Below are 132,500 nucleotides of genomic sequence, written 5' to 3'. Positions count from 1 at the left end.
AACACGCCAAATCCCAACAGCTCTGACTTTGAACGAATGATTCAGGACTTTCCAAAAGTTTTAGAAATGAACAACAAAAGCTCGAGACCTTTTTCCTGTTGTGGATCCAGCAGGACGCGGTCGGCCCCGAGAAGCTGAAGGAGCAAGAAAGTCGTGCCGTCTCCCCAACCCACACCTGCACCTTGTCCACAGGGTCCACAAACTCAACCGCAGGGCCTGAGAGAGAGAACCAGACAGAAATGAGGGGTTGGACGGAAAACGTTTCACGTCACATCACTGGATCTTGACCACGCCCTGAATCCACTACACTGGGACATTAGGAAACTGTTCGAGACTTCCCTTTCCTAGAAAAACACCCACATGGTACTATATATTCACAGCTAAAGACCTGATGTTTGGTATAAGCATACAGAAAAGAGATACATTGATGTTTCCTATACAGCCATTGAGGCAACGTGGTAATATTTTTGTTTTTTTGACAAGACATGGCCACAAAAAAAAAACCTACCTCAGCAGCTCCTTAGTTTCATAGTTAACTCCAAGATTTTCAAGAGAAACAACCTATTCGAGGTGCTCATCAATGAAAATGCTACTTGCATATGGACCAGGGGTGGTAAGAATCACCTGGATACCTTCTAGCATTTGATACAAATACCAACGTCGTCATGGCAAATCATTCCTTGAAACCTTCTTGGCCGAATTCCCACCGGGTCACCACTGCTGGATTATCCAGTGTTCCTAAACACCACAGATATACAGTACATCCACAGGAGGAACCACATTCCCCAGCGAGTCAATTTAAGATTGTGCAAAAAGTTCCAGCTGTGGTACGTCCGGGTGCAGACAGAGATTGTGCTTCATTGCAACCTCTGCGCAAGTCTTGTAGACCTCCCTTTCTGACCATACGAAATAACAGAAGATCACCAGCCGCTTTGGAGGACAGGTTACCTCGTGATCCGACTGTACACAGCACCAAGGAGTACACAAAGAAAGGGAACCGTGACCGTCTGGCAACAGTACTTATGTCAATCACCAAGATAAATGGTCACTGAGTTTGTTGAAAGTGCACGAGCACAAGAAGGGATCTAAGTGGTTCTCACTGCCCCTGGCTGTTATTTCCAGGATCTTAACACCAAAAAAAGGTCTTTCAAACCAGTTCGTACCACCACAGGCAGTGTCTCTGAACCAGATACTAACATACAGGCTTAAACAGGGTTACTAGGGTTGTGGTTTTTAAGGCAACATGGGATAGATTTGGAACTAGGTTGCGGGTGGAACAAGCAAATCTTGGGGTGTGTGTTTTTTTAGGGGTTAGTATAAAAACAGTCAGCAGCCACCGTGATATTGTTTGACAGCAAATAGTTGGATGTAAATCTAACCAAATGCCACAAATGTAGGCTGAGAAAAGGGAACATGTCGGTGTCTATGTCCAGAACCATTTCTTGCAGCGCTTGAGAGAGGATCATGGTCTTACTAGGTGGTGATTAAAAAGCCTTATTTCAGAAATGCGTACACACCTTGACAGATTGGACAACCCCGAGCTTAAAGGCAGAAACAAAACGACAAGAAGTGTGAAGGCTGAGAACAATCAACTCTGTTATACACAGCAGCTTGAGAAGTTACCAAACCACACGTAATGACACCATCAAGCTCGTCACAGCCATGAGTGTCAAAATGAAACTTTCGCTGCCAACTCTCTCTCTCTCGCTCTCTCTCACACAAAAACACACCACGGGCTTTAACCCCCAGAACCACATCTATACACTCATGCTGTTCAAAAATGCTGACACATTTAGCTTGCTAGGCCTACATCTAGACATGGCTGTAGTTCTTCTTAACAAGCTAGCTGGCTGGCTGCTAATAAACTGCTAATTTGTGTTTGAATAACAGATGGATGGAGTCAGGTCTGAAATGAGAGTGCACTAGATGTCCGGCTAATCACTTTAGCTGATTAGCTAATGCCCAAGTTTGTTATGAAAAGCTGCTTTCAGAGTTATCTTTAAAATACGCAACATCAGCCATATTATAGACATCATTAGTATTAATATAATTAGCCAAACTTATTATTTACTTAATAAACAAAGTTAGCTAGTCAGAAAACATTGAGGAAAACCATCCATGAGAAACAAAGAAACATGGCAGAGATTTACCAAACACTCACCTGTTCCACTGGCAGCTCTTCTCTTGGGTGTGACGGCTAAAACGTGGACAAACAACAAACCATACAGGTTAAAAGGGACAATTCAGGTACATATGGGACAGGTGGGAGAGGCTGAATTAGTCATGTGACCTCCAGGAAGGGGCAATTAATGCCTAATGATAGCCAAAGACTTGAACTGAAAAGCTATCTTGCAGCATATTTCACTGCCATGTTGAGACACTTCTTCACAGTCGTTATGTATATAGTATTGCTTAAGGAGGCATTGATAGTCATATTTGTTTTTATTTTATTTGTACTGCTGCCGTGCAACGTGCGAGTAAACAGCTAGCTAGCTAGCTAGCAAGCAAAGCGAGTTTTATGTTTAAGATGTTACAAGGATGGTCAACACGAGCGTGCGGGCCAACATCATTCAAAATGAGCGTACGGTCCCATGAATTGCACTTTGAAGGGAAAGGAATCGTGCGCGTGTCTCAGTGCTCGCTGAACTGAAGTGCTCCGTGCTTGCACACGCTCTATTTAAACACCTTACGATGTTTCGCAAGGTTATCGTCATTGTATTGTACGATGTATAGACGCTGTGGTCAGCAGAGTTTGCGATCATGACGTACATTCAGATCGCTGTCCTTTCGCGTCGTCTGGTCAGCACGCAAGGTTTACGTAACCACGTGATGTCATGTGGAGGAAACCCCTGAAGTACGGGGAGAACATGCGAACGCCGCACACACAGGGCGAGGGCGGGATTGGAATCCTTGAGGTTGAAGCCACTAAGCCACATGCTAATCACTAACTCACTATATGATTAAATGTACATATTTATTTATTTATTTAATATTATATGCATATATATATATTTCACACGTTTATGTTTGTAAGCACATAGATGAAGATGATTCTTTTCCAACAGTGACACATCCTGACGAGTTTTATTCCTCTTATATGACAGCGATTTTTCTTAATTAAAGAATACCGTGTACTTTTTAAAAAATGTATCCATTTATAGTTGCTTTTAATGTTGTAAGAAATCCACGAGAGAAGATCCTGCTATCTCTTACATTATAGCAGTCTTTCTCTCACCAACCTCTCTGTTCTCTTTCTCTTCTTCTACCATAGACTCGTTTTTTCTTTTTGGGTACTTAAGGTCTTACCTATAGTATTAAGTTTATAAATAAATCTGCTTTTTCCAGAATGAAATCATAGAAGATATAATTTCTCACTTTTTTTTTTTGTTCTACCAAGACCATTCAAGAAGGTTCAACTGGAATTACCATTCAAAACAAAGTTTGTGGTCTACGATCGTCTCTTTAACTGACCTTTCGATGCGTCCATGTCTGTCTTTTCTTTGTCTTCCGTCGCCGTCCCGTTCTCCGGGCTCCTCAGCCCACATCCTGGAGTTGGAGAATCTCTTGATGGCTTCAGCTCCAAAGTAACGGCAGTCACGCAAGTCTTCTTCTCAGCACCTCCGTTGCAGTCCATCTTTCACAGCGGTACTGACGTTTTAGAGAGGAAGATTAGAAAGCAAGTTTTACACACTCACCACCCCTCTTCCTGTCGTGTTTCCTGCTCAGGGTTGTTACATTTTCGCCACGGAGACATCTGTAGCTATGGCTTTCCTTTGCTCTATGTGTACGTGTATGTATATGTGCGTGTGTGAAGGTCTCGCTGATAGGACCGTGCCTCCTTTTCATCTTTAAAATGCATCAGAGCAAGCAGGCTGGGCGTGTCATCAGCTCTGGATGGGTGCGTGAGAGATCGAGAGAAAGTATGGTAAGCTGGACAAGTTTCAGAAGCAGGTTGAGATTCATTCAATTCATTAAGACATTATACACAGTATGCATATTTATATATATATATATATATATATATATATATATATATATATATATATATATATAAATATATAAATATAAATAAATATATATTAGAAACTAATTAGAAATACACTCATAGATCATGTGACCTCATTTATTATTTTACCAGAATGTCGAAGAGCTGGTCGGACCGTGCTCCCGTTCCTTTCATCGTCTACAATACGTCTACATCCTCCGTACACACACTCTTTTGTTGTATTTGTCTGTGTATGTGTGTGTGTGTGGTGCTTTTGTTACATTTTATTACAGATAAATAGATGCAGGATATGATATCAGGTGACATTATGCTTTAGAAGGCTGTGTGTTCAAATCCCTGTGAATTAGTGGAGCTGAGTGTGCACATGACCTCACACACACACACATGCACACACACACACACACACGCGCGCGCTCACTCACTAATGGACCAAACTGCACACACATCCTAGAGGCATACCGTAGGCCTATGTAGACACAATGACTCTGAGGTTTAATGGAGGGGAAATTTCACATGCATACCTCGGATGCATGTATGCCCTTAAACGCATAAACACACACACACACACACACACACACACACACACACACACACACACACACACACATTCCAGACAATTTCCTAGGAAATGAACTCAGGATGTGCTTATCACTCCCTGGCATTTTCGAAAGGGCTAATTGTCCAGCATCCTGTTTTGCTTGTTTTATTGAAGAGGACTGGACATAAATCATCAGCATGGACGATAGCATATGAACCGTGCTACATGCTACGACCAAAAAACAAAAGTCTCATCAACTAGCATCCCTATTGCTTACACGTACATTACAGCGGGTGTTGATTTATTTTCCGTAACCCCCGCTCTGGCCATAGTTCCTACTGCTGATTGCAAAACATGGAGGTTTTCCACCACAGGAAAGTCTCCAGGCTGGAGGACTTTCTCGTTAACGTGACAACCTGTGTTTTTTTTGTTTGTTTGTTTGTTTGCCTTATTAACTTGACGAGAAAAACAATAAAGGCTGGTGAAGAAACTGGTGCCGGAACACAAGCGATTAAAGTGCATGAACTCGTTTCGTAACGTACTGCTCTTTCTTAATAAAATAACTTCAGTTCATCGCACCGCTGCATCATTGGTTATTTTATATTACTTTAACACACCTCGAAGTGTTTTATTCCTTAGATAATCGACTCTGTCGTTACAAAACATAGCTAACTAAGTAACTAACAAATTTTTTCTTTAATAGATTTGGAGATCTCACTCGGTGTAATATTTCGACTGGCCACTAGGGAAAATCGACAAAGACATGTTTATGTTTTGCTTTGCTTTGTGTTTGTCTCGTCTGAAATCCTCGTTCACTGTGAAAACAAATGAAGGGAAATCTCTTAATCCATCGTAAGAACTGTTTATTGGGATGGTTGAGGTCAGGCAGGAAGCACCACCCTAGGTGGGGCTAGTTTGATGTTTCAGGACCGTACTATTGTTACACAGTATTTACACTGTAGATTAACAAGCAACGAGGTCAGCGCGGCGATGCATTGTGTGTCGTACGGACTGTAATCGGATCTCACAGGCTTGACACGACATTATTTTATATTATACAATGCTTTTGCGACAGTAGTTTATGGTAATCTTATATATTTGATGTATTTCATATGTTACGAAAAGGTACGACCATTCTGGGAAATTCTATAACTCAAACAAGACTACATCATTCTTCAGTAATATACATTCCCTATATATATATATATATATGTTATATATATCTTGTTTTGTAGCCAATAATCTGGATTAAATTGAATAAATTTCTGCAAACAAAGGCAACACGTAATAAAAATACGCAATTTAAATTCTGTGGAATATTCACGATATAAAAGCACAATAATCCGATCAAGTCGAGGCTTACGTTAGCTAGTCTTCTCATGTGTGAATGTACATTCTCTCAGGAGCACGAGTAGGCTACGAACGCCCCCCCCCCCCCCCCCCCAAACTTATGTAAAGTGCACCTATTATGGTTTTTCAAATACTACCTTTCTCGTAGCGTGTTATATACGTAGCTGTTTTGCGAATGTAAAAACGTCTGTAAAATTTCAAAAATCAATCAAAGCGCACGACAAACGGAGTTATCAACTTCCAAAAGAAGGAACCGATTCTGAACAGCTGAAACGAGTCGTTTGTGATTCCAGACTTACTTCCTGTATTAACCTACATATGTTTGTAACAAAAAAACAAAACAAACCCCGCCTCCAGTCTTCATCGGCTGCTCGCTGACAACGGTAGACCAGTCGCAACAGACTGGGACGTCTGACCAATCAGAGCAGAGTATGCTCTCTGAAAGGAGGAGTTTATAATGAATCGTTTAGAACGGATCATTTAACGAGTCGTTTTTCACATTGGGGAAAAAAAATGTAATGCTGCAATTTAAATTATGAGCACGTTAAAGTGATGCGTGTAAATCTATCGTACCAGACTTCTAAAACAACGTTAGGCATATTTCAAAACCATAATAGGTGCGTTTTAAATTTGTAGCTGCGATTTTATTCCCCCGTCTTTTTCAGGAACCAAGAAAGAAAAGACCCATGCTCTACGGCTCGTTCCGATTCCCACGACCCGCCGCACTACACACATCGGCTTCTAGCACTTGGCTTAATCGTGAGCGTGATTATGACCTCTCATCGCTATTTGCGTATGTTTTGATATGGACATACTGACCGATGAGATCATAACCATGTTGCCCAAATTATAGACTGAAAGTCTAAGAGGTGTATGGAATGGAGGATGATAGGTTAGACTCTGCCACATGGTGGTGCTGTTATATACAAAATAATAAAACGTTCCGCCTACAAACGGAACATTTTTAAAGAACAACATAGTGTTTAATTGGTCTCTGTTCCAGCGACCGACCACACGTTTATTCACATTCTTTATTTATTTACAAATTAAAACGTTAAAATGTACTGTACACCTATGTAGATATAACCATCATGGGAAACGATCAGATTTGTTTAAAAACAAAATTAATAGTTAAAATATTTCCGATTTGAAGATGTGAGCTTTAACGACTCATCGAATCAAACGCGTGTAATGATCGAGTATGATGCGGTTATAAATATCATGTGGATCCAGGAAACGCTGATCTGCTGCACTTCCTCCGCTCAAGGGTTCACTTCTGGTCGTTAGCTCGCTGTCTTCGGATCAGCTCGGCGTACAGACCTCCTCTTCTCAGCAACTCCAGGTGAGTTCCAGCCTGTCAAGAAGAAGAAGAAGAAGAAGCACACCTGTTTGGAATTCTGGATTCTGATTGGAGAGAAGATCTGACCATAAATAAAACATTGCAGTTGTTGGCAGAAAGCTGTTGTGTATGAAGACTAAAACACGTTGATTATTTTCCTATAACATCGCACCCCCAAAGTGTTTTCTTTATCCCCTAGTTATCGCGTCTGCGTTATCCCCACCTCCACCACTCTGCCGCTGCTCATGACGCAGATGAGGTCCGCCGCCTGGATGGTACTGAGGCGGTGGGCGATGATGAGGACGGTGCGTCCCTCTGTGGCTCGGTCCAGCGCCTCCTGCACCACGTGCTCCGACTCAGCGTCCAGCGCACTCGTGGCCTCGTCCAGAATCAGCACGCTGGGGTTCTTCACGAGAGCACGAGCAATGGCAATCCTCTGCTTCTGCCCTCCTGACAGGGTCACGCCTCGCTCACCTGTACGGAGTTTTACTCGGGTTACGTACCGGTGAAGGACGGATTATCCCCGCCCACTTCCTTCTATTACTACAGCGCAACCCTGATCTCGTCTCGGGGATCCTCTAGCTTAAAGCGCAACACTCACCCACCACCGTGTCGTATCCGTCAGGGAAGCTGGTGATGAAGGTGTGGGCGTTGGCCTGCCTGGCTGCAGCCATCACTTCAGCGTCCGTGGCACCTGGCTTACCGAATCGGATATTCTCCATCACCGAGGTGCCGAACAGGACCGGCTCCTGCCAGCAACAAACAGCACGGTAAATACGCAGCAAACAAAAGGACAGACGGACAGACAGACAGGTAGGTAGACATATAGCATGACAGACAGGAAGACAAATAGAAAGCCATGCAGACAGACAGAAACATAGGCAGAGAGACACAAAGACAGGCAGGGAGACAGACAGATAGACACACATATGGGCATACAGGCAGCAAGACAGACAGACAGAAAATCATACAGACAGACAGTCAGACACGTGGACAGACAGGCAGGTAGATAAGCAGACTGGTAGATAAAAAGAAACAAACAGGTAGGTAGACATATATACAGGACAGATGGACAGAAAGATTGTCAGATATACAGATAGAAAAGACAGACAGACAGAGAGGTAGATAATCAAATAGACAGAAAGTAAAGAAACAGACATGCAGGTAGACATATAGCATGACAGACAGGAAGACAAATAGAAAACCGTGCAGACAGACAGAAACATAGACATAGTGAAACAAAGACAGGCAGGCAAGGAGACAGACAGACACACACACATGGACATACAGGCAGCGAGATAGACAGACATGTGGACAGACAGGCAGCAAGACCGACAGACACACATGGACAGAGACAGTGAGACAGACAGACAGAAAATCAGAGCGACAGACAGACAGGCAGGGAGACAGACAGGTAGCAAGACAGACAGACACGTGGACAGAGATGGTGAGACAGACAGACGTGGACAGACAGGCAGCGAGACAGACAAACAGACAGAGACAGAGAGACCCACAGACAGCTAGAAAGTCATGCAGCCAGACAGAAAAAGAAGCAGAAGCCCATACTGATAGACACACAGACAAAGACAGATAGAAAGACAGACATAAAGATACAGGGAGACACAGACAGGTATAAAAGCATAAAGACAGTCAGGCACAGACAGAAAGACGGGCACCAATAGAGAGACATAGAAAGACAGATAGGTATAAGGTCATACAAACAGACAGACACAGAGACAGGGAGGCAGACAGACAGGCAGAAAGTTATACAGACAGCCGAACAGATGGACACACAGACAGTGACACAAACGTAATCACTGTATCTATTTACAAAACCTGTTTCAATAGCGTTCTTTCAATATGTTCTGAAAAGACAGACAGTTTATTATAACGTGCCTGACTAATGAATCCAATCACATGACCCCTGAGCCAGGAGGGATCCAGCGTCCTGATGTCCAGACCGTCCAACATGACCACGCCACCACTCGGGTCGTAGAAGCGCTCGAGCAGCGCCGCCACCGTGGATTTACCTGAGGCGCAGCACAGAGACGTATCGTTTCCATAGCAACTAAAAATAACGGCAACTCGCGGTAGTGTGGAAAATACAACAAGCATAAGGGCGAACATCTCAGCACAGTAGGAGATAAACAAACACACATGCATGCACGCACGCACGCACGCACACACGAACGCACACTACCTCCACCGGATTCTCCGACTATAGCCACCGTTTTACACGGAGGTAGAGTCAGGTTGAGGTTCTTCAGGATCTGGTTGCCGGGTCTCGTCGGGTAACTACAAAACAATAAAACGTGACCTCAAAATCATCCTTAAAAATGAGAAATGTTGCGTAAAACGCAGCGGAGAATGTCTACCGTGTACCTGAAGTCGACGTTCAGGAAGTCCACTCGTCCGGTCAAAGACTCGCGTGGAATCCGTCCCCCGCCCGTCAGGGAAATGGTAGGTTCCAAGGTCATGTACTCGAAGACGCGCGCTCCTGCACTCATACCTCTCACCATCTGATCAAGAAGACAGATCTTTCAGAACATATTGCTTGATAGTTCTGGTGCAATCTTTATTCTGATGTTCCACAACATTAAATGTAGCTATAAATGGATAAAAAAAAAAAAATTACACGTTGTTTAAAAAAAAGAAAGAAAAAATTGTAATCAACGGCTGTGGTACAAGAGGAATAAAACACTTATTGGAAACGGATGGAGACAGTAGGTCTGCTTCATCACACCCTTCTGTCGTTGATTATTTTCCTTTAACAGCATACCCCATAGTGTTTATTTATATTACACGATATGTAGAATTGTGTCAATCACCTGCCCGAACAGGATGGAGATGCTGGCCAGGGATCTGCAGAGGACGAGAGGTGACGTGTCAGAGTGTTATAAGTGAGATAAGTGAGATCTGTGAGGTCTGTGAGGTCTGTGATCAGGCTGACCTTTGAACCGTTTGCGAGGCGACCAAAAACGACATGAGGTCACCCGGGGTCATGTCGTTCTGCACCATTAAGGATCCTCCGGCAAAAATAGTGCCCAGAACTAAACCTGGCGAGAAATGTTTATTTATTTTAAAACTCACGCGACATGAATATTATTCCATATTCGTCGTTTATTTAACACTCACAGTTCAATACGATGTTCGAAAGACCCTGGAACACTGCGATTCCTCTTCCTAAAGCTTCGTTCATCATGGCAGATTTCTCAACCTCTGTGGAGTACGTCCTGTAACGGACACGAGAAACCCGATGCGTTGGATTGGACAGAAAACAAGTCACGCGATGTACAAGATGCTCAGCTCTTCACTTCTGTAGACCAAGTTCTACAGGGCTGTAGAGCTCTTGATTCTGATTGGTTAACGTCCTCGTTCTAATACGTTCTATAGTAACTCTGTGAATGTAAAGAACAACCATGGACCTACTCCAGTTCTCGGTCCTCCATGGCGAAGGCCCGCACTGTTCGCACGTTCCCAAGAGCCTCATCGGCGATGCCTGTAGCTTTAGATACCTACGGGCAGAACCGGATAAAAACGCTCGTGATATACTTACAGAAACCCGAATTCTGGTTGTTAGACGAAGCATTAAATTGGCCCGATGTGTAGTTATCGAACCTGTTCCTGGGCTTCTCGAGAAAGCTTGCGGAGGAAGGAGCCGATGAGGGCGCCGGCACCGACGAGACACGGCAGCACCACCACCATCAGGCCCGTCAGCTTTGGAGAGATCACGTACAGCGACACGACGCAGCCGACGGTCTGCGTGATGCTCCGTAAACCCTGAAGGTGCAACAACAGGCTCGTAAAAACTTTTTTAAAATAATTATACCTCATCTCTGTTGACAGATTTGAATCTTGGGGTTATATTAACGTGCTCGTTCTAATGCATAGTATAGCAGCACATGAAATTAGAAAACGGAGATGTTTATGTAACATTTACAGAAGGAGGCTCTAGTGTGAGTGCTAAGCAAGTTTTACATGTGTTTTTACACGGGTTCTGTGAAGCATGGTGGTGGGAGCATCGCTGCCTAGAGCAGTTTGACCCAACAAAGACACATGTAAATCACTAAGTTTGATTGGTTTATAAAGAAAAAAAAAATCAACTGGATGAACTCTAAGCAGGATATAAGGAATCTATAGAATCTAGAGCTGAAATTTCACCCCTTACCTGAGAGATAACCAGCTTGAATGAAGACTTGAACTCCTGAATGTCAGCAGTGAGGCGGTTAACTAGCTGACCCGTCTTATTGGCGTCAAAGAACGCAACATCCTGTCTGCAGGAGAACGTAATCACAAACGTACCTCAATTGAAATATATACGAGGTGTCGAAGCAACAATGACAACTACAGTTGCGTTAAACGACGAAATGTTGTACTTTTTACCCATTTATAGTTGCATATAATATTGCGGAACGCCCACGAAACAAGTTCTTATGTACCGTCATCGCAGCTATCAACAGTCAAAACGTGCGGCGTAATTAATAACCGACAAAAAAACAAACCTTAGCAATGATGCAAAGAGCGATTTCCTCATCTCGCTGGCTACGCTCTCTCCAACCCGGGACAGGAGGATGATGTAACCGGTGGTCAGCAGACCCTGAGGAACACGCGATCGGCTCGTATTCAGTTTGTAAGGCATGACATAGCGAATACAAAGAGTGTAAGTGTTCCAGCTAACTAGTTAGTTAGTAAGCTAGCAAATTAAGATGCTGGGCTAGATCGAAAGCTAGGGTAAAGGCTTGTCCAAGTACTTGTCTTTTGGGTTGTGAGCGACCATCAACGTGACCACTCGGCTAACGAAGCGGGAAACTGGAGTGGATACGGATTTGAAGAGTCTCACCTGGAGGCCATACAGGCCAAGTAGCTTGAGCGCAGGTGCGCGAATGTCCCTCATGTAATTTCCCACGTGTTCCCTCATGTACTGAGCGATGACGTTGACTAGATTGCCAAGCATCAGCGGAATCTGGATGTTCAGAGCTGCTGCTCCAAATGCAAGCTGTAGGAGGTTCAGAGGAAGAAAACCATTGATCAATTATGGTTCAAATTCAGGAGGTGACAAGAAGAAAATCCTACCTCCTTCATTTATATTTACTGACCAAACACACCACAGCCCCACCATCTTGATTTCTGTTCAATTACAAGACTCAAAGGTCAAATTTCATCTACATGAAGTGAGGAAGTGAAAGAAACCGCTACCAGAAGTAAACGTGTGTCTCTTACATCCCTCATGCCTCAACTGTAAATGTTGGCCCCTTGTGCTGCAAGTGGCCACTCCAGTTTCTACACGTTTCTCAAGTCAACAAGAACATCAGACTGTATTTCGTATATTGGATAACTGCAAACCTGCCTTAGATATATTCTTCATAATTTGTTAATTAATGATGGCACTCAGACGTACAACAACGGCCCCAATTAACGCGAGGATCTGCGGCCGGACGAACTCCCAGAGGAGCGCCCAGCTGAACTCCGGGATCTTCTCAGGGAGGTGGTGGTGGTTGTTGTTGACATCGGCGCTGCAGTAAGCCACAGTGCCGAACAGCCTCGCCGTAAGCGTGAGGGCGGCCGGTCCCACCACAAACGTCAAGGCCGTTCTAGGCGACTCGATGCGACGCCGGGTGGCGAGTCGGAATGCTTTTTGAGCCTGGGTCCACATCCGGATGACTGCGCTGGTGGTGGAGTGTTGGCTTGAGGATTGAGAAGTGCTCCATTGTCGCGAGTGTCGTCCATATCTGTGAAGAAATAAAGAAACCGTGCAGTGAATCCCAAACAGCTGTCCTTGTATGCAATGCTTGAACCAAGCAAGCACTGGTGGGCCAAATCCTTAATCCATCGAAGTGCACTAGATATGGAATTCTACCACCGACCCCCAAATCCACACCGATGGGATTCCAAATAACTCCCTAGTCCCTAGTCAAGTGCACTACAAAAGCTATGTACCGTTAAACTTGATGTAAAGTCCCTTTTTAAACAATTAATTACTAACTACAAGTCAGAACGGCAGTTCCGTTTAAATCAAGCAGCAAACACGACGTCATTTCCTACTCGATGCGTTTTTGAACTAATGGATAAACATACATCCATTTTCTGTACCGCTTCTCCTACACAGGGTCGCGGGGAGCCAGGAGCCTATCGCCTATCCCAGGGGACTCGAGGTACAAGGTGGGGGACACTCTGGACAGTGTGCCGACCCATCGCAGGGCACAATTGCACACATTCACACACTACAGACAATTTGGAAATGCTAATCAGCCTACAACACATGTCTTTGGACTGGGGGAGGAAACCGGAGCACTCTGAAGAAACCCCCAAAGCACGGGGAGAACATGCAAACTCCGGGCACACGGGGCGTAGATGGGAGCCGTACTCCCAGCCCTGGAGGTGCGAGGCAAACGTGCTAACCACTAAACCGCCGTCTAATGGATAAACATCTAAAATAAATACATTTCTCCGGTACTTTCATCACGTAAGGAATAAAAACACTCGGGGGCATGCTCTTATGAGAAAATAATCAATGACAGAGTGGTGTATAACAAGGTAGAGTTACTCTGACCACCTCAAACTTTATTATTTTCCAATAACAGCACATCTCGTAGTTGAAATGTTTTATTCCTCTTATACCACAGCGATTTTTTCCCCAAAGATTCCATTTTTAAATTAGATTAAAACTGGAATTTTTTCGTCAACATCTTCACCCCAATCACAATTCCCCACCACCAGCCTACGTTTTTCGCTTAGGAAAGTTTCCGGCTACCTCTGGCGTCAAATCGCTTTTTTAATGTTGTGCCAGTACTGTCAAATCCGGCTCCAATAGGAAGCTCCGTGAGGTCGGACTACACTCCTGAATGCCTTTGATCATCTCAACACTTACATCAGAAAATCGTCTCTCTGGCTCAAAAACCATTCTATCCAGGCAAGGAAATAATAATTTCCTTTTCATCAGCTCTGAATCGCTACCACTAACCTCCCTTCCTGATCCACAAGGCAAGGACCACAAACTTGTCCATTCACTTCATTCTACTCCTATGATCAGAGGATTGCCCTTCAACTAAAATCTGATTAGCACCGCATATGGCCAATGTTCAGCTCTGCAGGTGTGGCATAAGACATGATTTAACTCGTATGCATAGCAATGCAGATATATTGCTTCGGGGTGTTGCCTTCTGAAGTGGGACTGAACACCCCCAGTCACCCCACTCATGAATGCAGCTCCAACATAAGTCTGTACCACACAATTTAAATGGCCAGTGCCCTTCTCTTGAACTTCCTTCTCTATTGCAGCAGTCAAAACAGGTCAGTTCTGTCAGGACCAGGAGTCTCTCCTTTACAGTACCCTCAGTTGTGACATATCCGACACATATTGCCAATTGTTCCGATTTCCCATCTCTTGCCTCAACGGTCATAACAGAATACATCTTTGATTCGGCCATTTCTCAGACTACTGTTGCGGTCACTTCACGTGAACAGCAAGTGATCATCTTATTCTGACTTGCCTTAGAGAGGCAAGTGGTGTTTGATGGAGGAAAAGAAACAAGGGTCAACAAGGATATACACTCTTTTAGTGAACAGTGGACTAGTTCAACAAACAGACTTCATATAAAAACCATAATGAACTTTCCTTTACTTTCACACTATCTGTTGTTACCCAGATGAGGACGGGTTCCCTTCTGAGTCTGGTTCTTCTCAAGGTTTCTTCCTCATATCATCTTAGGGAGTTTTCCTCACCATGTCGCCACCGGCTCGCTCAATAGGGATAAACTCACACATTTAAAATCTCGATCCTGTGTTTATATGTTTCTGTAAAGCTGCTTTGAGACAACGTCCACTGTTAAAAGCGCTATACAAATCAAATCGAATTGAACTGAATTCTCTGCAGTTTTTGTCCGTATAATGAACAGCGATGATGACCAAAACTTTTCAAGCTCCAAAGATGACATAAAAGGTATAAAAGTTATCCACGTGTCTTTGTATATTAAATATATATTGTTATATATTGTTGTATATTAAATATTAACACAACACGCACAGCCCAATTCAAAAACCAACATCGACCCCATCATGACCTCTTTAATTACTGTTCTTAAAATGGAAAAAAAAAAAGTCATGATGTTTTGGAATGACTTGTGAGGGTGAGTAAAGAATGAGTCAGGGCTTTTATTTTAGGGTTAATTATCCTGTTAAAGGATTATCATGACTGTGAAAGTGCCATATCTGAACATCAAGTAGTTTAGGGAAACAGAAAGGAAGAAATATTTTCTGGAATACTACTACTACTACTGAATTGTGGGCACTGAGCAATAAAAGTGTTCTTAATTGTGAGAACATTAAGAAAATGTTCACTCTGTTCTTAATCATTTCTTACCTGTCTCCTGTCACTGTGGCCCCATTCAGTCTTCTCTGGTCAAGCAGATAGCTGGCAATGCACTTTGGGGGGGTATTTACATTTTTAAAAATAAAATAATACAGTTAGGTTTTGATAGGTTGATAGTTTTAGGAGGTTTCAGTTGACAGACAGGGGGGCTGAAGGGTTTGGAACCGCCCCTGAGTGATACAGTGACGGTATGAAAGCTTCAGTGGATTCTGCAGTATGTTTCGAGTCAATTGAATCGACTCGAATCGAGTGACTCGAAACCGATTCAGTAAAGTGATTCAATAAGCCTGTCACTTAAGAATGTAAAAGGTCCGAACATGTAGATTTGCGGTGATTTAAAGCAGACTGTCTTGCGCGCGCACGCACACACACACACACACACACACACACACACACACACACACACACACACACACACACACACACACACACACAACAAATGTGTAACAGATGTTTCTATTTCCCCGTTTACTTCCTCAGTGTGGATAAAAAGGTTAATAAAGTCTCATACCGGCTGGAATACAGCAGCAGGTCCCTTGATTTGGTCACATTATATCGCAGTAATCGATCAGAACCTTGCGTTAATCGACTGCAGCGCAAAATGTGAAACATTATCACTATCTGATTCGGAAAATAGAACAGATTTGTTTTCAATACAGCAGTTTAATTCAAAGCTATACGTGCGCCGCCATCTTTAAACTGCCCCACAAGCGTTAGCTGAACAAACCCCGCCTCCCGCTCGACAATTGGCTAGGATTGGTTACACTCGTCCCGGGTTCTGTTCTATGATTGGCTAGTCATTTGAACGCACGCGCAGACTATTCACCAACCTACCATCCAGCCAATACGAAGCCAAAACCCGGAATACGGTTCCGGTAAGAAATTCAGAACGCACCGCTAGTCCGGGTTCTCGGACGATAAATTTTCTTTTTCACTGCCGCTAGGGGGCGGAGGAAGGTGAAGGTTAACTGATTATTAAAATCAACACCCATATTAAAATAATAATTTAATAAAAACTACAAAAGTAATATAGATGCTGTAATCCAGTCGCTCTTCTGGCTGAAGAGTTTGTTTAAAGTTAAGACGGTGCTTGCACTCATGCTGCATTCATGTTGTATAGAAAAAATACTGTTCTTCTAAATCTTCTACTGAATCTTCTTCTGAATCTTCTTCTGAATTTTTTTCTGAATCTTCTTCTAAATAGTCTGAACCTTCTTCCGAATCTCCTTTTGAATTTTCTTCTGCATCCTCTGAATCTTCTTCTGAATCCTCTGAATCTTCTTCTGAATCTTCTTCTGAATCCTCTGAATCTTCTTCTGAATCTTCTTCTGAATCCTCTGAATCTTCTTCTAAATCTTCTTCTGAATCCTCTGAATCTTCTTCTAAATCTTCTTCTGAATCCTCTGAATCTTCTTCTGAATCCTCTGAATCTTCTTCTAAATCTTCTGAATCTTCTTCTGGACCCTCTTCTAAATCTTCTGAATCTTCTGGACCCTCTTCTAAATCTTCTGGATCCTCTTTTAAATCTTCTGAATCTTCTTCTGAATTTTCTTCTAAATCTTCTGAATTTTCTTCTGAATCACCCTCTGAATCAACTTCTGAATCCCCCTCAGAATCTTCTGGCATTTCTGAAGCTTCCTCTGACACTTTTGAAACATCTGACCCCTCCCCCCCCCCAATCTTCTGACTCTTTTTAATTGTCTACTTTTATGACTGTTGAATCTTCTCAGTTCTTTTCTTCTTCTTCATCTACTTCTGAATTCGTTGACTCTCATTCTCAGTGTACTTCTTCTTCTTCCGTTATCATCATCAAAACTTAAACAACTGCTCACCCACCTAACACAAAAAAAACTCCACCACATTTTACTCTTAGCATCGAACAGATAAATAAATAAATAAATAAATAAATAGCCAATTTTTAAACAAAACAACATTTAACACTTTACTCTACTTTAAAAGCATATTCATAAAAGGACAAAGCTTTTTCTTCTACTGCGATTTTATATATAAAAATAAAAAGGGGGATGATTAGGCGGAAGTGACGTCACATGCACGCCATGGTGACGTCGCGGCGGTTTGTTGACATGTCTGTATTTGTTAAGGAGAGAGAAGAGCAACAACAGAAAAGCGTCTGCGGTCGTGCTGGTAAGAGCCGCGGCGAGTTGATCAACTTTTCATTTTTTAGAAATACATGTATATATTTTAGGCAGATGAAATAATAGTCAAGAAAAATAAATAAATAAAATAAAGCATGCTAGCCGAGTTAGCTGTTTACGTAAACTGTATTGTTAGTTATTTCATCAGCTAGCTGTTAGCTCAGGTTGTTAGTTAGCTTGGGCAGGATGATTTTATTCATCATATATATATATATATATATATATATATATATATATATATAAGTTTGAACATAAAGTCGAAATGTTTAACGTTATTGCGAGTCGAATAGCGGAGCTGATTGATATCTTTTATTCTTATTTTCCTCTTGGGCAAGTGAGTAAGTAAGTCTTCGTGTCATGCTTCTGGGATGTTGGCTGCATTTCAAACGACTCCGTGTTGGAGATACAAGCTCACTATGTAGTGCGCAGTGCAGTGCGCTTGTAGTGGACTTTGATGTGCTGGAAGGGTTGATTTGGGATACAGCCGCGCGCAATGTCACCGTCTGGCTTGTTTCCCCCCCTTGTAATAACAGAAAAAACTTCTATTCTTATTTATTTATTTATTTATTTATTTATTTATTTATTTATTTATTTATTTATTTTCATCATCATCATTATTATTATTATTGAGTTGTCATGAATTAGGAGTACATCTTGTATCAAGATATATTCCTGTTTGTTTGTTTTTGTTTGTTTGTTTGTCAGCATGACATGCATCATAAACAGGATGTTGGAGAATATGACTTCACGCCTTGGTTATTTTTAAACCTCCAGGAAGAAATCAGTTCCACAGAACAGTGTGTGTCGTGGCTTTTTCTCGGAGCTGGCGCGTAAAAGTCCGTCGCCTTAAATCGTCTCGCTTTCCTTCCCCTCCGTAAGGACCCGTGACGAACGATTGAACGCGGAGGAGAATGTGAAGCACGATGGCCGACTTCCAGACCTACCGGGAGTACCAGAGACTGGAGGATTACGAGGAGGACTCGCCTCCGGGAGAGGAGGACCTGCTCATTCACGTACCGGAGGGACTCAAAGGTACGGAGAGGATGGTGTCACGTTCGCTGCGTAAAGTGCGGAGCGATGCGGCGGCGCTTTAATGTATTAACAATTCTCTCTGGTCAAACTATCTTGAGGCTTTCGTCATGCATGGAAGCTGTCTCTGATGCAACACTCTGTTTGTTTGTTTGTTTGTTTGTTTCTAGATTCCTGGCATCACATCAAGAACCTGGACAATTTCTTCACGAGAATATCCTTCCCTGTGACATTTACGTTTGCTTCTAGTGTTTCTTACGTTTCTGAGCATGCTTCCCCAAGTCTGCTCGTGTGTTCCTTAACGAAGCCTCGCGTACATCTATCATTTCCATCAGAGGAACGGGTTCGCCTGTATGATGCTCGCCGAGTTCTTCGAGCTCGTGTAAGTAAGCGGCGTTAAGCGCCCGTATGGTTGGTTTTTTTTTTTCGGACCGGGTCCGGATTCGGAGCGTTTTAACCGGGCTGCGGTCGTGCTCTTCCAGGCAGTTCCTGTTTGTGGTGACGTTCACGACCTTCCTGTTCAACTGCGTGGAGTACGACGTGCTGTTCGCCGACCGGGCCGTGAACCACACCGGGCCGGGCGTGAACCCGCTGGACAGGACCAAGGTGACGCTTCCGGATGCCGTCCTGCCGCCTGAGCAGTGCGCCGAGAGGTCAGTGTGGCCCGGGTTTTACTCCAGGACTCGCCTCTAGTACGAATTTATAAGAAAATAATCGCAGTTTCCAGCTTCACGTTGGCGACTTTCTACTACTTCTACTTCGCAAACTTGGTGCCGACACTGGAGGCTAAACGCTAAATAAACATTTGCTCACCTTTAAAAGTGTCAGGTTTTTATTATTAGGTTTCGATCACGCTAAGTACGTCGTGTCTACGGTGTTACTGTAACTCAATACCTTCCGACCAATCAGAACGGAGAATTCGTTCGAAAAGCTTCGACGTTTTAAAAATTGTTTCCGAAAGCCTCTTTCGTCACCTCACGTTTTCCGTGTTCGATCCCGTCATGTTCGGCTTTTTTTTGCTTTTCCCGTTCAGCTCCTCCTCCTCCTCTGTAATATCCAGACTGTAAACAAACACCGTTTATTGCGACACCACGAGAGAGAGAGAGAGAGAGAACCCGCCGTCACGGAGCTTGCTATTTCTGTGGCGGCGTTACACGGAACAGATCCGCTTTCTGAGAAGACCCGTTTAGTAATCTGCCTTCGTTTGAACGCGGTCGTCGTCTGTCCAGCCAGAACGTGTCGGTTACCAGAGGCGACGCGGTTCCAGCGTGGCCTCCGTCCAAGAACAAGAACAGCACGCGCCTGCTTGGCCTGGAGTCGTGGACGTCCGTTCCGTGCTCGTTCGAAGGTTTGAGCTCAACACACTCGTCAACAAATAACAAAACGACTTTATACATCACCTTTTATACAAAGGGGACGTTTCCGAAAACCGAGTTTTCTTCTTTAAGGAGACGCTTCTGTAAAAATTCCTGGAAGGAGTCTCTGGCGTCAGCGCTTTCTAACAGAGCTTCGAGGTTTCTCAGGCGAACGTTCTAGACGGGAAAAAAACGTGCGACGTGTCATTCTTGTAATTCATAATTCATATTGGAGTCATCTCCAAGATGGCGGAAACATCCTCCTTTATTATTGCATCGTGTTTTTATTTATTTTTTGATTTAATCACATTATTATTATTATTATTATTATTATTATTATTCGTTCGGATGCACAGTAATTGGACGGACGCACAGTGTTTTATTAGCGTTTGTGACTTGTTAGAAACACACATACACACACACTGCAGCCTGACAAAATAAAATGAGCATTACTGCCGCGTAACAATTGTAATGTCACCTGTGATAAAGTATCCCGCCATTTTTATAGTCCGTTATATCGTTCACGTTGCCGAGTCTGAGTCCGGCGCGCTCGCTCTGAAAGAAATGAATTATATTCTATATGTGTATATATATATATATGTATATGTGTATATATATATATATATATATATATATATATATATATATATATATATATATATATATATATATACACACATATACACATATATGTGTATATATATAAAACCTCAGCACCTTCCGGACTGTAAATCTCGGTTTACGGTGAAAATTGGCAGCTGTAGAACGTGTGACGAGAATGCACTAGAAAACATCTGGCTGTGTCGCGTTCAGGATTCGAGACAACAGCTGGATCATCTTTCTCCTCGTCATGGCGGCCATCTTTTGGGTCTACCGGCTCGGGAAGGTGATCTGCAACCTGCTGGGTTACTGGGAGATCCGGCAGTTTTATAGAAAAGCCCTGAAGATCAGCATGGTGAGTACAGCTGCTCTATTACGCGCACGTTCCACGACGGTCTTTAAGCTCTCCGTCGTTCCTCAGGATGAGCTGCGTGACTTCAGCTGGCAGGAAGTGCAGGCGCGCCTGATCAGGCTGCAGCGCGAGCAGCAGATGTGCGTGCACAAGAAAGAGCTGACCGAGCTGGACATCTACCACCGCATCCTACGCTTCAAGAACTACACGGTCGCCATGATCAACAAGTCGCTGCTGCCCGTGCACCTGCGCGTGCCCTTCCTCGGCGACGCGGTCTTCCTGACCCAGGGCCTCAAGTACAACTTTGAGCTGATCCTGTTCTGGGGGCCGGGCTCGCCGTTTCAGAACAAATGGAGCCTGCATCCGAAGTACAAGCGAGCGAGCGAGCGCCTGGAGCTGGCGCGGCAGCTGAGCCGCACCATCCTGCTCGCGGGCGTGGCCAACCTGCTGCTGTGCCCGCTCGTGCTGGTGTGGCAGACGCTGTACGCCTTCTTCAGCTACGCCGAGGCCATCAAGCGCGAGCCGGGCAGTCTGGGGACGCGCCGCTGGTCGCTCTACGGACGTCTCTACCTGCGCCATTTCAACGAGCTGGACCACGAGCTGCGCGAGCGCCTCGGCCGCGCCTACCGCCCCGCCGCCAAATACATGAACGCCTTCAACTCGCCGCTGCTCGCCGTGCTGGCCCGGAGCGCCGCCTTCTTCGCCGGCTCGCTCTTGGCCGTCCTTGTCGCGCTGACTGTCTACGACGAAGACGTCCTCGCCGTGCAGCACGTCCTCACTGCGGGGACCGCTCTCGGAGTCATCATCACCATCGCCAGGTACGAAGATCCTCCGTATCTGTATTTTCCATTGCAGGACAAGAACCGCTTCTTGGTGCTCTCACCTCTTTGTGCTCTCTGGCAGGTCCTTCATCCCAGACGAGCATACGGTGTGGTGCCCCGAGCAGCTGCTACAGTGTGTGTTAGCACACATCCACTACATGCCCGATCACTGGAAGGGCAACGCTAACAAGAGCGAGACGCGCGATGAGCTGTCGCAGCTTTTCCAGTACAAAGCAGTGAGAAATACACACCGGAGACCTTTTATTTTATTTTTTTTTTTCACCCTCTGTGTGGTTCATTCGGTAAAAACGTTGTTCTGTGCAGGTCTTTATTCTGGAGGAGCTGCTCAGTCCCATCGTGACACCTTTCATCCTCATCTTCGTGCTCCGGAGCAAGTCTCTGGAGATCATCGACTTCCTGCGCAACTTTACCGTGGAGGTGATTGGCGTCGGCGACATCTGCTCCTTTGCGCAGATGGACGTCCGCCGACACGGCAACCCGCAGGTGTGTGTGTAGAAAAAAATCTAAATGTATAATATGTATCTAAGATATAACAATATATATACGCTGTTACTTTGTAACGATCTGACGTGACTTCTCCGCTCTCAGTGGATGTCCGAGGGTCAGACGGAGGCGTCGGTGTACCAGCAGGCGGAAAACGGCAAGACGGAGCTGTCGCTTGTTCACTTCACCCTGAAGAACCCTCGCTGGCAGCCGCCGCAGGACAGCTCGCTGTTCATCAGCCATATGCGCGAGAAGGTGCAGCAGGACGCCGCGCAGGCCGGCCCGAACCCTCAGCTCCTGCTCTCCGAGGCGCCGCTCTGCACCTCACTGCTCTCCAATGACTCCGCCACCGCTGTGGGTTACGCTTTTTTTCTTAAAAACATTTTCATTTCTTAATCGTTAACTGTTCATCCGACAACGTTGCGTGAGAAACGATTGTGTGTTTCCGCTGCAGCCCGACACCCTTCTGGCGAGCGTTCTGGCTCATCCGGTCCTCACGGCGTCCGGGTTGCCGGGCTGGAACCGTCGTTTTGTTCCCCCGAGCAGCACAGCCTCGATCGCCGCTAGCGTCCTCGCCTCGCTGTCTTCCTCCCAACAGCCTCACGCCGGCCGCTCACGCTCTCATGTCCTCCAGCCGTCCGTTCATCAACACCACCGAAACCAAGGACCGATGTACCACAGCAGTGCCGGTGACAGGTGATCACGTTCCACCTATTTAGCAGCGAAAAAAAAATTTATAACGTGTCGCTAATTAGAAATTGATTAGGCAGTTCATTTTGAACTATTAGGAAAGTTTAGATGCGACTCGGGATGAATCCGTAAGATATTCGAGTAAACTCTCTCGTTTACGGTCCAGCATGTGTGCCAGCGAGTCGAGGATGCACAGCCAGTCCAGTTCAGCCCTCCTCTCGGAGTTCGCCACGGCCGAGATGAGCCTCCACGCCATCTACATGCACGAGGTAAGTGCTGCGCCTTTGAAGGCGATGCAGCTCATACGCCACGGGTCTCAAAGCAGTTGACAATTTTCTGTGTTCCTGTCATGTGTCAGCTGTCTGTATGCTACGATAATATATGATATAATCACGAATTAAGATGAAGGTCATTGCCGCACGCAGGTGCATCAGCAGAAGTTCCAGGGTCAGCATGGACCTGCTCAATTACATCCTCACGTGTCCTTAAGTGCCGGTGAGCTTTTGTTTTAAATATAATACATACGTTAGTATACCATTGGAATTTGGCGTATAACGTGCTTCTAAATAATGTCTCCCAACGCTAGTGCCCTCGCCTCAGATGCACCCAGGCGGTCTGATGGTGTCCTCCCCTCTCCGGTTGGGAGGCTGGGTGGAGGAAGAGGAGGAGGAAGAGGAGATCGACAGCAGCTCTGGTCCACAGCATTTGAGTCACACGAGCGGGGCGAGCAGCTGAAGTGCCTTAACGACCTGAGGGTGTGTTATCCGTCGTTATAATGTACGGAATGTAAACACCGGGGTCAGGGGGCGAAGTGTTTCGTTCCTCTTGCACCACTGTAAATTTATCATTGACGATTTATTAGGGATTATCTTTGATAATTACCATTTAATTACGCACCGTAATTTACAGTTACATTTAACGTTGTGACGATTTAACATTTGGGTAGCAGTTGTAACGACAGTTACTTGAAAATCAAGAAAATCGTTGGCTTTTTTTTCGTGGAAAACCCACTCGAATTGGCGCAATCGCGATCGGACGAAAGAGTTTTCCGCGGTCTTTCGCAGCGGTGTGAAGAAATTGAACCAACACCTTGTGACCAATCAGAATTGAGAGTTTGACAGCGTTGCGGTAATAAATGTTGGTTTTTAATTAAAAAACAAAAATGTTGCTATTTTGCCATGTTATTATCATCATTTCAAAGTCTTTCTGTTTTTTTTATTTTTTATTTCTTCTTTCTGCCTTTCGCAGTCTTTGCATTCGTTTTCTGGAAGGACGCCGTGGCCTTAGTTTCAGTCGGAAGCTTCTCGATCAAACGAGTCGGATCACGGAGTCTTCGCTTCAGCGGTCTTCCGGTCTCGAGGAGCCGTGGTTCCTGGTATTCTGGACTGACAGATCATACCGACTACCTTCTCCTCTCGCTTAGATGTTTCACTAGGAGACATTTTTTTCAAGATTTATTTTAATTTGCTGATGTGTGTGTGTGTGTGTGTGTGTGTGTTCATTCTCAAGGTCAAGTGTTTTCAGCTGTAGGTTGGTTTCAAGAACATCGCACATGAGTTATAGAAAAGGTTTGTTAGCGCGTGTTTTTTGCTTTTCTTTGAAGATCATGGCGTTTCGTCGGCGTATTATTTTGCACGTGGCGCCCAAACGACGGAGACGTCCGGACGTTTTCTACGGAAGATTTACGAATCGTTAGAGAGCACTGAACTATCCTGAATACTTTTTTTTTTACGCAGGTGCTGAAACGTACACATGGTCCATGTCCACTTTCAGAGCGACGCTAAAGCTATAATCGGGGCAAATCATTTCAATAAGGAATAACACACTCACTGGTGTGCTGTCGTCAGGAAAGTAATCAAAGACGGGGAGTTTTATACATTTCAGGCACGTCCTGAAGTGTTTGTTTTTCACCTCACGCTACAGCGCGTATAATTTTATTTATCAGTAAATGACACGGTGTCCGTTTATAGTTGCGTTTAAAAGATCGTCGCTCTTCTCACTTTATAACGGCGAGCAGTAGTTTCCTCACCCGCCTCTCTCTCTCTCTCTCTCTCTTTCTCTCTCTCGCAGCGAGTCGTTACCAAGAAACCGTCAAGACCGACGTCCTGGAGTTCTGAAAACGGAGACTCCTTCCAAAATAACACCTCATTTATTTCTTTTCAAAATGGGATTATGTCGAGAATCTACCATGCACGTCTCGCACGCCTGAAAATCCCCTTATGTAAAACGAATCAACGCCACCTGACCAATCAGAATGGAGAATTCAACAGCGTTTATATTTAATACTAATTCAGTGAGACGTTAAGTACGTTTAAGTATTTTATTTTGGTTTTACATTATTATAAAACTTTTAAATGGTGCCGATATGACAGGATGAGGAAATGATGTACGTTTTTTTTTTCTTCCTTTTTCTCTCTCTCTCAATATTAACGCCTAATTAGCTAAGTGATGAATTAGCTAGCTTTTAATCAAGCCTTAGACAAGCACGATTCATTTTCTTACCGCGCGCTCGGATAAATAATGTATCGCGGAGAGGCCATTACGAAGACCGGATCCTCTCTCGTCGCCGATATGTGAAAAGTTTCCCGAGCCACATTTATTTCGACCTGAAAAATAGTATTGCTGTTAAGAACGAAGGGGAAAAAAACAGCGCATTTGCCTGTGAAATGTTGTTGTTTTTTTTGTGTTTTTTTTCTTTTCAGTTCACATCAGGGCAAATGCATTAATATTCAACACAGCCTGAAATACCTCTGCACATTCACGCTAGGTAATGTACAGTATTTATTTTGGTGCGTATATTGTGTTACTACAGGGGTGAGATCGGCGCGGGCGAGGTGAGTCAGCTGATCCGACACGCGTACGCTCGCGGCGTGACTGAACGCGTTTGCGAAAAAGAATCGATTGGTGATTTTACGTGTTGTTATCGTCATGACCACTATAAGCAGTCTTAAGTTATGACTGTGCAAGGTGCTATATGTTTTGGTTGCTTTTTCATATTTATCTGTTTGTTTTTTTTTTCTTTTTGACTGATCAGAACAACACTATTTAAAAATAAACCCAGTGTAAAATGGTCTCTTTGTCCTTTCAGACCGTTTCCATTTTTTTTAAAAACGTTTCTTAAAAGTAACGTGTATGTGGTAATAATTGTGTGTCTATCATAGTAGTTATAACACTAATCACATAAGACGTGCTAATACCATAACCTGGTACTGTGTACAGTGTAACAGTGCGTACCAATAACACAGTAACAGCATCTATTCGATAATTATACAGAGATATACGTGTATGCAGATAGAACACTCGAATAACATGTATATTGTAACCGATTATTAAGCAACGCAAGAGTAGCACTGGTCATCAGTAAGGGGTCTCGATCCCACTGGGGCTTTCAGATGTCACGCCTTTTATTTTTTGGGGGGAGGATTACTGTTTATTTTACCCACACGGGCTTGGAAAGAACACTTTTAGCTTTTAGCTGAGCCACACCTTGAACCCTGAACTTCCACACAAGAAATCTACCAGCCAAGCCACCAGGGCAGACATGGTACGGCTTTAACCTTCGGGGGAAAAAAGCACTAGAAACTGGCGCTAAAAAGAAAATGGTGGTAGGGTGGAATATATATTTATCTCAAGCTGTCCATTTCTTCTCTTTCGTCTCTAAAGATCGGGTCTGTGTCCGATTAAACAAAACAATGCTTATTTACCAGCGTCGCTCCAACACGATAAGTTAGATCGATCAACTCAGTCATCGAGTGCATCCAAAGGTTTCAAAATAATCCGACAGAACATCTGGTTTTTACCAATCCACTCAAATAGTCAGATTTACAGTTGAAAGTAGTGAAAAAAGAAAAACCTGCTAGGAGTAGTAATAGATAGGAGAAAGTAGTTTAAATGGGGGAACTTCAATTTAAAAAAAAAAAAGAGAAAAAGCTCGAGTAACGTTAGTCGACATATAGCAGGTAGAGCAAGTCTTTCGCCTTGCAGCTCCAGAGTTCCTGGTTTGATCCCGAGCTCTGCTTACGGTCCGTGCAGTGTTTCCATGTCTGTGTAGGTTTCTTCCAGGTTCCTCCCCACATTCCAGTAGTTTTTTAGGAAATCTAAATAAAAACACTTCCTCTTCCTCAATAGAAAACAAGTGCTAATTATTCCGCAGCTTCACACCAGCCTGCTGGGATTTTTGTGTTAGCAATGTTAACACTCTTAGCACCTGAATGTACAGTATATGAAAGACAGACAGACAGACGGAGGCAGTACTCATTAAGAGAAGGTTAAATATGTTTATTATATAGGTTCATTTACACTTCACAATTGACTCTTAAAATGTGGATTATATGTGCTAGAAATCCTGTTCTATAAAACAATGCTATTAACTGAATGGAGAAGCGAAATGAAAAAGAGGGCGGATGTTTGTTTGTTTTGTGTGATATATCCCTCAGTCTTCGCTCGCAGCACGTGGAACGCCATCGGATAAATCGTTCATACGCAGGAAATATGTGCATGCAAGCAAAGAAAGGAAGACGCCTTTGGGAAATGTAGTGTGTGGTGGTGGTGGTGTTTTTTCAGGGGCTCGATGTACGAGCAGTCTTTCTCGAAAGACGCAAGGGGATTATGAATACAGCTGTCCTGAAGGAATTCCGCATCATTTATAAATAACTATACCATCTTCGCTTTGTATTCCGATACCGGAACGCTTTCTCTATCGTTGCTGTAGACTAATAGGACGGATAAATTGGCGGAGCTGGACCGAAAGCAGTGCACACACACACACCTCTCATTAATTCACGCAAGTCGGCCCACTTTTTGATGCTCTTAACGTGATGTGCTGAAACCTGAATCTTTCCCGACTTTCTCCTTAATTCGAAGCCTTGCTCGCTACTTCGTAATACCAGGATATAGAATAGAAACGATTAGAAATACGTATGCATATCAAAAGTAAAACGCTCCGCCTCGGCGAGCTCGACGCCGAACCTGAATCTAATCTTTCCTTTTTGACTAACAGTTAAGACTTGAGGGTAGTAACATTGGTTATTCTAACACGTGACGCGTATTATTGCACTTATATACATGTAATGTAAACAAGACAAAACACTTTTTTTTTTTCAACTGCATTCAGAGAAACACGTCCGATTACACATCGTCATCTACTCTCTTAACGTCGACTAGGCTTGTGTTGATGTTTCAGTTTTACCTCACGCTAATAGAATACACCGTATTGCACATGAATGCGTGTTTAATAATAAGCGGCCTTTTTTGTGTGTGTTTAACCACCATGAACGTTACCGCGTCCGCCATTTTGAAAGATTTGAATCTACCCTGATAAAAAACTCTAACGCATGTTCGGTCCTGAGCTCGGGTTACTTCTCGCCCTTGGGTTTCCTCCAGGTCTATCTGGTTTCCTGCGACCTCCCAAAACCATGGCGGAACCGTGGCTGTTGATGAAAGATGGATGAATTTTTGGTACTCGATCACAACTTCGCACCAAATATTAAGAACCTTAGCTAAGATCTAGCTAGCTAGCAGTCATAACCATGCTTTAAACCAGTCAAGTCCTTCATGACGCTTCTTATCCTCTTGAATTGAGGTGCCAGCAATTGATATACACCTTCTGACCAATCAGAATCGAGAATTCAAGAAGCGCTGCGCTGTGCATAAAGTTAGCCTATGAACGAACAACGCAAACTGGCTAACTAAACATGAAAGCAAAAACACAGTGAGTAGGGACGAAGTTTGTCCGTGTTAAATATCGGTGTATATTGTGGGCTACATCGAATCATCAGCACAAGCCTAGCGTTGAACAAAAGTAATCGTTACTGCCTGATTACGCTCACTTTGTGCAGGGGTGTGCCTTGTTTATTTCACTTTCAGAAGCAGCCTTAACAATCAGAGTTCAAGAAAATGGCAACCGGTTGCTCTCCGCGTCTCCGGCGTCGCCTTTAACTCGTCAAAAAACAAACAAACAAGTGCTTACTATCGTTTTCACAACATGAAACAAAACAGTTGGTACTGCTGATACTGCGTTATGCTAATATAACCTGAGTATTGTTTTGGAAAAGTGTTGCCTACTTGTACTTTTTATTTATTTTTTTTTACGGGTGATATCTGATTCTATTCAGGCATTGATTTTATTCGTTGACCGATTGGAACTACTCGTCACGTACTGTGCGTGTAGATATGTACATGTATACAAGTCGGAATCACAGTTTGCCGTCGGACCCGCTAATCGTCCCACGCCGCCCGCGTCGTCAACAAGCGAACTCCTCGAAGTTGCCTAGAGTCGGGTGACTAGGTAGCACGTTCGGCGCGAATCCGAGGCTGTCCGAGTGACTCCGGAGTGTGTCGCATGTGCTCTGGAAGAGAGGGGAAACGGGGAAGGAGGGGAGAGATGTTCAGATGTGCCGGAGGATGCACGATGAATCGATGGCAGCGCCGGAAAAGACAGTGGGAAGGGAAGGGGAACGGAAAGGATAGATACAAATAAATAAATAAATAACCAAAACAACATCCATAGATGGGGCATGGAACAGAAATATAAATGGAGTTATGGTCATTGGGGTATAAAATGAGACGGGGTGGAGTAAGTAAGTATGAATGAAAGGGGAAGAGGGGGAGAAGACATTCTTACTTAATCCTGCATGTAGGATTTTTGCTTTTGGTCATACATCATACAAACATGTGCAGAACATTTAATAAAAGCACCCCCCCCCCCCCCCCCCACCCCTTCTCAAACTTGAGGACTATTTCCTTAATCTTGGTTTCAAACTCATTGCGTGTAGACCTGTGATGACATCACAAAGGGATGCATCTAGTGATGTCATTAGACACAGGTTCCATCACAATGTCTCGCACGAAGAAAACTCAGAGCGTCTGAAAATAAGAGCTTCGGCACTCGTGCATGGTTTTAAGGGCACGATTTGTAAAGTGTTCAAGGACGACGATACATTTTTGACAAGACTTTTTTTTTTCGTGCATCGATTCGAGAAAGCTGCACAAAAAAAAAAAAAAGAGAGAAACATTCTGTGTGACACTTTGTCGAATCGTGCCCTTTGTAGCCTTTCAGGCTCAAATTTTGATGCATGGAATGCTCCCCCTCCCCAGTTCCAGTTATAAGAACTAAATCCACACCAAAGACGCAAAGGACACCACTTTATTAGGTACGCCTGACTCATACCTGACATCAACGGCTATTTTATGAGATGCAACTACCACTCTGTATATAGGCATACAATTATTGATACACTCGTAACATGACCTCCACAGTAGTGTCACAGCTTCACGGAGATCGTTCAACCACCTAATAATGTGCATCTGATGATGTCCTGTAGTGGCCCCTTTCCTTTGATGGATGAGGCAGAACACACTGGCAAATTGCGCATAGGAACGCATGGACTCGCCAACAAATGCATTTATACGATGGATGTAAAATGCCTTGCGCAAGTATTCACCCTCCATAAACTGTTCCTTATTTTGTAGTACAATCTCAAAGTGAATAGACCTCACCGGGATTATAGGTCATAAATCTGCACAAAATAGCCTGTAATATTGAAGCGGACGGTCATTTATGGAAGAGTGGCAAGCCGTATGAACTCCTGGCTTGCAGTTTGACAGAAAGGAACTATTTGGCCATGGCACAAAAGCACCCTGAGATCGCTATTCCCCCACAGTGAAGCACGGTGGTGGTAGAATCACTTTGAGAGAATTACCCTCGGCCTCTTGGTTCCCCATCCTTAACAAGTCGATGACTTTTATTGCACAGCCGCCTCTCCTCTTGTTTAGACGGTAGAATCAGGGGCCTTCCAGGAACAGGTGTATTTATATTGAAAATAACTGCACACAGGTAGACTCCAGAACTAAGTTTAGGGCTTTTACAACGGGGACGAATACTTACACTTATCTCACAATGTTTACATTATAATAATGTTACAAACTATATTACCTTTACCCCCACTTTGGGTTATTTAGTGAAGAATCATGACATATAATACCAAAACAAGTCCAGTTCAGTTCCAGCTTATAGCACTCACTACAAAATGAGGAAAAGTTCTAGGGGGTGTATACTTATTCAAGACGCTGTACTTGATAAAAGGCCCAATGAATGTACATGTCGATAAGCACAATGAAACAGTCTGTGAAATAGTGCAAGAACCATTTATTGCTTTAGTGTAGTGTTATTTGGACTAAACTGATCATTTCCACCAAAGAAGGCTTATAATCCGTTTCAAACAGGACAATGTTCATGCAGGCCTTTAATGACTAGCATAAATCAAGCAGAGACGTCAAAAGGTTGAAAAAAAAAGAAAAGAAAAGAAAAGAAGATATTACTAGTTTTATTATGGTTGCATATTTGATGCAGGCAAAAACATCTAGCACTTCTTTGGGGCAGATGAACCTTGTGACGTCGTACACAAAAGGTTACGTGATGGTATTGGGGAAGTAATTCAACGTAAATCAAGCATCATAAATCGAATGTTCCAGTTTAAAGACACCTTGCACGAATCTGGGATATATCAATACTTGGAAAGATTAATTTGCTTAAGCTCGTTTGACTAATGTTTTTTATCTGAAGCAACATTCAACTGAACCGGGATACAACTCAGCAGTCAAAACAAGGCTCGGTGTTGCTGTGATTTGAATTCATGACCTAATGATCTATAACTCAAAGCCTTAGCCACCGAGTCACCCTTACCCGTTCATGCTTAAACGCTTGCATGTTTGTAAAAGTCCATTGGAATTTGTTGTCAAGGTTCTCTTGGGATTCCTCATGGTTTCCATACATACAGTTCGCTAAAAATAAACCACACTTTAAAAATCTTTAATAGATCTTTAATTGAGTATTCAGGTTGTCAACCTAAGAATACCTTAACGTAGCCACATGCATCAAGAATTTGATGTATGTACAGTATGTCCTGGAATACTGATTGTATGACTGTATGTGAGCAGTTATTGACTACTAACTGGATGTCAGGTTTGGTTGATGCAGTCCCTGTTGGCAGATATGACCAACAAAAGAAGTAGGATCTACTTCCTGTTCCTGGCGCAATCTTTAGTGAGGTAGATCACTAGATAAACAAGATCAGCATGTCCACTGAACTAAACTGGCTATCCATTGATGAGTCATGGAAAAGAGTTGATGGAAAGGATATGCAAGTAGGGAAACCCTGATAAATATCACCACCCGCCTGCAACGTTTTGACCAGCAAACCACAATGACGAACCTACTCAAGCTCAAGCAATATCAAAAGGTTCATTAAGCAATAAGAGAGGTTGTGCTACATTCCCAATTCCCAACAACCTGTTGTGGAAGATGTAAATCAATGTCCCAATGTCCTCAGGCTTAGATTAATTGTTCTAGGACCTTTCTTAAGGGGAATCGAGACAGACAGCACCTTTGTATGCTATCACGTGAACCATCAGAGTAGAGTGAGGTCTGACTAGTTTCTAAAACCATCTGAGCAAATCCTCACATAGGTATTTCTCTTTTCACCTCATAATACTATGGGAAGTACAGAGCAGGAGTTTTGTCCTCCAAAGTTGTCCTCGTTTCACTCCTTTCAACATCTGTGAGTAATATTTATTATTTACATTATGGGCAATTTTATAGATCTGGTGCTGTAGCATCTGGTTAGCATTAGATAATCAATCCATGTTTATGGATGGCAGCCTCATCAATTATCCCATAAGACTTGCTAGAGCTGCAGGCATTCCAGAAGTGGGTTATCAGCCTGTGACTGGACCCAAGACAATATGGACTGAAATGTGTCCTTGTCAACATGAAAGGAACCCAAGCACTGGCCCGCTGATTATTTCAGAGCGTTCCAACACAAGGAGTCTGTTTGGTAGCAGTGTGCCACTAGAAAGAGATAATCACTCCCCTACATGCTGGTTTGTGGTGTGGTACTACAGGGCCACTGGGTGAACATGACCCCCTAGAGTAAGGTGGGAACACGTCAACCAGTTGGAATTGAAGGCAGTCCATCAGAACTATAATCGGTTTCTCCTCAGTTGGGCCCACCCATGATGGACCTGTCCCATGTCATCACACTGCCGGTCGTGGTTCTCCCTGGCAGAGCCAGACAACTCACAAAGACAGGATGACCTGTTGTATACCTTTTCGTCTCTATTGATGATTCTTCCCATGCTGTACAACAAATTCAACAACTAGGCCAAAGAGTCTTTTTGGTGGCCCCTAGATGGCTGGCAAGACCATGGTTCCCTGGAGGCTTCCTACCTGAACAGACTGACTGTCCTAAATGAATCTGGCATGCACTTTGTGTCTGGCCCCTTGGGCAGAACTGCCAGCTGAGGACTGCGATCAATCAGTCCAGGAAACTCTTCTCAACAAAAGAGCCACTAGCACATGGACCATGTAATTGGACACATCCTGTCCAAGGTGTGTGGCTGCTATCGTGGCACACCACAGTACTATGGATGGGACTCCTATTCTTGTTACTGACTTTCTGCCACAGTCCCCAGCCTGGGACATTTACATCATTTGTGAAACATTTGTCTGCAATGTCAATTGACCTTGAGGGTTTCAGTGAGGGTGAGCCTGCAGAGCATTCTTTGCTGTGCCTGGTATGTACCCTTTGGTGTTATTTGTACCAATTGGCAGCCATCAAATCCTCAGACGAACTATTTATTTGATTTGGAGGTAAGACACATGGGGCTCCCTTGTCTAGGCAGTGGCTGACCCAGTGGTGGAGGTGGTGGTGGTGGGGGTGGTGTTCACTCAGCCCTTATTGAGACATACCAGTGTCTCCTCCTCCTCACTAGTTACATACATAACTATGGTTCTCTGAACTCACCATAACTGCCATGGATCCTGCCTGGGCTGGCTTGGCAAGTAGGGTCAAGGGAATGTTTTTGCGCTACGATGGTGGTATTTATTACAAATACTGGCTCACACATCACTACATGACTGGACTGTAGTATGCATGTGAATAAGGAGGTATCTGGTGTTTAAAAAAAAACAGTTATGTATGTTGTGTAGCATTGTACCCTCATTATGTAGTGTTATATCCAAGTTGAAATACCACAAATAAAGACTATTTAAAGGCTATGCAAAATATGCAAACAAACAAACAAACAAAAAATAAATACCATTAGTTGCATATACGTCACAAAAAGTCTGTTTCCCAAAAGCTTCACTGCAAACAGATTTGGAATGAGCATATATTTATAATTTGCACATGTAAAAATGTCAGTATAATAAAACACCTTTTGTAAGCATCCATAGTCAAAAGTTTTTGGGAAAGAGGGCTGCTACAAAATACAAAATAAATAGATAAATAAATAAAAAACAAAAACGAGGCAAGACTAATCCATTCATAGCACGGATTTGCTTTACCTGAACTTGTGCAATACATCATCTCCGTCGTGAAGGCTACGGGGTTTGAAAGACTTTCCTTAGAACGTTTGGAAACAACAGTTCCCTGCACTAATTTATTATTACAGGAAACATACAAAAGGGAAAACCTCAGAAAAGAAGGATATTTAAGGGGTTGAGAAATGAAATGCGGATGGGAATGGGTTATAGTTAGACAGGTTAAGAGGATGTACAGTATCTGCAGTATTGCCAGCGGCCAGCTACCTGGGGGTATGATTAGGCGTGACACCAGGGCTGGTGGGGTTCTCAGAGTAGTCCTGGAAGACACATGACGGGGAGAGAGATGAGGATGACCACACCAGGTATGGGTTCAGTTCAGTTTCAGGTTCAATCAAAGTGAACCCTGCATCAGGCCTCCATCCGAGTCCTAAATTTGCTGAATTGAATCTGAACTGACCCCAATCCTGGAGCAAACAAAATTATACAATGCGGAGTAAGTAATGATCCATTCATCCTTTTTTTTTTAAAAAAAAAAACAAAACAATGTTGACTTCTGTGAAACTGAATGAATAATAATTGCATTAACATTAAAAATGCATGAACAAGTCTTAATGAACTGGATCTTACAGCATCCACTGGAGAATATAAAGGATGAGGGAAACAATGATAACGTTTACTTAAGCATCTTATTTTAATACACAGCTTACAGTATATCTAAATAAAATCTTAGTAGAGATCATATTTTCAAAACTATAAACCCCTGAAATATGTTTTTATAGGTGACATGCAGTGGATTAGCATAATGTAGATAATGAATCTTGGCATGAAACGCCAAAGTATCAAGCACACACCAGCTATTCAAGCTGTATTTATTACCTATATTCAGGTATTCCTGGCACGGATGGTAAATGAGAACTTCGCAAGATGTGGAACTGCTTTGTTGGATCAAACGTCTACATCCACAATGGGGCTTTTGTAAGAGTAAACATCAGCAGACATATACGTAGTGGTGTTTTTTTTTTTTAAACCGTCATATACATTATAGGGTCTTAATTTGGGATGAACCGACCAAGCCAAATGAAACCTCTCGTGCAGAAAAGCAATCTTGGTTTTTCATGAAAGAGCTTCGCTCTTTACTTGGGTTCAATTGCTTTCTGTAATGTAAACCTTTTTTTCTATAATGCATATCAATAATTGCACTAGCACTCCACTTCCTGTTCATTTATAGACAAACCTTGTATGAGCTACACACACACACACACACACAAACACAAACTGAGACAGACTCCATGTCTCCTTCTCCCCCCCCTCAGAGGATCTGTATTAGTGATAGCTAAATCAATGCTCAGGATGTAATGCTACTTTACCCTTAAAATAATTAAATCAATCAATCAATAAAGAAATCGATTACAGCAGCTTACTTTAACGCAAACCAATTAATGTTTCACCAAATTTATTGTTCGTTTTTGCCTATTTCAGTTCAGTAATGATAAATTTAAGAAGTAACAGAAATAATACATGTATTTGTGCCATTAAGTGTGATAAACATACATTACATAAGTTTAAGTTCGTATAGACGTCAGAGAATCTGCACTCATTAGTAATGAAACACAACCTAAAGGGTACACCCTGTTCTAGGGTGTTCATCTGGTGCCGTTATTAATAAATGAAATTATTTCCTAACACCATGGGCGTAGACATCTCTGCTTAATCACCCATATTTATTCATTCATATTATCGCTTCTCTGTAGTTGCATATGAATGCACATGGAAAAGGATTAGAACTTAGTGGAAGATATTATGACTTACTAATGCAAGTGTTTACAAATTAAATAAATATATGAATGAATAAAATCACCCCAATTCACCCACGTCCCTGTTTAATTGCAATAATTTGCATTTCCCCCATATCAGAATTTGAGCCAAAGACGACGGAAATAACAGCAGCGACATGCAGCGGTAAATATACAGTAGCTATGCGTTCAGATGCAGGTTTCCAACCACAAAAAAACTAAACTAACCTTGCTTTCGTTTCGGTCATGTTATCTCAGCTCCACCTAAAGCATGCACATGCAGGCGGTATAGAACGAGCTCAGTTACCAGATTATCACTTGCACTCCGACGTGGCCGTCCTTTACGTAGAAAGTAGCCCAATACTTTATCCTTAAACACCTGAGGAAACAAGGTGCCGAGTTATAAAGACGTTAGTGCATGGCAGATTATAAGAGAGTACAGGAAAAATCCACAACATGTAAACAAATTAATGGACTTGATCTTCACATGGGTTTCATGTTGGGATTTGTTTAGCATCAAGTTCGTATTAATATATTTATCCAGAAATCCATTACTGCGCATGAGAAAATGCAAAAATGTTTAGTTTACATGACATTAAATGCACTGCTATATTGCTTAGCTTTGGCTTAATTGTTTGTCATGCCCACTGGATTGTAAGTCGGTGACTCAGGTTTATTTATTTATTTATTTATTTATATTAAACTGATGTTTTCGTCTTAAATATATGACTCATTTGAGTCATTTACTTCAAAGTCTATATATAGACACCATTTTAGCAGCTCAAGCAAGACATTTCTGAACACCGTCTTGTGTATAAATAAAGGAGACGCCATGTTGACGTGTTTGTTTATAATGTGTTAGATTTGACATTTACAAAGGGGGAAAATAACCTTGAGAATATTAACTCATTTATGTAATAAAATGAACCCAGCGTTGGGTTGAAAAACAACCCATTTGCTGGGTTAGTGTTAACAACCCAACGTGATGGGTCAGTTTAGTCAAAATGTCTTCGGGCCTGCATTTACCCAGCCGATGGGCTAAAAATAACCCGATTTGAGTTGTTTTAAATCCAGTGTGTTTGTTTTTTTTAAAAAATATTTGCTTGCATCAAGTACATCTTAATGACTTCCTCAATCTTGCAAATGTGTCTTGCCTCAAGTTTTAATACTCGTCATATATACACAGCAAAATCACCAGTGTTGATTTAATACCCACAGTGTTGAATTCACACCCTACAGTGTTTATTTAAGTCCATTGGACTCCACATGGCTTTGACTGGCCACTCAGGACCACTTAAACCGTGAAGCCAGCTCAAGGTAGCGTTAACCTTGCCTCTGAAGTCACTGTCCTATATAACAATGATTTCCCCATAGGCTTCAGCAGACAGAAATGAGCTTTCTTGTAGGCTTGTAACAAGCTTTCCACACCCCTCATGATCCTGGAGGGATGGTATTGGTTCAGGGATGTTGCGTTTCCTGTACGCCGGTCCACTGGGCATTTGTTTTGTGCTTTTAAGTTTGCAATGTCTGGTTTCCTTTGATAGGCAACAGCTTTGTGCAGAGTTTTAGATGTTGTTGGCTGATGCACATATCTTTTCAAGTTATTTTTAGTTCCTTTTAGTCTGGTAGCTCAGTTTGGACGGATGGCGATGTTTGAACGGTTTCATGCGTCTTCTCGTCCTTAATTAAGAGCTACATAGTACAGACAGGGATTTTCAGACTTTCATCTTTTATTATTATTTTTCTTGTATACCGGCCTTTTGACTTTCTCATACCTTCAATATCATTTCCGATCAATTGTGAACGTCCTTTGCACTTTTATTTAACGCTTAACCGATGAACCTCTCAGACATGTCTGTGTTTAATTCCACCGAGACGAGAGCCAGAGGCCACTGACCTATTTGGCTATCTCATGAAGCCACTATTAACTTCAATGACACGGTCTAGATAGGTATGCATTGCTCATATTCCGTTTGAATCTTATACTCGAACACATCATGTGTGGCATGTGGGACGTGTTAGTAGATTATTCTCATTTGGGACATTCCTGCTTTCAAAAGCTGCATGCTTAATGTAGCTTAAAATCAGTACGATGTGAACATAGTGCAGGTTCTAAATAAATAAATAAATAAAGAGACAGAAATGCAATTTACCTCATACAAATAATCAAATATTTCCAGTATCGTCAGGACACTAGCTCCTATAAACAGTCCCATCTGCCCACCAATGTCACCTGAAAAAGGACAGTTACAATACAAAAGCAGATGTATTACATCGAGATTTTAAGTCAGTTAAACATGTTTGTTTAAATTTTTTTTTTTTATCCCATCCATAATACGTCTCACCTAGTAGACCAGCCACTTCATATGCCTTCTTCTGCTCAATCTTTTCATAATTCAGGGCCTCAAAAAAGATATCCAGAACTAGTATGTTTTCTCTGTAAGCGCATACACAAGCAAAGAAGGAAATGAGGGAACTGATTTCGTAAAAAGTAGATTTAAAAATGCCAAGATCAGTGTTATAGTCAGGACATAAATAATAAATACATTTATCATACATTCACTAGGCACTTTAATAGGAACACCTGTACACCGATTATCCAATCAGCCAATCATGCTCACTCAAAATGGACAGCTGAATGGAAGAAAAATCAAGAAGAAATATCCCATGGTCTTTTTCCAGTCTTCGACGAGATCGGTTTGGTGAGTCTGTGCTCATTGTAGACAGACGTCTATATTAATGTAGCTGTATAATTTTAAGAATTGTGATGCTGCCACATTGGCTGATTGGATAACCGCATGAATGAGCAGGTATACAGGTGTTACTAATAAACCGGTTGGTCAGTGTACATCATAGTATTTCATTCAAAAGACCAGACCAGTTTTGTTCAGTTTACGTTCTTAAAAACTATGCGGCTCCTGAAATGAAACTCCCAGGCCATTTCGGACGTTCTAATCTTAGAAGCTTGGAACGAATCGTTATCTGAATCTGGCTCGTCTCGTACCCGATGTACTGCTCTGATTTGTTGAACTTCTTGGCCAGGTATTTGGCAGACGCTTTGCTGGGTATTTTCACCATGGAGAGCTCCTTGCCATAGCGAGTCATATTGCAAGGTGTCGGGCACACGCAGTAGTTGTTGTCCTTTTCGACGAGGAAATCTGCGAGTCGAAAGCAGCCGAAATTAATTCATTCTGAATAGTAAATTATATAACTAAATCCCACAGTGGGCTAAATCCCACTGCACCACTTTCAGCAGGTCGTCAACTGCATTGCAGGGAAATTACAAAACACGAAAGCAGACCCTAATGTTGATAAAATCAGCATTTCAGTATCAGATCAGTATTTCATCAATAAAATAAATCTCGGAAGCCAATGAAGATCATGTTTTAACCATAAAGATTAATATGCAAGTTGTTCAGGGTGGATTTCTTCCTTTAATCACTTGAGACAGTCTTAATAATTGCTCAGCTTTGAGTGGGAAATTGTACCTTTTTGTATTTTTGATGCTACATAAAACTGTTAATATGTTCTCTTACCCAAAGCAGGATCTGCACAGTCCTTGTACTGCTCTGGGGTGCATACGGTGGACGTGCCTAACAAAGTGTTCAGAGAACAGTAGACAATAACTGCAGTGGTTGTCAGAGTCGATATAAAACTAGATTTTATACGCCGGTAAAAAAAATAAGTGCGTTTCTTTACCTGGCATGTGCACCATCCTGCAGTTGCAGTTCTCCAGCAGATACCGGGTTTCACAGTCGATACGACACCCTGTTATACTGTAGGTGGAGAAGAACTCCGAGTTCATGGCAGTGGATTGGCAGTCGCCCCAGGGCGGTGGAAGATACTGAAGCTGAGATACACCACACGGTTTTATTCATTAATGGTGCGAACGTGCTGTTCGATAACAAATCAGACACGAGCAGCCAAGCAAAAGAAAAGACATTTGGTAAAAGGAGACAACACCGAGTACCAACTGAAGGACGACATAAGGGTCATAATGAATCATTTTTCATCCAAACGTGTGTTTGAATGAAAGGAGATTGCCAAGAAATGCCACAAGCTTAGAAAATGTACTGCTAAACAAACATGATGTGGAAAAAACCAGAGAAAGTGCAAACTAAGATCTTAGAGCCAGGTCAAAAGGCCATGAGAATACCATACATAAAATTCATGGTATACTTGGAGTCAGGCCAAAACATTCAGTATACCCGACTAGAACTTGAACTAGATCTAAATCGGGGTTCAGAAATGCACGATTGCAGCCGACAAGACTTTGCAGTGAAACACGAAAGAGCAGGACATAAGTAAACAGACATACTAATTAAGAGCTAAACACAGAGCAGGTGCACACATTAGGAGAACAAACCAACGGCATGACAGGTGGAAACCGAACAAAGGTACATGGCAAAACACAAACAAAAGCACATAGAGAATGAATAACAGGCACACGCAGCGTTTGTGATGCTGGGAGGAGGGATTTTTTTTTCAGGTATTATCATATCTGAACATATTTGGATGTTCTCCCAAGTTCTGTCGGTGATTGATTGAGCAAATAAGGACTAAACCATCCGTTCCATCCCATCCCGAGAAATCCCAGCCAGTTCTGTCCTTGCAATCCTGGAACGTAGCATCACCGATAATCGGATGCACATTCTTAGCCAGACGCACCATTTGGAAGCCTTGCACGCCTCGTTAGATACGAGCAAATGATATGATGGCGTATTTCATTAAAGTGCTAAAGATCTACATATGGACCTTTCGAAAGAATCTCAAACAAACGTTTATCATGAACAGCTTAGCAGCCAGCAAGGCGTTGCTCGGGATGTATCGTGATTTCATTTCTGTACTAGAGAAAAGTTTGCTCCATTTCTCGTTTCCTTCCGTTTCCTCACTGAAGAACCTGACAGTAGCTTTTGGACGGTTTTGGGGATTTGAGCTCACAAATCAGCCCACTTTCACCACCGAGTTGTGATGGTGCAAACAGTCCGTGACCTTATTTACATGGGAGGTCTGTCATAATATACAGAGTCTCAGCATATGGTAATTGCATATTGTAATATGATCGTGAATGTATTTATTAATATTATTATTATTATGCTGATGATATTACAGCGTATGCGAATATAAAGACAGTCTGAAAGCAGTTTTTTATTGTAACAGCTCGTTTAATGAGATTGAGGGATTTTTTTTGACCCCTCCCCCTATACCCTTTTAATGGGTTACAGTATGAAGACCAAGTGACACGACCAACATGAGCCAACTTTCTGGGAGACTTGTATAAAGAGATCTTTAAACATTCTGGATATATGCAAAAATGTCACAGCGGGCAAATAAACACACTCTGACAAAAGACGTGCCTGTAATTTGAAATCTGCTTGCAGGGGTGGCTGTAAGAGAGGCACTAAAAGGATCAGTTGATAACAGCAGAGATGGATTTTTTTTTCCCACAAGTGGAGGGAGAAAATATAATGGCTGTAAAAAGGTGTAAATTACGGCAGTTCCCCCAAACGTAAAACAATACGCTGTCCGTATCTGTAAAATAGGATGACCAATAAAAATGAATAGTTTTGTTCCCAGTGTGAAAACAACGCATGTATCGATGACAATTGTTGACTGATGGTGATCACGGGTATCGATTTCATTTCAGCTGCTACAGGCTGATGGCCATGGAAATAAGAAACCAATGAGGCTGCAACTTCCAAAGAGCTCATTTCTTCAACAGTGCATAATGAAAATGCAGCTGGTTCACACAGAGGGTCCAAGTTCTAGAACAACATCATAGCATAAAGGCTATCGTTTATCAAACGTTACGGTTAGTGTCTCTTTGGACAGCCCCTCAGTTAAGACGGACTTATCGCTCGCTACAAGGCATTTTTCAAAAGCGAGTCACTGTCCAGGAATCCAGGAAGTGGATTAGGACACTATCCTTTCCACTTGTAAGGCTGTCCTGAGTGGGAAATTTCATTTCGCAGACGCTATGAAGATCCTCTAACGATAGAGCTGAGGTTAAAAGGATATTACTACGTTCTGTGTAGTCTGTCTGAAATCAGCATGATCTACGCTCGTGAGGAAAACATCTCTGTATATACACAAACATTCTTCAAAGTGAGTGGGAGGTAATAAGGGTATTTAATTTTTAAAAATTTTTTTTTACATCCATTAGCAATTACATTTCACCGTCGCCATTACCGTATTTGCAGCTGGCTAACGAGTTTTCGTAACCTACGGCTTTTAGACAAGTGTCATAGCAGCGCTCTCACGCTGACTTTTTAATCAAAATCTTCCACTATAACACTCCTCGGTTGTTTTCGGTACATAATGTGCTCGAAGACCTGCCAATCATAGAGTCACGACAGCAAAATTGGGCTGAAAATCACTGGCGAAATGATTTCATCCTTATACCAAGTACACGCCTTGGTGACCTTATCGGAATTCTAAATAATGCAAATAAATGCTATTTAATAGTGTTTGCATAGGCTGAAATAAGCTGTCCAGGATAAGGATTTATCCACTTGCCCCTTTTCCCCTATTTTTAAAGACGATAAATGAAAAACGATCAGTGCATTGGTTAAAAAGCGTTCCAAAAGTTACGTGAATATTTACACTAGGAAATCGTAACGTGTTCAAGGCATATAGTGTATTTTAGCATGCTTTTAATTCGCCTTTTAATAACCTATATATATGTACGTTTGTTCATTCGATGTGCTTTCCTGTAACAACAATGTGCTCGAAATTTGAAGGATAAGCTGACCAAACATTGATCCGTTATACTTTAAGTTTAATCTTAATTGTATACATTAAAACAAAAAATCCCACATTCCCTTTGACTCTGTACTGTCGGTATGCTCGTCTTTGGTTTTCTCCAGGACTAAAATGACCGAGTTTAAAGGCGTTAGTGTATGAATCACACAGGCAAGCACAGACAGTGTGAAAATGGGGCTTGTGTGCAATAGGCATAGCATTAGGTACCAGTTGCTGCTGACAAGACACAAAAGTTTGAAAACCAGGGGCCACACCAAATCCCAGCTGGTCTATGAAGGGCGGCTCGTCCTGGCTGTGGATCTGGACTTTGATGCCTGCTTCGTACGATGTTTCATCTGTGGAGGAACAGCATGGCAGGATGTTAGAGAAGACAAAGAAATAGTCATATTTCAAAATATATCTTTATTCACATATAATTCGAGTGAAATCTGATCTGGTACTTTCATATCATATGGAGTGTGTGACATTAGATATGAGGTTACAATCCAATATCAGCTTGAGAAGGATGAATCTACAGTCTGGGCTAGAAAGAAATCAGCCACAGCCTTGCTTCTTGCTTCTTCATACCATTAACAGCAAATATGATATCTGATATAGAGACCAACAAACGAAACCTGTTTATCTTCTGCTAGGACACGGACACCAAGCTGAATCTGATCTTTCCATTCCAAGTATGAAATTGAATTCAGAGAATGAGGTGAGGATAAAGGAAACAGTGAGACACACTGTATTAGAAAAACATAGTAATCAGTTTCTTTCACTGAAAAAAAAATTGATGAATAAAGCTTTTTTTTGGGGGGGAGGGGGTGATTTTTCCATCAGGAAATGAAAAGCACCTGGCTAACATTAGATTTAGGAAGGTGAGAGCATTCGAGAGTCTCTAAGCTATCCATCAAAACTTGTCACAAATCAGTTGGCTTTGCATTATTTTTTTTCCCCCCTGTAAAGTTTCTACAGCGCATAACTTTTTCTTTCCCGAGTGCACCATTAGCCCAATGAAAAGCAAACACTGAGAAATGCAATAAACGGTCCTTCATGAATGATTAATGTGTGGTAATCATTACGGCCCCGAGCACATTAATCAAAAAGGAGTACAACAGACATTAGCAGGGAATTTGGATGGGGTTACGCCGGCATCTTGCTCATCTAATTGTTTAAATTGCTACCTTGAAACCTTCTGTTTTGATGCCAATAAAATGATATGTTACTCTCTGGTTGAAAAGTGGACAGACAAGGTTTTAATTTTTTTTTTTTTAAATTATGGTTATTTTTTTAGCACTTAAGGATATAAATATTTGAAACGGCACCCCCACATTAGCAACGGATTCTAAATGGACCGGCGATTATAAGAATAACGTCTTAAATTTCCATCAAATCTCAATGCTTTACTACATAGATCTCAAATATTGAATCCTTTTTTATTTTTTAATAGCTCCAGTTTAAATTGTGCATTTAATTCTTGACTAATTACCTTAACATTAAGTGCACTTTATAGCACAGCGTTATTGAATCGATTCGGATCGTCTGGGTTTTTTTTAAAATGGTGACGTTTTCTGTAAGAAGACATTGATTTAACATTTAAGGAAGGAGTCTCCAGTGTCAGTGCTATAGGATAGTCGCTGAGAGAGAGAGAGAGAGAGAGAGAGAGAGAGAGAGAGAGAGAGAGACCGCTGCGGGAATGACTATGTGTAGCTGCTGTAATGTGTGTGTGTATGTTTTATATATATATATATATATATATATATATATATAATTAGTATGAATCCTAAATCTACAGTAATGAAAACTTATTGACTGTTACAATGCGCTGGAGACTCCTTCCACACATGTTGAACAAACATCTCCTTACAGAAAACATCACCATATTGACAGTTAAACACGTCTCCAAATCCTTCCATTGAAGTTGTTACTATAGAAATGACGTATTAGAGCAAGTGCAAATCGGATTCACTGCAAAGGACCGGTTATCATACACAAAGCGGAACCGACGGTAAAATGGCCGCCGTTTGTCGTGTAGTTGTTTAGGGGATTGATATTTACCCGTGTCTCCCCACACTGGCAGGTATTCATCTTGCTGTATATCCAGCATTATCTCCAATCCATTCCCTGTGCCGCCTTTTAACGTTGTCAGCAAGGGGTTGCCATCCAGGCCCGAGTTGAAGGTGTAACACTTGCCATATCTCGTATAAATCTGCGATAAAACAATAGAGGGGGGATATGTTAAGAAACGTAAACATTTAAAAAAAAAAAAAGTTATTATTGTCATATCCAGGTCAATGGACTAGAATAAATATAAAGAAGGTTGTGAAGATATATTGTGCATTTCAAAAATGAACACAGTACAATTGTATTACTATGAAATCAAATAAGAACTAGATCAATAACGGAGATTTTTTAAAATGATTTTTGCATAAATCCGCCTACTTTCACTCATTTTAAAGTGGTAAAAAATGATCCTTACATTACTACATTGAAAAACTAAACTGAATCCAGCAGGCTGAGACAGCCGAGTTGAGTGTCACGGCTTCCTGATCAAATGGACTCACTAATGAACAGCGCTCTGCCTTTACCTTTCCCAAGACCCATCCGAGCTTTAACAACCGTTTCTGAGCAGTTTGAAGAATGGTGTTTTATTCTTTTTTACCTCTGCTTTGTTCCTGTGCATCACAATAAAAACAGCACTGATAAAAGATAAGACGAGGATTTGTCAGGTTGTCATTTATTAGGAAATAATGGCTTTTTGAAAATGAAAGAAACTCCCCCCACAACCCCAATAATAAATAGACAGCAGACTTGTTCTAGTCTAAATATATATAACGGTTTAAATGCTGGAAGGGATTGGAACACTGTTACAGAATGCAAATGAAATAATAAAAAAATGGTGTCCTAGAGGTATGGTTGAGATTGTGATCTCATTTGTGCTAGAAGAATGGAGAGACGTTTAATTATTCATGTCTTTTCCACTCTCTCTTCACTGAGAGACTGGCACTAGTGCAAAAAGCAATAACTTTTTCTTTTCTTTTTTTTTTGGGGGGGGGGGGGGGGGGGGGGGTCTATTAGAACCTTGTAAGAACAATGTGATTTCATTTGATGTTTAAAAAAAAAGTTTACACCGCTGCTCTGTCGGATTCTCGATTCTGATTGGTCAGAAAGTGTCGATTCACTTTCCAGAACATCTACAATACTAACGCTTTATTAGAGTTTTGGAAGGAGACGTTTGTCTAGCATTTACGGAAGGAGTCTCCAGTGCCAGAGGTGAAGTTGGAAATTTTCTGACATCTTTTTCCTGACGCTTTCGTTTATAGCTGCTGTAATGTAAGTGATAACAGGAACTAACTTTGGGGGGTGGGGGGGGGGGTGGGGGGTGGGGTGCTGTTATTGGAAAATCAACTTCACGGTGTGAGCAGTGAGTCTGCATCATCCCACCACCCTGTCGTTGATTATTTTCCTATAAGCGCACAACACAGTATTTTATTCCTTACGTAGATGATTTCATATGGATTCCAAATACATAAGAAACATCACGTATACGAAGAGTTAATTAGAACTTTTCTAAAAACACTTGGTATTTTCAGATGATTGCGGTACGATACGAGGACATATGAGATACTTATGGAATAATATACATACTGTAGTAAAGTTTTTATACGTGCAGCTTTCTCCCCTGAACCTGCACAACAGAAGCATGTCCTCTAACTGGTGGCTCAGTCTGCCAATCATCTCGGTGGTGTTGAGGTGGAAGCGGGGTGGCGGGACATAGTCGGAGAAGTCCAGCAGACGCATCAGCCTCTCTCTGTGCCGGCTGTGCTTCAACATCGCCATGCTCTGCCTGTTCACCGAGTGGTTCGCGTGCATAATGTCTATCCAGTAGCCGCTGTGGTAAAGGTCTGCCTTGGTGAGGCTGGACACACGAAAGAGGTTCTGGTTGCACAGCGTGACGGCGGGAAACGTCATGTTGTTCGCCCACACCATGTAGATCTTCGTGACGGCGGGGAAGGACAGAAGGTAGAGCAAGCGGTTGCAGGACCAGATGAACAGAAGCGCCAAGCAGACACAGATCGCCACGAGCCAGAAAAAGCGCCGAGGTTTGGATTTGTCTGCCGCAAACACGTACCTCAACCCGTGGACCTTGGTTCTGAACACGAACGCCAAAGTGATCTTCGCCATGCTGGACATTCTTTCAAAACCCGCCTTCGGCGCTTTCGACCCGTTGTTTACGGGTTCTCGAGTCGTTGTGAGCGTCACCATCGTTTCACAGGCTCATAAGTCCCAGAACGTGTCAGGCTTTGGGACTCGAATACAAACCATCAAATCAACAAACCAGTGTACGCAAACTCGACAAGTGGCACTGCACTAATAAACACCAAGACATCATTAAGCTTTAATTAAAACGCTCCATTTAAAAATAAAAGGAAAAAAAACAGTGCATACGTTACCAAGCGTAGATATTCCTACAACCCTCCTAAAACAGATGTCAAACAACCCATTAGATTGTGTATCTCTAACAACCCCAGATGTTCCAGATGCCATCTTTGCTTCAGATCTCTACATTTTTTCCTTTAAATCTGACATTCCTCATTTCGCTTCCCTCTCCACCTGCTTGCTCTCGCAGTGTCTGGCTGCACATTCCCGTTGCTTTCCTTTTGTGAGATGGAGCCCAACCCCTCGCTCCCTCCCAGATTTCTCTATCGATGGACTTGCAGAAGGGGTACCGATCATCATTTTTCAGCTTGTGTTTTCCCTGACACCAAGATAATCATAAATTGCCCTAAAATGGCATCTAGTTAAAAGTGAAAGGAATTAAACCTAGTATCAAGACTTCATGGAAAATTCTACCTTGAAACACATCAAATATGGCTATATTGAATTTGTGGTTATGTTTAGTGATTCTGGTGCCAATTCATTGCTTGGTGCGGTGTTACTCGCGTGAGACGTTGGGGTTTGGTGCAGTGCTGAGCTCACATTGTTATTGCTAGCACAGTTCAGGTGAAAAACTCACCATTCTCCAGCGATGTTTAAAGTCATCGTACTGAATAATGCAAATGCTTCTTAAAAAAAAAAACAACTAAAAACTAAAAAAAAAAAAATATATATATATATATATATATATATATATATATATATATATATATATTTATATATACACACATACATACACACACACACACACACATATATATATATACATACATACACATATATATATATATATATATATATATATATATATATATATATATATATAGACACACACACTCTGCAATTATACTGACTAGATATTAAAACTGTGCAGTTCTAATTCGAAAGTGTTTTCATGAAAACAAATTCACGTCACATCGTGTCTGCTTTTTTGTTTCTCAAAATTTTATATCCGCTTCTATCATCTTGTAAAGTCCATATCATAATAAACCTGTTTTATTACATCATTCGGAAACCAAGTTCGCAATAAACAAGGACTGTACAACGGTTGTTAATTCCAGATATCACAGGCGGAAAGCGTGCTGCCTCGACGCGGATTGTTTGTTACGCTCCGATTGATTCCTATTAAAGCCAGAAATAAGCGTATGATGTCACACGCAATAGAGACGAATTAAACTTTGAGATATGAATGCCAGGGCCTGGCATGGTTGGAATTACATCCTTAATTCAGTCAGCTCTGTTACCACAGGGTAAAGGCACTGTAATAGACTTTTTTTTTGCTTCATGAAAAATTGACCTGCACCAGCTTAGCGCCGAAAAACTATTTCGGTCATCAGTCCCAGTCAGAAATTCTGTGTAACTGGTTTCTGTGTAACTGATCGTTCTATCACACACACACACACACGCACACACACACACACCCCCCTTCCAGAAAAGCACAATGTATGGGGGTGAAAAATGGTAAATTCCGGTTTCTCATTAACCTCCACACACACACACACACACACACACACACACACACACACACACACACACACACACACACACACACACACACACACACACTCACAGTCCCTCCACCAATAAGTCAAATCTGCTGGAGTCATCTATTAAAAAAAATCCCCACCTGTTATACCACATGCTGCCGAGTTCTCAATTCCGACTGGTAAGAAGGTGTTGATTAATGTTCTATAACAGCGTGTTATTTAACGATGCGAACCCTACGATGATCGATATTGATATGGAGAAGCTTTCCGTGTCTAGACGTTTACTTAACATTTATGGAAGGAGTCTCTAGAGTCAGCGCTATGTAACAGTAAAAATCTGCAGTAGCTCAGAGAGAATAACAAGAGACGAATGAAGGAATGACTGTTTAGAGCTGCTGTAACATACTGTAAGAGAACAGGAACCCCGAAAGGAACTTAAAAATCTACATCATCTTACCAATCAGAGTGTAGTATTCAAAACAGTGCTGTGGTATAAAACAGCGTAGTAATAGTAAAAGGTAGTCAGATTTTCCTCTCCATTCCATAATGCCAAGCGAGCACAAACAAGCGCTGCTGGCATTGCCGCAGGCAGAAAGGATTTGTGGCAGTGTCTGGCAAAAAAATCCAAAATCTGGTGTTTCTCAGCTGACCCTCTGGGACACCCAGGATCGAAATATAAAGCAACGACATGGTGTCCAGTCTGCAAACAGCCAACTTCACCAGTCTGTTATTGCGCATGGAACATTCCAGAAGCTAATCTTCAGCTCTATGTTCTACAGTAATTTTCACACCCACTCATGTGCCACTTCTCTACAACCATTCCACATTTCCAAAGAAAAGGAAATATCTTAAATATTTAAGATTCAAGATTCGGCCCGGTTTGTTGGACACTGTTCAAACAGAAGCGGATTCGTTACATCGTGACATATGTAATGCCTTTGTACAAAAAGTCAGATATTCCTCGAGATGACTCCCCCATGGTTTTGATCTAACACAAATCATCAGGTTTTACACAAACTTGTGTAAAGAGTCCATGCCAGCTCTAGTCTAAACTTTCATTAACTCCTTCTTGTTCCATTCGGCTGGAGGAAAGGAAATCAGACATTTTCAATGAGCATAAACAAAAACGAATTGTTTTATCTCTGCAAGTCTGTTATACGATGTCAGCTCTGTTGGGTTTCTGTGTGTAGAGTATCTCGACGTGTTTAGCTGCTGGTGAGCAGGGCGATGGGAAATGGGAGGGATGTGAGCCCCCTGCTGGGCAAACAATACACACCTCTCCACACTGCACAGAGATCGATCAAGAAAAAGAAAGAAGCAAACTAATGATGAACGAGTGCAAAAGAGCTGGACGAGATCAGGAAACAAGCAACTGATGGAGCAGGGGGCAGAGACAGGACTCAAACAGAAAACAACGCAAACATGAGCACATGGTGCTTCACCATGAGCCCCTCCATGCAAGGGGGAAATCTGTGACAAATCTCCAAAACTGGAGACTCCTTCCATAAACGTTAAACAAATATCTCCTCGCAGACCTACAACATGTAGCTAGAACTACCATCCGAGCTGCAGTTACATAAAAACACCTACTGGCCAATCGGAATCGGGAATTCATCAGCGCTTCACACCAGCACCATGACGTATTCAGATTAGCGCTGTAGATTTAACATATTTTCTATCTCCCGGTAATGAAAGCAAACTCTGAGCAGAAAAAAACCCCTAAAAAACCTCTGAGGTTGTGAAATGATGTAGAACAATTCTATCAGACTGCGATCGTTTGACATTATGAACGTCGTCAGCTTTTTTTCCAATTGATATTATCGCAGGAACAAATAGCAAAGTCACAAATCCAATGTCATGACTGAATTCGCAAAATAAAAGCTTCACAACACAAGACTCGTTCAAACCGTAATCAAACCATGTTTATAAAACATTATCCTGATGTAATTTCAAAACTCTTAACGTCATAAAGCAAAAAAGGTCCCCAGCCTTATATCTAATTAAATACTGCCCGGACCAAGCATGAAGCCGCATATAAATTATATTATTACTGCAATTTAGCCAAAGGCACAGAGTGAGGGCTTGACCATTAGCCTTATCCACACAGCTACTTATCAGTGAGCCGGTCTTCCAGTCCACACGATTGGGAGAACAGCTGTTAATTCTGACTACCGGTCGGTCTGTAATTTATTATCTCTTGCAGGATTACAGTCAAAATGGTGCTTGGTTAATATTTAAAAAAGCAAAAACAAACAAACAAAAACCTGCATACTTAACAGCTTTAGCACAAAAAACTACCTGCTTTAATATTTCATTTTAGAAATGGAGCCTTGTGTAATGATTACTGATTTATTACGATTCCTTAATGCGGTTTAAATTAAAGATGGACTGCAGTAGTGTGCCGAACTGCATTAAGTAAGCAATAAAACACGAGCTTTTATTCATTCATTCATTCATTCTTTAGATACAGTTGACCTCTACATTGATGACCTAAACTAAACAAGCAACCATCAGTTTTGCTCACGATGCAGTCTGTTTCACACAGAGTGGTGTTCTAATAATATTATAACACTCAGAAAACTGAATAGTATCTCGGTGACAAAAGTAAACAAACACTAAACACGTCGTCACTCTTTCCATCATCCTTTAAATGCACAAGTATTAGCGAGTGGCGCTAGCATCTGTTCATACATACTATACCTGCGTAAGTGTTCAACCGTTTTTTTTTCGTGTTGCGAAAATCAAAAAGATGCGATTGCACATGTACTGTATTCACGAACGCTGGAGTGAAAAGAATACGGCACAACTGCGACTCATCAGCCACGTCATCAGTTACAGAGACATCCAAGAAGTAATGCGACATGATGCTACCACCACCATGCTTCACCGCTGGGCTATTCTGCATAGATCTGCCGGCATAGTCCGTTTCAGTTACTGGGTGATGTAACTACAAAAATGTGGGAAAAGTTCAAAGGGGGTGAAGACTCGTGCAAGGTTGCGTAATGTTTAGCTGGGGAAAAAAATATATAAATAAAGCATTTTAATGAAGGCTAGTATAGCATTTTGCTAGCTTTGAAATGTATTATGGTAAATGGTCTGCACTTATAGAGCGCTTTTTTTAAAAAAAATATTTTTTTAATTTTTAAAAAAACTAGCGGTTCTCCAAAGCGCTCATTCACCCATTTACACACACGCACACACCAACGGTAGCATGCAAGGCGCTAGCTTGCTATCGGGAGCATCTTAGGTTTCAGTGTCTTGCCCAAGGACACTTTGGCATGTGGAGTCACGTGGGCCGGGAATTGAACCTCCAACTCTACGATTATTGGACAACACGTGTCTGCACACACACGCACGCACACACACACACACCTTCATAGAGTGTCACATTTGGAGCCAATCGTTCTTGACTTTTTCTTCATCTTGGTAATAGTGCCCTCTGGTGGTCGACTTTATGTAAACGCAGAGGAAAACATGAGCATTCTCTTTATAATTTTTTTTTTTTTTTGCTAATAAATGGAAGAATCACTGTAGGCCTACTGGCACAATGCATCTATCAGGCCGTCGGTGTCTAGAAATCTACCAGCTGTTTTTTCCCCCTTTCTTTCCTTTTACTTTAGATTAATGAGAGATCTTTAAGACAGATGTTTAATCTGAGCTATGCCTTCATGTGAAACGACTGCTAGTTTTGGGAAGCCTGTGCCAATCCCCCATGACGCTGTCTCTGCCGAGAGAAAATTCCAGCTGTATCAGTGAACAACAGCTGCCTCTTCTCCCCCTGCCGTGCTCTCCCCGAGCGAGAGTGCAGGAGCCGAGCGAAACCTATCGGAGGAAAACAGAACGTTTCTGTGGCTCAGCGAGGTGGCACGTCGCCTGCAGACACACTCTGTCGGAGACAGGCCTTAGACTCGACGCTTTAAACCCGCCCCCTGCTTCAGACAATCTGGATCTCAATGATGGATGTTGTGTTTGAAAAACAACGAGCAGACATCTCAATTAGAGTCGTTAAGAGAGAAGTTAATTAGCGCAGAACATCTTTAAAAGCAGGTGCCAGAGAATGAAGTCTCCGAGTTTGGTTATGTCTCGCAGGGAATCGCAACTCAAAATAAGACATCACGACAAACGCGATGCGTGACCGTATGTGAGAAATGGTTATTGATCTAATCACGCTTTCGTCCAAGCAGTCCGACGGCCCACAGCTGAGCTCGGACGTTCACCGTCTCCTTTCCTTTTACCAATACATTAAGCTTCTTCGCTTCATTAAAGAACAGACTTTGCTCGAGGTTTATCAAATAATCAAGAAGACATGGAGTCACTAATTATTACAATTACATCATCTTTAATCCTTTTATACCCCAGCAATTTACCAACACTAGCAATTAGCGTAATACTTTTATCGGTTTATCGTTACAAAGCAAGTTAGTTCCCGTCATCACGTACATTATAGCAGCAATAAACAGTCGTACTCTCTTGAGGTTACTTCGATAAAAACAAACTCGGTTTATCCTGTTACAGAGAAACAGGAAAGCGTAAACAACTCTTATAACTTCGTTAGCGCGGACTGTTACTATACACAGACTGCTTCCATGGTAACATTATTTTAAAATGTTTACGTGGAGCGTCTAGGCATGGTTACCATCGAAACGACATATTAAAATGAGTGCTGTGATATTAACATTAATTAACATAAAATTCAATTTGGACCATTATTCTGAAGGCCACATTTGCATGGAGCCTCTGTAAGCCCTTGATATGATATAACAGGAAGTCAATTAATTAATTAATTAAATTTATTTATTAAAAGTTTTTCAAAACATAACAGCTTTTGCACACAAAAAGAGACGCATCTCGACTCTTGTCGACCTACATACATTATATTCTACCATTAAACTTTCATACGTATAATAAAGGAACTCCTTTTAAAAAGATTCATATGGAAAGACATACAGGTCCATCTAAAAAATAAAATTTGAATATCATGGAAAAGTCCATTTCTTCCCCGCTATTTAATTAAAAAAGTGGAACAGTCAGCAAAAAATTCAGCAAACCAGTTACTAGAAGTTTTGGCGCTGTGGGCAGGTGCCGAGTCCTGCTGGAAAAGGAAATCAGCATCTCCATAAAGCTCGTCAGCAGATGGAAGCAGGAAGTGCTCTAAAATCTCCTGGAAGACGCTGCATCGACTCTCGACTTGAGAAAACACACTGGACCAACAACAGCAGATGACTTGGCAACCCAAATCATCACTGACTGTGGAAACTTCACACAGGACTTCAAGCAGCTTGGATTCTGTTCCTCTCCACTCGTCCTCCAGACTCTGGGACCTTGATTTCCAAATGAAATGCATTGTTTACTTTCATCTTTCTCATGATTATGGTTGTGTGTACTGAACCAGACCGAGAGATTAAAGCCTCAGGAAACCTTTGCAGATGTTTTGAGTTAATTAGCTGAATAGAGTCTTCTCAGGTCGACATTTCTGTATTATAAATTCTTCATTCCAATATTCTGAGATACCGGATTTTTGATCTCCATGAGCTGTAAGCCGTAATCATCGAGATTAAAACAACAAAAATAAAACGCCTTGAAATATTTCACTTTGTGTGTAATGAATCTAGAATCAGTGAAGGTTCCACTTTTTAAATTAAATAATGGAAAAAACCAAACTTTTCAATGATACTCAAATTTTTTGAGATGCACCTGTATTGCTTGTTTTTTTTTTTGCTACGAAAGCTCAGTTTACACAGAAGACTTGGTGCAATGCTGGAGAAACATTTCCCGCTTACTGGCCAGGGCCAGATATAGATCAGTACGAGCATGCTGCTGACAAAAGTAATGCTAGACACAAGGTCACTCTGATCCAAACCGTCAATCACGTGTTATTCAAGCAAAATTTTGTAAAAAAAAATAAATAAATAAAAAAAATAATGGTGTTCAGTATGAAACGCTAAAATCTGTAACAAATACAACAGATTCTGCTTCCAAGGACATGTTAAAGATGGAAAACAAGCTTTATCCAGGTTTCGGGCTTTATCTGACAAAAACCTCATTCAATTAGACTTAGACTTTTATTTATTTATTTATTTATTTATTTATTTATTTCCACTGTATTTAGCATCATACCTTGAATCTGTTATGACTAATGAGCTTCGGTTAGTGAATTCGTTTTGTCGTCAATTTCACAAAGCTCAAGAGGAGACAGATTAAAGATGGGTGGATTGATGTTTTGGAGCAAAATCAAATTAACAGTCTAACACAGGGTGCAATCATGAATTCTAGAGAGGCTTTTAGACGAGTGTGAAACACATTACCCTCATTTTAATTAAAAACGGTGCAGGCAATTAAGAGCGATTATGGATTCATTTAGGGGGGTGGGGACATGTCGGACGCCGCTGTCTCAAGTCCAATATCTCGAGGTGTGAAGTGCGTCTATCAGATAAAGTCAAACACTCAGTGTGGTTAATCCCCAAGTCTCACATCAATAAATCGCAGGCAGATAAAGGTGCAGATTTGGTCTCTGAAGTAATCCCTTAACTTGATCTCAGCCCAATCCTGATACACTGTGGCTGAGATTCAGTTTTAAGGTTGAGGCAGAGATCAGGGGGTTAAATCACATCACGAAATTAATCAGTGTCAAATAAAGCAAAACTTCAGAACTGTGTGCTGAGTACTCAGATGTCACAGCGGTCTCTTGTAGAAAGTTAATTAACTGTAGAAAGATCATTTCACTCCTCACACACTGCTGTGTCCAAGGACTGAAGAAATACTTTTTTGAGAAACCGATCTAGATTAAAAAGAGACATAATAACAACGATGCATCACAGTAGCAATGAGTGTACAAAGAAAAGGGGAATAATGTTCACCTTTGTCCAAACTGTTCTGACATTATCTTCTTTTTTTTTTTTTCCAATCAGGATATGACACTGCATTTCATCATATAATGTATGCAGTTATAAACATTATTTTGAGTAGAATGGTGAATTATTTAGTTTTTGTGTAGATTTCCTAATGGAAAGAGATATTTAACACCCTATTTTTGAATACTCTATTAATACACTACTAATATTCTTTACAATAACAAAGATAAAACATACAACATGTAATATAAAGATTAACAACTAAGTAAACTACAAACATTACACAGCAAATGTTTGACCTGATCACATTACTATAATAGCGCTGGTTAAAGTAGTAAATGACCTAAAGGTGGCCTCAGTGCAGCTTTTGCGTGTTATAGATGACAATATACCACAGAATACAATGTTCAAAATATTCTTAGTCTATCTAGAAACTAGATAGATTAGAGAACTGTGTTGTATTTAAGGGAATGAATCTTTTATTATTTTACTGGCTCAGGTCTTTGCTTACTAACAACAATCGGTTTGTAAATTAAAATGCATACAAAAGTATATTTCGCTGTCTTCAAGCACCACTGCTCCAACAATAAACTCCATATATGCTACTTATGGATAGCTCTTTACAACAACTACAATTGTGATAAAATATACATATAATATCAAGATCTACAACCATTAAACAAGCTACAAACGTTACAGTTTATGGTTATGATGGATGAAAGGCCTGGGAAAACTGGAAGGTTTTAAGACCAGCTTTAAGGATGGCTGAGCTCATACCTGCATAGCAAATCATATACATTAGATATTTTAGTCAGTGTCTCATCACTGTATCGAAATAGCGCTGGTTAAAGTAGTAAATGACCTACTACTCACTTAAGACCAGGATTGCGTATCCTTGTTTGTATTACTTGATCTCATTGGAGATTTTATAACGTTAGATCACAATATTCTCCTAGACAGCTTAGAAAAAGTTTGTTGAAGTTAAGGGAACAGTATTTTTTCCCCCCTGGCTCAGGTCTTATCTGACTGACCAGCATCCGCCTGGTAACTTTAGTGATGACTTCACTATGTTCCACAAGGTTCTGTTTGTTCTCTTATCACAACGTGTAAACCATTCTAGGATAAAAATGTCCATAATAGTCTGTTCTCTCTTAAGCTGTAGGTGATGCTCTGATTCTTCTCGTCCTCTGGACCTGCCTGATTCGTCCCAATTCTCTACTTCTGCTTGGAGCTGCTGCACTCATGACTCACCTTCTCCTCCTGCAGATGTTTCCACATGGAAAGATTTGTACTTCTCAAAAACGTGATGCCCGTTGCTGAACAAGTTGATGCCCATGGCTCACCCTTGCTTCAGAGGATAATTTGGAAATTTGTAGACTTGTGCCTAAGAAGAACTGCTGTTATCATAAATGCTCTGCTGTACTCTTAATCACACACATATATTGTAATAATTTATAATTCCACTATGCACTGTCACCTAGAAGAAGAAGTTTCCTTTCAAGTCCGCTCTCAAGGTTTCTTCCTGCCATTGTCATCTCACGCTCTACATTCAGATTTCTCTAAAACTCTTACTGTAAAAGTAACCCAAGCTCAGGATTGAACCAGGGACCTTGGGGCTATGAGTCATGGTGCCCACATGTGTGCGCATGCATGCATGCATGCATGCATATATATATATATATATATATATATATATATATATATATATATATATATATATATATATATATATATATATATATATATATATATATTGTGAGGAATTAGCCCGGGGAAGGGCGGCGTACAGACCCACAGGAGACCAAAGGGTGGTTGCAGACGGTGCTTTATTGTGGCTAGGGTGAGGTGAACGTGTGATAAATGGAAGAGTGCGGGGGTTTGTGAAGGCGTGACGGCCGGCGGAGTCGACTCGTGGCGGAGGCGGGATTCCCGAGGCGGGGCGGGGGTTTTCCCGGGCCGGCGTCCTCCGTGTGTGCGACTCTCACTATCCGGCGGTCTCGTCCGCGCTTACGACTCCTGGAGAGAGGGAGAGAGAGAGAGAGAGAGAAGAATTTAGCGTGAGGCGTGAGGTTACCGTCGTGATCGGAGGTTGTGAATCGCTGCAAACACGCACGGAGTCCGTTTTGACGCCACGATATTCTCTTCCCCTTCCCGGCCGGAAGCGCGCTCTTTTATCCTCCTCCGTCGTCGCCTGAGTGGTGGGACTTCCCCGTTGGATCCGCCAATCGCGGGCCGGAGTCGCGTCAGCCCCGCCCTGCCGCGGCGGTCCTTCCAGCTGGCGGAATGTTCGGCAGGAAGCTGCCCACGTCGTGCCGGTGCGGCAGTCGGAGAAGGAGCGTTTTCCCTCTGGTGTGCGCCGGATCTCTGCCGGTCGCGACAGTACCCCCCCCTCAGCTCCGAGCCTACTGCCGCTCGGTGGTGGGCCCAGAGGGCGTCTCGTCGTGAGAGCCCATCCGCGTTACCATGCTGGGCCCCTGCCCGGTGCTTAACCTGAAAAGAGAAGTCTTGTAAGGCGAGGAACCAGCGGGTTACCCGGGCGTTGGTGTCCTTCGCCTTGGCCATCCACTGCAGGGGGGCGTGGTCGGTTATGAGGATGAAGTGCCTGCCCGCCAGATAGTATCGCAGCTCCTCGATGGCCCATTTTATTGCTAGTGCCTCCCGCTCGACCGCCGCATACTTCCTCTCGGCCGGGGACAGCTTCCGGCTGATGTAGAGGACTGGGTGTTCTTCCCCGTCGAAGGTCTGGGAGAGGACGGCACCCAGCCCGGTCTCGGACGCATCAGTATGTACAGTGAACGGGAGGTCAAAGTCCGGGTTGCGGAGTATCGGCGCGCTGGTGAGGGCTTCTTTTAGGGCCTGGAAGGCCCTTTCTGCATCGGCTGTCCACCTCACCTGGTCTGGCTGGCCCTTCTTTGTGAGGTCTGAGAGGGGAGAGGCTACAGCAGAAAAGTTAGGCACGAACCTGCGATAGTAGCCCGCCAATCCCAAGAAGGCACGTACCTGTTTTTTCGACGTTGGACGTGGGTAGTCCTTCACAGCCTCGATCTTTTTTTGTTGGGGCTTCAGCATCCCCCGTCCGATGCGGTACCCCAGGTACTGGGCTTCCGTCAGCCCTAGGTGGCATTTCTTTGGGTTCGCCGTCAGGCCGGCCTCCCGGAGGGCTTTCAGGATCTCCCTGAGGTGGAACAGGTGGTCGGCCCAGGTGGAGGAGTGTATGACCACGTCGTCCAGGTAGGCCGCGGCAAACTGTCGGTGGGGTCGCAGGAGGATGTCCATTAGCCGCTGGAACGTGGCGGGCGCCCCGTGCAGCCCAAAGGGGAGAACCCGGTACTGCCAGTGGCCGGTGGCCGTGCTAAAGGCTGTCTTGGGCCTTGCCTCCGGTGCGAGCGCCACTTGCCAATAGCCTTTGGTGAGGTCCAGGGTCGATATGAATCGGGCTCTCCCCAGCCTCTCAATCAGGTCGTCCACTCTGGGGAGGGGGTAGCTGTCAAACTCCGACACCTGGTTCAGCCTTCGGAAGTCATTGCATAGCCTCATGCTCCCATCCGGTTTCGGCACGACGACGATGGGGCTGGACCAGGGGCTGCTGGACTCCTCGATGATGTGGTCCCGCAGCATGCGACTGATTTCCTCCTCGATGGCCTGGCGCCGGGCCTCGGGGACACGGTATGGCCTTTGTCTCACCACTACACCGGGAGGAGTCTTGATTTCATGCTGGACCAGCTGAGTCATTCCCGGGGTAGCCGAAAACACATCTGCAAACTGGTCGGTCAGCTCGGTAAGCTCCTGTCTTTGGGTGGGGGTGAGGTCCTCCCCGAAGCCGACCAAGGTACCCTTGCCCCGGTCCGAGTCCTGAACTGCGAACGCCGACACCACCGGGGTTGGTTCCACCCACTTTTTCAGCAGGTTTATGTGGTATAGCTTCCCGTCCTTCGGCTTACCGGGTTGCTGTAGGCGGTAGTTGACTGGGCCCCGGCGCTCGAGGACAGTGTATGGACCTTGCCACCGGGCGAGGAACTTGCAGGCGCTGCTGGGCACTAACAGGAGGACCCGGTCCCCCGGCTGGAATTCCCGGGGCTGTGCGGGGCGGTTGTATACCTTCTTCTGCTCCTCCTGCGCCGCCAGCATGTGCTCCCGGACGATGGGGCCCACCCTGTCAATCCTGGCTTGCATGTCCTGCACGTACTCGACGACGGAGCGGAACGGGGATGGTTGCTCCTCCCAGGCTTCACGGGCTACATCCAACAATCCCCGCGGCCGCCGCCCGAACAGGAGCTCGAAGGGCGTGAAGCCCGTGGACGCCTGGGGGCACTCCCGAACGGCGAAGAGTACGTAGGGGAGGAGGAGGTCCCAGTTCCTCCCCTCCTCGTCCACCACCCGGCGCAGCATCCGCTTGAGGGTCTGATTGAACCTTTCAACAAGTCCGTCGGTTTGGGGGTGGTAGACGGACGTCCGGAGGTGCTTCACCTGTAACATACGACACAAATCCGCCATTAGCTTCGAGACAAACGGCGTACCTTGGTCGGTCAACACGTCCTTGGGGATCCCCACTCGACTGAAGAGGAGTACCAGCTCCCTGGCGATGTTTTGCGAGGTGGCCTTGCGGAGCGGCACCGCCTCAGGGTACCGAGTGGCGTAGTCGACCAGGACCAGGATGTATTCATGGCCCCGGGCCGACTTGGGTAGGGGCCCCACGAGATCCATGCCCACTCGCTCAAACGGGACACCGATGATGGGCAGGGGTATCAGGGGCGCCGGCGGGGGCCTCCGCGGGGCCGTGCGTTGGCACTGCGGGCACTGTTGACAAAAGGTCCGGACCTCCGCGTCCATCCCGGGCCACACGAAGCGGTCCCGCAGTTTCTCCAGGGTATTTCGGGCCCCCAGGTGGCCGCCGAGGGGATGGGTGTGGGCTAGGTGCAATAAGATGGCTGTCTTGGCTCGGGGCACCACCAGTAGGTCCACCTGCTCCCCGCGGCGGCAGGCCCGTTGGTACAGGAGCCCCCCTCGGACGAGGAAGTACGATGTGGGGAGCCTCAGGTCTGGGCTCTGGTCGACCCCCTCTATCACCCGTACCTGGGCCCAGCAGTGCTTCAGTCGGTCGTCCTCCTTCTGTTCCCGACCGAACTTTCCCTCCCGGTTTACCTGGGGAAAGACAGATGACAGAGGGTTAGTAGTTTGGGGGGTCTTACCTTCTGAGGTGGCCTCTCCGTCGTCCTGGGCCAGGTAGGCCGGCCGGGTTGGGATCCCCTTCCCTCGCCGCCGCGGTCTCCAGGACTCGGCTCTCGGTACCACCCGGAATCCTGGCCAGTCTCGTCCCAGGAGGAGGGGCACGGGGAGTTCGGGGATGATTCCGACATGGAGGGGCCAGGTGCTGGCTTCGCTCCGGATCTGGACCTCAGCTGAGGGGACCTCCCGGGTGTCCCCATGGACGCATGTCACGGTAAGCGTCCCGCTTGGTCGGCGCCCCTCAGGCAGGATGGAGGGTTGGGCAAGGGTCACCGTGCTCCCGGTGTCCAGTAGGGCGGTTACCGGTCTCCCTTCGACCCACACCGTCACGGAGGGCGCCTCCGGCGGTTGCTGCTGATGGAGGGCGCAGCCTGCCAGCCATGGTTTTGTAAGCAGCCGGGCGGCTTCCCTCTCCGGCTCTGTAGGCATGGGCTCGTCTCGGGGGTGTTCACAAGTGGGCGCCCTCTGTGGGTTCCTCCAGATGCGGGGCCGGGTCTGGCGGTCAGACCGGGGGCCCTGGGCACCGAGGGGCCGATCGAGGTGCTGCTGCTCCCCGGAGTCGAGCTCCAGGGTGGCCAAGGTTCGCTCCAGGGCAGTCAGGAGTTCCTGGGGCGTAGTTGGGGCGTGGGCCCCCACGGCCTGTCTCTCTGCCCGGGGTAGCGCTCTCAGGAAACGGTCAACCGCCACCTTCTCCGCCACCTCCGAGGCGGTATGCCGATCCGGTCGGAGCCATCGTTTGGTGATCCGGAGGAGGGCGTTCATCTGGCAACGTGGTCGAGCACCTGTTCGATAAACCCAACGATGGAATTCAGTAGCGGCCCGGCCAGGGGTTCGGCCACACCACGCCAGGACTCCCTCCTTAATCGCCAGGTAGTCCGTAGCCTCCTCCGGGTCGAGGGCATAGTAGGCTGTTCGGGCCTCTCCCGTGAGCAGGGGACCAAGGGCACGGGGCCAGTCGTCACGGTCCCACCCCTCCCGGCAGGCGATACTCTCGAAGGTCTCGAAGTACGCCTCAAGGTCCTCTTTGGGGCCAAGGGGGGGTAGTAGGCGGCGGATCTCGCTGGTTGCGTCGGGGAGAGGCGTGGAGGCGGCGGGGGTCTCAGTCCTCATGGCGATCAGTGTCTGTGTGGCGACCTGAAGGCTTTCGGCGAGCTGCTGCGTCACGGCGTGCTGCTGGAGGCTGGTCTCCAGCAAGTGTTGCAGGGTGGGGTCCATTTTTTTTTTTTTTTTTTTTTTTTTTTTTTTTCCTCTCTCTCTCGCGGGTTTATTTATAAGCCCCTTTTTTTTTTTTTTTTTTTTTCGTGTTTTTCTTTTGATGGGTTTTTTTTTTTTTTTTCTCTGCAGTAGGCGGGTCTGTACTACGCCTGCATCCTCCACCAGTTGTGAGGAATTAGCCCGGGGAAGGGCGGCGTACAGACCCACAGGAGACCAAAGGGTGGTTGCAGACGGTGCTTTATTGTGGCTAGGGTGAGGTGAACGTGTGATAAATGGAAGAGTGCGGGGGTTTGTGAAGGCGTGACGGCCGGCGGAGTCGACTCGTGGCGGAGGCGGGATTCCCGAGGCGGGGCGGGGGTTTTCCCGGGCCGGCGTCCTCCGTGTGTGCGACTCTCACTATCCGGCGGTCTCGTCCGCGCTTACGACTCCTGGAGAGAGGGAGAGAGAGAGAGAGAGAGAAGAATTTAGCGTGAGGCGTGAGGTTACCGTCGTGATCGGAGGTTGTGAATCGCTGCAAACACGCACGGAGTCCGTTTTGACGCCACGATATTCTCTTCCCCTTCCCGGCCGGAAGCGCGCTCTTTTATCCTCCTCCGTCGTCGCCTGAGTGGTGGGACTTCCCCGTTGGATCCGCCAATCGCGGGCCGGAGTCGCGTCAGCCCCGCCCTGCCGCGGCGGTCCTTCCAGCTGGCGGAATGTTCGGCAGGAAGCTGCCCACGTCGTGCCGGTGCGGCAGTCGGAGAAGGAGCGTTTTCCCTCTGGTGTGCGCCGGATCTCTGCCGGTCGCGACAATATATATATGGGCATCGTTTGTCATATTGTCTTTCCCTGCCCTGCGTGTATATGTGTGTGTGTGTATATATATATATATATATACATACACACACACATATACACGCAGGCCAGGGAAAGACAATATGACAAATGATACACTGCATCATAGGCTGAATAATGTGACTAATCAGTGTAGGCTGCACAGATAAGAATAATTCTAACAATACTCGTGACCGTCAAATGATTCATAACTTGAATAGCTCTTTATCCCATACCAGCTCTTCTGACCATGGAAGTCTGGCCAAAGGAAGTTGCCAGTCTCCTCTTTTGAGTTGCTAAAAATTTTCATTAGCTGTTACATTTTCTTCAGTGCAAACTTAAATTGTTTCACAGTTACTTAAAAAAGCTCCAGTGTCCTGCCCAGTCCCATGATTTGGTTGCCTTGAAATCTAATTAGCTTGACTAAAAAGTGGTAGCTAACATAATAACATACGAAGAGATGTTAATAGTGAGAGATAAATGATGTATGAAGTCATTGCAACAGAATATCCTGAAATAATGAGAACTTGAAGTAACGATACTTTGAAATAAAGACTTGCGTATCTTGAAAGAAGCTTAGTTGAAATAACATACTGTATTGAAATGCTGAGTCAATACACTGACATGGCACTTAACGTGAAACTTGATTCAAAGCCTCATGCTGAAGCCCAATTGTGCTAAATGCCACATGTAGCACCCTGTGGTAAAGCTTTCACCATGTATTTCATCGGGTGAGTGTTATTACTTACTTTATAATGCATTCCATTGTGTGGTGTCAATATTCCTTTTCGTATTATTGACTATTATTTACTGTAATGGCGAAAGCCAATATCCACTCTCTGACTCGCTATTGAACGCTTCCTATAATGTGTACATGCTTTCATGCCAAGAATGCAATTACCGTGGGGTGAGGTCTAGAGTGCTCAAAAGACAAATGCATTTCCTTCTAATTAAAAGGAGCACAACATTAACGTAAAGAGATACTTAGATGGTGCTGTCAGAAGCCAAACACATCTGGAAATGAAATAAAAGCACTATGATGAGCATCACCTGCAGACGTCTCTTCTGACTGTCCCCCTAAAACAGCGGTTTCGTTTAATGGTCAGGAAACATTTGCACGTGATGCATACGGATTCATACATTTTTAATTTCTCCTTGCTTTCGGAGCAGAATCGGAGGCTCGGATTCCTGATACTCAGCTGTAACCCAACGCCTGGCCACTGCAAGGGCATGACAGACTTGACTACCCACATAAAAAGATGCACTTTGTCGAATATTTATGAAGGAATATTTAGTAAGTAGGATGTGATGTACAATCTAACGGTTAATTCAAGGTGGACTGTGGTTTATAAAGTGCAAATTGGGAAAAAATCTTTAAAAAAAAAAAAAAAAAGGTACAGTAAATGCCTGATAGGAATATATTAGCAGACCAATACACTACTTTTTCTGCAATGACAGTGATGACCTCATCCCATTCAACCCGCCAGAACTCAACCTTGATAAAACTATGTGTCAGGAATTATATTATGAAATGATGCACTGATCTAACTAGGGCGTCTGTGGCTCAGGTGGTAGAGCAGGTTGTCCACTAATTGTAGGGTTGGCAGTTCGATTCCCGGCCCACATGACTCCACATGCTGAAATGTCCTCGGGCAAGACACTGAACCCCAAGTTGCTCCCGATGGCAAGTTAGGGCTGTGCATGGCAGCTCTGCTACCATTGGTGTGTGAGTGTGTGTGTGAATGAGACACCGTGTAAAGCGCTTTGGATATAAGTGCGCCATTTAACTGGACAGCAGTGAATTACCCCCCCCAGTAATAAAACAAAGATGCAAGGGTTTGGTGTGATGCTAACTTAATAATGAGCATTTTCTCCATTAAAGACATTACCAGGTCAGGGTAACACTGGTTAAAATTAGGCTACTGCTATGTTTATAATTTTGGGAAATCAAACCAAGAAAATTAGAATATAAACAAAAATAACCCCATGAGTGGAAGTCGAGACCATTATACGGAGACAGCAACTTGTCCTCCAGGTTTCTCAAACCGTCACTCCTATATATATATATATATATATATATATATATATATATATATATATATATATATATATATATATATATATATGAAGATTGTATAGGTTATATTTAAAATAGCTATTGTATTATCTTTGTAGTTGTGTATGTATGACGAAATACAGTTTGTAGAGTAGTTTCTCTAGCTAGCTGGAAGGACCTTTGCAAGTATTCTAACATACCTTCAGGAGCTTTTGCAGACCATGTCTGTAAAATACCGCCAATTGTGAACGCAGTGAAAGAACCGGAAACGCAAGAGCAGTACTAAGAAGTGCACAATGAGGCAATTGTGAACTAGAGTGATGTAGCTGAGGTCGAGGAACTCTCAGAACCAGAAATTCACCAACATGCTGAAAATTCCAGAATGATAAATACGGTATAAACCACAGGGAGTTGTGAATCTTCTTATATTCCATGTTAAAAAAAAGGTTAATAATAATAGTAATGGCAACATCAAGATCTGAAAGCTTACCTGAGATCAGTGACAAGAGCAAGAGCTAGACTTCCACAAAGAGTGACAAAATCCCCACTTTCATTACTCAAATCGCTGGTGCATTTTATTGAAGTGAAAACTTTCTACCACACACAGTGCTGGAGGTGAGAGAACTTTCCTCTGAGGAAGGACGGTCAATCACTTTTACATGCAATACGAGACATTTATGATCAGAATTTATTGTTACCGTGGTAAAAAGATATTGGGGTCAATGCTGAGCTTTATATAGCTTTGACTCTCGGAAGGTTTTTGTGTTTAAGGTACTTGCATCCGCCTGTGCACATTTCTGCTGGACTTTTTCTTTTTTTTTCTTTTCCTCTCTCGGTGCGAGTCTTGAACGAGTCGTAATTACTCGCTGAGGATTAATACTTGTAGACTTGGAGTATTCTGATTTAAGGTCTTAATATAGACTAATATTTGGAAAGTTAATGGAACTGTCACATTGAAAAGTAACTATTACTGTTGCACTTACCGCGTCATGACCGTCATTGGTTAAAAAACCAAAAAAAAAACCGTGTTAAAACGTCTTAAACATAGTCAAACTTATCGAGTATTTCAAAGATGATCAGCTTGTTCTTATTTCAAGCATTTAGATGGTGTCCAAGCTTTCACTTACTGTAGTGAAGTTCTCTGGTCCACAGTCCTTGCCCCGGTACTTGCAGTCCAGGAGCATCTCTTCGATGTTGTGGCTTGTCCTCTGCACAAACTCCAGCATGTTAAACGTCTTACTCGGAAAAAACTTGCTGTCATCCACCGGTTGTCCCAGGGCGGCCAAGAAGTCATCAAAGTCGCTCTGTTCCACACCGAGAAGCCCTGCCATCCAGAAAAGATCATTCCGCTGCATCTTGGAGCGCCGGAAACTGTTGTAGTTGCAAAGGGTGATGGCTGGGAAGAACATGAGTGGGCTGTCCATCTCATCCAAGATGGTGACATGAGGATAACGGTAATACTCCATCACCGCTCCGGCTACCTGGTAAAGGAAGATGGAGAGCGAGCTGACGAAGGCAGATGCCCAGAGCAAGCGACGGATGGTGACTCCTCCGGGCAGGAAGATGTGGCTGAGCCCATGAAGGGTGCAGTTGGCTCCAAAAACTGTGATGTCTGACGGCCGAGGCGACTCATCTTCTTCAGGAGTGCCCATGGTTTCAACCAGAGAAGCAGGATGGATCCAACGATCCTAACAGAAGGCTCTTGCTGATGTGGCTTGTCGCACGGAATGAACAAGGGTTGTCAGGAACACTAGATGCCCACCCTTGTACATTTTTGAAGGGCATGTGCAGGGCCGGGGTTGAGTTTCTTCAGGGACCACACATGGTCCCCTAGTGGATCGAATGGAGGATAAGCGCACAGTCCAATTGGAAATCAGATCCAAAATCAATACGCGCTCTAAATAAATCTAATGCCAGTTTTGAAGCATGAACATCAATTATAATTCCTTTCCACATGATTCCTTTTTTATAGGGTTCATTTAATGGATTTAATGGAATGAACTGAGAAAAAAGGTTTGCTCAGCAGCGAATTTATAGTCTTCCCAAAGCTTTCCGTTTCAGACTGAGACTGTAGACCATTATGCACTGTACACCCATACTAGCATGACATTTATTATCATCTCAGCCAGTTTCCAGAATGGATCTCAGTGCTTTGTGGAAGACAACTGCTATTGTGCAGAGACTTGTCTATAAAATGCTCAACAAAAGCTTCACAGTTGGCTGGGGAATGAAGAACAAAAGGAAGAATAGTAGAATCGTAGCGGTGCATTATTGAAAAATGGATCTCATACAATTCATTCTGAAACGTTTGGCATGTTGGCATTTGCCTAAATGATAGACCTGTCTGAAGATCTTAGGATGGAGTGATTCAGCACTAAATGAAAACCAAAACATGGAGCACATCATGACAGAACGCAAGGATTAGGGTGCGGACTTGAACGGAAATCGTTTCAAGCCCTGGGATCAGAAATACTGATTGTCCAAGGTCAACAATAACATTCAAATGGTTCCTAATGAGGTCCATATGGAATGATGCTGGATGAAAAAAACGCTGCACATCACCAGTTTCAGATGGAACAGGTGGACCCTAGAAACTAAAGGTTCTCAGGGTCGTTATTTAATCCACAGAATCAACAATGGTTGTCAGAAACAAGAGATGCCAACCTTTTTGCATTTTTGAAGAAATACATCTTGTCCAGTATCACCAGTGGTGCCTAATCAGTTCATCTTTAAACCTTATGATGTCATTTTTTGGTGTTATTTCTGCAATTCTCTTTAATGTCACAGGAACTCGATGGAAAGGGTTCTGCTCCCACCTCCTAGACAGAATCTGTGGCTGGACCGTGTCACTTTTCAGCCTGTTCTGGATGTAGACTTGGATCGCTAATGAGCAAGCCAGAGGCATCAGTGGCGAGGGGGGAAAAAAAGCCAAAAGAACTTCCTGATTCGACACGAGGAAGAAACCAGACTCAAAGAGAACTCCTCTTCTTCTATTCTTCTAGATGATGCATCTTTACCAGTATAGAGGTGTGATGTGTACGTTTACGTGTGTTAACAGGATGTTCAGTATGAGCAGATTGTCATTAAGAGTCCTGGGACGAGCACAGGACCGTCTTTACGATTACAACTGCAGTTGTGAGTGCGGTTTTGTTTCGCAATTTCCCTACAAGAACATCCATGAAACAAAAGTTCAAACAAATGCTCACTGCTTAAGGGAAACTTGTCTTGTATTTCACGGGGCTGAATGTGTTCAGGTAACAAGGTCGCGCGATTGAACTAAAACGTACGTTTTTCACAACACATAGTGGACGGCAAGTCCCCCCCCTTTACATTAGATGCAGGTTTGTAAATGTAGTATCATGTACAGTATAACATAACATCAGCAACGCTCAGTGACGCTATGAGTCTCTGGAAAACCAAACCTTTCGTGGCATCTAATTACAGAAATCAACAGAGGTAGGGGCAGTCTGGTAATATGATCATGTAAAAAGAGTCAAATGCATCCATTAAGGAAGGACAAGGGTTCTATTAAGGACAAAGCATTTAATGTAGTGTGTTAAGAGAAAGTATTCAGTCAGACATCTTCCCATCATGCAATACATAGCATTAACTCAACACCCGAGTGGATTTGCTAAAATTCCCTTAAGGCGCACTGCACACAGGAGCTCCTCGTACTGAAAACCCTCATTTCACACAGCTTAGCCAAAAAACCCCCCAAAAAAACAACGTCACAGGAGATTACCTGCGTTTGGATTTAGACTCATCCTTGGTTTATATCGCATGTATCTTAAAAGGTTTATTAATGAGCTCTACTGAGCATTACTTTCCAAACTTGGCCTGCACCTGAAGAATTGACATGTTCAAGTTAATTGTGCTGGAAATCACGTGCGGAAAGAAAATCACATTTGGAAAAAATGTATAAATAAATCACGTGGAGAAAACATTTACTACATGTGAAAAACTGTATGTGAATTATGAATGAATGAACTGCACGATCAAAAAAAAAAAAAGAATCGTGTGCAAAAAAATCACGTGAAAATATAAAGACGCACTACATTTTTAAAATGACGTTCAAAAGGCAATGAATCGTGTGCAAGAAAAAAGTCACATTCAAATATGAACGAATCACGGGGGAAAAATATCACGTGAACAAAAATGAATCGTGTAAAAAAAATCATGTTTCAAAATCTTATGAACAAAAATGAATAGTGGAAAAATCACTGACATGGCCTACATTACACGTGAAAGAACATGTGTCGTGTGTTAGAAAAACAGCATTTAAAAATAAATGAATCTTAAGAATAAATAATAAAAAAAAATCACACAGGAACAAAAATGAATTGTAAAAATCACCTGTGAAAAATGAATGTGTAAAACTCATATGAACAAAAATTAATATTGCAAAAATGACGTGAAAATATAAAGACGTGGCCTACATTTTAAAAATGACGTGAAGGTAAATGAATAATGTATAAGAAAAAAAAATCACATTTAAAAATCACGTGAACAAAAATGATTCATGTGTAAAAATCACCTGTAAAAATAAAATGTGAATAAAAATGAATTGTCCAAAAATCACCTGTGAACAAAATGATTCATGTGTAAAAAAAAATCACACGTGAACAAAATGATTCATGTGTAAAAAATCACATGTGAACAAAAGGAATAATGTGTAAAAAAAGCACCTGTGAACAAAATGATTCATGTGTAAAAAAAATCACCTGTGAACAAAATGAATCATGTGTAAAAAAAAGCACCTGTGAACAAAATGATTCATGTGTAAAAAATCACATGTGAACAAAATGATTCATGTGTAAAAAAATCACCTGTGAACAAAATGATTCATGTGTAAAAAAGCACCTGTGAACAAAATGATTCGTGTGTAAAAAAAATCACCTGTGAACAAAATGAATCATGTGTAAAAAAAAGCACCTGTGAACAAAATGATTCATGTGTAAAAAAATCACATGTGAACAAAATGATTCGTGTGTAAAAAAATCACCTGTGAACAAAATGAATCATGTGTAAAAAAAGCACCTGTGAACAAAATGATTCATGTGTAAAAAAAATCACATGTGAACAAAATGATTCATGTGTAAAAAAATCACTTGTGAACAAAATGATTCATGTGTAAAAAAAATCACCGGTGAACAAAATGATTCATGTGTAAAAAATCACCTGTGAACAAAATGATTCATGTGTAAAAAAATCACCTGTGAACAAAATGATTCATGTGTAAAAAATCACATGTGAACAAAATGATTCATGTGTAAAAAATCACATGTGAACAAAATGATTCATGTGTAAAAAATCACTTGTGAACAAAATGATTCATGTGTAAAAAAAATCACCTGTGAACAAAATGAATCATGTGTAAAAAAAGCACCTGTGAACAAAATGATTCATGTGTAAAAAAATCAACTGTGAACAAAAATGATGTGAAAATCAACAAATTGTTAAAAACAATCACATTAGAAAAATGAATCATTAAAATAAAGTCCAGCACGTGCCATATTAACATGTGAAAGATACACAGGAATCATGTCAGGGTTGTGTCTGAGCATCTGAGCAGAGAAAGTGCTCTTCACCCAAAAGAAATTTTCTGTGCATGATTTGAGCTGATTGCTGAAGCACAGCGAACTCGCTCATACCACATTCACTAAACCGCTTTCCCAAACATCAGCATTTTCGGACCCAAATATACTCCCCCCCCCGTGTAACACAAGAGGAACCCGCTGCATTCACACGTGTTCAGATTGCTGATCTCTACAGGGACTTAGCTTCAGCATCACAGCCTCCTGAACGCTGATATGTAGAAACATCAACACCAGGCCCTGAGAGTATCCGTACCGGGCCGGCTCGAGTGCTAACGAGTAAGGAATTGTTGTGCGATATGCGTGCCAGTTAGAAATAAAGCAGGATATCGTTAGTGTACAGTCTCTAATCAGTTTTAATTGAGTTACTATGCTAACGCTTTGGCATCAGCCATCAATATCAGTCAACAACCACAGCAAATTAATGCAGTGTATTATAGCCTGCTTGTTAATGTAATGGCTTTTCTAGTACATCAGCACAAGCGGGGTGAGATCGGTGCCAGCGAATCAATACTGCCGTCTGCTGGCCACCGCAGCGCAGAATCAGGCCCGGATCTTCTAACCCTTCATTCAAGCACAAAAAATATGTGATCGAGTGAGTAATATGGGACTATAGATGAATTTCAACGTGTTATGCCCTGGAATTTGCGTACACATGTGAGATCAGCTGAATCATATGTGATCCTGTTTGAAAACAATTATTCATGTGAGAAAATCACATCAAAGAACTGAAAACATGTGCTCTACATGTAAACGTGTACATAAATAAGGGAAAGAAGAATAATCTGGTGTAAAAAAAACCCCCACAAAAACAAAACTGGGATAATGAAAAAAAATATCATGGAAATAAAAAGTCACGTAAAAATCGTGTGAAAAACAAATCATGAAAATAAATGAATCGTGTGTAGAATTTCATGTGAAAATAAATGAATCGTAAAAGAATCACGTACAAATAATCATGTAAAAATAAGTGAATTGTGTAGAATTGCGTGTGAAAATTGTGTAAAAACAACATGAAAAACGAATCATGTAACGATCACATGAAAATAAAATAATCATGTGGAAAAAAGAATCATGAAAATAAATTAATCATATAAAAGAATCATGTGTGAAAATAAGTGAATCATGTAAAAGAATCACGTGTGGAAAAAGATGAATCGTGGAAAAAGAATCATGAAAACAAATGAATCATGTAAAGATCACGTTGAGAATAATTAACGAATCGTGTAGAATTTCATCTGCAAATGAATGAATTGGGTAAAAATCACATGAAAATAAATGAATCATGTGGAAAAAAACAAATCATGAACATAAATGAATCGTGAAAAAGGAATCATGATCATAAATGAATCATGTGAAAAAGGAATCATGATCATAAATGAATCTTGCATAAAATTTCGTGTGAGAATAATCAAATCACGTAAAGATCACACGTGAAAATAAACGAATCGTGTAAAAACCACAAGTAAACATTACAGAAATGAATCATGTAAACAAAACGATGTTAAAAATCTGATAAATGTGTGGTGTAAAAACGAGAAGGGAAAGATAAAACCATATGCACCTTGTTGAAATGAATGTGGGAAAGATGTGACGTCTCTAAAACCTCATGCCAGGAAACCGAAAGGAGTAGAGTGTTTAAACATAACGTGGGAGACAAGCAGCTCGGTGCAATGCTTCCTCCATTTGTGTCTCCGTGGTCAGTCCTGCGCTACCTGCTGCTTGCTAAACACCAGGATCTCATTCAGAAAGCACAGCGAGGGCGTCACAGACTAGCATGAGCAATCACGCGGAATACAAACTCCGATCACCAGGGTTACTTCGAAAGGTCAGTGACATAAACATGCCACTACAGCGCAGTGAAACTAATTAACCAGCGTTTGAAAAGAAACGAGGTGACTTTTCATCCCGATGAGATTTGCAGATTCGAGAAGGAACTAATCAGAAAAAAATAAAAAGAGCGCTTTGTGTGCCGCTGTCGTTATCGTGGATCGTTTTGGGGTAGAGGTACAAACACAGATTAAAGACCAAGATTGTTCTCATGATAGAAAATATTGCACTAACATGAGGAGAAGGAAAAAAAAAACATTTTAATTTCATCTGTTCCACATCCAACAGCGAAAAAAAAACAGAAGCACCAAAGAACAAAATGTATCGAGAGTAAAGGTGCTAGAATTGCTAACAAAACAAAAAAACTTCACAGGCAGAGAGAAGAAACTGAATTTTACCACAGAAATGGTACATCAGTAAACGAGGCGGCTAATTTGTTGGGGTTGTTAACGTGAAAAAAAAGATAGAAAAAAGAAAGAAAGCAAGAACAATAAAACTCCAGGGTGACGCTACGTAATAATTAGCCGCTCCTCCATTTTGTTACTGACCAAACAAATCACAGTCCCGCCCACTTGCTTTCTATTGGATCACAAGACTGAATTCTGAATTCTGAATTCTGAATTCTCAAAAATAACGTTCACCTAGATAAAGTCAGAAAGCAAAAGTAACCACTTAGTCTTTCTGACCTGTGATCTTATTCACATTCTGTCTGCACTTTTAGCTGAAAAGACAGAAAAGCAGAGTTTTCATCTCTCTCTCTCGTATCGCTGTAGCGAGGGGTCAAAACTATAAGTCTAAAACGCAAACGTTGCCGTCCGACCTCTGGAAGACTTTTCACACAGTCACTTCGGTATCTCAAGTCGTCGCTTTTTACGATTGTTGCTTGATGATCTACATATAAAAGTATACGTAAATAAGTGAAAGAAGTCAAATCTGGTGTAAAAACAAACAAACATAACAGGAATAATGAAAAATAAATCATGGACATTTTTTTAAAAAGGTTGTGTAAAAATCGCGTGAAAAACAAATCGTGAAAATAAATGAATCATGCAAAGCTCACATTTGAAAATGCATGACTCGTGAAAATAAATGAATCATGTAAAAATAATTTGTGTAGAATTTCATGTGAAAATAAATGAATTGTGCAAAAAAAAATCACATGAAAATAAATGAATCATGTAAATGTCACGTGAAAATTAACGAATCATGTGAAAAAAGAATCATGAAAATAAATGAATCGTGAAAAAAAGAATCACTTGTGGCAAAAAATGAATCATGTAAAAGAATCATGTTTGAAAATAAATGAATCATGAAAGAATCACGTGTGAAAAACAAATCATGTGAAAAAAGAATCATGAAAACAAATGAATCATGTAAAAGTATCATGTGTGAAAATAAATGAATCATGTAAAAGTATCATGTGTGAAAATAAATGAATCATGTCCAAGAATCACTTGTGGAAAAAATGAATCGTGAAAAAAGAATCATGAAAATAAACGAATCATGTAAAATTTAATGTGAAAAAAAATCTTGTCCACTGACATATGCTGACATGGGTTTTGTGTTTTTTTTTTGTTTATTTGTTTTTTGCCTACTAGGATTTTCTTGTTAGCAATATTGTCCCTATGCACAACTAACTGTATTTTGAGTGCTTTTAAAATATATATATATATTTTTACGTGAACTGCCGAAACTGCGATTGTACCAAATTGTTTCACGCGGCCTTTCACAGTGACGTTTGTCAGTAAATGAGACTTTTTAGCTGAACTCGTGTTTGACGCACATGAAAAGAACGACGTGTCTCGGCCCGAATCTGCGTGAAAATCTGCGGTAGTTTGAGAAATCCTCCGAATACTGCGTTCATTTCTGCGGTCTCAAAATCCTGGAGGGCCTTTGTTCCTTGTACGCATTTTCCTGTTAGGAACATTTTCAGATGTGGAGAATGGCGTGAATGGTGCAGATGGCTACAAGGCAAGGAAGAAGCAAACGAGAGAGAGAGAGAGAGAGAGAGAGAGGAAAAAAGAGAAAGCGAGAGACGAGAGCTTATTAAATGGAAAGGCAGGTGGGAGTGAACATATTCCACCAACTCTCGGTGTCTGCAAGGGGCCAGGCAAACAAGCACACAACCCACACACTCATTCTACATGACCTGTGAGTTTTCGAGGGCCATCAAAACAGATCCTTTCCTCGAGCGCTTCAGGAGAGAGAAACGAAGGCGAAGCTCAAATTGCATCACGCAAGCTCGTCGACATGATGCGTAGGATTTGTAGCTGCCAGTGGTGTAAATTTTAAAAAGACAGGTATCTAGCACGGGGCATAAATCTGCATCTAATAATGTTAATCTGTTCGTAGAGGTTTATGATTCATTTCAGTCGTTTGACTTGACCGCAAAAGCCCAAGCGGGGTATAGCTTCAAGACCCTATTCATAGAAGCCTCTGCATTTCAGTAAAACGTCCTGGGGGTGTTTAGTTTAACAAGTAATATAGTTTCTCATGAATAGCTCCTGACCTTTGTGTTCACACCACATTAAAAAAAAAAAACCCAGATATACATAACGTCGAACCAGAAGTAGCAAATGGAAAACATACTTTGGACATTTATTGTGTCTGACAAAAAAAAAAAAAAAGTACGTTGTTAAAAAGGCTTTCAGTATATTGAGCATATTAAACAAGCTGATAATAAGGTTACGCTAACGTTACACCAACATTGTCCAGTTGGAGAACTTTTTCCACTCCTGGGTAAATTCAGCATGATCTTTCAGGATAATATGCGAGATGCAAGACTTCTTTATGATTTGCAGCACGTCAAGAGCAACCTCGGGATTGGACGGACTCGAGGAACCCTCTCGTTTCGCAGATGTTCCACAACACTAAAATTTGTTTCATAAGCACGCATCAGATTTGTTGTGTATATACAAAATACTGCTTGGACTACTACAAGACAAGCTAATCAAAGCCTAACGAACATGACATCGCTTTTTTTTTCCGTTAGTTCGGCTAATCTGAACGACGACGCAGCCGAGACGCGTTTTTAAATCACGGGTTTGTTTAGCGCCCTGACAAACCAGAGAACGAACCGAGTGAAACAAAGACGCGACGGTTAATTTGGGACATTCCGAGCTAAATCACAGGCCCTGAAATTGGAAGCGCGCGTCTGAGAAGAAACAAGCTCGTCACTCGTCAGATCCGAGAACATAATGTTAATCATGACGCCGGAATAGCTCCTGCAACGTCATCATTTAACCTGGAACCATATAATACACTATACACCATATAAACGAATAGGCTGAGATGCGAAAGTCACCAGAAAATACGAGTTACACGAGCATTTACGGTCATTTTAAACCCCCGCCCCCTCCCAAAAATAGCACGATTTCAAGGGTCACTATGTACATTTGCTTTATCTTAAAGTCAGGGTAAAGTCATGGACCTACTCCTCTGCATGAGTCACCCAAATTAAAGCGTCCTTATCTTTTCCTCTCACATGGGACACAGTCAAGCAGCTCCTCCGAGCAGAACTTCATGAAGATAGGCCTGGAATTAAATTTTATGGAACGAGGAATTACAAGCTTTCACGTCTGGCAAGTAGATATATATGTAATTCCATATATATATATATATATATATATATATATATATATATATATATATATATATATATATATATATATATATATATATATATATATATATATACATACATACACACACACACATACACACAGCTTTACAGCCACATCAGAATGAAGGTTCTGTGGAGCTCTTATATTCTTGGGTGAATTTCATGTATATGTTAGATTTACTGTAATAAAACCACAACAACAACAACAACCCCACACATTTTTGTTTGAAAATTGTTCAAGCAGTTAAATTGTCCAGTCTGTTTCCATTTTTAAGGAAATCATATCTGCTCTTAATGAAAGAAATCCAGTTGAGCGTCCCTCTTTTTACGAGCTGTTACTATGGAGCGAGCGTATTAATATAAACGTGCCATTGAACTCGGAACGTCTTAGAAACGTTTTAGAAACGTTAGAGAGTGAAGAATTCAACAGCGCTGTGGTGTAAAGAAGAATACGAAAGGAGCTGACATGCGAGTTAGACCGTCGACTGGAAGGTCTGTTTCGTTGTGTCGGATATAGGAGGTGAACTAAATAATAGAAACGAGAGCGCTCGATTACGACTACAAAAGGCGGCAACGTGGAGGAGTCGTTACGTTGAACGCCAATTAACCGTGTGTCGGATATAAAAAGAGATCTAGATACAAAATGTAGCAAATTACGTCAAAGGTCTTGAAAAATCATCAGACATGACCGACATCAGCGGCGAATAGATAGGAATTGTGGTGGTAAGTCAAACAAACATCGCAACCTATCCATATCGGTGTCCACTGGGAATCATATTAAATACAACAATTGCTCCGCAAGTATGTATAGTGGCCACGAATATGAGAATGAGATGCATCCTGTGTTGCAGTTAAACTCTTGAACGATACATAAATAAGCTGCATAAATAAATGTAATTTAAAAAAAAATAAAAAAAAACACATCCTGACTCAAAAGTTCACCCAGAAGTTCAGCAGGTTCAATATTTATGTAGCGAAAGCCCCGTCGCGTGCACGAGTAACTAAATTATAGGACGCGCTGGATCAAGTGCTATTCTGTAGGCAGCTGAATAATGTCAAATCGTTCAATTCGTTTACTATGTTAAATATTGAAGTAAAAAAAAAAAAAAAGTCAGGTTACGTGCTTCAGTCCTCTGAGGCTTCCGGATTGTTCTTGAGTAGAAGCGTCCGAAAGTGGGTTTTCCAAGAACATCTAGACCAACACCTTACATTAAAGCCTAAAAAATAAATAAATCACGTATAGAAAATGCAGACTGAAGAAGCAGATCGTGTTGTTTTTTTTAAAACGTGATTTAACATAAAAACTTATTAACGATGACAAAACATCCTGTAACGTAGCACTTGATCCAGCACATCCTATTATTGAGCTTTTTCCCCGCCCCCTTCTCTCATGCTTTATTGGTTAATGCCACCACAATTTCCTCCTTTCCATCGTTATTCGGTCTTGTCTCTATTTTTTTTTTTTTAAGTGTGTTTTAACACAGCACAGGAAGCTAAGCTGATTGAAATACTGTTGCCTTCAACACTTTTTGTACACAGTCCAGGCATGAGAGATAAATTGACTTCACACACCACTGATTATCAACCCTAGACTGTGCACTGGGACTCATTCATCACGAGCTCCTCAGGCAAGACCTCTTCACAAGCGAGAAGGTTTTCAAGCATTGGCCCGCTGTAGCAGAACCACGTTTCTTCGTCCTGTCAGAAAACAGCCTCTATTGCTCTTCCTTAAACCGAGGTCGTGGAGGTTGTAGATTTCGCCGCACTGTCCAAAGAAACTATTTTGAATCCGCTGCCACGTTACGTGACATGAAACAAAGGCAATTTACAGCCATTTTAAAGGGTTAGGACCATGCAGCGATGAGATTAGGCAGTTCTGTGCTTCGGCACTCGAGTTTGTGACTGCAAATAATTACCCAAGGCTAACATAACGTATGGAAATACGCGGGGAAAGAAACTGACTGTGCAGGGAAACACCAGTCATGAACAAACTGAGGACCTCAGAATGAGCTAAAGTGTATTGAAAACAAACTATACCGAACACTAAATGACTCAAAATAATACAGCCTGCTGGTCACCCACCCAACGTGCATGAGCAACAAGCATCTGTCGCTTTTGTATTGAAAGTTCCTTTGTTCCCCCCACCCCCCAGGGAAACAGGACACGGTTAAAAGGCAAAAACAGGAGCCTGAGAACAAATGAAGGAAATTTTGTGGGGGAAAGTAGATTTTCTGAGTGCGCCATTCTGATTATTTCAGTCACCTGTGTGTAATTCACATCTCTCAGGTTGCCAGATTTTTTCCTAAGTCAGTCTGTACAGGATTTCACAAAGGTGTTTTTTTTTTTTTTTTTAACCAAAAATGCTCGATTTTGTCGGGTCTTTTTCTAAAATTAGCGATGCGACTTGGAGTTCTTTGTGGAAAACTACCTGACTTGGTGAAATTGTCTTTCACAGTGATGTGTGTTGGTAAATGAGACATTTTAGCTGTATTCAAGTTCGACACACGTAAATCGGAGAAGGCTTTGGCTGAACGTGCGTCGTGACGACGTGACACGAGACGTCTCGACCCGAGTCTGCGGAAAAGCCATGGTAATCCATTTGTTTGCTCGATTTTGCGTTCATCTCTGCGAGAGCAGAATCCTGGCGGGACGGACTCAAGTCGGGTATATCGCTAATATATTTCTGCATGAATAACCCTAATTATAATCAGTCAAAATTTAACAATATGGCTTCCACCCTCATTATTAAGCAGCTTATAGAATAGCACTTGATCCAGCGCATCGTATTATTTTGCAGTTTATTTAGATCACGTTCCGACAGCGCAGTGTTAACGAAGCCGTGAGGTACTCGACTGAGGCTAGGGAATCACGTAAGGTATGAGCGGAATCTAAATTTCAAATCACGCTTTTATTGTTGCTATTCTGATTGGTCAAATGAATAAAATGTCGATGTCTTTGTTCATTCGGGGAGCTCTCCTGTGAAGAAAATTGTGCCCACAGTTTGAAGAACAAGCTGACCAAGCACTCGTGCTCAGCTTACAGCTCACAATAAGCGTAGCTCCTCATTTTAATTCTTTAAAAAAAAATTAGAATCTCGAGATAAGTGATCTACAGTATGTCCCCAATGTGTGAAAAGAAGTTAGTATTGTTGTAGACTTTAATCAAGTCAATTAATATTAGCCTTGAATTGCATTTCATCTTTTTTTTTTTTTTTTTTTTTGACTATCTACAGCCAAAACATAAATTTTAGCACGGCGCATCGCCAGAGTCGCATGTAACTGAGATACGCCTCGGTTTCCACTCCACAACACGACATGAAAAATTCAACAATGCATAGGACTCATTTTTGTGTATTTGTAAACAATTTTCTTCTGCTGTACCGTCAGGCCAATAATAAAACTCTGGTTTAAAAAAAAAAAGAAAAAAAAAAAAAGCTTAGGTTTAATTTGCGTCACATGAAAAATGTGCAGAATGATTTAGTTTTACATATTAACTTCAGCCTTATGATCACATGGACCTCCATAAACCTCCATTTTTTTTCAAAATGAGTACAATGCTTCACCTAGAAAACATGTCGCGATGGGGGAAAAAAACCCCCAAAACAATTTTCTAAAATTGATCCTCTGGTTTTATGCTTGAACACGGACAGAGCAATTTGCTTGCCACAATGGATTTGAAGCATAGATATACGACGGTCTTATTTCCACAAACCAGCACACACTATCAAAAAGAAAGAAAGAAAGAAAAGAGCTGATGAGGTGGACAGAGGCTCTTTATTTTACCGTCCTCTTTGTATTTTTTCTCCACTGATGCTTGTTGTGAGCACAGGATGAGAAGTGAAACAAGGCCTTCACAGTGTGCCGTTACGAAGCTAAAACCATACCAAGAGAGCTAGGTGACATCTATTTGCATGGATAATGCAAACAGACAATCATTAATCAGATAATCATCAACAGGAATTCAGGCACTTGCACGACTACTACGTGAAATCATGGCATGCTTTATGCAGAAGAAAAAAAAAACACACATTCCCCTTAATCAGCAAAGGCAATTTTCTTCACATAAAGATAATTGCGAGTGTTTATTCGAGAGGGATGTCTGAGTGCTTATTTTAGTGTTGCACGTTGTTACAACAGCGACGTATCAGAACCGCACGTCTGCTAAAATGTGAACGGCGTTGTCTCATCGATTTGATAAGCATCAGGGACCACAGCAGCATGTCTGATTTCCAGCAGCGCCACTTCCTGCTTTCGCAGCCGTCTCTCGGGGAGCTCGCAGACGCCGAATACAAATGATGTGTGATATTTAAATGACTGTAACATTTGCAGAGCCCAAACAAGTTCACGCTCGCACAGGTCTCCGTGTGCCGAGAAACGCGTGCGTATTACCATGGGGTAGGCCGGCCTGAGGGTTCAAAACATTACCTCGTAATCTCCTTAAGGACTGCGGTCCAGGGGGCTCCGGTTACGACACGTTCTAGAGGAATAAATGAACGAATCGTGTCACAACGGCATCATGGAATCACTTGTGTATCGTCATGCTCGTGCTTCGTAGCACAAGTTTATACTGATTTAACGCGTTATGGTTTCCGTGGTAACGGCGCATTCACAGGCACTTGTACGGTGGACTTGCTACCATACGGTAGCCATATTGAGCGAGAACACATATCACACACCAGCTATTGGTGGAGAGGTGAGGAAAGTGATAGATAGGGGCCAATATGGGGCAATTTCGCCAGGACCCCGGGGTTATACCCCTACTCTTTTACAATAAGTTTCCTGGGATTTTTAACGATCACAGAGAGTCAGGACCTCGGTTTAACGTCTCATCTGAAAGACAATGGTGTTTTTACAGTATAGTGTCCCTGTCACTATACTGGGGCATTAGGATCCATACAGACCACAGAGTGAGTGCCCCCTGCTGGCCTCACTAATACCACTTCCAGCAGAAACAGTTTTCCCCAGGAGGTCTCCCATCCAGGTACTGGCCGAACTGCAGGGAGATCTGCCTCAGACGTTCCACGTTAAACATTAAACGTAACTCGTAAACTTAATCAACGTAAAAAAAAAGGAAATTGTTATCAAATTGCAGTGAGGGGAGTAAAACACTTCAGGATGTGCTGTTAGGGCGGTAACAGTGCCCACTGTAGCCTCAGATTCTTGTTCTTGGCTAACATGAGTGGAACCTGATGTGGTCTTCAGCTGTTAAACACCATCCACGTCTAGGTTTGAGGTGTTGTGTGTTTCGACATGCTTTTCTGCTCACCACGGTTGTAAAGAGTGCTTAATTGAGCTACTCTCAGCTCAAATCACTGTGGCCATTTTCCTCTGACTGGTTTCTGAAACTGGACCCAGCTCCCATTCCATGGTCAAAGTCAAATTTTTCCCCATTCTGATGACTGATGAGAACATTAAAGTCTTAAAAAGGTCGCGACTTATATCCACACGATTTAATACATTGTTCTGCTGCCACATGATTGGCTGACTGGATAGACGAGCAAGGTGTTCCTACTGTATTAACGTGGCATTCTAGGAGTTAAACCGCAAATCTAAGGTCCTACAGTCAACCTGAAAGTCCTGCTGGCTTGTTCTCATTGAACTGTTCATTATAAATCAGATCATATATACAGTATTTATACATAAAATGTATATGTGTGTTCAAGCCTGTAGCCATTAGCTCCTGACAAATGAACTAATGTGTCTCACAGCCACAGAATATGAAACATTAAGGCTGTAGCTAATTTACATTCCAGCTGAAAATCGTCTCCCTTTAGGCCAGAAAGGTCTGACTCAGCAATATGAACAGGATTGACTTGCGCAGAGGAGGCAGAGCTCTACTAGCCTGCTGTATGAGAGATCATCACTGTGGGTATCGATCTGTACGTCTGCCACACACTCCAAAGATCCGTTCAGCTCTGGTATGACCGTCCGGCATGTTTCGACGACCCCTCCTCGACACCTTTTGCTCCACGGCAGCTTTTACACACACACACACACACACACACACACACACACACGAGCGCCACTCTTCATAAAAAGGTTACATTATCAGACACTGGTTTCATTCTGATTTCACTTAAGATCCGGCTTTGTGACAAGTTCCTCGCAACATGGCATCGAACGTGGTTGCACATCCATACACTTGAATACATTCAGTAAAAATCCACAATTCACCGGCCTTACTGAATGAACTGTAAACCATGTATACTGTGCTTACTGATATTCCCACCCTGGTGGAGAAAATAAATAAATAAATAATTATTTTTTAAAATCACATACATTTCACACGACAATAATCTGCTTGTGTGAAAATTAATGAATCCTGTAAGAAAAAAACCCCAGATGTTAAACATTTATCTTAAAAAAAAAAAAACACCCCCAAAACCCAACAACATAAAAAAAAATAGGACATGGAAATAATAAATTTTTGTATAATAAATTGTAAAAATTTTTTTTTAATTTTTGACATTATTTTTTACATGATACAATATTTTAATTTACTTTATTACAATTAACATCACTTATGGTTATTATTTATTTATTTATTTTTCACATTTTTGTTTATTGCCTATTTATTTACATATTTGTTTTTATTTATTTAATTCCAATTTCTCACAAATATTCTATTACAATTAACACCACTTATGGTTATTACTATTATTTATTTATTTATTTATTTATTTATTTACATTTTTGTTCATTGCCTATTTATTTATTTAATTATTTATATGTTTCTTTGTTTATTTATTTATTTAATTCCAATTTCTCACCAAATCACATTTATATATATTTATAATTGTGGAACACTGCGAACCAGGTTCCTGTTATCGGTTACGTTACAGCGGCTACAACATAAAATGCTTTCATATAAAAAACATGCGATCGGTCAGAGCTGCTGTTGTCGATTTTTTTTATTTTTTTTTAAATCAACAACTTCTGACCAATCAGATTTGAGAATTCAACAGCGCTGCAGTGGAAGACGTTTGAAAGGTCTTTATATCTGAAAGGTTGTTAAAACGGATAAAAATCAGTGGAAATGAACGGTTCATGCTGACCAAAGATCCCACAACAGAGAGACTGGAGTGGGGGGGAAGGTGGAGACGCGGGTGGGGACGGACAGCTGAACGTGCAGAGCTGCGTCACGTCACGCTGACCGGATAAATCCAGATGACTAATCTGGATCCGTTCTCTCTATAGGCCTCGGTAACATATTCCTGCTGTCTGTATAATTATAATTGCAGATATGGGGATCTGCAACAAACGTGTGTTTGAGCTCTGGATTACTGCAAGGCTCACTAGAGTTGCCTCGGTTTTTGCTGTTCTCATGGCAACATTGGGATGCAAGCTGTTTAATCTGTGGCCTTAACCTCAGCATGGTAGGAAATAAACAGTTGTAAATGTCATGATTCCACACAAGTAAAACAAGCATGCTTCCAAAAAAAAAACTCAGAGGGAAGATTTCTGTGTTAAGATGAAATCATAGCATCATACAGCAAGTAAATATTCACTCGAACACCAGCCATTTTAATAAACACCCCACATGCTAAGATGTCTCAATCGTCACCCATCTCTGTGGCAGAGAAATTGATTGTATTAGCTAGCTATCGCATAAAACACTAGGAAATGAATCGATGGCGGTGTTGCATGTACAAACGGTTGTGCGACTGTTACCACCCTGAAGTCAATTGTTTTCCTGTAACAGTATGTCCTGAAGTGATTTATTCCTCTTACGTGACAAATTTGCTAATTAGCAGGCCCCCCCCCATAATTTATAATAACAAATCATCCCTTTGAACCTGTTTACAGTATCGTTTAATGTTTTGAAAAAGAGGCGTAAATCTTATTACGTTATAGCAGCTGCAAACATCTATTTCCTCACCAGACTCGCTGTGTTTCCTCTCTTTGCTTCAGACGTAAACAAGACAAATAAATAAATAAATAAATAAATAATGTTTTGTCTACAAAAAAACAAAACAAAAAAACAACTCGTCTGTACTAAAGACTTTCATGTGGTGGAAAACTTCAACTAAAAAAATAAAATACAATGTTTTTGGGTTTTTTTCTGTAAGGAGAAGGTTATTAAATGCTTACAGAGGAAGGAGACTCCAGTGCCAGTTAAAGCTGTAACCAAGTTCTCCGACATGTGAAAGTCTTCAACGTAGAGAATTTTACGTTTTGCGGTTTCTCAGTAACACAAGCTTTTTTTTTCTTTTGTATTAACTAAACAAGAAAAAAACAGAGGCTGGTGAGAAAACAAACAAACAAACAAAATGGTTTTCCTTAAACAGTACAATGTAGCTATAATTGGATAAAATTACCACATATCGTTCTTTAACAAATAATGTTGTTGGTAAATTGTTACAACAACGTCGTAGTTCTCCTAAATATCATGTTACAAATGTTCCCTATTTGTTTAACGTTCTGTTACAGCTCCGGATTTTCCACTCAGCCTCTTAACTGCGTCCAGTGTGTGTGTGTGTGTGTGTGTGCGCGCGCGTGTGTGTTATGGATGTGAAGCAGGAGTCAAAGGACTCCTTTTCTGGCTGCACGGAACACAACCTGCTACCATTAAAAGCTGTTTAGGTCAGATAACCTCAAATTAATTTCACCTGCATGTTCACGAGGGAAGAAGGCAAAGGCAATTGAAAAGCCTCTTGGGGTAGGTCTTGTCCAAATCGCCTTATTATTATTGCTAAATACTGTACATCTGAGTGCTGTTAAGACTAATACATGCTTTCTGTCTGGATAAAAATGACAAGTATCTGTCTCTAGGATAGATTAGAATGCAGTTTGATGGAACCTTGCCTCGTTTATAATCCCATTAAGTGTGTTTTGAACTGCCAGAGGTGAATGCAAAAGATTACTGATCAATATCTGGCAGCTTTTTTTTCCCCACTAGTACAACTGGAATGTCCTCATTTCTTAAGTCATGTAAGCATAGCTAATGATCGTGTAGGATGGTGTCTTTGTCTCGTTCCCTGCATCTAGCCTTCAGTTTGAGAAGGCTTCTGGATCGTAACAGACAAGAGAACGGCTTGGGCGGGAAGCGTCGTCGTCTCGAAGCGCCAGCGTCCTAGGTTCGATCCTGAGCTCCGGTTACTCTCTGTTTTGAATTTCGTATGTTCTTCCTGTGTCCGCATAGGTTTACAAGAAGATGCCCGTACACCCGTATCAGCAATTACGAATGAGGCGTTGTATCATCAGCTATACTCAAAAGGAAACCATTCTAGAAAATCTTTCACAGTACATAGCATTCGGAACGACGAGGACATCACGATCACGTCTGAACGTTGTCATATCAAAGTATAAGATGTTGTACGTCTGTAACAGAAAGTGAGACATCTCCTTGGGTCTGTTGTACTGTTGCTAAAACGTGGGGCCAAAAAGTGCTTGGACCCCTTAATTACTGCTTGCAGCTATATTATTGATGACAAAATAAATGTAAGTAATTGAAATTTTGACATATTGTACAAATTTCAGATAAGGAACGCAGCTGGCCCGTTAGATTAGGAGGTGGGAAAGTTTACGACAGCTATTTATCAACTCCTTACAATGCTGTCAGTGATGTTTCACACCAATTCACACCTCCAGACTATAATTCACACCTCGAGACGCCAGTGGCCGTCATGTGACTTAACTAGTTTCATAGATTTCATAGGTGTGAAATCTCTCACCACAAACATTTCATAATAGTGATGGATAGGGCTCCTCTCCAGACCCTCCCCCCCCATCAAAAGAGCCACAATTCTTCATAGCATGGATTCCACAAGGTGTTGGAAACATTCCTTTGAGATTCTGGTCCATGCTGACAGGATTGCACGGCATAATCACTGCAGATTTTGCCAACTGCACATTCATGTTGCAACTCTTCCGATCTACCACATCCCAACGGTGCTCCATCGGGTGACCACAGAGGCCATTAACTTAGATTGAACTTATTGTCATGATCGTGGAACTAGTTTGATTGACTTAAGCTGAAATTAGCCATTATAAGATGAATAAATTGTGGCCATAAAGGGATGCGCATGGTCCACAACAATACACAGACAGTCTGTGGCTTTCTATCAATGCTTGCTTTGGAATTAAAGGGGTTCAGCGCGAAGAAAACATTCCCCACCACCATTACACCACCAGCAGACGCCTGAACTGTCGATACAAGGATTCATCAACGGTTGATGCCAAATTCTGATCCCCATGTTGCAGCAGAAATAGAAATTTCCGCCTCAAGGTTCAACATGTTGTGCATTATGAGGTGCTTTTCTGCTCACCACAGTTGTAAAGACTTAAGTTACTGTAGCCTTCCTGTCCGTTTCAACCAATCTGGCCATTCTCCCCTGAACTCTCTCATCAACAAAGCATTTCCACCCACAGAACTATGAAAGTGTTGTTGTTTTTTGCACCATTTTGTGTAAATTCTGATGTTTGATGTGGACATTAACTTCGGTTCTTGGCCTGTATGTGCGTGATTTTATGGATTGCACCACTGCTACATGATTGGATAACTGCAGGAAACTACAGGTTTTCCGTCTAAAAGTGGCCAGTGAGTGTGGATTTAAATGGAAGGAAATTTCCATTCAGATCTCCTTTTCTTCCCACGGAACAAATGACCCCTGTTAAAAATTATGGGAAGCGCAGTATTTCTTCACAAACGTGATTTAGGCCACGATGGTAACTGACATGATAACCACTGTGTATACCGTTAATCCAAGTCTTTATATCCCGACATAATAAAGCTTTACAAGCTTTTCCTGCCTGGAGCTCCCTGCCAGCAGAAATCTTCCTCCTCCAATTAATTGGTGTTGCTCTGGGGGTCTTGCTGCGCCGTCTGCTATCTTTCCTTCTCCATTCAAAACATTTCCCATTTTTCACACTTCATCTGTGTTAATTATAGTTTTTACAAATGAAATGTCAAACACTTCTGTAAAATCGTGATGAAACTTAAGGAAAACACCAACAGTGTTTTGTGTAAAGCCCATTACAGACATCAGTACAGACAACAAAACAGTCCTCACGTCCTCAGATCTGCGAACGAGGTAATCTCTTTGGCTTTCCTTAATAGATCTTATAAAAATCACAGCCACAGCACTGTTGAATACTTCACTCTGATTGGTCAGAATGATGCAATTAGTTCTGGCTGCAAGGCAAAATCGAAGGTTTATCACGGCGCTTGTTCTAATACGCTATCACAAACATTATACCTCAAGTGTTTCATTCAGTACACCGTACACACAGTGTATAGAAGCATGGATCAGAACGAGGGATATTTTTGGACATTCTCTCACAGTTGGAATTAATTCGAATCCCCCGACTGAGACGCGATGTGTTTGATGATCACAGATGTGATAAATCACATAGCAACATGGTGGCAGATGCTGTACTGAACTGCTTATAGCTTGCTCATAGTGTTTGTAATGAGAGCCACATCTTTCCCATGATGCTCATTATGCTTCTGACTGGAGGATAGAAAATGATGTCCTCACATCACATGAACTGGTTCAAAACTTCAGCACAGTGTCTTTATAATCTCTATATAGATCTTTTACACCACACCAATTTGCCATCCATTGCCATCATTTTTTATTTATTAATCAATGGCACGTCATACTTTTTTATCCTTTTATAGTTACTTTAATGCTGCCTTACTTTTAACACACTACCCTTATCACTCTATTTTATAGCAGCTATAAATAGTCATCCTCTCTTTTGGCAGTGGTGGCTCAGTGGTTAAAGATTACTGATCAGAAGGGGCTTAAACCCATCACCACCACCAAGCTACCACTAAGGTCCTCAACCGTAACTGCTCCAGGAGCCCTGCGACTATGGCTGACCCTGGAATCTGACTCCAACTTCCCATAAAGCTGGGATTTGCGAAAAAGAACGATAGCATTTTACAAGTGAATTAGACGACGGTTAGTAGGCAATTAGACAATTCTTTCTGACCAATAGGATACTGGAAATTCAACAGCACTGTGGCATAACAATAGTTAATCCTTATGCAACAACTGACTGCTGCAGGACTCAAAGACCTGACACTTGCCATCCTGGAGGAAATGAGATGAAAGCTGCAGTTCATCTTAAACAGGACTGGCTTTAAAAAAAAAAAAAAGTACCCCTATCTGAATACTAATGATTGGGAAGATGTGCGAGAAAACTGTTGTCAGAGAGCCCAGGCGAGAGCTTGATCAGACTTAAGTAGATCTTTTTCCAGACTGTTCCAACGGCATGATCAAAGCAGAAGGCAAAAAGAATACTAAAGAACTAGTCCATAGGGGCAGGTGGGGCAGAGCACAACCATACCGTATATAATCTATAAACTCTTCAACCAAGTTCGCACTCACAACTTCATACACTAGAATAGATATAAGCCAACCTTCCATCAATGCTGTGCAATCGTTTGACACATTAAGCTCTAGAGGCATTATTGCACCTAGTGGTCAAAAATGTGAATTGCAACAAGCATTAATAGAGGCCCATTGGAGCAGGAATCATGCTGCCCAATGCATGCTGTGTGAGTGTTTTGCTTATGAACAAGGGAGGGGGGAGCAGACAGGATAGCTAATGATATTATCTCTTGTGTTTTTCACACATGCTGTGACAATGAATTTCTTCTTGTTCTTTTTTTTTTTAAAATCCCATCCAGGTGTATTCCTTCCTGGGACAAGTTCGCCTCCCTGACCAGGATAAAGCAGTGACTGAAGATGAACGAATGACTTCTTCAGCCCATGACTTGATTAACGGATTACCATTTTTCCCCACAAAGATACAAAGCCCCACTGCTGACTTATTAACGTGTGGGAACAGAATCCTAATGCGTGGCCATGACTTAGTAAGGCGTGAGAACGAGATAACGCATGACCATGATTTAGTAACCCAAGCGAACCAGAGAATTGTGCGAGCAAGTCTTACTAAGGCCATTGTGATCATTGTGTTCTTCCCATAATGATCATAGACCGTGTGTATATACAAGGTGTTACGATAAAATATGGACACTAAAAAAACCTTTCATTCTCGCACCTCATTCTCACAAGTCATTGCCAATTTTAACTGTGTATAAAAGATCCTTCATTTATTATGGATTTTTTAAATTCATGGCAAAATTTTTTTAAAAATGGTTAAAGATCCATCAATCACAGCGTTCACAGTGAACAGCGTCCAATCCAGGGCGTGTTCCGACCTCGCGCACAGTGCTCCTGGGATTCGATCCGAATCCACCATGACCCTGACCAGGATAAAAACACTTACACAGCACAAGCTTCATTAGGAATTTTTTTTTAAAAAAAGGTTCCTCTATGGCATTACTCATTACTCTAAAATCTAAAGGATGTTTTCCAACATTCCTTATTGTGAATTATGACGTCTAAGTGATGGTTTAAAGGCTGCGGAGTCTCACAGAACAATAATAATAATAAAAAAAACAGTGTTTTGAGGTCAGTGAATTATCATTTCCAAACAACATGACCAGCGGCTTACAATACGTGTCGCTTCAGGTAATAATTCATGAGGCAAAGATCCAAGTGAGAAGCAAAATGCTGAGAAAGAGCGAAAGATAACGCAATAAAAAGAAAAAAAGAAAAGAAAAAGCATTCATTGTATTTAAGATATAGAGAGTGCAACATTTGCGTCACCTTCACAGATTCTCCTTCTTTTAGCATCACATTAAATAACGCATTTTATATTTCAAAAGTTTTCATTTCCCCTCTAGTTGCCATATATATACAAAACTCATCATAGTTGGACTTTTAAGAGCAAAGTTTCATTGCCTTCTTTTTGCTTAATTGTGTTCGTCATTTCACCGAGCCCTTTTCAAGCTTTTCCGGTGTACGAAAGTTTTCCCAAAGTGCAACGCTGCGCTCTAATTGATACTCGGTTGATTTGATGGAGTGTCTGGGTAAACTGTAAAATGCTTACTTTAAGACCATTTGATAAGAACAACAACAACAGCAGCAGCAACAGCAGCCCACTGGAATAAACATGTAATCCTCAAGGGGAAACACAGGAACAATTCCATTTCCATGCATCTAGAGTACATCCGCCTACTAACCATCAATATGGACGGCTAATTGAAATAATCCGTAGTCAGAAAGAAGTACAAATAGACTGACAGAGAGAGAGAAAATGTGTGCGAGTGCAATATTTCCATTTACATGTATTATTCCAGCAGACTGACTAACAGCCCTTTTGCACAAGGTGACACCTTTATTCCATTAACGCAGTACTTATTTTAAAAAAAAAAGTCTAATGCTAATACACACCACCCTACACAAGCTAACGAGGCTTTCCTTCCAATTCACAGAGACACTAGCTATTATTTTTTTAAAATAGTGTGCGGCCAAAAATTAATATACTGTATTATGTCTTTGAGTTAGGTTTCCTGAGATATATTTTTTGCGGTCCTGATTTAACTCGTGGCAACTGACATGTTTTAAAATAAACGAGACCAAGAAATCAATTGAAGTACACAACTTAAGCATGTGTAACCTTAAATGAACCTTGGTCTTTGTGGTTTTGATTTTTGTGGTGAATTGATTTTTTCCCCTGCCAAATAATTAACCAGAGGCCACATATTAAAGTTTGATGACTCCACAACATATTGGTACACATTTCATGGCCAGGTCATTGGCCAACTTAAAATGAACCACCATTCCATGTCTTTCTAAGGCTTCAGATGGAACTTAAAATAGTTCTTCTCCGGATCATCATCATCAGTCACCAGTTAAGACAAGGCCTACTCCAGATCCTGAACAAAGTTGGTCACATATAAATCAATTCCTAGCGTATCATAGCATCACCGATTCAGTGGAAGACGTTACCTTAAGACGCTAAATCCTATCGTATCAGAGCAAATTCAGTGTCATCGTTAGATATTGAATTGCTGCCTTAAGATTCAAAATCATATCCTATCATAGCGAATTCTCTGGTAGAGTCAAATATTGAATGGTTTCCTTCGGAATCCTAGGAGATTCAGTAACATCATCAAATATCAAATCGTTACCTTACGTGCTGCGACTCAAAAGTCTGGTATTACACTTCCTAATAATTAACAGTGCCTCCTCTTTTATTTATTTATTTATTTGTCTCCAAACCATAGATTCCACGGCCCCGCCCACTGTGTTGGCTTCACAACAATTCATGAGACTCGAAGGCGAAATTCACCTAGATCAAATCCAACGCTCAAAGTAGCTAGCTATTACCAGAAGTGCGTCTTTCGCATCCCTTACCCTTTCCGCTTCGGTGAATTAGCGTTTACGCCAAGTCAATTTTATTTATATTACTGTATTATCTGAAAAAGAAGAAAAGCGTCATTTTTGGGGGGGGGGTTTCCCGGCCAGGTGGCTCCCGTCTCTCCGTAACGAGCCGATTTATTTGAAAACCAAACGTTCAAATTTCTTCTCATTTATAATAGAAACCTGCCATCCCTGGTTCCTTGACGTCTTGACATCTTGACAAGCACAATGAGGCATTCTGACATCTTGTCAATCAAATAATCCGCTTGTTTGAGATGATCCAACGCGTACGTAATGTGTAATGCCAAAACTTCGGTAAAAGGTACATTACTTTATAAGGGGTTTACTCTTTAATATTCGGTCTATCTGCAATCACAGATTCAAATCAATAGCAGTGAAGGTCTAACTGGTAATATGTGTGCACAAGCATGAACAACTTGTCCGGTAACAACAACAACAACAACAACAACCACCGTGGCTTTTCACTACTCTAATTATGCAATGCTGGATGAAAGAACACAATTCGGTGGCACATGGGTGTGCGCGAAAGGAGACGAAACCACCGTCCTGACTTCTTTCTGACCCGAAATGTGCAGTTTCTCATTTTCCTTTTGTTGTTGGCTCACAGTTCTATCAATGTGTTTCAGAAGTAGAAGAAGAAGAACAACAACAACAGCAACAACAAAAGACACAGAAGTCCTTTTTAAGTGGTTTGTTTTCATCACTTGTAGAATCAAGTGCTCTGCTGAATCCGTATGGAGCACAGACAGATCTCTGACGAGTCGAGCGCTTCTCGGGAATGCGTAATGCGGCGGTATTGCATTGGAATGCGCCATGACACCTTGACACAACCCTCAGCACAGCAGTGCATTGTCAACGGTAATTTGTAGGCTATTAGAATTATGAAGCACACAATAACACACACACACACACACACACACAGATAGAGAGAGAGAGAGAGAGTGAGAGAGAGAGAAACTAATTAAGCACAAATGCATACGTGCATGCATGTGTCCAGTAGTTATAAGCTTGAGCGCATGCCACAGAAATGACTGCTGTTGTGTCATCTCAGTGACCTGGCAAGTGTTTGTCATTATGCACAACAAAAGCAATTACCCATGAATGATTTGCTTTGGCGAAGCAAAGCCTTGTTGCCAGGCAACACTCATGTAAATGAAGAAAGCTCTATCTCTAACTAAAAAAAGTACAGGGACAGTTAATCAAGTGACAGAGACGGCTTCAAATTTAGCAAAAAGTATTAGTATACCAAAAGAAATTCTTTTCTTTTTCGACCAAATCACACCCGCAAAACCCAGCTTTTAGCTGAAAGTGACGTGAAAATGGAGCGCCAATGCCAAAGCCAAGCAAATACAAGCGCTGCAAATCAGTAAGCGGTCATTATTAAACCACCATATTGCTTACTGAAGTACACACTTTTCACACTATATAAAAAACATTCACATAATACCCAAGCCCTGTGAACTTCAGTGCAGTGAAACAACACCGTGTATGTCCTGATTGATAAAAACACACTCGTCTGGACGAGCATAGCGTCTCGGGAGAAACTGAAACACGGAGTGCGCAGCATGGAAGCTTGTGTACATCAACAGCTCAAAGAGCACTCTTGCTTGAATGAAGGCTGTGATGTCTACAGCAGTGTCCGGAAGATTTTTCCAGGCCAGTATGCTCAACTCTGGCCTCCAGAATTACAGTCCGGATCAATCAGTGTGTGTGTGTGTGTATATGTATTTATATTTATATATATATATATATATATATATATATATATATATATATATATATATATATATATATATATAGAGAGAGAGAGAGAGAGAGAGAGAGAGAGAGAGAGAGATTTTTTTTTACAAATCTATTGGGAGCAGACGAGAGTAAGAAATCTTCATCTCATACAAAAAGTGATAAATAAAGTGAGAATGTTCCATTAAAGCAAAGCAAAATAAAACAAGACTTTTCCTAGAGTCGACTGTAGAATTGACTTCATCCAAAATGCAGTCTATTACAAAAAAAATTCAAAAATACACAAATAAATCAGATCTTGTGGCTTGAGAAGAGTTTAAAACATTTTATGAACGGGTAAACGATTCGATGTTGACTCATGGAATCATCCTTCTGTAGTAAAAAAAACAAACAAAAAAACGCACACTGCTCCATCAATACCATAAAATGCATTCTTCTTCTTCTTCTTTATTTAAAGGGTTTTTTTTTTTAAACCAATGTGCTATACACATCATCATTTTCATAGCAATTATCTCCAATTAAGCCTGTAGAGTCTGATGGCACGTAATAACTAGCTAGGGTTCATAACGACCCGTAATTTCAGTAATACCCACCACTACTATACTGTACTAACAGCACGTCTCGAAGTACAAGCTTCTAATTTCTTATATATTTAAAAACAAAACAACAAAAAAAAAACACATACATTGTACTTTTTTTATCCATTTTTGGTTACATCTAATATTGTATTGAATGTCCACAGAACAAGTTAGTTCCTTTTATAATTTAAACATTAAACACCCCACACACACACACACACCCCCATCTCATGACATTAATAAAGACAGCTTGTCCAGTTACCAAGCAATCGGAAAACGCAAATCCCTCTGTCCTTTCTTGCGTCAGAAAACTTCAAAGTAAAGTACACCGTTACTAAGTGCCGACGCTGGAGACTCCTTCCAAAAGAAATAGTCACTTCACCATTATCAATAATTACACACTTAAGAAACGCGTTTACGTACAGTATGGTGTCTGCCCTCCGAGTCCCTGTGAATGAGCTGATACTATAGAAAATATCGTGTATTATAGTATAATATAAAATGTATGTGGACATACATAAACATAAACATGAGACTTTTATATAAATTTAAAAGCAACACCTTCTGACCGACCGGAATCAAGAATTCAACAGCGTTAATGATCCGTAGTTGACGGCCATATGACCTACTTCACCCGACACGCCGATCCACATACACCTCCATATAAAGACCATAATTAACCTAGTAGATACTATAAAATAGATATCTACTGAAATCATCAGGAACTGAACACATTTGCTGGTATCATGACCAAAAAATACCCTCAAGTCACGGTTTAACCATATGGACCTAATGTTCAGAAACAAACATGCCTGTACATGCAAGTATACGAGTAGGGCATGAATGAAAGAACTTAATTAATTTATTCATTCATCCCTTCAGCCTTGAATGTAGTACAGTTCTTTTTGTTCATTGTCACCAAACCAAAAAAAAAAACCATCACAAGTATATTAAAAAATATATTAAATGTCTTTGCGCACGTTTATTGGTTGTAAACTTTATGCACTTCTAGCTCAGCTCTAACATGGGAGAAATTGGACAGGATTGTACAGGATGTATTTTTTTACCTTCTCTGCACAGAACAGGAAGAAATTTATACAACCGTCGAGTCGCACCACATGACGTGGATTCTTATTTTTCTCCTTCTTATTATAATAATAAACGTATACTTATTTGAATTCTATTGCCTTGTACTGTCTCTCTTGGATGTACTATCTTAATTTGTGTATTTAAAATAAACTTGAAAGTGAACTGTAGAACCATATCGGTAATTAAATTTGCCGGATCGAGGGCACTCGGAGCAGCCGTCAACTTTTTGCTGCGATTGAAATAAAAAAAAAAACCTGATACGGCGGCGAAAGGAGCTTTGCCCATTTGCATTTGACACGCCGCGAACGCAAAAACAAGAACAAACATGCATCGAGATCTCGACAACTCACAGTGGAGAAGTTGAAAGGGAAGCAAACGTCGCCTCGGAAAGTGCACTGTAGAAGCATGTCGCTGATGTCGTGGCCCGTTCGGTTATAGAAATCGGTCATGTTGAACTGCTTGGGCTTGAAGTTGACAAAATTGGCCTTTTCTTTCAGAGCAGCAAGGATTTCTGGCTCTGCGAGATGCGGGTTCGCAATCTGGTAGTTCTCGTTGAGCAGGGCGAGCAGTTCCCCTACGTGATAGAGGTCGTTTTTGGTGATCTTCGAAAAGCGGAACTCGTTGAGGTTGCAAAAAGTCACAGCGGGAAACGTGAGGTTTGGCGCCGCCACCTCGTCCAGTTTGGTGACGTGAGGAAACTCAAAGTAGTACGACACGCGGTCCATGCATACCAGGAGCAACAGACCGAGAGAGCCCAGAAACGAGAGAGTCCACAAGAAGCGACGGAATGTCATGTGTCCGTAGGCGAAAATGTGGCTCATGCCGTGCAGCGTGGACGAGTTGGCGAAGGCTTGCAGATTCGAAGGCCTGATGCTCTCGATGCTGTCCTCCGAATCTCCCTTCATGGCTGTCATGGTAAGTCAGTTCCTAATCAGAAGTTGTAAGAGAAATTGGAATAATTTGCAAAGTCAACAGTATCAAAAAATATTGCACATGATCCAAAGTCCGCCTCAGATCGCGAGCTGCTCTTCCTTGAAATGTGCGGTCTCTATTCAAGAAGATCCCAAAGCCTGGTAAATGTTCACGTTGCACAGTGAAAAGTGCAGATGGAGAAGAAATAAGGAGCCACTGAAACTGAAACGTTCAGCAGCTGACTGGACCGTGCCTCATCCAGCCAGGACGACTGGCTCTACATCGCCTTGCTGGGTTTATGAATGGGAAAGATCATTCAAAGCGAAGCCGTTGTCGGATATGCATTTTTCTTCCCAGGATCTTCCTCACACCCCTCTCCACACATGCAAATGAAGTGTCACGGACCTCCCCTAGTCAACCCTCTTGCGCTTGTCAGTCAAGTCTTTGTCGCCTCGTTCCTCCGGGATCTACGACGAGCACCGAGGGCTACCTCTTGATGCTGAGAAAAGCCGCGCTCAAGGTCTCGCCCAAAGCTGCCAGCGTTTTCCTCCAGATCTGCTCATGTGGATTTGCACACCGATGCCTCAATCCTTTCCCTTTCTTGTGCAAGCTCGGAGCTCGCTGGCTCTTTCCCCCTCCCTCTCACACCGTCTCTTTAGTAGTCAGAATCCATCCCACTGCTGAGCTCCTGCTTCACCAGGATGTGTGTATGTGTGTGTGTGTGTGTGTGAGAGAGAGAGAGAGAGAGAGAGACAGATAGACAGAGAGAAAATGAGCGAGAGCGAGCGTGGGGGGAGGGCAGAGGGGGCTTACACTCAATACATTGTCTCCAGGTTTCACAACAGAGAATCACAGCCTGTAATCTACAATCTGGTTGCACAGCCACAGGTAGTCGCCTATCAGCATTTGTGCACTGAGATTTCATCCTTGTCAAATCTCCAGAGCGCGATTCGTTCCACTTCCCTGCAGAAACCAACTGGTCAGCCTTTTCTTTCTTTTTTTTTTAAAGAGAGCGAGAGCGAGAGAGAGAGATGTATTTACTCAGGATGGTCTCTAATAGTCAATTAGTGACATTTATGCACGTACAGGACAAATATGTAAGGAAAAAAAGGGAAAAATTGCTGACATCCGAAGCATTTTCTTCCTCTTATGACTACAGCAATTTGTCAACGATCAGATTTTTAAATAAAGTTGTTTTTTTTAATGACACATTGTACTTTTTATCCATTTACGGTTATGTTTTAGGCTGTGTAGCACAGAGGAAAGCAAAAATGAAAACACAGATTCTGTGTTACACAAGAATCAACCTAATTGCCTGAACGGCTCCATGCTGCAAACTGCAGTTTTATATATATATATTTTTTTTTTATGTAAGGAGGAAAACTATCTGTGCCATGCTGTTATAGGGGCGCACGGTTATTGCATGCTGTTATCTTACTGTTATAGGGGTGCACGGTGGCTTAGTGGTTAGGAGGTTCGCCTCACACCTCCAGGGTCGGGGGTTCGATTCCCACCGTGGCCCTGTGTGTGGAGTTTGCATATTCTCCCTGTGCTGCGGGGGTTTCCTCCGGGTACTCCGGTTTCCTCCCCCAGTCCAAAGACATGCATGGTAGGCTGATTGGCGTGTGTGAATGTGGGTGTGATTATGCTCTGTGGCACCCTGGATTGGCACCCTGTCCAGGGTGTACCCCGCCCTCTGCCCAATGCTTCCTTGGATAGGCTCCAGGTTTCCCTGTGACCCTGAAAAAGATAAAGCGGTATAGAACATGGATGGAGGTGTCTCACTCTGCTTATATTATTTTTATTACCATTTATAGGTACACTTAACGTTGGGGGCGTGTCCATGAAACGAGTTCCGGTTGTTACTTTGACAGTCACTGCCAGCTTGTTAATTTCACACAAAATCCACCAGAAATGTAAAGTTATAGCTTCACCTCTAGCACAGACACTGGGAACCCCTTCCATAAACGTTAAAAAAAACATATCCTCACAGAAAATGTCATCACCACAGACTTTATGTAGGGCATCAGCCAAAGAAGTCACATGGTTTCACTTCATTAGAATAAGCGAGTCAATATATAGATTGGACATCGAAGACCCGATATATCAATTTACTCTTCATCAACTGACCAGTAACTTAATGTCTATCGTTCTTCCAGACAATTTAGCCTGCATCCTTGCATGACAGTTTCATTACAGTCCCAAGCACTGTGAAACTGCCAACCCTAGGCTGGTCAATAAAAACAAATTAGTAAGTAAACAGCCAAGCTCTTTGATCTACAGTATAGTAATGAAAAAACAGGTTCAGTTTGACATGATCCTATGTGATTTGTAAATGCTTGTTACTTTTCACTGTAAAAAAATGCATGCATAAGTGTCCATACAAGGTCTTGCTCTGTTCACCATCATGCCATCATCCAGGAGCTGACTGTTCTTCAGACCCCAGTTTGCCCAGCGTAGTCGAGGCAAACGCGATGACTCGTATCCTAAAGCCCAAGAAAAACGATTGCCGTTCTCTTGCATTGCTTATTGTACTGTATATAACCTATAATCATTTTAGTGTTTCCACAGACTGCATTATTAAACAAGTCAATGGGCCACAGAAATCACCACACAAGGAAAGGAGTCAGGAGAGCAACTTCCTCAATTATCCCTGGACACAGGGATGAACTTGAGACAGAACTTCCCGTTCCCTGGACAACCTGCTGCCTGAATGCTGTTGTCAACAGACCATTGAGACCATCAGGAGACCATTACAAACTACCCAGAAGCTCTTCAGCAGCTGCTCTGAGCTCATGGAGCTAGGAAAGACGCACCTAACTTCAAAAGACTGGTAGAGTTGGATTGAAGTAGGATTGTGACTGTATGGTAGAGCCTTGGGCAATATGTGTAACCAATGTGAAGCCAGTCCAAAGATGTGTCAGGCTTGCCCTTTTGGGAGCTGCAATTCAACATATTTAAACTGTGAATATTTAAATTGGGAACATCCCACACAAAATTTCATTATTAAAATGTTTAATAAACCTTCCCAAGTTGATTTCCGAAACATTGTTTGTGTAAAAATACCACCTATAATATCCGACAGGGAAATTTTCGGTCCATTCCGTTTCGCTTGACAAATCTGCTTCCACAAATCCATTGCTTCAAATTTGGTTGGATATTCAACGTTGGAAAAGAAGGAAAAGCAGCAGAGTACCAATGCATAATCTCTACCTGCTGCTAGTCCACCTCACCAGCAGGTGGTGCAAGTGGGTGTTGAAGACCAAAGCAACAGTTAGAGCGAGGCCTTCCTGAAGAATCAAACAAAGACATTGAATATAAACGTATCATGTCTTAATCAGTTTTTTTCACATATATACTGGCGCTGATAATCATAACTTGTACTCTGCTTTGGTTTTCATCGTGCACCACCTGCTGGTGAGGCAGACTAGCAGCAGGTGGAGATTATGCATCTGTACTCTACTGCTTTTCCTGCAATTCCAGGCTGTGCAATGTTGAATTATCCAACCAATGAACTTTGAAAGGTGAATATTGCCATTTTAATAATGAAATTGTGTGTGAAATGTTTCCGAGTGAAATATTCGGAAATATTCTGCTAAAACATACAACCATGTGAAATTGGAGCCCCCCAAAATGCAAGCCCTGAAAATACAATGCATTAAAATGCAAGACCTGGTAATGCAATGCATTTCTTTTTTTTTTCTTTTTTTAAATCAGTGCAATTCAGCATGTTTTTTGTCAATGTTTATGCGTGTTTGTTTATGTCATTACTTCCATAATTACAAAACAAACCACACTCATGCTGGTGCAAGTAGGAATTTGAAACCATTTATTTCTATGTTACCAAATCAGTACATTGACGGTGTCGTTTCAACCATTACTGTAAAGACCATTGACTCCAGCTTCATTTCAAATCAACCTGTATAGCTGTGTCATACTGAGGGGGAATCAACATATCTCAAAGATTTGCTGACCTAATACAAGACATGCCCTACCAAATTACCACCTCATCATTTTTGGGACAATGTTCTGCTAATGTAGTGTCAACTATGTAACAGCGCATCAATAAGGCCCTTTAGCAGTGTTTCCTTTGGGTGTGTTCACACCTGGTATTAATATCAGTCTTCAGTCAACACTCGCATTCAGACTTCATACATCATTTCCGTGAATGGAGCAGTAGACCGGGCCTATGCAGTTTCCTCTGGATCATTTGAATCCGAGACAAAGAAAATAGATGACTGCTTCCTCTACACTGACAGCAAGTTCTGGCGAGACATGTTCCATGTGTATTTCTCCCTGTATATAGATGCCATTCCAGTGCGATTTTAACACTAGACATTGTCACAAAGCAGGATCCAGTGTACGGACGTACCGTAGGTATAGAGTATAGGAGAGTTTGGTCTTAGAGCGGAGTTTGGTTTTGGGTGTCAAAACCAATACCACGTGATCTGAAAGAATCAGAGGATCTCTTAAGGAGTCACTCATTCAAGAGAATGATATTGCTGGTATATTTTCTTAGTTGTGTGAGCAATTCAGGTCTGCCAGTTTCTTGTCGTGTCCCCAACTTGGACATCAAGGAGGGTAGACATTTTGGGTAGTCTGAAAAGTGTCTGGCGACTGCAAGAGGTAGGCCTTAATGGCTACAAGATACTGCCCAGTGAGCGTGAGAACAGACAATGTTTGTGCAAAGAGTGTACCTAATATGAATGACAGACAGCGTAACTCTTCAATTCACAATCTCACAATCCTCCCAATGTTTAGGTGGACAAAGTTTGGACAGAAACCTCATACTGCCAAAAAAGCACATACCAGGAGCACTGAAATATGGAAGCCTCTCCATCAGTACAAGTTGATAACCCAGTGAACAGAAAAGTCTTTTCTAGATTGTATCAGAACCCTAGATCTGCAGGTTTATGACAAGTCACTACCAGAAAGTGCCAGAATCTTTTCAGACTGGTGGTGTGTGCAGGGAATGCTATTAGGCCTCTGTGGTTGATGGGGAGGAGCACCCAGTGCTATACATCAGCTGCAAGCTCTCTGTAAATCCTCTGAGATCCTTTATAGGACAATAGAGAAAGAGTGTCCGGCCATCAAACGAGCAGAACTCACACCCCGATACCATCTGTTTGGGATGGGCCTCAGACCATGCCCCATTCTAGAGGTTCCAGGACAGCAATATGCAAATCATCTATTGGTACCTGGAACGTCAGCTGTTTAAGTGGTGGACCTTTAGCCAGGGCATGAATGTCTGTATTGGGGGGGGGTGTTCAGCTTGGAGAGCAAGCAATATAATGAATGAGCACTGTCACCTGTGTGTGACTAAGGCTGAGCTATTTATATACAATATGTTTCGCATTTAGGGGCTGAGAAGCAGGAACGATTGAGCTGGTGCAGAACTGAGATACCGGGGATTTTACAGACAGCGTCCTGCTGAGCCAGTGTGTGTGCTTGTGTGCATACATTGTAATTTTTCATGTTTTCTTTTCTTTTTGGAGAAAATCACATACACAACACTGCCCTTTCTGACATCTGCTTCCAGTCTCCTCAATTCCCTTCCACCTGCTAGGGTATTACAGCCCCTTTTAATCACTGAACTGCACAACAAAGCTGAACAAAGACCTGGAAATGTTAGTCAACTAGCATAAAATTTCATTCAATCACACACACACAAAAAAATTATTCAATACGAGGCTGTAGCAGCTTTGTACATTGCTCGGAATATTCTGGAGATTGTTAAACTGATCAATTTTGGAAATTGTCATAAAGGGTGACTTCCATTGGAAATAGTTTTCCTTGTAGCACATAAAGAAATGTGGTGTTCATGATGAAGTACTGCTATTCTTATATACAGGCTGTGTCTGTTTGGCAGGCTCTTAACTGGCAAAGCTTCTTCACTAAACCACAAGTGAAAATACTGGAAAATTTTGAAAATTAGTGTGTGTGTTTGTGTGTGTGTAATCATACTTGGCTAAAGATTCACACAACATACTGAGAGGCACTCGTTATTGCTTGTTGTCCCGCCTTTCTGAGAACTGTAAACAGCTGTTCCTTGGTTTTTGCCAAAAAAACTCTAGAAGCCAAATCTCAGCGACAGGCTGCCTCCATTCACACAGGAGATTACAAGCTGCCAGTCAAGGAACTCAAACAAGCTTGCTATGCCACGCTGCCAGAGAGATACTGATCACCAATACCAAATAGTCCAAAATCACCAAATAGTATTTGCATATACTGTGTATATAAGAATATATACTAATACTGGATCAGAACACCATCTAGAATACTTCTCGTTAGTGAGCCGATGCTAACGCACCTCGGTAACAACTGGGTGAAAATCGGTTCCTAGATAGTCCTGATCATTCTCAGGGTCCAATAAAGTTTAGAAACCGAGTAATGAATAATCTTGCGTCAACATTATGGAGGTAATCGAATACGCTATTCAGTGCTCCAGACCGATACAAATATAATAGAAAAGAAAGATTCACAGGGCATCAGCTTGAGACCCAATACTGGTATCCTACAGCAATAGACAAAATAGTCAGGAGGCTTTTTTATTTATTAATTAATTTTTTACAAATCTGACCAGCACTAAGTTCTCAGGACAAAGAAACCCAAACGAATGATTCTACGTGACGCGATTAGAGCAGGTTCATATTTAATTAAAAAGTGAAGAAATGTTATAGTTGAGAAAGAACCCATTAGCTTGTTCCTTGTCAGAAATCTGAACGCATCCACCATGCTGTGTTCTTCTTACTCACATTTATTAACTCATCAAAGTGAACTGCAATTATCCTGTTTAAATGGTGAGAAGGTGTTATTGCCTTACTCTGGTGAGCATCGTTCCATTCTCAGCGTGGATCGATGTGCCCTACAGTTCCCTAAGTACCGAAGGCAGTGGTAGATTGGAGGTGAGAACGGTTTCTGCTGCTCCACTGCGTGGGAAAAGTGCCTTTAAATATCCGTACCACCTTCACACCTGTAAAGGATTGGGCAGAATGTAGTTAAAGACTCCACAGTTAGCGATAATGAGGCATGACATAATTGGAGAGTAGAGTAGCTTTTTTGAGCTTGTGTGTAACCCACACATTTCTAAACCTAAAACTTGAGTTTGCAAACTTGCAAGCTAAGGCCACGGCAGAAAGTAGATCAAGCACAGGCTGTGCAAGTGAAACGCAAACAACAAACCAGAAATCTACCATGGAAACCGACGCAAAATGCCATACACCTGCTGCTCAAATATACTCGGAATTTGATCGAACAGTGTATGCTTAGGTTCTCGTCCTAATGTATTTTTGGGGGTGGGCATAAATTATCCACCTTGATGTTCATTAAACCTTAACTGTATTTCATATGCGCCTCCTCAATCATCATCATCTGCTCATGACATGCTTTGTATGGATTTGTCTGGAAAAAATCTGAATGAAGATCCCATCCCAAGGGCTCCTATGTCCCTACCTGGCGCCCTCTATCCCGTCAGAGGGTTGTGTACCAGAGCCTCTCTGCCACAGTGAGAACTGATGGCCCACCATGGAAGGAACTAAAATGTGTGCTGAACTCTGGGAGCCTAATAAAGCTATTCCGGTCAAATCAGATTAACTTGATGATTCCGACAACGCCCATCACCAGCATTTGGTTCCGGTTTCGTAGAGCTCCTTATGAGCATCCACTCCATCTACCTCTGAAAAGACTCTATCAATCATCCTGGACGCTGTGCAGAGTCATGCTTTTAGTCAGCCCACCATGAAGATTGTACATCAACAGCTTTTGTGCATACGTATGACTCAACAAGTCAAGTTCAAACTTGCTGGCTTGCTGAATCATACTGCAGACTTCTTTTCAACGGTTACATCTCTTTTTCTGACTAATGGTGCTTAACCAGATCTCGGTCGCTACGGCCCAGACTCTTGTCTATTAATGTGCATTTGAAGCTGCTTTATCGTCCTTCCCTGAAATGACTACGCTGTACATTCAGAAATGACCCATTAGTACTAAACACTAGTCTATCTTCAGTGAACTGTGGGTTTGAATTGGCTCGTCTTTATGATAATGTTTTTAGACTATCGTTGAAATGTAGTTTTCATTTTCCGCAAAATCAAAAAAAAAAAAATTCCTGTCAAGAACAATATCTCTGTCCATATGAAAGCACCAATAAATGTTTTGAAAACGCTTGTGTGGATGTGCCAGGCCAGTAGATGGCGACAGCATGTCAAACTCTTATGTCAAACGCATCAAGAACTTTAAGGGCATGAATGTTGAGTGCAGGGTTGCCACTGAGAGGTTTTTAACGCCTTGGACTAGATTTCGAGCATTTCGAACAGGTGGCATTATGATGTACTGTACGTGGTGAGTACAGAGCGAATAGGCAGCCTATATTTGGCCTAAATGTGGAAGTGTTGGAATGCAAATTTTTATTGGAACTTGGTTTATCTAAAAAATGTTTTAAAAAATTTATCTAGTGATTGATTCATCTTTATTTATCACGTATACATTACATCACAGTGAAATTCTTTTCTTCACATACCCCAGCATGTCAGGAAGTTGGGGTCAGAGCACAGGGTCAGCCATGATACAGCGCCCCTGGAGCAGAGAGGGTTAAGGGCCTTGCTCAAGGGCCCAATAGTGGCAGCGTAGCAGTGCTGGAGCTTGAACCACGGACCTTCCAAACATTAACGCAAAGCCTTAACCGCCACGCCACCACTTCCCCTCCTGGTTATCCTGGTTAGAGTCATGGTGGATCCGGTAACATTTGATAAAATGAATTAGTTATGTAAGGAACACTACATAATGCAAACCTACAAGTCCTGTACAAGTTCCCTGTTCTTAAAAGAAACCACTCTCAAGGTTATGTGACCAAAAGCACCGCTGCGCCTCTGTTTTGATATCCGCCGTGATTACTGGAGACTTCCTCCATTTCATCCATCTTCGGTTACGATGGTAATTCGATCCAGCTGCTGCCTTACTATAGCCATCCATTCACATCAACACTAAATAATAACAGTATTTACTGTACACCTGCACACACACTTGCAGAGGTAGCCGCACCCACGTGTATGTTCATGTGATTGTGGCATCAGGTGATCTTTATTTTTCTGATGGCCTTGGGAAAAAACAATTGCTTTAAAGTCTGTTTTGCCTTCTAGTCTGCTACAAAAGTGGAAACTTTTTTGAAATGTCTTCTTTTCATTAGCAGTACGAATTTGCATCGAACGTTCACACACAGATTCACATATTCTACAGGAAGTTACATCGTCAGACTATGCTGAAGATCACGGGGAGAGGAAAAGTGCGTTCTCTCATCTGACAAGCTCGCTGTGAGACTACAACACTGTTATACAAAATTTTAGATTGAAATAAAATTTAAAAAGCAGCTGTTGAAAGAGAAAACAAAGAGAACCTTGAACGGCTCTCACATAACGGGACAAACCGAAGAACCTTGCAGTTCTTTTATTTTTCTAAAAGGGAGTGTGATGTCTGTCTGCTTCTCGTACTCCAGCTCCCAGCTTACTGAGCCAGTGACCAACCACCAACTCAATATCCTAGAATTCCCACTCACGCCACATCACCCGACCAGTCACATGACCCTCATCTCTATCCCCATCACCAAATTCCAAGACTTATTTCCTGTTATTCCTGTTCTTTGACTCATAGACCATTAATTCTTCTCTAAATACTATTTAGTCTACTCTCCTCGGAGCTGGACTGATATACATTTAAATATAAATGAATCCATTATTGATAATATTGTATATCGTGCCCTGCGATGGATTGGCACCCTGTCCAGGGTGTACCCCGCCTTGTGCCCGATGCTCCCTGGGATAGGCTCCAGGTTCCTCGTGACCCTGAAAAGGAGTAAGCAGTAGAAGATGGATGGATGGATGGATGGATGGAATATTGCATATATGCTAAAAATGGAGCCATGCTCAACCCTGTTAGTACTGTTATTTATTCAGTGAGGGGTAACAAGCTTGAAACTCCAGACTAAATGTGTGATCATACTGTACATTGTTCCTAGCTCTAGTACTAGTGCATGTGAAAATAAATGAATTGTGTACAGAAATCCCATGTGGCAAAATAAACGCTCATGCTCTGGAGACAATCAATCAATTTACAGGATAAGACAAGACATAAAAATCACATAATTATCCTCATTTCTGTTGCTCACTACACTATTTACACACCTTTACAAACTTTCTATACATCTCGATACATCTTGTATAGCTTGATGAATTTCTACACAAAATGCCAAATTAATTTAAATAAAATTCAATGATTTTGTTTAGTGAAACTCTATTGAAGACCTTAGTTTGTTTAACATAAATTCATATATATATATTATATTAAGGATTACAGAAATCAGCCCAACCAATTGTGTACACATTAAGAATATTGCTCTAATTTTCCAAACGGTCAACATGAAATGTTTTGGACCTGAGTGTTTACGTTCAAGTTGATTCATTTATTCAAGTAAATAATGTATACCATGTAAGAAAATCAGCTGTGGAGAAATAAACCACACTACATGGGGAAAATGTAAAACTTACAAAATTTTAAAAAATAATAATAATAATAATAATAATAATAATAATAACATGTAAAAATGTTTATTGTTGATTTGGAAGGGCTGTCACGACCATTAACAGTAATAATTTGAAGCTTGAATATTTTATAGCTATAAATAGTCTTGGTAATTGTTAATGAGTGTAAGTTGTTAATTAGTTTGAATGCAAGCAATGTTTGGGGGGGGGGGGGGGGGGGCAATATTAAAAGCCTGTGGGACTTAATAAATGCTGAATTATTTCAAAGCCATGAAGGGTCAGATTTTCACTTCAACATGTTAAGAGAGAACAGCTCCAGAGCAGGTGGAGAGAGCAGGAATGTCACTGGGTTTAATTGGACTCGTCATGTATTTGTGACCACGTGATAAATTGGTGATGAGCTGCAGCTGAGCTCTGCTGAAGACCTCAAGTTCGGCCTTGAGCTGTGAATTTCTCACACTGAAATTAGAAGAAGAAAAAAAAAAAAAAAAAAAAAAAACCCTCAATCTTTGGTCAAAATGACAAACGATGGGAGTAAGAAGAAAGGGAAAGCCCCGGGTGAAAAAAAGGCTTCTAAAAGGAAAGGGAAGAGGAGAGAAACATATGCTGTGTATATCTATAAAGTGTTGAAGCAGGTGGGGTTATTATTATTATTATTATTATTATTATAATAAATGTTGTTGTGCTTTTCCCCTTCAACATTTTTAATTTAGTTAATTTAGACCCTTTTTATAAACACCTGACTGGGTCACAATGTCAATGTCAAATTGACCCCTATGGTGTGGACGTATAATTGAGCAGTGTGGTAAGAGTTCATTTTGGGCTTTTTGTTTTCTTTCTACAGTATAAGGGTGCACAGTGGCTTAATGGTTAGCACTTTCGCCTCACACACGCCTCACATCTCCAGGGTCGGGGGTTCGAGTCCCACCGTGGCCCTGTGTGTGCGGAATTGCATGTTCTCCCTGTGCTTCCGTGTTTGCTCTCCCAAAAGACATGCATGGTAGACTGATTGGCATGTCCAAAATGTCCGTAGTGTATGAATGGGTGTGTGAATGTGTATGTGAGTGTACCCTGCGGTGGATTGGCACCCTGAAAAGGAGTAAGTGGTAGAAGATGGATGGATGGATGGATGGATGGATGGAATTGCAGTATATCAAATACAGTAGATGTACTACCCACCACTAGTGACAAAGAAAATGTACTTTTTTGTTCCCACAGAGTGGTGGTGTTATCAATCCATTGCACACTTCCTTATAAATATTCTAATATTCTATTCTAATTTTAAAAAAAATTAATAGTAAATTTATGTATTATTAATTCTTCATGAAAAAATTTATTTGTTGTAGTAGAAGAGGAGACCTTTTGGCCATTCATTTCAGCTAGCATGTGCCAGTGCATGAACTGGAATGAATTTTGTAGTATAAAATTAAAAAAAAAAAAAAAAAAAAAAAAAAATCAGTATTGAAAGACTGAAGATTTTACGTCACTGAAGATTTTACGATGTTCACGTCACGTAAACATGAACGCAAACGTCACTTTTCAGAAAACTCTTAATCGTCTGTAAAAGTTCTTTCTAAATCTTCAAAGGTTTAGCGAAAAGTCATATTGAGGTCATCAAGGTGTGTGAGCAGAACCCTTTCAGAAAACTAAAACCTTCTTAATTATCCTAAGAACCACCGAATGATCCTCAAGTCCATCCTAGAAACCTTATTGACTAAACTGATCAATAAATCTTTGAGGCTGTATCCAATGTAGCATCAGATTCCTGTTCTTTGCCTGAAAGGATGTGCTGTTGTAGCCCATGCACCTCAAGGTTTGATGTGTTCTGAAATGCTTTTCAGCTCACCATGACTGTAAAGAGTTGGTTGGTTTGAGTTACTGTAGACTTCCTGTCAGCTTGAACCAGTCTCACGGTTTTCCTCTGACTCTGTCTGATCAACAAGGTGTATTTTCCTGCGTATAGAGATGGCTGTATGTGAAAATCCCAAGAGATCAGCACACTGATCTACTCAATCTCTGGTACCAAGAGCCATGCCACAGTCCAAGTCATGGAGACCGCTCTTGACCTGTATCTGCAGGAGATTACGCGTTGTGCCATCTCCACATGATTGTCTGACTGGATTAGCATGAATGAATGTACAGGTGTTCCTATTACATGATTTATTTATTTTGCTTTTTTGTTTTGCAGGTGCACCCAGACACGGGCATCTCGAGCAGAGCTATGAGCATCATGAACTCATTTGTGAACGACGTGTTCGAGCGCATCGCCACCGAGGCGTCCAGACTGACGCAGTACAACAAGCGCTCGACCATCACGAGCCGTGAGGTGCAGACCGCCGTGCGTCTGCTGCTTCCAGGGGAACTCGCCAAGCACGCCGTGTCCGAGGGCACCAAAGCCGTCACCAAGTACACTAGCTCCAAGTGAGATGGTGTTTGGGCTGGATTATTTTGGTTTTTGGAAATAAAACTGCACAAAATGTCTTCTGAGTGGTGGTGTCTCAAGTTCATCCATTCTATATAGTCGTTTTTCCTAGTTGGTTTGGATCAGATGTGCAATACTGGTACAAAGGTCTTCGTCTTGTAATTCTTGATCTTGTTGTTCTTGATCTTCTTGTTCTTGATCTTGTTCATCTTCTTTTTCTTCATCATCAGACATTCCATTTTGAATAGAATTTCTTTTTGAATGTTGTAATTATCTAAAACAGACATTAACGTTGGGGTTGTTAAGACTAACTGTTTTTTCAGTGTTAAATGTTCCGATATGAAACAGGAATGGCTGCACTGGTTAAGGAAAAGCCGGAAACATGTAGCGGGTATATTCGAAAGCTAATATTGTTTACAAGTGGGTTGTTTTATTGTTCCTGTAATCACACTGAGCTAATTATTGTTTTTGTTTGTTTACTTTTTGTTCCACTAAACATGGTTCAAGTTTAAGTTCTGGTCCACATCATATCTACGGTACGTCACAATATTTTCATACATAAAAATCAGCTCTGAGTGCTTCACGAAGAAATTAACAATACATTTAAAACCGATTATTTTAAGCTGTCAAGTAGGGATTTAACCTGAGCAGCAAAAAGAATAATATAAATTATTTAAAAAACCACAAGAGAAAAGCAAAAGTCATGGTAAATAAAAGCTAGAAATAACAAAATAAATATAATTATTAAAAAAAAAAAAAAAAAGAATGCAAACAAGGAATCATAAAAAAATATAGTTTGTAAAAGAAGAATAAAAAGAGAAAAAAAAGCATTGAAAAGTTTATTTCCTGTAATTTAATTCAAAAAGTGGAACTTAATATATTTTAGATTCATCACCGATAAAGTGAAATATTTCAAGCCTTTTTGTTTTAATCTTGATGATTACGACGTATCTCAAAATATCAGAATAAAGAATTTATAATAGAGAAATGAAAGTTGTAAGTGTAGATAATGACCATGATTGATACTCACTTGTAATATTGTAGACACACATCATGATGTTGTGTAGTAACATATATTCACCACTAGATGGCAGTGTTTGAGAACTTTTAAGATGGCGGTCTCAAACGACAAACATCTGCGACCTCAGTGGTCAAGATCAGCAGCACAAAATGGGATCAAATGGATAAAATAGCGATTTCAGCACATTAAGACAAAAACTGAAGCTCTACATGAAACAGGTTACTACTGTGTATAATATTGTAATAATAATAATAATAATAGTTCCCAGAAGTAGCTATAAAGGTTTCTGTAGGCTAGGTGTCGTTAATCGAAACCATTGTTTACATGTTTGCTGATTAGGTCAGAAATGTCAGAAACAGTGAATGGGGTTTAACCCCATTTCTTAATTCCTAAATCTTCACATAACTGTACACAAATTAGAAATGAACCATGAATTAAGAATTTACCAATCTGAAAGATTAAAATACCAATCTGTAAGAAATCACCAATGACAAACAAACAAACAAACAAACCCCCTGTTCTCTTCCCTCTGATTGAAATTTTACATTATGAAAACTAAATGAAGAAATAAAGGAATGCACAAGCATCTACACTGAATCTCATGTGACTTTTGGGCCTGTAGTTATTTGACATGGCCTCTGTTCTTTATCGTTTCCCTAATTTTCTCTGTTTTGTGTCAATATTTTATGTTTAGGTATACTTTTCTGAATTTTACAATTCTCAAATTCCAAATATCATGACATTAAGAGTTCCTAAGTAGAGGAGATTTTTATATATATATATATATATATATATGTAAGCAGTAAAACACTGTGTGTTGGGTTGTTAAAGGAAAATAATCAACAACGTGGGGGTGTGATGAAGCGGAGTCACTGTTACCACAGCGAAGGTTATCGTTTTCCACTCACAGCACATCCCGAATTGATTTATATCTCTTATCGGCTATCCGACAGCAAGGTTTTTATTTATTAAAGGATGACATACTCTTTCTTTTTTTTTTTTTTTATCTGTTTACAGTTACATTTAATGTTGTGGAAAGTTCTCACTTAGGCCTTCATCGTTTTTTTTCTTCTTCTTAAAGACAATTTTTTTTTAAAATTGTTGCTTGTTGTGTTACCAAGAAACCAAGACTTAGAAAGTACTGAAACTGGAGACTCCTTACATAAATGTCAAATACATCTCCTTACAGTAAAGTTTTTTGAATCTGTTTATTATTAATAGAAGTTAGATAGAAGAATAGAATAGAATGAGTTGTTACTACAGAAAAGTTAACGTATTAGAACTAGCGCATTATATTAAACATTATGTTCAAACCTGCGATTTGGATGACAGCCGGAACTACTGATTTTATCAAAAATTAGCCAGTACTTTATGACTTGTGGTAGAATGAGTAAACTGTCTTTCTCAAAAACACAAGCAGCTACTACCAACACTAGTGCTATAGCTTAAAAAAAAGTTTCCGCTTAATTGAATCGACTTAATTGAACGTAACGAGTGGATTTGGGCGGTAGGTTTAGAACATTTTTGCTTAAACTGTATTTTGTGAATTTAGCCATGCTAATGGCCGCTGGTGATCATTTACTCAAATGGCTGTTTTGTTTAAAAGCATCTCAGTCTCCTCAGTAGAGAGAATATGTACTAAGGTACTACTTTTTAAACATCAATGATTAAAAATACCACAATTTACCTTTTGGTAAAGTTTGTGTCATTTGTCAAGTAAATCACTTATTATTTAATTTTACTGTTCATAATTTTCTACAAAAACATGCTTTTTGTATCTGAAAAACATTGAAACTAGTTTCCTAAATGTGAAATATTCCAGACCTGAAATAAGCTTGATAATAGATTTGCAGTTAAAAGGGAAAAAAAAACTTTACATGAAATTTACACGTGCTTTTTAGACACTCCCTACAATCCATGTGTTTTCCATCAGATTTTTTAAATGATTCATTTATTTTCCTGTAATTTTTTTTATACAACATTCATTTTTCATTACGTTTTACAAGTAAATTTGTTACACAATTAATTTTTCACTTTTTTTTTTCAGATGATGTGATTTGTTATACACACAATTCATTTATTGTCATGTCTTTTTCCACACTAAGTTTCACCTGATTCATTTATTTCACTTTACTTTTTTCACACTTTATTTATTTATCACATATCATTACCACGATGTGTTTACTTGAGTTAACATGCGTGAACACCGTTCTTCCATACAGAACCTTACATTTCGATGTCCACGCTGGTGGACTCTCCTCTTGAGTTCACCACACAGGGTTTCTATGGGGTTCGGTCAGGGGACTGTGATGGTCATGGCAGGACCTTGATTTTGTGGTCAGTAAACCATTTCTGTGTTGATGTTGATGATGTTTTGGATCACTGTCCTGCTGGAAGATCCAACCACGGCCCATTTGAATCTTTCTGGCAGAGGCAGTCAGGATTTCATTTAATACCTGTTGATATTTGGTAAGAGTCCATGATGCCATGTATCCTAACAAAATGTCCAGGTCCTCTGGCAGAAAAACAGTCGCAAAACATTAAAGATCCTCCTCCATATTTAACTGTGGACATGAGGTACTTTTCCATACGGCCACCTCTCTGTGTGCTCCAAAACCACCTGTGTGTTTATTACCAAAAAGCTCTATTTTGGTTTCATCTGACCGTAGAACCCGATCCCATTTGAAGTTCCAGTAGTGTCGGCAAACTGAAGACGCTCGAGTTTGTTTTTGGATGAGAGTAGAGGCTTTTTTTTTCTTCAAACCCTTCCAAACAGCTTGTGGTGATGTCGGTGACTTCAGATTGTAGTTTTGGAGACTTTCTGACCCCAAGACGCAACTGACTTCTGCAGTTCTCCAGCTGTGATCCTTGGAGATGTTTTGGCGACTCAAACCGTCCTCTTCACAGTGCGTTGAGACGATACAGACACACGTCCAATTCCAGGTCGATTCTTAACATTTCCAGTTGACTGGAACTTCTTAATTATTGCCCTGATGATGGAAATGGGCATTTTCAATGCCTGTGCTATTTTCTTATAGACACGCCCCATTGTGTGAAGCTCAACAACCTTTTCCCGCACATCACAGCTATATTCCTTGGTCTTACCCATTGTTATGAATGACTAAGGGAATTTGGCCTGTGTGTTACCTCATATTTATACCCCTGTGAAACAGGAAGTCATGGTTGAACAATGTCCTGTTCCTTGGTCACCCAGGTGTACTAAAAACATGTTAAAATATCACTGGGAATATACTTCAAATATATTTTTCTCATATGAATTCATAGGAGTGCCAATAATAGTTGCACACCTATATTTAACAAAGACATAATTTTTAATAAACCTGTGTTTTGTTAGCAATTGTTTGATATCCATGAGAGCAGAGTATTTTTGTGAATGTTTTGAACAAAAGATCCAAAGTTTTAAACAATAAAGGCAATTTTCCACAGCCTTCTTTGCTCATATTTACCAAGGGTGCCAATATTAGTAGAGGGCGCTATATATAAACTAGAGCTATTATCGTCTTTAGCATTTCTGTACAACTTTCAGATGATGATGAGATAAGTTTGATTTGCATAAACATGGAAGTCCGTAAAAGCGTCGTCTAATTAGCCTGAAGGTTGCTTTGTTAATTAACACTCGGTCAACAATTTATTCATGTTTCAGCTCAGTATTAGCCTGGTGAACATTTGCAAACAGGGGGGTCGGGGGGAACTTAAAAATTCTTTAAAAAAGGAAACGAGCAGAGGAAAAGCAGACACCTTGGTTTGAAAATAAATGGTGCTTTTTGTTTTGCATTAATCAGAGCTACAGCAACGCAGCCTGAGCAATGCCGGATGTTAATGTTGTGTATTGCGTTCCGTCTCCCTCCCCTGCTTGCTCTCTTGCTCCTGCAATGTGCCTTGATGGTCTGATGTATGCTAATGAGAGCATGTCTGCGGACGTATTACGGCGCGTGTGATAGGGTCATTAATGACAGTGTCTTAAGCACTATCATCATCATGACCATTTTCCCTCTGATCTCCCGGTTCCTCGCTGATCCCCCCTTTCTCTTTCTCTCTCTCTCTCTGTGTCTCTGGAGTCATTTCTCTCTCTCTCTTTCTACTACTCTCTCTCTCTCTCTCTCTCTCTCTCTCTCTCTCTCTCTCTTTTGGGAGAGCGTTATAAGCACATTATGGATAGGGACATTAGTGACTAATGTAGTCACTGGGCCCCGCATTGTTTTGGTGTGCAAGTGCATCATTAGAAAATGTTCCACTTGGCGGGGAAGCGCGTATTAGGGGCGCTCGCGATGAAATGAGGTTGTGATCGATTGTTAAATTTATCGAGAGCTATTAGGTTGAAATATGAACCTCTCAATTGTCATAATGAAGAGGGCCTCCATTTGCGCGGGGATCAACAGCACAACGTATAGCGCGCTAAACATCGCAGGTACCGGCTTAAACGCTGGAAGGGTCTGGGTTTTCCTCCCCCATCACATCCCTCACGCCATCAACGATTCTTTCAAAAACGTTTTCGTGGCCAAAGAAAGCGCTACAGAAACGCACAGCCGAGAGTTATCCGTGACTTGGTGCAAATCTGCGCGTTTGCATGCCAACCGCGTCTCTCTGTCACACATTGGACATTTGCATTTAATACTACACCGATCCTATTTGGGGCCGAAGTGTTTGAGTGGGAAAGTGTTTCGTATTACAGTCTATAACTGACTCGGTTATGCCGCGTCGTGTTTTTATTCAGGAAGTTGCTACTTTATTTCAATACAGCATACATCCAGCTCTCTATACTGCCCAGTATGCAAACGATACACGCTCACACTCCTGTACTGTAACAGAAATGCTCGTACACTCGGTTAAGCTTTACACACTGGTGCGACAAACAAAAAACATCACCGTCGTTTAGGTCCCAAGACCTTGAGGAGAACAACCAGAGTTGTATGAGCGGACAGGGAGGCAAGGTTAAATCCAATAACCACTCTTTACAGCTGTTGTGAGTGGAAAAGCATCTCCGAACATCTCGCTCTCCTAAGGTGGAGATGATGCAAGCATTGCCGCTAAGCGAAGTGAAAAGAAATCTCTGATTCGTTATGAAGCTTAAGAGTCACGCAGGGCGGAGTTTTATTTGAACTGTCGGCCTTTTTAGGACATCGTCTTCCTTTTAAAATACTATAAGTGTGTTAGTTACTCTGTAATTTAGTCTCAACCGATTAGCATGCGTTTTTAAAAGTCCTCCCCTCCTACCATTGTCCCATTAATTAGCGAATGTGTTATTACCGCTGTCTTCGCATGCCAACTAGATGAGCTTTCCGTATATTCCTTTTTTTTTGTGCTTTAATTTTAATGGGAGGCACAGCAGTCAAGTTGGCAATGAGTGGGAGATAATCAGCAGGAACTAATTGCCTAATTGTATTGATGAGGCCGGCGATCATTAGGATGTTTCGTGAGTCCAGTGACCAGAGAGCACCACAGATGGCCAGATCGTGTGTTTATCTTATTGCTTTTACCAAAATTGACTTGTGTATGCGAGTGGCTTGGTGTGTTTCTGTGTTCTGCAGGGAGTGTGTTTGTGTGTGTGTGTGCTTGTGTGGTGTCTGCAGGGAGTAAGACGAATGACTGAAAGGAGTGCTGATTCCTTTTTTCTTTTCCCTTATTTTTTTTTCTTTTTCTTTGCCCCCCCATCTTCTTTTCTTGGTCGAGAAAGTCCCTGCCTCCATTTAAAAAAAAATAATAAAATAAAAATAAAAAAAATGTGAATGTCCACCATTTGAGAAATGAATTTGTGGAAGTCGCTGTCTCTTTTCCCCCATTAGTAAGTGTTTAGTTCAACGTTTTAAATAATTGCGTTACGAGGAATGATATTTAAAATACATTTGGGAGGCAATGGGCCGGGAAAGTGCCTACATGTTTTGCTGATGACACCCGGGCCATTTGGAAGACATCAAAGTAGAGAGGAGGTAGCCCAGATGCATATTATAAACTCATTATGCGTATCATTTAAAAGGATGTACTCCAGCAGCAAAAAAACAATCTCGCCGCTCTCTCTCTCTCTCTCTCTCTCTCTCTCTCTCTCTCCCTCGCCAGTAATGTGTGTTTGCAAAGTCGGAAGTCTTTGATTCCTTCAGTCAATGTGACAGCCATTACGCCACTGCAGAACACAATCAGTGGTATATATGTGTGTGTGTGCGCGTGTATGTGTGCGTGTATATATATATATATATATATAATATGTATATATAATGTATGTATGTATGATCAGCAGCATCATTAACATATGGATCAGACACATCGCTGTTTAAAAAAAAAAAAGTTTTAAAGATTTTTATTACTTGAATTATTTCAATGGTGGAAAGTATCATATAGTCAAAAATAACACAAATTCCAATTACTGCATTTTCCAGACTATAAATTGCAGAGATTTAAGCATGTAAACATTATATATCTTCTAGAAAGGACTTCCACGTTTGGGTGAAATATCTTTTTCATTCTTTCTCTTGAAATGTAAAATTTTGAAAATACGGTGCAATTGCAAAATGTCTGAAATGACAACAGGTTTCTTCAGTTTGAATGTAAAAAAGTGTAAATATACTAGAATTAGAGAAGCCCTAGTGTCTTTTTCGCTACGTAGGTCTGTTTTAATTCATGAACGCATACCACGGTTCCGTTATCGCATGTTGTTGCCATATGGCAACAATTCAGTTTTACCATTTTAACAAAATACTCAAAATGTGTAATATATATAGGCTAAATAAAGGTTAACTTATCTCAGAGAGTGTTTAAATTTTAAATTTGTAGCCTAAATATTGAAAAAAAATTATACATTTTTGAGAGCCCTGCGAGGATGACCTTCACCATGTCATGTGACCGCATAAAAGGAAGTGGAAACAGCACTTCCTGGTTATCTGGCATGGCATTTTTTTTTGTGTTATGTCAACATTAAAGCCACCAATTTCAAGTTATATAGGAAAATAGTAGTTTTGTATTATTACCTATCAAAAAAAAATAGAGATAGATTCATTGTTGCCATATGGCAACACTATTCAGTAAAGGGCTAGAGTAAGGGGTGGAAAAATACTTTGAATAATTGGTCTTCGTTAATATGCTCAAATATTATTGTGGCATTTTTATACTTTACAGTGTGAACTTATGTATTTAATTACCTTTCCTTATTTATGCCTCAAAGTATTAAATTACATTTTACAATACATTTATGGCATTTGGCAACGTTTTTTATCCTGAGCGACTTACTATTATCTCATTTATACATGTAGATGGTTGAGGGTTAAGGGCCTTGCTCAAGGGTCCAGCAGTGGCGGTGCTGGGATTTGAACTCACAACCTTCTGATCAGAAGTAACAATTAATAATACCTATGTGGCCTTCTAATGCTACACTGTAACTATTCAAAGTGCGCATTTGAATACGGATAATCCAGTGTGGAACCTGAGGATGCGCAGTCATGGCCCTACCTTCTGTGCCGCACTAGAAGGCACGAACTCCAACAAACGCCGTAGAAAAAAAGCACGTCGAGGTAAGCTTTGCTAATTTGCTAACAATAACTGGTTTGACTAGCATCGATCCTAGTGGAGAGATGTACAATGAAAACAAGGTTCAGGTGTTAGTCATTACATGTGTGGCCCCTCCCCCAACCACCACAGTCATGATAAACCACACCCCCTCCTGCTACACTGCTATACTATTTCCGTCCAAAGAATTTATAGTATGGATTTTCCAGCAGTACAAATGAGCCAGTTGTTTTGAGACTATGTGAGGGACAGAGTAATTATGACACTGACTTTTACTAGTTAGTCATGAAAGGGATTACAAAGTGTACCTTGAAACTTATCCCCACTATACATATTGGGGCTAAGCTTATTGGAGTCTAAAGTGGACTAAAAATTGTCCTTGTCACACTTTCAGCTGTAGAATGTCTAAACCTGGTATGCGCTGCCCATGTGACTGCGGTAAAAATAGAGTCCTGCTCATAGGCAGCAAGGCCCATCTGAGATTAAATATCAAAACAACTCCACTGAGCCGGGGTGAGACAGCGAACGTGGTGCCTACGGCAGTTCAAGGCTGAAGCCGGAACAGAAAAGCAAAATATTCCGTAGCATCTTCCTGTCAGCATGTCTCACCGGAGCTTCGCTTTCAGTCCAACTGCTCTGCGCTCCTTAGAACAGGAACAAGACCTTCTGGAGAGACGGCGGTATCAGAGGAAGCTCATGGAGCCAACCGTCAATGGCTACCTGCTGAGGAAGGAGGCTCGGGAAAGAGCCACAATCTCCAGGAAGAATTCGGAGGTACCATCGGTGCCACTGGTATGCCATGATTTGGTGGTACAGAATGCACTGTACACAGGAGATGTGGAGGCTGTGAAGACACTGTTTCCCAGAGGCTCGCCGGATAAATTGGTCATCAAGCCTGAGGGAGGGGCCATGCGCTGGGTCGCTGACAGGAAAGTGAGAGGTACTGGGTTTGGGTTATCTATCTATCTATCTATCTATATATCTGTCTGTCTGTTTGTCTGCCTGTCTGTCTGTCTGTCTGTTTGTCTGTCTGTCTGTCTGTCTGAGTTCTTTAAGCAGCTGAACTGCAGCTGTTTGGTCGAACTATATGCAATACGATGTGGTAATGACAAAATAACCAATGACTCATATGAATGCGTTGGGTGAAAGAAACAACAAATGGATGGATTAATGGAGGGAAAGTAAAGAAAGAATGGTGAGGTTGTGGGGGGACAATAAGAATGAAAAATGGCAAGGAAAACAAAAGAATGGAAAAAGAGAAAAATAAACAGAAATCATTAGGAGGGATTAAAGAAGGAAAAGTAAAAAAAGGAAAGATAGAACCAATAAAATGGAAAAAGAACAAAATTAACAAAAAGAAAGAAAACGACAGATGGATCTTAAAAAGAAAGACAGATAAAAAATTTTAGAAAGAAAAGAAAATGCATAAAGAATGTGGAAAAATTGTGTGAAAGAAAGAACGAAAGGAAAAATTCTACAGAAAATAGCAGGAGTAAGGAAGCAAAAGGAAAAGGAAGATAAAATAACTAAAAAAAAACAAAGAAGAAAAAACAGAAAGGGAGAATAGAAAATGACAGATGATAGGATTAAAGAATGACAATGAAATTAATTATATTTAAACAAACAAAAAAACTTTTTAACCCCCCCCCCCCCCCCCCCCCCAAAAAAAAAAAAAGATTAAACTAAAAGAGTAAATGATAATAAAGAAAAAAAGAAAGGAAGAAAATAAAAAAGAAAATAATCCAAAGAAATGAATAACTACTGGCAGAATTTAAGAAAGTAAGAAAACATCAAAAGGACGGATCAAAGAAGGAAAAGGAAGAAGACGGGAAACAAGGAGCAATAAAAAGGAAAAGGAGAAAACAGAAACAAATGGTAGACTTAAAGAAAGAAAAATACAGATAGGAAAAAAAAGAACACAGAGCACACAAATGAGTACACAAGGAAAGAAAACAGCAAGCGGAGGGATTAAAGAAAGAAAGAAAGGAAGAAAGAAAGAAAGAAAGAAAGAAAGAAAGAAAGAAAGAAAGAATGAATGAAAAGAAAAGAAACAAATCAAATGAATAAATATATTCGGATCAATGAAAGAAAGCAAGAAGGAAAAAGAACGAAAGAAACGAATGATGAAAGTAGGAAAAGAAGATAATCCAAGTACCATAATAAAATAAAGAATTACAGGATGGATGAGGGGTGGAGCTTTCATGAACCCCATTAACCTGGGGCACACTCTCTTTCTCCACATAAACATTCTGTAAATAATGGGTATTTGGTTTTTGTAGAGCAGTTAGAGCAGTTGGTGCGAGGCTGCAGGACGTGAGTCATCATTAATGTTGGTTAATAAGTGCACCAGCCTGGTGTGAGAGCACACAAGTCTCATGTGGTGTGAATACCACAGCTGCCTCATGGCTTCTAACGTGTCCAACCGGTTGCATAACAGCCATGAAGCCTTAAAATAGAGCGGTCCATGCACGACGTTCAAATCCTACAGAGATCACTCAGGATAAACAAACGGTCAAAACAACACCACAACAAGACGCTGGATCCCGTCCGGTCATCTGTCCAACTGCTTCCATTTAAATCATGGGACCAAAGATTAAGTTCAGGAAGCAGAAGAAATATCGCAACGACGTAATCGCAACCGCGCACGCTTCGGGATTAGTACTTCAGTTCTGGAACGCTCTCCTGGTTGGCGATGAGGTCACTGTGATCAGTATCGTCGATGACCCTGAGTACACACACCTTATGGATGCGATATATGACACCAGTGACATCGAGGAGTGGAAGAACTACAGGTTCAACTACAGAGGGTTAAGTATGTCACCGCACTGCTGAATTCTCAAATCTGATTGGTCAGAAGGTGTTGATGCATTGTTCAGAAGCTGTGTGGTCATGACATAATATGTTATCAATAAAAAGTGTTGTAGATCAAATAAAAATATATAAGAAATGCATAAATAGCTTTTCTCTGAGGAGACATTTATCTTACCATTTAGAGAAGGCGTCTCCAGCGTCAGTAAGGTTTGCACCATGGGGAAGACATCAGGACAGAAGTGTTTGCTCTTTGTGGTTTCTCTGTAATAAGCGGTTTTGGGTTTGTTTGGTTTTTTTTGGTATTATGAACTTGAAGGGGAAAAAAAGGATGTTTTGTTTTCTTGTATCCTGTCAAATAAAGATGAGATCGTTAATTCAACTTCAATTCAGTTCAGTTTTATTAGTTTAGTAATGAAAGAAATAAAGAAAGAGAGAAAGGTAGAAAAGTAAAAAGAAAGAAAGAAAGAAAGAAAGAAAGGAGGGAAGGAAGGAAGAAAAAAGGAAGTAAATAAATAAATGTGGAGAAAGAAAGAGTAAAAAGAAAGAAAGAAAGAAAAAGCGATAGAATGGGGAAACAAAAACAAACAAATGTGGAGATAGAAAGAAAGAGAAAGAATGAAAGAGAAAGATAGATAGATAGATAGATAGATAGATAGATAGATAGAAAGTAGAAAATAGAAAGAAAGAAAGAAAGATGTGGAGAAAGAAAGGAAGAAAATAAACAGAGAAAGAAAGACAGAAAGACAGAGAGAAAGAAAGAAAGAAAGAAAGAAAGAAAGATGTGGAGAAAGAAAGAAAGAAAATAAACAGAGAAAGAAAGACAGAAAGAAAGAAAGAAAGAAAGAGGAAATTAAAAACAAACAAACAAAGAAATGTAGAAAGAAAAAGAGAACTATAAACAGATAAAAAAAAAAGTATCATCGTATTATTTAATGAATTAAAATGTAATGATTGGCGAACTGCTGTGGTATAAGGGGAATAAAACTCTTTGGGATGTAGCCCAGCACCAGCTCGTTGATTATTTTCCTGTAACAGCGTGACGTGGAGTGTTCTGCTCCTCACTTGAGCTGAATTCATTTCCTTGCCTAATAACGTTCTGTAACGTAGTTCCACAAGCAGCATTCATCGCACATGTGGGAAAATAATCAAAGGGCTGATGTTTAATCTGATGGTCTGCCTTTCCTTCTTCAGGACTGTGGTCTCTGACCTACGAGCAGGAGCTGACCACCCCCCTGCACATCACAGCGGGCAGAGGCTTCACCGATTGCCTCAGGCACCTCCTTCTGAGAGGGGCCAGTGTAGATTTTACCCCTGGGGGCAGCACTGCATTGCACGAGGCATGCCAGGAGTGCCAGACAGACTGCGTTAAACTGCTGCTACAGTATGGTGCCAACACCAACGCTGTCAACGAGGATGGACTGATGCCCCTGCACCTCTGCACTGAGCCAGAGTCACTGGAGTGAGTGATAATAAGTCACTGGCTATCATTATTTTTAAATTCTGCACAATTAGTCACATTATCTGAAGAACTGTAGCAAGGTCAATATTGGTCATAGCATAGGTAATGTAGTATGACTGATAATATAGTTTCTGTCATTAGCAAAGGCAGAGCCTTTTAATGATCTGAACATATATAAGAAAAGAGACAGCTAGAAAGAAAGAAAGAAAGAAAGAAAGAAAGAAAGAACAATATTAAAAAATAAATATTAGAAAAAGAGGAAACTAAACAGAAAGAAAAAGAATAGCAGATGGAGGATTTTTTTTAGAAAGAAAGGGAGGAAGGGAGGAAGAAAAACAAAAAATAAATAGTGGATGCACTGGATGGATCAGTAAAAAAATTTAAGAAAGCTAGAAAGAAAGACAGATCGCAGATAGAAACAGCAGATAGATTGAAGAAAAATTAATAACTCACCAGAAAGAAGGAAAAAAGCAAATGGAGTGATTCAAGATGAAAAATGTAATGGAAGAAAGAAAAAAGAAAGAAAACGAAGAGAAGCAAATTAAGAAAGAAACTAAGTAAATGAAAAGAAAGAAAGACATGATTAAAGGAAAGAAAGAAAGATCAAAACATAAAACACCGGAAGGAAAGAAACAGCAGATGGATGGATTAAAGAAAAAGAAAGAATGGCAAGAAAGAACCAATAACAAAAGAAATAAAAAAAGGAGAAAGGATAAAAGAATGAAGGAAAATTTTTTATACAAAACAAATAAGGAACAAAAAGAAAAAAAGAGACAAGAAAAAAGAAAAAAAGGAACAAGAAAGAAAAAGAAAGAACGAAATAAATAAATAGAGTAGGTCGATGCATGAGATAACGAAAGAAAGAAAGAACAGTGGAAGATCAAGCCATATAATACTGAAAGAAAGAAGCAAACATTAAAGAAAGAAACAACAGATGCAAACAGATGTATTTAAGAAAGAATGGAAAGAAAGAACCAATAACAAAAGAAATAAACAAGAGAAAGGATAAAAGAAATAAAGACATCATAAATACAAAACAAACAAGGAGGAAAGACAGAGAGAACTATAAACAGAAAGAAAGAAAGAATGAAAGAAAGAGAAAGAAAGAAAGAGGAAGAAGTTGTCTTAGCATTACTTATATCTCTGACGTACACTTCCCAGGTGTGCCAAGCATATCATCCAGTTCGGTGCAGCCATAAACGGCTGCAGCTTGGATGCAAACGACACGCCGTTGCATGTAGCAGCACGTCACGGCCTCCTGGCCCACGTGGATCTGTACCTGCGGCACGGTGCCGCAGTGGAGTGCCAGAACGATGAAGGACAAACGCCACTGAATGCTGCATGTTCGTACCCACACGAGCACGCTGCTCTGGAGCGCTATGCCCAAGTGTGCCAGCGGCTGGTGGAGGCTGGGGCGAAAGTGGTCACGGGCGACGCCGACAACCGCACTCCTCTGCACATGGCGTGCAAGAACGCCAACCCCAAGATAGTGGAGCTACTGCTGCGAAATGGTGCCTCTGTCAATGACATGGACTACGGAGGCGAGGCGCCCATGCATAATATCCTAAAAATGGTGGCCTATAAGTTGGAGCATGAGCCCGAGCGGATTGTTCAGGAATTGCTTAACTACGGATCAATCAGAGTGTGGCCAGGAGCTCTGCCAAAGGTCAGTACATCTGTCTCAGGTTCTGGGGTTTTAACCTCATCAACCCCCGAGCAAGTTTCTGTTTTGGTCTGTTCCGCTTGCAGTCTTAAGGGCTGACCTAATACTAACGCAACCACGGATTGTACTTTATAAATCTTAAAATCTTTATACTTTCCTCATTCCTACACTCTAGTAAAGTCCGATTTCGGTTTCGCCAATCCGTAGAACTGTTCCAGGACTGTACAGATCTCAATGTTAGTTTTAACCTTCACTTAGCAGGATCTTGTGGGTACCTCCTGAGGTCAAACTGTTGCTTTGAAACAGCTTGGGGGTGGGGGTGGGAGCAGGTGTGCGGTCAAAGATATAGTTCGATATAGTCCTTTCACAAATCACTTGTAGAAACTGTAGGTCATATATATATGGGGTTATACGGTAACCACCTGGAGGTTGTGGGGGTAGTGAGCTGTTTCTTGCTCAGTGTTAGCTAAGTCGAACGTACTGTATATTGATAGAGTTTGTTTTACGTTAATGAACTCAAGCCATTCTCCCTTTACCGTGACAAAGTGAGGCCACATATTTCAAGCAGGAATATCGAAACCAGAAATGGGAGGGGAAATGGGCGTGGCTTCCAGGGCATCAGAGAGTGCAAAACACATGCGCATCATTCTAGATTCACATGTCGACTGGCTTATCTGCATTTTTTTTTCTTGAAGTAAAAAAATAAGACTACTCTTTTTGTGTATTTTTGAATGGTAACTTGTAATAACTCCGTAGTAACTCTGATTTTAAAATAAGGAGGTCTGCGATAACGCTACTTAAACCATTCTATAGCTTGTTGATCTTGATGCTATGGGATTTAGCCCTTGCTTCAGGTCTGTTTGAAGAGAACGATGCAGCGGCACTTTAGTCCTTCAGTCTGTCCAGCTCGGTCACCTCCTCAGCTGCACAATCTGCAAAAACAGATCCGCTTCAACTTTCCTGCTAATAACTCTGTCAAGGCCATCACGCTCGTTATGTCGTAGATTGCTAACTAGTTAAGGCGTGTCTCTACCATAACTCCGCCCAACTGGGTCATATCACTGCACTGCATTCAACATTTCCATTAATGTCTCAACCTCATTGACCTACATATCAGATTTTTTGACTCAATGCTGGCTATCATTCGATTACTGCCTTACTAAACATACTCTTCATGCAAATGAAATCTCAATTTGTAGTTTGCATATTTATTACGTATAAGGAGTAAACCTATTAATGCATGCAGCAACACAAGAAACAGAATACGATATCAAATTCCATCGGAATGTTTAGTTGTCTTTTTAAAACGCTGTGCTGATCGCAGAAAGCGCTTAGTACTGTACATCCAGTGAATCCCACTTGTGCCGGATAAATTGCCTGATTCTTAATGAGGCAAATGTTAATAGGAGATTAATTAGCACTAATTGCAGAAGTTCTCGACAATCCCCCAGAGAGGGGCCCAATCTGTTCATCAAGCCAAGTGCTTAATTATTCCACACTGCACTCCCTCACAACTACCACCGCCGACCTCTGGCCTTTTTCCGAGCAGGTGGGGATATCACTCCAGGTCATTGTTACCTTGACTGAGGAGCAGCTCCTTCTTTCCCCAATTCAGTGTTGGCTGTTTCAAGAAATGACTAGACTGTCCTAACAGACCATTCATAACATACACACTCCATGTTTCACATCTTAAGGGTATCCCACGCTGCTGTTTAATTCTCAACCCTGTTTGGTCAGAAGTCTGTGATTTCAATCGCAAGTTTGTATTAATGTTATTCTTTCTACAGCATTAAATGACACAGCAACTTGTATGGTGGTTAATCCACAGTAACAAACATGGTGCGATTTAATAAACCAAACGGTATAATTGTTGATGTGCTGAAGTTTTCTGTAAGGAGATGTTTATTTTAGGCTAATATTTATGGAAGGAGCCTCCAGTGTCAATGCTTTGTAGTAGTCAGTAAATTTCCCACTACAGGAAAGTCTTCAGGACTGGTCAGGGAATGACCGTTTGAAGCTGCTATAACGTATGTGACGGCAGGAATTAAGTTCCACAACGTGGCATGATTGGAATAAATACTGTTAATAGAACATAATGAACTTTGCAGTGGTAAGAGTAACTCAGTTGTTTGATCTGGATGACTGTTATGAATAAATGTGTAATCTGATCATTGTCGTTAATGTGTGTGTGTGTTAATTCCAGGTCCTAAAGTACTGCTGTATGTCACCACGTACAATCGAAGTGCTGCTGAATGCATATAGCCGTCTCAAAGTCAATGATCGGTGGGTGGAGGCCGTTCCTCCAGACATGTTCCAGGTAGGAAAATATTAAAGGACAGCAGTTATGTTCTCCTAAGGCTGAGATAGATCATTCTACAAATTCAAGATAACATAACATAGCCACAGAGGTGGGAAGTAACAAAGTTCAATTATGTTCATAATATGATAAAAAATGAAATTCTGAACAAATCTAAAAATGTGACAGAAAGAATGAAACCCATCACTGTAATCCATCAAGGTAGCTATTAGCATTCAGTTGGTAGTTGTCCATTGGAGTTATAATTACAAGCTAACATTTGACAGATTTGGAATAAAGTTTTCAATAAGGAAATGATTGATGGAAGGAGTTTTCGGCGAAACTCTCCATGGGAGAGTCATCAGCACAGAAGAGTTTATGCTTGGAGGTTTCGAAGTATTTATTTAGAAAGTAATTGCCCTTTTAAAGAAGTTGTGTACATGACCAGGATAACATGCTAAACTATACTGTTCTCTGGATTCTCTCTACAGAAACATCATGACTTTTACGAGTCTGTGTTTGCCCTGGCCAATACTCCTCGCTCCCTGCAACATCTGGCTCGCCACAGGTTACGCACCTATCTAGAAGGTCGTGTGCACAAAGTGGTGCCCAATTTAGGCCTGCCCACATTTCTGAAGCACTACCTGATGCTGGAGTTTCGAGGTTATGTTCACTAAGTGCTCGCTGAACTAAAAGTGTACCATCAGCTTTACAATCATTGTGGTACAAGTGAAAAGGACGTGGATGTTGACTACTATTGTGTAAAACAATTCTAGCTATACAATTATTATTATTCAAAAAGGCATGTCTTTTTTTAACTAAGGCATTAAATTGTGTTAGCGCATATCCTCTGTGGACATTAGCAGAGGTGACAATGATTATTTTGACCTTTTATTTTGATTTAATTTTTAATTTTTTTACTGCTATGGCCCTACAGTTGGCTGAAAACTATGCTAACGCAAATAAAATTCACCTGGCAGAAAAGCTGATTCACTGAAGGGGAAAGGATGCACAATGTGAAATTTGCTTCTGGTGGTGCTTATTTTCACTTTTGAGTTCATCTAGGCGAACTTTGACCTGTGAATTCACCTTGTCCATTTCGTGAGCCAAAAGAAAACACAAAATTTGGTCTCTTTGGTCGATAAATTTATACATTTGACATGTCGTCTACTGATATGCACTGTGGATGTCGTCGTATTCAGATCATTTTTTCTCTGTACCTGTTAGGATTTTCTTGCTAGCAGTGTTATAATATATTATATAGATATAGATATAGATATATAGATATAGATGCTCCGACCAATAATTTGAAGTAGTTCTGTTCTAGTTACTAGAAGGTTGTGAGATCAAATCCCAGCTGGAATAAAAGCATCTTCCGAATGAATAAATGTAAATTGCCTTAAATGAGACACAAATATCATTCAGCTCTGTGCATAAATGTGACATTTGACATTCATGACATCTTTGATAGACTAGAGTAAATGAATGTGTCGAACTCTGGAGCAAACAACGTTTGAGAATTGTTTTTTTAATTTTCAGTGTTTAAAAGACTGATGATGATGATGATGATGATGATGATGATGATGATGATGGTGATGATGGGGAATCGCTTTTGTAGATGATGCTAATATGCATTCTCTTTTGCGATCGCTGTTTTACTGAAACAACATGTACGGGAAATATCATTAATAAGACTTTAAAAGGATGAGCTTTGTTGTATGATTGAAGGATTGCTGTACGGCATAGTAGATTTATTTACCACCTGGAATTCTTTTACATGTCTGATGAGCTTATTGATATCGAGGAAATTGTGGTTACTTGTTTAGACCACAAGGGGGCGACCTGCATTTTGAACTATCACATCTATCTCGAAAGACAATACGAAGTTTTAAAATAATGGTTTGATTGTATAGCCTGAACATTTATTTGCATTGACATACAAATAAACGTGTTTCTTTCTAATTGTGTGTTTTGTTAGTGAAATTGAAGCGTACCTGCCAGAATTATTGGCACCCTTCCTAGAAATGATTGTATAAAATAAACACATTTTTCTTTGTTCTAACAAAAATAAAGATTTGCAATAGAACTGTTTTTAAAAACAGTGTTATTGTTTAGAATGATAGTAGAAAGAATATTTGAAATAAATCCAAACAAACTTGAAAATCTGACACTCTTTGTCCATTTACTCTCAGTCCCCTAGGAACACTGTCGTTGCCTTTAACTGGGGTATAAATATAAGATTGCTTACATGTTAAAAAAAAGAAAAATCAATTCCGCATCCATTATCATTGGGATAAACATGGGAAGACTGCAAACTTTCAACACAAATGGTTGGCATGAACAGATAAGGTGAAGCAATTAGGGCCGTAATAAAAGGTTTCAGGAAAAAAGCCAAATAAAAGCCAAATCGACTATTAAACAGTGCAAAACAAAGTCTTTGATCGTACACACCATCAGCATGTTTGGCGACAAAAGGAAGGGGGATGTATACAAAGAAAAGCACCTGATGACTCCGAAGTCAACTCTGGAGGTGGATCGTTGGTGCTTTCGGGCTGGTTGCCTCTTCCGTGAGGTTCCGACTTGGCCATAGATAATTTTACCCCTGGCTAAATTAATTAAATAAATAAAAATCAAGAACCCTACTAAAAGCCTGTGTTCTGAATGGAACATGACATCCATACTTAAAAACCTTAGAATATAAAGACGCCAAAATGCTAAGTGTTCCACTACAGGAAGTGTCTCAGTGATGTTATTAGTGCAAATAATTTGAAATCGGTGTTTTCTTGACAAAATTTGCACTACTTAAATTTTTTGTTTTTTAAATATACAACATTCTGGCATTTTTACTTTAAAGTTTTTTTTTTCAGAATGTAGCTTATTTGAGAAATTAAACACATTAAAACTTTAACTGTTTGAATTTAGTCAATTAATTATTTCTCAAGTTTCTAGTTAAATCTTTCTTTCTAAAAATGTCATCTTCACGACTCGACTGTGATAATTCTAGATATTTTTCACATGTACTCATTTCATTATAATTTTGACCTATAGGGGAATGACCAAATTCATAACAAGTATTCAAAATCTAACATCTTATCATGTTAATTTTTTTTTTTTTTTTACAATGCCCTGGCCTTTCATTATATACTGTTATGGTTATTATCAATGATTTGATTCAAGAGCTATGAAGGTGAATCTGGAAAGCCAGACAATTCCATGATGATGATGATGATGATGATGATGATGATGATGATGATGAAGGGATTGTTGCCACTCTTCAGGCCTCATCAGGAAAGAGCAGCCATACATTCATGTCGATTGTGACAGGAGCACTTTGACCTCTATCCTCGGTTACACCCTCCTCGTCATCACACCATCCTCATCAGCTCTCACCTCTCCTCCTTCCTCACCTCTCCTCCTTCCTCCTCCACCTCGTCCCATCCTCCGTTCAGAAACATGTCCACCTACGTATACATTTTGTGTACAGTTTTGACAACTCAAGTGACTTTAGGAAAAAAAAAAAAAGGAAGGTAAAGGGAAAACTCTTGGGGGTGAAAAAAAGTTTAAAAAGAGAAAGTATATACTGCATGCAGTGTTTGGTAGATGTCAGAGAAGTAAAATGTGTTAATAATAATAATAATAATAATAATAATAATAATAATAATAATAAGAGAAAGAAGACGAAGAAGAATTACTATTTTATTATTATTATTATTGTTATTATTATTAACTTCAATAAAAATATAAAACTTTTTTTTTATTTTTTATTTTTTTTATAAATATCCAAACGTTTATTCATGATTTAGAGGATGACATCTTATAAATTGTTTTATGCTGGAATGTCTGAGAAAAGTGCCATCGGCTTGATAGACAGTGTGTTGGGGAGGGTAGGGGGGTGTTGGGGGATGACAGTGGGGGCAAGTGGGGCAGGGACGGGGGGCCTAAGTGCCTGGTTTGAATAGATCAAAGAGCGCGGCTACTCAATGGGGTCATTTGCATTTTTGAGAATAATTAGCATGTGGGGTCCAATCAGAGTCGGAGGTGATGGTTAATCAGACGGCCGGTCTGTGAGAGCGTGCGCCACCACCACTTCACTGCGCCCAATCAGCGGCGCGAGCGAACTGGCATTTAAACCCGCAAAATGATCTCCGATTAAATGAATAGGCCACTTATAAATAGAGATGGAGAAAGTTTCGCTCCAAATTAGGCTAGTTTGCTTTCTGACAGTCCAGGGTCTGTGCCATAAAATCACAATTCTTATTATTGTTCTTACTCTTATTATTATTATTATTATTATTATTATTATTATTATTATTATTTAATTGTATTTATTTATTTATTTTTCTGAAGACCAGTTCTCAAGCCCACACTCCAAAACCCCGGGGTCCAGAAATGTCACCAACCCTTGTAGTCCTACATCCAAAATGTAATTTCATCCAGAACTTTCTCTCCAGGGGCTTATTGTAGCGGAGCTCTTAGAGGCCACAATTTCACCATTTAGCCCCCACAGAATAAAAAGCCCCACTCGTTCTCTCTCTCTCTCTCTCTCTCTCTCTCTCTCTCTCTCTCACACACACACACACACACACACACACACACACACACACAAGAGGGCCAAAACATCTGTGGTGCCATCGGCCCCTGAGTTTGGACAAAAAAAAAAAAAAAAAAAACACACACACAAAAAAAAGGAGCTCCGTTTGTTGCGCGTCTCTTCTTGAATACAAAGTAATTGCTTGTCATCAATCAAAATTAATAATAGCTGATCGGGTCGGTGTGGTCAGCGATTACAGGGCTGAAGCGGTGTCTCGCGCATCTCACTCAGTGTGGAGCGGGCCATTGTAGGAGTAGAGAGGGGGGAGAGAGAGGGAGCGAGAGGGGTGACTTGACCCGTCTGTTTGGTATCCACTGGGAAAGCGGCGCCAAAAAAGGCCCTGAATGAGGAAATGAAGCGTAATTTGAGGAAGATGGATGAGTCTCCAGGGCCACGCCCCCTTCTATCCTCTTGTGTTGATGAGCGTTCGCGCACTCACAGTGCGTGTGTGTGTGTCTGTGTGTGTGTGTGTGAGAGAGAGAGAGCGAGAGAGAAAAGGGGGGGAGAGAGAAGGGGTGGGAAGCAGGGAAAGAGGTGCGTGTGTGTGTTTATGTCTCACTATGTGACAAATAGTGAGAGAGAAGGACTGGAGCTCGAGACTTGAGAAGGAGGGGGGAGAAGAAAAAGAAAAAGAAGAAGAAGAAGCAGAGGCGAGAACTTTTCAGTCGGCGAATAATCGGCGAATAATCGACAGGAATAAGTTTTGCTTTTCTGGCAAGAAACAGAGAGACAATTCAGGATTTATACGGCGACGGAACACGGAAACTTCAGCATGCAGAGGCCGAGCGGTCCCGGCACGGCGTTTTCCATAGACTCGTTAATCGGCACTCCGCAGCCGCGGCCGGGCCACTTGCTCTACACGGGCTACCCGATGTTCATGCCGTATCGACCGCTCGTGATCCCGCAAGCCCTGTCTCACTCGCCATTACCGTCGGCCATTCCTCCCCTCGCGCCTCTGGCGTCCTTCGCCGGCCGGTTAACCAACACGTTCTGCGCGAGCTTGGGCCAGGGCATGCCTTCCATGGTGGCCCTCACCACCACGCTCCCGGGATTCTCAGAGCCCGCGGATGGTTTCTACCCACCTCAGGAGATCACCGGGCCCAGGTTAAGCGCAGACGCGGCGATCGGGCGCCAGGAGAGTCCGCACGAAGAGCTGCACGCGCGCGACAAGGCAGCCGAGCTCCTCAACTTCTCGGAAACTTTTCAGACCGTGGCAGGTGAGAGCAAGAACGCAACAAGCTTCAAATCACTCTCTCCGACTTCAATGCAACAAGACCGATTAATGTTTGATGAAAAAAAAAAAGCCAACAACAACAACAACCAAAAAAAACAACAACAACAACAACGAGGCTGTTGAGGAAACGAATTCCGATTGCATGAAAGACATTTCAGCTAAACAATGAAGAGTAAATAAATAAGCGAACACAAATAAGCAAATATGTTGTTTTGTAGGACACCACAGAAAGAACAGGGTAATGCAACAGAGTAGAAGTGATTTCGACACATGCAGCACTTTCTTTTGCAAGAAAAAAAGACTACCATTGCAAGATAATTTTTTAAAAAGGAGTTAAATCTAAAAGTAAATAATAAAAGCATGCATGTTTCAGATCTTTGCATTGACAAGGTGGTTAAAAAGTCATTAAAAATTCATAACAACTAACAAAAAAATAAAAATGAATAAAAGTCGCACTAGGAAAATGTGAGTTTTCGTTATTACATTTGTGGTTAATTTAGAAGCCCATCAGGAAATCCTGCTAGAAGGGTTTAAACTTATAAAAACCTATTTTCTTTTTGGCTCGTGGATGAACAGATGGTTAGGAATAACGCGCGCATTTCCCTCTCCTGTGTCTCTGTGTGTCAGGTGAGACTAAACTGTACAGCTCGGACGATGAGAAGCTCGACCTGAAGTCCGCCGAGGCGGCGTGCAGCGAGCGCGAGGACAGCTCGGGAGACAGCGAGAACGAGAGCTTCTCGGACGGCCACAGCTGCGGCTCCAAGAGCAAACTGAAAGCGGGCTCGCACGAGCCTCTGAGCTCCACGTCTACGGCGGCAGCGGCGGCGGCGGCGGCAGCGGCGGGCGCGTCTTCGGCGGGCAAGAGCCGGCGGCGAAGGACAGCGTTCACGAGCGAGCAGCTGCTCGAGCTGGAGAAGGAGTTCCACTGCAAGAAGTACCTGTCGTTGACCGAGCGCTCGCAGATCGCGCACGCGCTCAAGCTCAGCGAGGTGCAGGTGAAGATCTGGTTCCAGAACCGGCGCGCGAAGTGGAAGCGCATCAAGGCGGGGAACGTGAACAGCCGCTCCGGTGAGCCCGTGCGCAACCCAAAGATCGTCGTGCCCATCCCGGTGCACGTGAACCGCTTCGCCGTCAGGAGTCAGCACCAGCAGATCGAGCAAGGCGCGAGGCCGTGAACTGCGCCATGCAGCCGCCCACGCGCGCTCCAAAACTCGTTCCAGAAATGCATAGAAATAAATGCATGAAGCACAAAAACAGGAGGGAATTAACTCGCGCAATTAAAACTCGAGCATCT

The 132,500-nt window shown here is 41.5% G+C and overlaps 7 protein-coding genes and 1 long non-coding RNA gene across 17 annotated transcripts in view; 4 read left to right on the top strand and 4 right to left on the bottom strand.

The window, feature by feature from the left end:
- Positions 1-4,246, bottom strand: part of LOC108264077 (myosin light chain kinase, smooth muscle) — a 10,449-nt gene extending 6,203 nt beyond the window's left edge. Inside the window, exons 1-4 of the mRNA XM_017465382.3 lie at positions 4,136-4,246; positions 3,472-3,890; positions 2,162-2,197; positions 89-216 (exon numbers count right to left, since the gene is read on the bottom strand). Of these exons, the coding sequence (XP_017320871.2) occupies positions 89-216; positions 2,162-2,197; positions 3,472-3,634 (327 nt within the window). The 5' untranslated portion in view covers positions 3,635-3,890; positions 4,136-4,246. The remainder of the gene's footprint in view (positions 1-88; positions 217-2,161; positions 2,198-3,471; positions 3,891-4,135) is intronic.
- Positions 4,247-6,911: 2,665 nt separating this feature from the next.
- abcb8 (ATP-binding cassette, sub-family B (MDR/TAP), member 8) lies at positions 6,912-16,326 on the bottom strand. 2 transcript variants are annotated; one of them, XM_047160846.2, is made up of 17 exons: positions 16,113-16,141; positions 15,593-15,654; positions 12,632-12,962; positions 12,074-12,229; positions 11,736-11,830; positions 11,402-11,507; positions 10,852-11,013; positions 10,663-10,748; positions 10,369-10,466; positions 10,184-10,289; positions 10,062-10,095; positions 9,616-9,752; positions 9,434-9,528; positions 9,130-9,263; positions 7,835-7,982; positions 7,457-7,707; positions 6,912-7,248 (listed from the first exon to the last, which is right to left on the bottom strand). In XM_047160846.2, the coding sequence occupies exons 3-17, from the start codon at positions 12,884-12,886 to the stop codon at positions 7,165-7,167; spliced, it is 1,947 nt and encodes a 648-aa protein (XP_047016802.1). In that variant the 5' UTR covers positions 12,887-12,962; positions 15,593-15,654; positions 16,113-16,141; the 3' UTR covers positions 6,912-7,164. The 2 variants fall into 2 exon arrangements, with proteins under 2 accessions (XP_047016802.1, XP_017320879.1); XM_017465390.3 differs by lacking the exon at positions 15,593-15,654 and having other exon boundaries at positions 16,113-16,326.
- A 1,325-nt stretch (positions 16,327-17,651) lies between these two features.
- atg9b (autophagy related 9B) lies at positions 17,652-26,179 on the top strand. Of its 4 annotated transcripts, none has more exons than XM_053674692.1 (15): positions 17,652-17,746; positions 18,637-18,789; positions 18,957-19,002; positions 19,106-19,168; positions 19,269-19,439; positions 20,955-21,096; positions 21,163-21,911; positions 21,997-22,150; positions 22,239-22,418; positions 22,524-22,772; positions 22,873-23,114; positions 23,275-23,377; positions 23,534-23,603; positions 23,695-23,863; positions 24,357-26,179. In XM_053674692.1, exons 2-14 carry the CDS (start codon positions 18,681-18,683, stop codon positions 23,841-23,843), a joined length of 2,427 nt encoding a protein of 808 aa, XP_053530667.1. In that variant the 5' UTR covers positions 17,652-17,746; positions 18,637-18,680; the 3' UTR covers positions 23,844-23,863; positions 24,357-26,179. The 4 variants fall into 4 exon arrangements, with proteins under 4 accessions (XP_053530667.1, XP_053530694.1, XP_053530731.1 ...); XM_053674719.1 differs by having other exon boundaries at positions 17,667-17,746; positions 18,532-18,789; XM_053674756.1 differs by having other exon boundaries at positions 17,700-17,746; positions 18,463-18,789.
- A 1,109-nt stretch (positions 26,180-27,288) lies between these two features.
- asic1c (acid-sensing (proton-gated) ion channel 1c) lies at positions 27,289-96,432 on the bottom strand. Of its 5 annotated transcripts, none has more exons than XM_053674869.1 (11): positions 95,101-96,432; positions 45,027-45,177; positions 43,194-43,321; positions 39,924-40,074; positions 39,761-39,817; positions 39,229-39,382; positions 38,570-38,661; positions 38,378-38,457; positions 36,532-36,603; positions 34,696-34,748; positions 27,289-29,455 (listed from the first exon to the last, which is right to left on the bottom strand). In XM_053674869.1, the coding sequence occupies exons 1-11, from the start codon at positions 95,662-95,664 to the stop codon at positions 29,377-29,379; spliced, it is 1,581 nt and encodes a 526-aa protein (XP_053530844.1). In that variant the 5' UTR covers positions 95,665-96,432; the 3' UTR covers positions 27,289-29,376. The 5 variants fall into 5 exon arrangements, with proteins under 5 accessions (XP_053530844.1, XP_053530896.1, XP_017320908.2 ...); XM_053674921.1 differs by lacking the exon at positions 95,101-96,432 and adding an exon at positions 66,181-67,237; XM_017465419.3 differs by lacking the exon at positions 95,101-96,432 and adding an exon at positions 46,617-47,153.
- On the bottom strand, positions 62,406-62,976 carry LOC128629003 (uncharacterized). Its single transcript, XR_008393321.1, has 2 exons — positions 62,710-62,976; positions 62,406-62,612 (listed from the first exon to the last, which is right to left on the bottom strand). It is a non-coding gene; the product is annotated as an uncharacterized LOC128629003 (long non-coding RNA).
- A 10,126-nt stretch (positions 96,433-106,558) lies between the features above and the next one.
- On the top strand, positions 106,559-108,681 carry zgc:92591. Its single transcript, XM_017460864.3, has 2 exons — positions 106,559-106,829; positions 108,383-108,681. Exons 1-2 carry the CDS (start codon positions 106,713-106,715, stop codon positions 108,617-108,619), a joined length of 354 nt encoding a protein of 117 aa, XP_017316353.1. The 5' UTR covers positions 106,559-106,712; the 3' UTR covers positions 108,620-108,681.
- Positions 108,682-117,361: 8,680 nt separating this feature from the next.
- Positions 117,362-127,547, top strand: asb10 (ankyrin repeat and SOCS box containing 10). Of its 2 annotated transcripts, none has more exons than XM_017493833.3 (5): positions 117,362-118,092; positions 121,155-121,422; positions 122,584-123,088; positions 125,289-125,402; positions 125,873-127,547. In XM_017493833.3, exons 1-5 carry the CDS (start codon positions 117,753-117,755, stop codon positions 126,056-126,058), a joined length of 1,413 nt encoding a protein of 470 aa, XP_017349322.1. In that variant the 5' UTR covers positions 117,362-117,752; the 3' UTR covers positions 126,059-127,547. The 2 variants fall into 2 exon arrangements, with proteins under 2 accessions (XP_017349322.1, XP_017349384.1); XM_017493895.3 differs by lacking the exon at positions 117,362-118,092 and adding an exon at positions 118,839-119,964.
- A 2,629-nt stretch (positions 127,548-130,176) lies between these two features.
- gbx1 (gastrulation brain homeobox 1) overlaps positions 130,177-132,500 on the top strand; it is a 3,103-nt gene continuing 779 nt past the window's right edge. Inside the window, exons 1-2 of the mRNA XM_047160609.2 lie at positions 130,177-131,189; positions 131,834-132,500. The exon at positions 131,834-132,500 is cut by the window's right edge and continues 779 nt beyond it. Coding sequence (XP_047016565.1) covers positions 130,745-131,189; positions 131,834-132,381 — 993 coding nt within the window. The 5' untranslated portion in view covers positions 130,177-130,744 and the 3' untranslated portion in view covers positions 132,382-132,500. The remainder of the gene's footprint in view (positions 131,190-131,833) is intronic.

The sequence above is a fragment of the Ictalurus punctatus genome, chromosome 1, assembly GCF_001660625.3.
Source record: "Ictalurus punctatus breed USDA103 chromosome 1, Coco_2.0, whole genome shotgun sequence".
Lineage (NCBI taxonomy): Eukaryota > Metazoa > Chordata > Actinopteri > Siluriformes > Ictaluridae > Ictalurus > Ictalurus punctatus.
The sequence above is the reverse complement of the archived record's forward strand: the minus strand, read 5'-3'. Positions and strand labels throughout refer to the sequence as shown.

Excerpts from the sequence above, each read along its gene's own strand:
- asic1c (XM_053674869.1), bottom strand. The coding sequence starts at position 95,664 with ATGACAGCCATGAAGGGAGATTCGGAGGACAGCATCGAGAGCATCAGG. Across the intron at positions 39,383-39,760 it reads CTGTGCAGATCCTGCTTTGG|ATTTCCTCGTCGAAAAGGAC; the intron begins GTAAGAGAACAT and ends TTCGACTCGCAG. Across the intron at positions 38,662-39,228 it reads AAATCAGAGCAGTACATCGG|AGAAAACATACTAGTTCTGG; the intron begins GTACGAGACGAG and ends ATGCGCTTACAG.
- asb10 (XM_017493833.3), top strand. The coding sequence starts at position 117,753 with ATGTCTCACCGGAGCTTCGCTTTCAGTCCAACTGCTCTGCGCTCCTTA. Across the intron at positions 118,093-121,154 it reads CGCTGACAGGAAAGTGAGAG|GACTGTGGTCTCTGACCTAC; the intron begins GTACTGGGTTTG and ends TTCCTTCTTCAG. Across the intron at positions 123,089-125,288 it reads GGCCAGGAGCTCTGCCAAAG|GTCCTAAAGTACTGCTGTAT; the intron begins GTCAGTACATCT and ends TGTTAATTCCAG.
- atg9b (XM_053674692.1), top strand. The coding sequence starts at position 18,681 with ATGGCCGACTTCCAGACCTACCGGGAGTACCAGAGACTGGAGGATTAC. Across the intron at positions 18,790-18,956 it reads CGTACCGGAGGGACTCAAAG|ATTCCTGGCATCACATCAAG; the intron begins GTACGGAGAGGA and ends GTTTGTTTCTAG. Across the intron at positions 21,097-21,162 it reads AAGCCCTGAAGATCAGCATG|GATGAGCTGCGTGACTTCAG; the intron begins GTGAGTACAGCT and ends GTCGTTCCTCAG.
- zgc:92591 (XM_017460864.3), top strand. The coding sequence starts at position 106,713 with ATGACAAACGATGGGAGTAAGAAGAAAGGGAAAGCCCCGGGTGAAAAA. Across the intron at positions 106,830-108,382 it reads TCTATAAAGTGTTGAAGCAG|GTGCACCCAGACACGGGCAT; the intron begins GTGGGGTTATTA and ends TTTGTTTTGCAG.
- abcb8 (XM_017465390.3), bottom strand. The coding sequence starts at position 16,213 with ATGTTTCACATTTTGCGCTGCAGTCGATTAACGCAAGGTTCTGATCGA. Across the intron at positions 10,467-10,662 it reads ATGGAGGACCGAGAACTGGA|GACGTACTCCACAGAGGTTG; the intron begins GTAGGTCCATGG and ends TGTCCGTTACAG. Across the intron at positions 9,529-9,615 it reads TTCCTGAACGTCGACTTCAG|TTACCCGACGAGACCCGGCA; the intron begins GTACACGGTAGA and ends ATTGTTTTGTAG.